At 45.8% G+C, this 144,179-nt stretch overlaps 1 protein-coding gene across 1 annotated transcript in view; it reads right to left on the bottom strand.

The window, feature by feature from the left end:
* Window positions 1–143,441: 143,441 nt before the first annotated feature.
* Window positions 143,442–144,179, bottom strand: part of LOC125556257 (BTB/POZ and MATH domain-containing protein 1-like) — a 1,224-nt gene continuing 486 nt past the window's right edge. The window contains exon 2 of the mRNA XM_048719028.1: window positions 143,442–144,179. This exon is cut by the window's right edge and continues 275 nt beyond it. Within this exon, the coding sequence (XP_048574985.1) occupies window positions 143,442–144,179 (738 nt within the window).

The raw sequence follows: 144,179 nt of genomic DNA, 5'->3' as shown, positions 1-144,179 counted from the left end.
TGTTCAGAGGAGAAAAATTAATATCTGGGCTAAACATCGAAAAACTATGCAGCGCTCACAGCTCAAAAACACAAATACTGCTCGAGCTTCTTGGTCCCAGCTGTCGGGCACTTCTTGTGCAATTCTCTCGTTTATTGACTATTACATAGGTTAACAATGGTGTGGGACCATGATGTCAGGAAACCAGGAGGAAGCAAAATAAATTATAGTTATATGTATATATATAATAAGGAGGCACTTGCGTACGTGAGGCTATGGACCTGGTGGGTCCCCATTGTCATCCTCTCCAAGTAAAGTCATCTCCTCACCTGCACGGGCTTTCCGCCCGAAACAGTCAGCTCCGCCCGCCCCGCTTCCCAGTGCAGGCGATTGCTCCACCTTCAAACGACACAAGTGCCGTCCGTCCGTCCATCTACCGTCCACATTAATGATACGCGGTTGCCGAGGCGGCTACTCCGGCAGCACACGTTCGTCCCTCCGCCAGCCCACCATTGCTATATAAACTACTACGCCGGCCATAGCCGCAGTCATCCACATCCGTTCCCTTTCTCCTATCCACACCACTACTGCCCACCATGGCTTCCTCGCGCTCCAGCGCTCTTCGGGACTGGCGGACGACGGACCACAAGGAGATGGCAGCCATTGCTGCCGACCGGCTGGCCGGCAGGCAGCCGGAGGATGACAACGTCCCAATGGAGAACATGGTAGTCGATGATCCGGCGCCAACCCCCTCCTCTGCGCCATCCTCACCGGTGCATTGCACCATGACCATCGGCGAGGCCCGTGCCCAATATATGGACAGGGTGAGGCAGATGCGTGAGGAGCAGTTCCGGGAGGTGCAGGCCGACGCCGCCTACAACCACCATCTCCTCCAGGAGCACCTGCAGGCGGAGGAGCAGATCGCCGCGGAGCGGGCGGAGCAGGAGGCGCTGCTCGACTCATACCGCTCCGCCTGCAAGGGCCGCCTCGAGCGCTGGCGGTACCGCATGCGAGTGGCAGAGGCTGCAGCCGCCTACAAAGAGGCTAGCAAAGACGGTGATGAAGCGGGCGAGACGCTGTTTGGCGATACCGAGGTCGAGGCAGAGGACAATGCCGGCTCCGACGAGTCCCAGCTCTGCTGGCGTCGACGAGGCCCTGCTCCGCCGAGGCCCCCCGGCGCAAACAACGAGGCAGAGGACACCGCCGGCTCCACCGAGGCCCCGCCCCACCAACAACGAGGCAGAGGACATCACCGGCTCAGCCGAGGCCCCACCCTGCCGGCAACATGGGGGGGGGATTTCCACCGCTCCGCTGAGGCGCCGCCCGCCGACAACGAGACAAAGGACATCGCCGGCTCCGCCAAGGCCCCGCCCCGCTGCCAACGAGGCCGCGCCACACAGAAAACGAGGAAGAGTAGAACACGGTAGGTCGCCGCCGCTCGGGTCCAAGTAAGGCCACCGCTGCTACCCTCCTGTTGAAGCCAAGCTAGGCGGGTTGACCATTGACGGCCGGTTAGCTTCTTGGCGGCGACGTGGAGTCGGAGAGCTCCGCTGGAGAAGAATGCTACTTCTACTTAACTTCTGGTGTAGTTGGCTGACTGACACGTGGGCCCAACATGCCACATGTCAGTTACGCAACTGCACCTGCAATTAAGTCACTGAAGCTTCTGTTTGGCTCAGCGGGACACAGGTGGGTAGCTTCGGTTAATTAATTATACCTCCAGTGCACCCATTTTTAGTTGAAGAATGTATGAAATGTAAGGAAATCCGGCATGTTTATATGAAATCCGACCGTGTATGAATGAATTTATTTCGATTAGTTCGAATTCCTGTATCACTGGCATTGGATGAACATGCAAAACAATACATACTAGCATTATTCCCAAGGTGATCACCTCGTTTGCAGCAGTTTCACATGTACTCCCTCCGGTCCTTTCTAGTCTGCATACAAGTTTTGTGTGCAGTTAAAGTATCTCTACTTTGACCAATCTTATACAAAAAAGTATGCACTTTCACAATGTGCGAAGTAAAAAGGAACAGAAGGAGTACAAAGAGTTTGAGCAGCTTTTTAGCATTTCTGTACATTGCAATCAAACACACAGGCCTGGCAATTCATAGAGAACATTCAAAACAATCGATGATTATGCATCTCAGCGACTCACATATCAGAGGCAATATTTACTTCACAACTAAAGAATAAAGAAAAAATTGGTCGACGCTGCTGACAGCAAAGGGCGTCCCATTCAAAAATATCAAACGCATGTCTTGTTAAAATCAATGAGCAAAATTTGACAAGGTTATTCCATTCCAAAATATCAAATGCCTATGATTGTGGAATGGGCAGGGTTTGCCATCAGTTCGGACATTGACATGGCACCTCATGCTAAATAAACCAGTTGTTCTTTTTGTGCAGTTCCACCAAAATCAACCAAATTCGCGCGTAGCTTGTATGATTTCGCCCTTATATGTTGCAACGCCTTGAACTTATCGGCACCTCCTTTCTTGTGGTGCAAATGAATGATTCGATGTATTCCTGAACATTTTGTGCAGTTCCCATTGAAATCAAGCTGAGCACCCCTGTTTGCACAAATACAAAAAAGTGATTAGTATAAAGCAAATTATACTATGAATTGACAGTTTCAACAGGCACATACATGGTCGATGTAGAGCACACTTTTGGAAAAATAGAACTCACTAGAAAGAATCCTAGAACAACATTGTACCCACGCATCATAGCAAAAAAAATGGAGATTTGTCAGTCCTTCTGAGCTGAAGTTAGTTTGGTCTTGTGGGGAGTAATGTAACCATCCTTCAACTGCTCCTTCCGATGAGAAGATAGACAGGGATTCTTCATCCTGGCATAATCGGAACTAGTCACTTCACGTACTCCATATTCTTCTTTAGAGGAAGATGTTCCTGTTGTGCAAAGACAAGAGGACTACTAAATGCTAGCATCCCTGTTTGCTCGAAAAAAAGGAAAGGAAATATTTAAAACAGCACAAATGAAGCACTTCTCAAGGACAATACCACTTTTTCATGACAGTATCTAAACAGTAGCACAACACCAATAGAGATGACAAAGCTCAATCATATGGATGAAATCAGTGGGCGAGTACCAACCTTTGTCAGGAGGCTTATTGTGTAGAGCATATAGATGAAGCACTTCTCCGGAACCATCTGTTGCTATCTACGGTTGTGTCCATGCTTACTATATACTCCTCGATTAGTTTAATGTTTCCAACATCTTCTTGTGCAGTTCCACTAAAATATATGGTATCTTCAAAGAAGATCCCTGTTTGCACAAGTAGAGATAATTACATATTACATTAAGAGTGGCATCAAATCAGTGGCAAAACAATTGCTTGTTCCAGCCATAGCAATAAATTAAGATGCAAAACTATATCATTACTTGTGTCATCACAGTTCCAGTGCTTCATTACAGCACCGGGAGTTGATTTTTGTTTTTCTTCCGCTTGTTCTTCCCCTTCATCACTTGGTTCAATAACAGACAAGCTTCGCCATCAATGTAAGATTTGGCGTGCCAATTAGGGAGCACACGTATAGTACTAAACTTAATTTTCTGATGAAAGTGGCAAAATACAGGACAATAGTTGTGAAATATCCTTACCTTACCTCAATGGGATATTACGGTGCACATACAGATTGGAAGTCTTGTCTCCATTTGTGCAGTTCACTAAAATAAAGCAACATTATTGTACAAGTAGCACAACATACGAAAGCACACTGCAGAATCATGTGAAAGAAGGCTAGTACTGACCTCTCATGATGCCGAATTCAAACAACTCACAAGAAGAAGATCTGAACCAGATTCACCTTAACGGATAGGAAGTAAGATGTAACGCCCCGGACACACCCACTGGTGGTCGTTACTCCTGGCGGGATCTAGACTGGCCCCACAGATCAATACTAGTCTTTTCCGCGCACTTTGTCCTCACTCATGCGCACCCGAGAGCAACTTCCCGGTCGGTCACCCATTCTGACACTACTACAAGCTGAGCACGCTTAACTTTGGAGTTCTGTCCGAATGGGCTCCCGGAAAAGAAGGAATTCTTTATTGATATGAGTAGAATATCATCCCTAATAAGCCAGGCTATCACATACACCCCCACTCAGAGGAACCGACGTCCTCGTCGGGCCATAGGAACGTTCCCTCTTGGCACAAACATCTGTGCTTCCAGTCCGGTATATGTGCCATGTCGGGTGCCACGACGGGTCACAAACGTCATGAACAACATGACCACACACCTGTCCGCAACCATCCGTGTAACCGCTAGGGTTGGCTCTGATACCAACTTGTAACGCTCCGGACACACCCGCCGGTGGTCGTTACTCCTGGCGGGATCTAGACTGGCCCCACAAATCAATACTAGTCTTTTCTGCGCACTTTGTCCTCACTCGTGCGCACCCGGGAGCAACTTCCCGGTCGGTCACCCATCCTGACACTACTCCAAGCTAAGCACGCTTAACTTTGGAGTTCTGTCCGAATGGGCTCCCGGAAAAGAAGGAATTCCTTATTGATATGAGTAGTCTATCATCCCTAATAAGCCAGGCTATCACATAAGATCTCCTCTTGTGCAGTTCCACTAAGATCAAGCAATCAAGCAATGTTGTCAGTGTGACATTTTGGTTGAACTGCACAAAACACTCTCAAAACATAAGTGTTTTGTGCAGTGCAACAAAAGGTCACAATGGCAACGAGATGAAGTATGCAACCCTGTTTACATAGAGGTGCAAAGGAAACAATTAGTGGTCAATAACGGTGGATGACACAGAAGCCAACAAAAAGAAGCATCTACCTTATCTAAATGGGAAAGAAAGCAAGACAGTAGCATTTCTCAAACGGTGGCATTGATTAATCTTAACATAGAGATTATATTAACAATAAAATTCGTTAAACATGTAATTTGCTTTTAACTGTGGCATTGCATCAATTTTCCAGCGGCATTATTAGAGGGTGTTTGTTTACAGGGACATTTTGGTGTAGGGACTAAAAAAACTCCGTGTCAGTCCCATCTAAACCAAACAGGAGGAACTTTTAGGGACTAAAAGTGGGCATTTGGGACTAAAGAAAGAAGACCCCGAGGGAGTCTTTTTGGGACTTTTTCCAACAGTTTCCCCTGCCACGCATCGCACCTTGTCTCTATTAGTTCATTACTAGGGGTAACATGGTCTTTTAGCATGTCATTTAATAACCTCTAGTCCATGTTTAGTCTCTATAACCAAGCAGGTAGGGACTAGGGAGTTTTTATCCAAACAGGGCCTTAGATTAACAACAGGTAATGAGTTGCACGGGACAGTGGACGCACCAGCACCATGTGCATCTACCGATGTACTGTGGTCATGCACAGTCTGTTGCAACAAAGAACAAACAACCAAGGATTATATTTGTGTTGGTCCCAGTTTTGTTATCTTTAGACACCTTTCCCTATGTGAGCGCAACAAATCTAGTCCTGCTCAAACTCTACAGCCTTGTCCCTTCCTTTCCTTTTTGAACTAGTACTTTTGCCCCTTCCTTTCCTCTTTGAACCATGTCCTAGATTTATGCGGTACAACTTTCCCCACAACTTTCCCCCATTCCTTTCCTCTTTGAACCACGTCCTAGATTCATGCTATACAACTTTCCCCCTTCATTTCCTCTTTGAACCACGTCCTAGATTCATGCTATATACAACTTTTCCCACTACTTTCCCTCACTCCTTTCCTCTTTGAACCACGTCCTAGATTCATGGTATACATGCAGCTAGAGCAATGCATGTGGAGTAAGTAAATTATACCTTAAGGTTCTTGGGGCGTGGTTCGGTGGGCGATGGGACGGCGGCGAAGAAGAAGGGGTCGGAGGCCCTCCCGCGCCGCCGCTGGGTGGAAAGTGAACAGCTGCGCCGGTAGTCGCTCGCCGACGATGACATCATTAAGCCTCCTTCCCTTCCCGGCGGACAGATCCTGCCAGCTCTTTGAGCAGCAGTGAGGGGAGAGAGAGGCCAACGAAGTCTTGTTTAGATCTGGAGAGGGCGAGAGAGTGTGAAGAGAGCAACTACAAGTGCTGAGGCTCCAGCGGAGAGGGCGAGAGAGTGTGAAGATAGCAACTACAAGCGCTGAGGCTCCAGCGTGTATATATACTGGAGAGAGAGTGTGAAGCGTGCAAACCCTAGAAAACATTTTGACCAGTCAAAGAATCCTCCTGGCACAAATTATGCTCAAGTGTAGTTATCGAACCCGAGACCTCAAGTTTGATGAGCGAACAGGCTAACCAGCTAGACAACCCTCCCGTTATGTTCAACGGGAGGGAAATAACCTTTTACACATTCCTGCATTCGTGTGACAAGCATGCCGTGTTTTTTGTGTGTGTGTGGGAGTCATTGGGATTTCAATCATAATCGTGTCAGGTGGCTTTGGTGGTAAGACTATCCACAGTGGTGCAGAAATAATGCAGCCTTACTCACCTTACCTCTCTCCACGTAGTATGTTGGGTCCCACCAGTCAGAGGGTGAAACAAACAAATTAATATAGAAAATTAAAAGCGCCAGCAGTGTATCTTACCTCACACATCTCGCTACTGCTCGGTAACACTATCCAATTGATCCCTTTGTTCGCTCACGTACTATTTTAAGTGAATCCTTATTATAACATGCACACAAATTTTGGGCACTTGTATTCGACTTAAGTCAGTGTGCCATCGTATCTCGTATACTTACTACTCCCTCCGTCTAGGTGTAATAATTCACGTTAGAAGGTGCAACGGGACCAAGGTGCGTGCGTGTGCGTGCGTGCGTGCGTGTGTGTGTGTGTGTGCTTAACATCATGTGTGTGTTAGAGAGAGTGACAGATCGACCTACTCCAACAGAGAGATGTTGTGTAGTGTACAATTTTAGCCGCGAGAGTCGGTGCATCCTCTCGTTTCCGGGCGTGCCCGGTAGGGACATGCGGACAGCTGCCACGCCCGCTCCTGACCAGCCTGGCCCACCCAAAGCCCCTCCATCGCCCGCGTGCGCTTCCCGCCTGAAACGGTCAGCACCGCTCCAAAGAATCGGTGCCGCATTCATGCCCGTGCAGAGCGGACGTGACCTCTGACTGGCGCAAGAGTAATGGTTGCTTCGTCCGTCCAACTTACTGCTGGGTCTATGTGATTTGACGGCTCATTGGTCTTTATTACTGAGGTGGTAGGACTGCTGGATGTCCCACGCTTGCGGCGAAAGGAGGTACTACTACTAGATTACAATTTTCTCCATTCTTACAGCGGAGGCATGCAAGAGCAGTGAAAACACGCAGGCTTAGTGATTACATGGCCCACCTCACACTATCACCGTGCGACACCTAACTCTTTACATAGTACTCCCTCTGTTCCTAAATATTACTAGATTAGTCCCCGCGCGTTGCCAGGGAACAGCAGTATATCTCTTTGCGCAAAATTATCGATTTCATAGAACTAAAAAAACACAATAACCGCACGACAAATGTGGTAGCCAAACTAAATAAACTCCCATCATCATTTAGATCATCCCACATAAGGAAAAAATATCAGCCAACTCCTACTGCATAATGGGATTATATTTTTCTTTTTGACATGTTAATGGGACTTAAAAGCTCACTTACATGCATGCTACCGGTGCATGCTTGCACGCAGACATGTTGATGTGATTTAAAACCCACTCACATGCATGTGTCACGGTATTTCTGCATGCTTGCATGTGGCTTAGTGCGGAGCCTCTCAACGTCTAGATCAGACGGCTATTATGGACTGATTTACTTCATCTAACGGCTACATCAATTTTGATGATGTGGCTCAAGGAGAGGATAGAGAATTTCTAGTAGTGGGGGCTAGCTATTACTAGTAGTCTTTGTAGAGATTCCACTACATAAGGAACAAAATGAATGAATCTACACTTAAAATGCATCTATATACATCCGCATGTGGTTCATGGTGAAATCTCTACAAAGACTTATATTTAGGAATGGAGGAAGTACTAGTATAGTACGTACTGTAATTTATCAGCAAGATAAATTTGTACAATGCTATGAAGCTTCCAGCTTCTATTACATGTATCTTGTGTCCAAGGTTGCCCGTTGCAACATTTCATCAAATACAAAGGAGACTAACATGCATGCTATTGCATCTCAATGATTGACAGATCATAGCAAATATGTACTCCCTCTGTTCCAAAATAAGTGTCTCAACTTTGTGCAAACTTTAGTACAAAGTTGTACTACTACTAAAGTTGACACTTATTTTGGAACAAAGGCAGCTAAAGAAAAAAACGATCCATGCAGTCCCTAGCCCTTGAACCGTGAACCCTGACCAGGCTTCAATTTGCTGGCAACATTCGAGCTTCCTAATAAATGAAGTTTGCAACCTTTTGACCATTGGATCATTTTGTGCAGTTTCACCAAAATCGAGATGACCATCCCTGTGGCAAAGAAATTGAAGAAGCGTGATTAGAATAAGATTACTGGGAGGATCCGTCACAAATATAATACGTAGAAGCTAGTAGAGGTATGTGCGGGGCAAAGAAGTAGAGAAATATCCACGGGGAGTGATGTGGGCAGCTAGAGCAGTGGTGCAAGCCGGCTGTAAAGGGAATTGTACCTGAGGGACGTAGCACAACCTTGAGGAGGGCGGCGGGAGGCGGCAACTGCCCACGTCGCGGCAGTGAGCAAGGGACGAAGGCAACCTCACCGGCTTTGTGAGAGAGAACGGCAGGGACCCCTGATCGGGACGTGCCGACAGTGGGTTTTCGCCGTCGGCAACGGCCACCGCATCTACACTGAGCATCCACCCCTTCCCCAAGCGGACGTGATCCACCGGGATGTTAGAGATGTGGCCAAAGTCATTTTGTGCGAGAGAGTGTGAAGAGAGCAACACCAGCAAGCAACCGTGTAGGCTGGCCCGTCCTGACTATGTATATAGTGGAGCGGTTTCCTTTTCTCTCCATATGAACCTATCATATTGCGTATGTGCCACTGAATAAAAAAACTTTATTTATAAATGACGCGGCACTTACTACTCATTCTCCTATAACCTTGCGCTTGGCATCTCCAAAATATTAACCTTGCGATTGGCTCTTCGCCTCTTCGGGAAGTCAAGCAATAATGGTAGTGCAGTATATATCGTTCTAGCTATATGAGACTGAATGAATTGCTGCACGTCCACCATGTGGGCGAGGGTCGAGGGGAGAGGGAGAGTGCTATATACGGAGCAAAATGAGTGAATCTACACTCTAAAATATGTCTATATACATCAGTGTTTGGAGTATGCATGTACTAGTAGTTCATATTGAAATCTACTAAAGGACATATATATTCCAAACAATATGATATAATCTCTATAACCAAGGTAGTAGGGACGAGGAGTAAACGGAGGGAGTTGTAAATTTTTCTCCTCGTCCTGCGAGCCACCACGCGCATGGGCGAGGGAGCAGGCATAAGGCGGAGCAAGCTTCACCTCATCCTGCGAGCCACCGCGCCCGTGGGCAGGGGAGACGGCGTACTAAGCAAGCTTCTCCTCGTTCTCCGAGTTGACGGGACACATCAAAAGTACTCCAGTGTATAGAGCCTTGCCTCTAAGGTAGGCGCCACATGTTTGCCTCTTTTTTAACATAACACGTCAAGTCGCAATTTGTTTGTTCACCCGTGGTAGACAATCCTCCCTCCACCAAGTGGACAACCAGTACACGTGCCAAATTACCACGTGGACTGCCTTTTTCGTACAGAAATGAGCTCCACCGTGTACCCGCGCGGGTGTGGTTGGGAAAGAGACGGGAGTACGTGCACCGTGCATGCACCTCTTCTCTTCGTGCAAGTCCCCCACCTACGTGGGTGTGTGTGAGAGATACAAATCGCGTTCGTGAGTGTTTTTTGGTTTGGGGTAGGGGTGAGGTGGGGGTTGATTTCGTGAATTATTTGTGGGAATATGTGTCGATGACGTCTCAAACAAAATTTTGCATGCAATGTGTGTGAAATGGAGGCCTATCATATCATACATAGAGGGTCGGGCAATCCACGAGAAGAGAGGGAGGGGTCATAGCTATCGATAGAGTCAAAGAGAGGATCAAGTGGGTGGGTGCGAGATCGATGAAGAGAGCCATCGAAATTGTGTGTGTGTGTGTGTGTGTGCAAGTCAAAGATATAGGGCGACTGGCCTACCAGAACGTTAGAGGGCACATGTCAAGTTTGTGTGTGGCAGGGAGACATGACTAGAGCGCTCGATGTATCGGTGTGTGGGGGGGGGAGGGGTAGGCAGAGGCCTAACTATAGAGGTAGAACGACTCGTATATGTGTTGAGAAGGAGAGACCCAGCTATGTCTTGAGGGAGATCGGTCGACATCCATACCTAACTGAAGGACGGGAAATATGATGGGACAGAGAGAGAGAGGAGAGAGAGAGGGAGGGAGAGGGAGGGAGAGGGGTAGAGTGCTGGATGGGTGATGGAGTTGCTTCTCGAAGATGGTGGGAGAGGCCTACTAGACAAACTGAGGGTGGAACTGCAATGTTATCAATAAGAGTGGGGATGTGTTTCTGTGTGTGCATGTGCGTGATAGATCTATCGGGACGCATCCATGGATGATGAAGGGGAACCATGTGTTTGGTAAGCAAACCTATCTAGATCGGTAGATCAATCGTTGTTTGTCGGAGGAAGGGAGAGACACAACTAATGAGGTAGATCGATTGACGTGTGGGTAAAAACGAGTTATAAGGACCTAGCTAGCTATATGTATAGCGAGAGATCGGTCGGTGTACGTGCATTTGTTAGAGGCAAATAAGGCCCAGCGAGACAGATAGACAAAGAATGGAGCTTGGAGGTGGTGCGAGAGGCCCAACTACTAGCTAGATAGGGGGAGGAGTGTGCGGTTGAGAGATCGATGAAAAGAGGGGCGAGAGTTTACACGTGTGTCTGACCGTATGAGAGACACGAGGCAAGGACACATAAAGGAGGAGATTGAAGGTGTGTGTGTATGTTGTTGGCAGGCATCGCTGGAGTGGTTTATCGATCAATGTGTGTCGGAAAGGAGTTGTGGAGACTCTGGGAGAACGACCTAAAGAAAAAAATGAATGTGCCCGCTGGATAGAATGCCGAGGGAGGGGGAGGGCGAGGAGGGCGTGTGCATGCACGAGAGAAAGTTAGTGGTAGCTACAAAGGTTAGAGGATTGTGTGGGTGTAAGAGAGTAACAAAGATCATAATTTGATATGAAAGCGGATTCATATATTTGAATAGGAGATCATAGTGTTTTAAACATTGCATGCATGAATATAGCGGTGATACACGTGTTGTGCACATGTTATACCATAATATGATAATGCATGGCGTTTGCAACTCACAGCTAAATGTCGAACAATCTAAACCATACTATACATCAAACAATCTCACATTTTATTTGAATTCGGGATAATGTGTGGCATTTGCAGCTTACAACTAAATATCAAACAATCTAAACAATACTATATATCGAACATTCTCACATTTTATTTGAATTTGTGGTAATGTGTGGTGTTTGCAACTCACATCTAAATACTTGTAGGAGTAGAGGGCGGGGCACCATACATAGTGTGATAAACACATTATACATATGAGACATGGTTTAGATTATGAAGATCTAGCTAGAGCTAGAAATGTAATGTGATTTGAAATCAAAATAAAGTGGATTCAAAAAATCTAGTTCAAGTTCATATAGTACACATAGTTCATATGTAACTTGAGACTAATCATGTGGTGTGCTATGAAGATAATACACAAACGATGGTTTAACTTGACAATAATGATGATTGTAGATCTTATTAAAACAGAGAAATGAATTCAAATGCTTTGACTTCACAACAATCATTACTGTAGATCATTTTCAAATAGAGAAACGAATTCAAATTTAGTTCATATTGAAGCAGTAGTATATACGTTTGGAATGCACTAAAACGTTCAATTGAGTAGTAGGTTGCATGCATTATACACATAGAGAAATATTTTAATTGAACATAACATGAATTCAAAGTTTTGAATGACATTTGTAGTGCTCATTGATTTGGTACAATACACGTTAGGCTTGTTCGGAAATTTCAACCCACGCCTTGTTAGCCCGAAATATTTAAGATATATCTTTGTCTCGTTGTGCTCTGGCAACTCCCTCCATCTCAACCCACGCCTTGCTATTCCGAAATTACAACGCGCGCGAAAACTCCCACCTCCTGTGAAATCCCGACATGCAAAATGCCCGTGGTACCCCTTAACCGAAAGAACCGCCTCAAATCGGCGGGGGTACTTTCATAACTTACCCCACATTTTGGACAAGCACATCTCTAAGCCATGGTTCCCCACTGCCATCCCATCCGCCCATCCATTCGTACACCGAGGCCGCGAATACCCACGACGGAACCCCACACCCTGCTCCGTCCGCCACCCAGCTGGAGCCTCTTCCCCGACGATGTCATCCACAGCAACACCTCGACGTCCCTCATCCTCCGTAGCGGATGAGGATCCGTCATTGATCTCATCGTCCCGCCGGTTCAGCCACCCCGTCCTCCACCTCCAAGGAGCTGCCCCGACGTTCCCCTCGTCTTTCGCGCCACCTCCATTCCCACACCGCCGTCTTCATCTACACCACCGGAAGAGCATCATCATCACCGTTTCCTCGGATGAAGTTGCGGCCTAATCGGAACCACCAAAGAGGTTGTACACTAATCGCCGCATTTTCTTCTTGATTCAATCTCACAGTGCTGCCGGCGCTCGGTCCCGAGCCGACACGGTGCGGCTCCATCCATGGCGGCGTCGCCAGCCACTTCCTCCACGGCGTCGCTCCATCGGCGGCAATGTCCACATCAGTAGGAGCTGTTGCTGCTTTAGCTCTCGCTCACGCTGCTGCCCTGCTCTTGCTCTTGGTCCCCTGCCTGGTGTGCTCTTGCTATTGCTCTTGCTCACGCTGCTGCTCTCGCTCTTGCTCTTGCTTGCGATGCTGCTCTGATTTAGCTACACTTCAGTCGACTGAATCAACTTTTGGGTCAGTCGATTTTCAGGGGGTGGGGGGGGCTCGCCGGGCTGAAGAAAGAACCAGCCGCAGTGGGGAGGGGGGCTCGCCAGAGAGGTACCCCACTATCTATCTTAGGGTTCAGGATGGGGGTGGTGGTCGCCGGCGGTGGCGGGGCGTTGGCGGGGCGGTGGCTGGAGAAAAAGCTCTGCACGGGGGGGCCCTAGAGGGATGGCCGGGGCGGCGGCGGACCGGCGGTGGGGAGTGTTTTTCGGGGCGGGCGGGGCGGCGCACCACCGACCGCGCGGGGCGGGGGGCTGCTGTTTAGCCGGTGGTGGCTGGCGGCTCAGGGGGGTGGAGGTTGAAGATGAACCGCAGGCCCTTGATTTCGTATCCAACGGCTGCAAAATCGACTGACCAGAGATGAAAAATTCAGTCGACCGACGTGTAGCCTCACCTTGCTAGCGCGTTCAGTTTCGACAGCAAAATTCAGTTTCGACAGTTAAGTTCAGTTTCGACCGTTAAGTTCAGTTTTGACAGTTAAGTTCAGAGATGAGCGGCTGATTTATTTTACATCTAGCACTTTGTGGTTATGTATTTTATGTCATGTATTGGAGATGCTATTAGAATTCCACTCAGGTTAACGTTGTTCGTTGTCTCTCTTGTCCTGCTTCAGCCTCGGCATCGTACAACTCACCGGAGCTGCTCCAACGATGAAACCCTCCATCACAGCGGAGCAGTACCACGGGCTCCATCTCGAGACGCCTAAGATCTTCTTCCCCTCCTCCGACAGCAAAGTTAGCCGGAGCATCCTCATTGGCCAACCCAATCACACTGAGATCGACATGGCTTCACCAAAGAGGTTGTACACTTGTTGCATCTATTTTTTACTCTACATGTTATATATATTGTCCACTGAGCACACGGATTTGTTCCTTTAGTGTCTCCTTGAAAGAAAAAATGTAGGAATTTTAATTTTCACTTGTCCTCCTTTTCAAATTCCTATTCATGAAGCACAAGACTAAGAGATAGTAGCATAATAGCATTATAACCGTACATTTCTTGTGGTTTGACTTAATCTCACCATGCTTCTTTGCATCCAGTGATCTTCCAATTGTTGTGAATCAAACACCCAGATTGGCAGAAATCCTGTGTTTTTAAATTGTCTATTTTGCACGTGCATTCCTATCCTATTCATGTCTATTTCCTATCCCTGCATTGTTGGAATCCTCCAATTCAAACGAGCCCTTACAGAATAACTTCTCTTATAGATAGTTGTCAAAGAAAACCTTGCGTGGTTTGTCCCGCTCCTGCTGCGCCGTCGTCCACCCTAGCTCAGCTGCTCCAATGACAGAAGGGTCCAGCACAGCAGGGATCCGGCCTCCAGACTGTCTTTCACCGCCTCAGATCTTCTTCCCCGCCGCTGGCAGCCATGAAAACTTCATTACCATCATCAACCGAGCAGATGACCTCGAGGACTACACGGGTCCACAAGAGAGGTCACACTCTTTCGTATCTGCTTACGTTATGTATCGCTTAATATTACATGCTACTTTATCGTCCTGTTCACCGATTAGACTCTGAGTCAGCTCCAAACTAATGGTCAAACTTGAATTTTTAAATGGTTGTGGGGTACATATGGGGGCCGCTATCAATAATATCTATCTACTATCTGGTTAATCTCCGGTGTCTACTATGAGTTTCATGTTGGGTGGGAAACAAACAGTAAAGAAGCCAGTATCTATATTTTTTAAGTGAAGCCATTATCTGCCTGCTATTATTGGTTTTGGGTCTATCCACAGGTTGCTACCATCACTCTGGATTTCTGCATGCACTCCTTACATAATCTCACTATATTTTATTCCTATGCATGACAGTTATTGTAAACAATGGAACTGAACATGTAGAGAAAAAGAGACGAGCCTTGCGTGGCAATAAAATTTCATGCAGACGTTGCTCCATGGTAGGCGCAAAGGCAGCCCCCCTCCAAGCATTTCGGATTGTAATTGAGAGGAAGATATCTGTTCTGAGGGGGATTCAGAAGGAGAAGACAACTCCTATTTACCCCCTGAGGTCTTCGCTCTAACTTGGCATGCTGATGTTGGTTATATCATGCATATGGTGTCTTGCATTGCTTACTTTATACATCAAATATGTCATCTTCTTAGTTTAGACATCCTTTGTGCGAATGCCATCTGTTTAGTTTATTCATCGTTTATGTGAATTATGCAACGCCATCTTGTTTAGCCAGGCATCATATATGTGAATTTTGCAATGCCATCCTGCTTAGCCAGTCATCTTATATGTAAATTATATCAGGCCATCCTTTTTTTCGTTACATATTACATTTGTCAGCAATGTTAGTACATTCAACTGCTCTTCATGTGCATCAGCCATTTGACACGGTGATGGCAAATTCTGGGGTGAAAACAAGGTCTTCAGAGCAGACTATGCTATCTGACGAAGCGCATATCTCGCTGGTTACGGATAGCTCCTCAGAGGAGGATTCAGAGACAGATGACCAGTCCTATTCCCCCCGAGGTGTATGCTCTAACTTGGCAGGGTTATGTTGCTCATATTGTGCGTATGGTGGCTCGCATTGCTATGTCATTTGATTAGTTTAGACATGCTTTGTGTGAATGCCACCTGTTCAGTGTCTAATTACCATATATGTGAATTATGCATTGCCATCTTGTTGCAAGACATTATATATGTGAATTATACAATGCTATCTTGTTGCAAAGGCATTATATATGTGAATTATGCAATGACATGCTGTTTATCCAATCATCATGTATGTGAATTATATCATGCTATCATTTTTTTGTATTATGTGTTCCATTTGTCGACGACGTTTGTATATTCAACTACTCTTCCTGTGCATCAGCCATTTGAAGCGGTGATGGAAGTATCTAGAGTGAAAACAAGGTATTCAGAGCAGACAATGCTACCTGATGAAGGAGACATCTTGCTGGTTACAGAGAGCTCCTCAGAGGTGGATTCAGAGACTGATGACCAGTCCTATTTCCCCCCTGAGGTCTATGCTCAAACTTGGCAGGGTTATATTACCCATGTCTTGCATGTTGTCTTGCATTGCTTAGTTTTTACATCATATATGGATTGTCATCTTCTTACTTGCTTACTATATAAATCATATATTTGAATTATATCATGGCATCATGTTTACATAGTACATACACATCATCTATCTGAATTATGGCATGGCAACCCATTTAATAAAGACATCATATAGTTATATCATCTCATCCTGTTTAGTGTTTATAGTCATCATATTTTGAATTATGGCATTCTATCCGTGAATGTATGTGAATTATGGCATGCCAACCTATTTAATAAACACATTATATAGTTATGTCATGTCATCCTGTTTACATGGTCTCATATTTTGAACTATGTCTTTCCATCTTTTTTAGTTAGCCATCATAATGTGAAATTGTGTCATGCTATCCTGTTTAATTAGCCATCATATATGTGAAATTGTGTCATGCTATCCTGTTTGGTTAGACAACATAAATATGAATTATTTCATGCCCTCTTTTATTCCCCACTATCCATTGCACCTGTCTATCATACAATTTCTATACTTTCAATTACTTTTCTTGTTTATCAGCCATTTGAATTGGAGAGTGTGATGGCAGTATCTAAGGGAGTAAACACATGGTCTTCAGAAAAGATAGTGCTACCAGTTGATGCAGATAGAACCACAGTTGTACTTGCCCAAGGACCAGATCCACCACACATAACCCAGACTCTCGCAGATTGTACCCCTGCCCAGTAGGATAGAGAACCAGTTACACCCCTTCTAACCCCAACCCCGGCAGATAATAACCCAGTTCTAGTTGACACAGCACCGTCTCCACCATAGAGCACCCAAACACGAGCAGTTAGTAAGGGAACTGCAGTGCCCAAAGCACGAGGACCACCACTCCAAATCCCAACTCAACGCTTAAAGGAGAAGAAGATTTGTTCTCAGGTCAGGTTCTGTAGCTATGGTTCATACTCCTTTTCTCTTGCATTACTGTATTTACTCATACAAACTATTTTCAAATTTGAAGGATGGAATTGAAACTCCAATGGCGCAACAGGTATGTTTTAAACCTGCTTCTTTAACTGGTTTGCTGTTGTAACCTGCTCTATGTCGATTTCAGTTTCAATTGAATAAACAGTTATGTTCTCATGTCATGCACATTACAAGTGTTGTTATTGCTCTGTAGTTACCCAAACTTATATTCTGTCTATTCTGCTTTGTCTTGAACAAATATTATTTGAACTGTGTCTCTGTCTTGATTTGGCAACAAAAACTAGAATGATATAGACCATAAAGTGACCATGGTACATAGATATATGTTTGTTTCATGCTGTTATCCTGTCCACTTTACTACTGAACTCACTTACCAAATTGAGTTTCATATACAACATGGTAAACATGTGATGTGTCTGCTTGTTTCTCTTTTAGAATGCAGACAAAATATTGGAGAACAGTACCGCGTTATCCAATCGTAAAGGAAGTAATGCAAATAAGGTTCAAGATAGTGAGACACCCTTGTTGGTCTCCAAGAAAGCCGATAAAAACTATCTTCATGACAGTGAGGGAACCCAAAAGTCCTGTCTTGATGTAGTGTTCGAGTTACTGGCCACTACTGCTGGCACAAGCTCTTCGAACTTGTTGCCTGAATCAGTTCGTCTTCTTGAGTCTCAACTTCCAGTTGAAAGACATCGATCAGATGTGCTGCGACTCGAAGCTGAAGGACTGAGGAAGTCCCTGCAGAATTCAGATGCATATTTTCTAGTGCAACAGCAAGTGCTGGAGAATTTAAGCGCCAAACAAGAGAAAGTTAATAAGCTTGCTAAGCATCTTGCCAGCATTATGGGTACCCAGGATATTGTTTCTTGAGATCTTCTGAAGTCGCTTCAGTTCTGGATTTGTTTTGCCACGGCGTTTATTTGCGTTGGTCGCCAACTTTGACAACCAGTGTATATGATATGCTGCTTTGTTCCCTATATTTGCGCTGGTGGTGAACTTTGATGCCCAGTGGATGTAATATATGTAATAGCCATGATAGCCTAGCGTTAGTTGCTTGCTTATTTATTTCCTTGTTGTCTTGTTTATTTGTTTGCTTGTAGTCATTGCAGTTCTTTTTCCAGGTTAGCTAGTGGCTGCAATAACCTATTTTTTAATACTAGGCCACAATAACCATGGGCTAATATTTACTGTAGTGACACTGGGCCTCCTACTGGCCGTAGAAATAGTGGGCCTTCTACGGGTCATAGAAACAATGGGCCTTCTACGGGCCGTAGAAACAATGGGCCTTCTGCGGGCCGTATCATCAATGGGCCTTATACGGGCCATATGGTCGATTGGCCAAACATGGGCCAAACAGACCGCATTATGGCCGTAAACGAGCTAGAGTTGGAATCGTCCGTTCATGGGCCGACCATAACGGGCCATCGTTAATAGGCCGTATTTGATGACGCTATGAAAACGGCCCAACGTATTAATGGACCACAAACGGGCCGACTGTAACCACGGGCTGAATTTGGCCCACAAGCAGAAAATGACAATAACGGGCCGTAAGTAAACGAATGCTGGAAATGAGCCCAAGAATAAATGGGCTCTAAGAAGGGCGAAAGATAACATGGGCTGGAAACGGCCCAACGGAATAACGGGCCGTTAATGGGTATAAAGTGATACACTGTTCATTATGGGCCAGTTTCACCATGGGCCGTTAATGGGTGTAAAGTGATACACCGTTCATTACGGGCCAGTTTCACCACGAGCCGTTAATAGGCCATGAAAGACGTCATGGGCCATACATGCGCCAGAAGTGAAAATGGGCTGGAATCATATTGGATGGCCCAGATGACGCTACTGGTCCTAATTCGGATAGGGCGTAACGGGCCTTGGGTTCGCGGGCTATAAATGGGCTATATGCGAACAGGTCGTTAACAGGCTTTCCATGGGCCAGCCCGCCACCTTTTTACCAAGTCAAACGGGTCGGCCTTGTCACAGGAATGGGCCTCTGTTGGGCCGTGCCACGTGTCGACGTATCATAGGCGCCTTCCGTCCAATGAGTGGATGACATCTGTCCCAACGATGAGTCGACACATGTTTCCTCCAGCCAATGATGATTTTACACATGGAAAATCCCCATTGGTCGGGGCTGTTAATGGGTTATCGGATCCAAAACCCGACCCGATAGCTTAATGGCGTTCCGTTACGGTGGATGCCACGTGTCGGTCACCCTTGAGGAAAGCACTTCTGTGATGCGCGATTTATCGTCATGGAAGTGGACACTTCCGTGATGATAATTTTGGTAATGTCATGGAACACTTCTACGACAACACAAGTATGACTATCTTGATTCTGTCATAAAATCGTCATGGATGTACATGCATGACAAAAAACGCGACCTACTATGACAAACACGTATCATCACGGAAGTGTATTTTTTTTGTAGTGTAGGTATGTCCCCGAGCTGTTTTATTTCTACCCTTACGGTGAGGTGGAGCAGGCTGGTGTTCGGCTTGAGTTGCCGCTTTGCCCCGGCCTCGTGGTGGTCGGTGAGGGAGTCCTGGACTAAGGGGTCACCGGGCATCCAGCCTATTATCCATGGGCCGAACTGATGGGCTATGAAGACACGAAGACCGAAGACTACACCTGTGTCCGGATTGAGCTCTCCTTGGCGTGGAAAGAAAGCTAGGTGACCGACTATGAAGATTCCCTCTAATGTAACCGACCTTGTGTAACCCTAGATCTCTCCGGTGTCTATATAAACCGGAGAGAATAGTACGGATAGGACAGATTCATTACCATATACTCATAGGCTAGACTTCTAGGGTTTAGCCATTACGATCTCGTGGTAGATCAACTCTTTTAATACTCATATTCATCAAGATCAATCAAGCAAGAAGTAGGGTATTACCTCCATAGAGAGGGCCAGAACCTGGGTAAACATCGTGTCCCCCGTCTTCTGTTACCATCGGTCCTAGACGCATAGTTCGGACCCCCTACCCGAGATCCGCAAGTTTTGACACCGACATTGGTGCTTTCATCGAGAGTTCCACTGTGCTGTCGACGAAAGGTTTGATGGCCCCTTCAATCGTCAGTAATGACATGGTCCAGGGAGAAACCTTCCTCCCCGGACAGATCTTTGTATTCGGCGGCTTCGTACTGCGGGCTAACTCGCTTAGCCATCTAGAGCAGATCGATAGCTACGCCCCTGGCCATCAGGTCAGATTTGGAAGCCTGAACTACGCCGCAGATATCCGTGGAGACTTGATCTTCGACGGATCCGAGACCGCGGCGATCGCTCCCCTTCTCTCCGATGAAGATGACTTAAATCTGTCATCGGAGCACACCCAGGAGATGGATCCTGTTGCTGCAACGGCCTCGGTACCGAAGCAGATCATCCCCTCCGAGGCCATAAAGTCCGTGGCATTGGAGCCGCACATGGACTCGACACCCTGCTAAGCTTGCGATAATGGAACTTCGGACTCGTGTCCGGCCATACGTTCTGGACCAGATGCATCTGCAGACACCGAGCTGGATCGGTTATCAATTTTCAAATTTAGCACCGCAAACATCTTCCAGCATTCGCCTTTGGGTGACGTACTAAACTCTTTGAAGAAATTATCCTTGGTGGAGGATTCACAGCCGAACTATGTCCGGTTCGAGCTAGAGACGGACGATGAGGAATTTTGCTTCCCACCCGCCACCCATTTCATAGCCACCGTCGATGACTTAACCGACGTGCTTGACTATGGCTCCGAAGACATCAACGGTATGGACGACGATGCCGACAGGGAGCAAGGCCAAGACCCACCATTTACTGGACGTTGGACGGCCACCTCTTCGTACAATGTGTACATGGTTGATACACCTAAAGGATCTGGCGACGATAAAGAAGAGCCTTATAAGAACAAACCTGCAGAGACATAGTCCAAGCGCCGCCGCCCCAAGCGCCGTTCTAAGCCTCGTCACCCAAAGGATGGCAACAATGCCACCAGAGAAAATAGTACTCCGGGCGACGCCGAAAGCAACGAAGACCCTGTCGGAGCTACATCCGAACAGGAGGAAAACAGCAAAGGCAAGATAACCCTGATGAACAGGCCATAGAAGACAAACCGGAGGACGATAGTTACCATCCGCCCTCCAAAGAGGAGACAAGCCTCGGCAACGAAGATTTCATCATGCTCGAGGACCCTCTGGAGCAAGAGCGCTTTAAGATTCAACTCATAGCCACTGCAAGGAGCCTAAAAAAGAAGCAGCAGCGGCTTCAAGCTGAACAAGACCTGCTCGTCGATAGATGGACTGACGACCTGATAGTGGAAAAATACGGCCGCAAGCGCCCAGCCAAGAGCTACCCGAAACGCAGACTGCTACCTCAATTTGATGAGGAGGCACCGGAACACACATCTCCCTCGCATAATGCGGAGCGACCACCGCGTGGTCGAGACAGGATGGCCGACTGGCCACCCTGCGGCCGGGACAAAGCGGCAACTCAGGCCGAACAGCAGCCTGCCCCACCGCCTCACAAAAATAGAGACGGAAGAGTTCAGGGTCACACATACGACGTCCGGCAAATCCTGGACGATAGAACAGGACACACAAGATCGATCTACGGATGGCGAGGGCGTGCCTCGAGGCACGAGGAAGGCTAATTATTCGGACGTTATAACTCTAACCACGCCCGGGCCAAACATCGCAGACGGACTCCATCAGAACTACGCCACGACGTGACCCGATATAGAGGTGCCGCACACCCTCTCTGCTTCACGGATGAAGTACTGGATCACGAATTCCCCGAGGGGTTCAAGCCTATCAATATGGAATCATACGACGACACAACCGATCCAGCACTATGGATCGAGGACTTTATCCTCCATATCCACATGGCGCGAGGAGATGATCTCCATGCCATTAAATACCTCCCACTAAAACTCAAAGGGCTAGCTCGGCACTGGCTTAACAGTCTGCCTGAAAATTCCATCAGTAGCTGGGAAGACTTGGAAGAGGCATTCCTCAATAACTTCCAAGGAACCTATGTCCGTCCACCAGACGCTGATGACTTAAGCCACATAGTTCAACAACCTGGAGAATCAGCTAGAAAATTCTGGACTAGGTTCCTAACCAAAAAGAACCAGATCGTTGACTGTCCGGACGCCGAGGCCTTAGCAACCTTCAAACACAGCGTCCGCAATGAATGGCTAGCACGCCACCTTGGCCAAGAAAAGCCGAAGTCTATGGCAGCCCTCACGGCACTCATGACCCGCTTTTGCACGGGAGAGGATAGTTGGTTGGCCCATAGTACAAACACGGCCAGCGAGACAGGCCCCTCTGAGGCCAAGAATAGCACTGGCAAGCTCCGGCGCAATAGGCACAAACGCCGAAGCAATGATAACAATACCGATGACACCACAGTCAACGCCGGATTTAGAGGCTCCAGGTCCGGCCAACGGAAGAATCCCTACAAAAGAAACAATGAAGGACTTTCCAGCCTGGACTGCATACTCGACCGTCCGTGCCAAATACACAGCACCCCGGATAACCAAGCCAATCATACCAACAGGGATTGTTGGGTTTTCAAGCAGGCTGGCAAGTTAAATGCCAAAAACAAAGAAAAGGGATCACAAAGTGAGGACGAGGACGAAGAGCCCCGGCAGCCGAACACTGGAGGGCAGATGAAATTTCCCCCTCAAGTCAAAACGGTGAACATGATATACGCTACACACATCCCCAAAAGGGAGCACAAGCGAGCACTCAAGGACGTCTACGCGGTAGAGCTAGTCGCCCCAAAATTCAATCAGTGGTCTCATTCCCGATCACCTTCGATCGACGATACCACCCAACTAGCATCCGCCATGGCGGTTCAGCCGCACTAGTCCCGGACCCAATTATTGATGGGTTTCACCTAACACGAGTCGTGATGGACGGTGGTAGCAGCCTTAACCTTCTTTATGAAGACACGGTGCGGAAGATGGGCATTGACCCCTCACGAATTAAACCAACAAAGACTACCTTCAAAGGAGTCATACCAGGTGTTGAGGCCCGCTGTACGGGCTCAATCACGCTGGAAGTGGTCTTCGGCTCTCCGGACAATTTCTAAAGTGAGGAGTTAATCTTCGAAATCGCCCCATGCCGCAGCGGCTACCATGCACTGCTTGGACGAACAGCGTTTGCTAGATTCAACGCAGTGCCACACTGCGCTTATCTCAAGCTCAAGATGCCCGGCCCACGCGGCGTCATAACAGTCAATGGCAACACGGAACGCACCCTCCGAACAGAGGAGCACACCGCCGCGCTAGCAGCAGAGGTACAGACTGGCCTTCTCAGGCAGCACCATAGTGCGGCTGCCGAGCCCCTGGACACCATCAAGAAGTTCCAAACTACACAGCAGCAGGACAACAAGGCTCGTCAAGAGCTCGACTAGCAATTTGGCCTCCGTCCAGTCCCAATGAAGTAGTGGCGTTCGTACCACGCATACATAATTACGCACTCGAAATTCCATGGATATCGACGGAGGCACGAGCTAACCCGGGATCTACAGTTCGGCTAGTGTGACAGCCTGGTTTTTTCCCTCTCTCATTTGCTTGATTTTTATTTGGATTCAATTTGAAACTTGGAGTTTTTGAATCTTTGCATATGAACTTAAACACTTGGGTACCCTTGGCTTTCACTCAAGTGCTTCATTTCCCTCCCTAATCATCATTCCCCTTCTGATCCACCCCAAAATAATCTTTGGAATATTTTTCTTAAATAAAAATTATTCATTTCTCTCCCAAAAACCCTAGCTAGATCACTATGCTCCAAAGCAACCCTAATTTTTCTGGCCCAGAGAAATCTGAGATAATTCACAAATATTCTTTGAACCCTAGGGCACCTTCCCGAGCAAAAATATTTCATCACTTTTTGGAATATTTTTGCTACAGAAAATATTTTCTGTTCTAGACAGAAATGGTGGTTTCTACAGCAACTACCATTTTACTTGCTCCATTGTGCCTGGTTTTTCTTGTGCATCTTCACCTTAGTAACTCATGGCTAACCTCCAAAGCACAGCCTCCAACTCCCAGTCGTTTGACCCTAGTAACTGCTCAAAGTTACTGACCAAAAACTTACTTGGCATGTAAAAACTTCTCTACTACACCTGGATCCAAACCAAAGCGTGGTAACATTCAAAACTACCACGAACAATATGCCAGACATGAAGTTTGGGCTTAGGTCGGCATGAGCTCATAGTTCACGCGGTGACCGCGTTTGTCCAGGCGTGCTGGCATGCAGCCGACGCGCCCGAGCCTCTCTTGCTCACGTGCTCGCTTCCCCGCCTGCCTAAGCATGCCAAACCTCGCCAGCATCATCGTCTGAACGCCATTTACTCCTCCTTGGCGCTCGCCGATGCCGGAGCTCGCCGCAGCGAGCACGGGCATGGTCCGGCCAACCCAACAGTGCGGTGCACACTATGCTCGTCGCCTTCTCCTCATTCCTGTGCTCGTCCCCGCTCGCCCACAGTTGTCACGTGAGTTGCGTCGCCTTCTCCCCCTCTCACTGACACCGCTCGTCGCCGGGCGTCATGGACAGGTGTCCACCGGCGGAGCCCGAAACCCCCTCTCCGCTCGCCTATAAATGGAGCCGCCCCCAGCCTCCTCAAGCACCATCCAGCACTCCCACACACCCCGCAAGCGAGTAGGAAGCCGTAGCATGGCCGGGAACACCTCGGGCCGCCGTCCCTGAGCTCGAGCTCGCCGGCAATCCCCTTTGGTCGCCGCTGTAGCTCAAGCCCCTCCCAGGCCAGGGCGATCCTTCCAGGGCCTCTGCCTCTCTCCGGTGAAGCCGCTCCTCCCCTCTGGAGCCCCTAGAGTTGCTTCTGCTCGCCGTCTTCTTCATCTCTGGTGACCACCGTGTTCTGCCTCCGCTTGCGAGGTTGATTCCGACGCCGTCCGACCGCCCCTAGCTACGCTACGGGTACGGGCAGGTGCGCCTCAACCCCCTCTTGCCATCCCTCCCTCTTGTTTTGGCCAAGGAGTCCTCGTCGCCGGCGAGAGCTCCGGCAGAGCTGCGACTCCCTCTGATTCCTTCATCCCTCCTACTAACCTGACTACCGGGGCCCGCTAGTCAGCCACTCTGTACGCGCATGAAGCGGTACGAGTGGTGGCGCCCCTGGGCTTTACGCCTTCGACGTCACCCCCCAGCCTGTTTATTTTTATTCAAATTCATTTGAATTTACAGAACACTTCCAACAGCCATAACTCTTCAACCATAAGTCCAAATGAATTGATTCTTTTTGCATTTTGTTCTTGGCAAAGAAATCTAGCAGCTCACCAAAGATGAGATTTTTCTGAGCTGTTTAGAATTTCTGGTGATTTTCAGAAGTGTTCTTGATGTTTTCTTTTTGTGTTTAAAATTATTTTCAGATGGTGAGGCTTGTCTTGAGGATCACCAGAAGGCTTGTGTGCCTCATCTGCACTAAGGCAAGCCACAGCAGCATTTTCATGGTGTCATTCCAATATTTATGATTTTCTTACTTGAATACTATGATTAATCCATGCATTTAAATAACTATTGTGTTATTTATATTTTGTTAAGTGGTTGTTAGTTATTATTCTTGATTTACAGTATGTTGAAACTAGCTTAGTTGGTAAAGTAAAGCTAAGATCTAGTTATGGTGATGATAAAAATAATTTTGTTATGCATGTTAGTAATTACTTACAGTTATTTTCTTACATAAATAAAATGGTAAAAAAATTGCTAGAAACCATTCTGTTAAGTACTTGTTTAGTCATTTTACTTGACTTACAGAATGTTTGAACTTAACTTGGTTGGTAAAGAAATTAGGATTTGTTTGTGGTATAATCTTTGCTATGCATGTGAGAAATTAATCGAAGTTATTTTCTTGCATGAGAAAATAATAAAAATTGCTGCAAAATATTTTGGTTAAAATGTGAGTTACCTTGACCAGCAAAGTAATAGGAGTTGTTGATGTTTATGCTTAGTGTGAATATGGATGACATCGGTCATTTTCGTTAAGTGATGCATGTGTAGTTCTGCATTTCATGGCATGCTATGACACCGGTCATTTTCATTTTAAGTTGAACCTGAATATAACTCAACTTGAATATATCGTTGACTGGGTCATGGTGCCGCTGAATTGAGTTTTTCCCAGTGCAACCACATTTGCCTTTGTGGGAAGTCCTTGATTCAGTCTATTGACATTGCCTCTGGTCGGCGCCTCCAACTAGGGAAGGTTATGGCATGCTTACCCTGGCCCGGTAAGCAGGCATAACCTTGTGTGCCCATTATTGAGATTATGGTACCGGGTCCCCGAGTGGGATCGGTTTGGCCATGACGGTGGTCGTTGTGTCTTTGGTAGACATGAGGCCACCCAGGACTAGTCCGTTGGGGATTGGGTCGGAGTGGCCGGGAGAGTGTCATGGCAGTGGAAGGGTTTCGTCAGAATGCCGTTGTTCCACCTGAATGGGAGTGCGAGGCCATGGGTTCCGTGGTGTGGGTACAGTGTGCTACCTCTGCAGAGTGTATAATCTATCGATAGCCGAGTCCACGGTCACGGACACCTCGTAGTAGGTCCCACCATGAGTCAACGTTTAACAAAATTTGCACACTAATTTATGAACTTTGCATTGTTGATGATGGCGAAAAGGCCATCGAGATGTTCTGGACCAAATACTGGTCGTGGTTGTGATCGCCATAAGGATCACGAGTTACTCTTGTTAAGACCACGATGGTGGTTTGTTTGTGATCCGAGGATGATCATGGTTGGTAAGTCTGTCCCAAGGGACGTTCGAGTATGATCACAGCATGTTGGACATATAGTGTTGCATTATTATTAATTTGTTAATTATCATGATATTGTTTTCCATTATGATTATGCCTGTTGTGAGCTTGCAAGTACATTCAATGTACTGACCTGGCGTGTCATGCCAGATTTCAGGAAAGTCTCATTGGGAAGGAGTGCTGCTCGAGTCTAGATTGTGTCCACATCGGTGTCCTTGTGATATGGAGCTTCCGCTACGACGTTATTCCGCTAGATGACATGGTCCCTGGGCTAGCCATACATGGTAAACCGGTCGCTCTGAGCCGGGGTGCCATAGCTAGACCGACCCCGGACACACTTTTTCCTTTCTATTTCAGGTTCCTTTTCCCGCGAGCCTGACCATCAGCCCCTTCGAAGGATCGGCATCCAAAGGGGGCATGCAGCATAGGTGCGTAGGATAACCTCCATACGTTCTTCTTGACGGTATTTTTACTTACTTCCCAGGACCCGGACGCTGCTCCTTCTTGATCCTGGCATGTTAAATAGTTCGGGTGCTTGTCGCACTATTTGTATAAGATACGCCTTGACATATCCATTCAGTTATAATAAAAATGACCGGCGGCCCAGTTTCTGTGGTTTTCGCTTCTTACTTCATTTTATCTTGATCTGCTTATCAGCAACATCAGTACTGTTTTGTACATTTCATATTCGCCAGGGGCTTTTTGTCGCCCCATAACATGGCAACAAAGTCCGAACACTTCTTGTAAGAAGTTCGGCACCCCGAATTTAGCATTATATGCATTGGATCCGAATCATGTCTTTGGTCACTAGTTGGGTTGCCCGGCTCCTGTGCTTGCTACCCTACATTCCACTCTATCGGCTAGGGTAGTAAAGGGAGCACTACTGCGATTGTGTCCTGGCCTTGAACGGATGAGCACCTCTGTAGAGAAAGCCGAAAACTGACTGTCATGATACGGCGAGAGCCGGTTAGCTGTTCGAGGGTTACAAAATCATTGGAGATTTTTTCCGCATCATGCGACAGATCGACACTTCCCGATCAGATGCTGACAGCACCCTGGCTTGGACCAGGGGCTGCGCACTTGCTTAATTATAAAACTCCTATGGCTAAGTGAGGGCGTTTAAGCCGTATAGTCGGATTGCCTTGTTCGTTGCGCTAAACAACTCCTTCAAGGACCATATAATTGGATCAAGATTGTTTAGATCCCATCCCGAACACCTCCGTACTAATTACGTGAGGGCAGAAGCCGACGACTGGCCAACCTTCAGATTGCATATAACAAGGCCGCACAGGAGGAAAAAATTTAAAGCATAACGAAATTGCATTACAAAACAAAGCTTTTTCTTTATAATACAAGGCAAAGGACAACACGAATGTATTCATTCGAGAATAACATCCTGCGAACAATAAGCTGCCACAAGTCGAGACCCTTCCATGACATCCGCAAAATATTTCTCGGGTGTGCGGTGCTCCTTGCCCTCCGGCGGCCCGTTGGCCACTTCAATAGTGTTCATCTTCGCCCACCACATCTTGCAGCAAGCGAAGGCCATACGGGCACCTTCAATACATACAGAGCGATTGATGACGTCCAGCCGCGGACAGGCTTCCACTAGCCGCCTCACAATTCCGAAGTAGCTACTGGGCATAGCTTCGGCTGGCCATAGCCGGATTGTTAAATCCTTGATGGCTAGTTCGGCCACCCTATGCAGCTCCACCAGCTGCTTCAGCTGATCAATGAAGCACACGGGATGCTCTGGCGTTGCATACTGCGTCCAGAATAGCTTGTCCGTCGAACCTCCTCCTTCGGCTTGGTAGAACTCTGCAGCTGCTAATACGCTACATGGTAAATCCGCAAAAGCCCCTGGGGAACTCCGAACCCGGGTTAGTAAAAGGTATTGCTTCTCCGCATACTTGCTTTGCATCTTAAAAGCCTTACCCGCCGTGATCTTCCTAGCCTCATGGATCTCCTGGAGGGCGGACCGGGCCTCATTCCGTTCGGTCTTTGCGCTCTGACGAACATTGTAGAGTTCGGCCTTTTGAGCCAACACATCATTCTCCAAGATGTCACATTTTTTCACCGCATCTTGGAGCTCCTGTTGGACCTCCTTGACTCGGGCCTCGAGCTTTTTTCGAGCGGCTTGCTGCTCGACGGCCTTCCCCTCGGCTTCGGCCATAGCCTTTTTTAGGGCCTCCACCTCTGTTGTGGCTCCTGCACACATTTCGACATTATGATCAGTATGCAACGCTTATTCTTTCCGAACACATAGCAAGACGATACCTACCTTGCTTCTCTTGAAGCCGCATTGTAACCTCACCGAGCTCGTTCTCAGTCCGCTCCAGCCTCTGCTTCAGTTCAGAGACTTTGGCAGCATGTGAGGTTGCGGCCAACCGTGACGCCTGCTCATGCGCACATATCACGTTAGTCTCCTACACTAGAGGATTGATCCACTGTCCGGTTCCTCTTGCCGAGCACCGGACAGTGTCTCAGGGGCTACTGACTACATGGGATTTCTTTCTCTTTCTATGTCACTTACCTCAAAACCTGTTAACAGGCTGCCGCAGGCCTCATTCAGTGCACTCTTGGCAGACTGAACTTTCTCGATCACCGCACCCATAAGGACACAATGCTCGTCGATGACGGAGGCGCTTCGCAGCGCCTCCATCAGATCATCTGACGCTCCTGGATGGACAGGAGCCACCAGCGGAGGTGGCACACCCCCCTTCAAAGGGAGCTGCTCACCCGACTCCGGAGCCATAGGGGGCTCCGGAACCGTATTCGGCTGAAGGCCGATCTGGATACGGCCCTCTTCGCCAGTCTCCATGGGGATTGGATCCCCCACATGTCCGGCAGTGGAGGTCTCGCCTTGTGGCGCCTCCCGAACAATGTCCTGGGCTCCTCCCTTTGGGACAGCACTTCGGTGTCATCCCCGGCCCCGGGGGAGTAAGAAGGCGGTGGCGACCTGCTCGCCATCTCTGACGAAGCCAATGAACCTCCAGAGGAGGATTGCTGGATAAGATCATGGGCCGGACTACAATAATACAGCTAACTATATCAAGATAATGGAGAGAAAGGGCTGGATGTGCGCATAAATAAGCCATGTCACTTACGATGCGGCCGGGGGCTTTGCGCGAGGGGGTCGTTCCGGACTACTATCCACGTCCCACGCGGTGTTGGACGCCGGAGCGCCCTTCCCCTTCTTGGGCGCCTGCACCTCCAAATGCGCCGAGGACGCACTCTTCTTCTTCTCCTCTTCAGGGGGAGGATCATTTCCTTCCTCCTCCTCTTCTTCCTCGTCATCGTACTCAGGGACGGAGGAATGGGTCTCGTCGTCTTCGGACGGCGCGTCCGAAGCGCCCTTACGACCGGGGCGACTCTTGGTCCCCTTGACCTTCCCTTTGGCCTTCTTTTTGGCCTTCTTCTCCGGCGCCTTATACGGCACCAGCACCAGCATCTTCGCTAGTCGTGGGATAACTGGTTCTTCAGGCAGCGGAGCCGGACACTGGATCCGCTTCGCCCTCTCCATCCAGTCCTGAAAGAGTAGTAATAAAAGCTCAGACATCATCCTCGAAACAATTAGGTTGAGGACTCATTCGAAATAACATACCTTGCTGGCAGGGTGTGTACAATCGTGACCATGGTCTGAATCCACGGCCGGTGGTTTCTGATTGCCCTTGAAGAGCAATTTCCATGCGCCTTCGTGCGTAGTCTCGAAGAGCCTCACCAGGGTCTGGTGCTTCTTCGGATTGAACTCCCACAACGGGCGGCTTCGGTGCTGGCATGGAAGGATCCGGCGAAATAACATCACCTGGATCACATCAACGAGCTTGACGCTCTTGGTTACCATGCTCTGAACGCGCGTCTGCAGCGCTATCAGCTCGTCAAGGGAACACCAGTCTGGACTCTTCTCAGCCCAAGAGGTGAGTCGCATAGGAGCGCTGGAGCGGAATTTGGCAGTTGCGGCCCAGGTGGTGCCGCGTGGTTCTGTGATGTAGAACCACTGCTTCTGCCACTCCTTCACTGTCTCCACAAAAATACCTTTCGGCCAGGAGACGTTGGGCAGCTTGCTCACCATGGCTCCTCCGCACTCCGTGTGCTGGCCATCCACCACCTTTGGCTTCACGTTGAAGACTTTGAGCCATAGCCTAAAGTGGGGTTGGATGCGGAGGAAGGCCTTGCACACGATGATAAATGCTGAGATGTTGAGGAAGGAATTCGGGGACAGATCATGGAAATCTACCCCGTAGTAATAAATTAGCCCGCGGACGAAAGGGTGGAGTGGAAACCCAAGCCCGCGGAAGAGATGAGGGAGGAATACTACCATCTCGCTGGGCTTCGGTGTGGGAACGATTTGACCCTCGGCCGGCAAGCGGTGGGAAATTCCCTTCGCCAAATATCCGGCCGCCTGGAGCTTAGTAATTTCCTCCTCCGTGACGGAGGAGACCATCCACTTCCCCTGACCACCGGATCCGGACATGGTTGCTGGGGTGGAAAGGAGATTGGAACTTGGGTGCTGGAGCTCGAGATCAAGAAGGCGGAGATGGAGAGAAAGCGTGAGAAGAGGAAGAGGGGATCCTTATCCTCTTATAAAGGCAGCAAACATTAAACACCTCCTCGCTCGCCTTAAGATTCGCCTATTCCCAAAGGTTGTGCTAACGGCATGGTTGTGTTACCCATGCCCGCATTGATGAGAATCCCGCAATAAGGGGACACGATCTCTGCTTCGACAAGACGTGCCAATAGCAACCACGTCTTGAAACGTGGGACAAACGGTTCGAAATTATGACGAACGGACGTAATGCAGAAAGCTATTAGCGGATGGAACTCGTGTAAAATATATATATTCTCTCTGTGGTTGTGCATGGTGTGTAACAGGTCCGGATACAATCATCGCATCCGAAGACTATCTTGGGGTTCGAAAAAAGGGGAACCCGCCTTGCAATGCCGAAGACAATGCGCGCCGAACTCCTCGTCATTGAAGCCAGGTTCAGGGGCTACTGAGGGAGTCCTAGACTAAGGGGTCCTTGGGCATCCGGCCTGTTATCCATGGGCCGAACTGATGGGCTATGAAGACACAAAGATCGAAGACTACACCTGTGTCCGGATTAGCTCTCCTTGGTGTGGAAGGCAAGCTAGGCGACCGACTATGAAAATCCCCTCTTATGTAACCGACCTCGTGTAACCCTAGGTCTCGCCGGTGTACATATAAACCAGAGAGAATAATCCGGATAGGACAGATTCATTACAATATACTCATAGGCTGGACTTCTAGGGTTTAGCCATTATGATCTCGTGGTAGATCAAATCTTGTGATACTCATATTCATCAAGATCAATCAAGCAGGAAGTAGGGTATTACCTCCATAGAGAGGGCCCGAACCTGGGTAAACATCGTGTCCCCCGTCTCCTGTTACCATCGATCCTAGACGCACAGTTCGGACCCCCTACCCGAGATATGCCGGTTTTGACACCGACAGTCGGTCAACCGCATTGCGCGACGATGGTATGGGATCCAATGCCTCATCATCAAACTAAGGTAGCAATTTATGATGTGGGTAACTTTTGGCTGGGCACTTAAGGTCGTATTCTTTGGCTGCCAGGACACCAGTCCATTTATCGTTGAGCAGATCTTGATCAGCTTGAAACTGCTGCTGCTTCTTTTTTAGGCTCCTTGCAGTGGCTATTAGCTGGCGCTTAAAGCGCTCCTACTCGAGGGGTTCCTAAGGCACGATAAAGTCCTCGTTGCCGAGGCTCACCTCCTCCACGGAGAGCGGATGATAACTACCGTCCTCCGAGTCTCCATTTATGGCCTGTTTGTCAGAGCTGACTTGCCCATCCTCCTGATTTTCCTATTCGGCAGTTTGTTCATCGTGGTCTTCTACGTCTTCGGCACCGTCTGGAATGCTGTCGTCTCCTGTGCCGGTGTTGCTGTCCTTGCTGCGGCGTGGTTTAGAGCGCCGCCGATGATGCCTGCGCTTTGGTTGTGTCTTAGGGGGGTCACCCTCCACTGGGTTTTCCTTGTCATCACCGCTATTATCTTTTGGCGTATCCACCATGTATATATCATATGAGGAAGTGGCCGTCCATCGTCCGATGAACGGCGTGACTTGGGCCTCCTCTTCTCCGACATCGTCGTCCATACTGTTGATGTCTTCGGAGTCATAATCGAGTGTGTCAGTTAAGTCATCGACAGTGGCTATGAAGTGGGTGGTGGGTGGGAAGCAAAATTCTCCATCATCAGCCTCCAGTTCGAACCGGACATAATTCGGCTGTGAGTCCCCCGCCAAGGACAGATTTTTTTAATGAGTTTAGTACATCGCTGAAAGGTGAGTGTCGGAAGATGTCTGCGGCGCTGAATTCGAAGATCGATAACCGATCAAGCTCGGTGTCCGCGGAGCCACATGGTTTGGAACTCATAGCCATAAACGAGTCGGGAGTTCCGGAGAAACAAATATCACATGAGTCTAAGTCTTTGTGTGGCTCCAACACCGCGGAATTTGTGGCCTCCGTGGCGGGGTTGAGCTTTGATACGTCTCCAACGTATCTATATTTTTTTATTGTTCCATGCTATATTATATTTTTTTTGGATGTTGAATGGGCTTTATTATACACTTCTATATTATTATTGGGACTAACCTATTAACCGGAGGCCCAGCCCAAATTGCTGTTTTTTTGCCTATTTCAGTGTTTCGTAGAAAAGGAATATCAAACGGAGTCCAAATGGAATGAAACCTTCGGGAACATGATTTTTGGAACAAACGTGACCCAGAGGACTTGGAGTGGACGTCAAGAAACGGATAAGGAGGCCACGAGGCAGGGGGCACGCCTACCCCCTGGGCACGCCCTCCACCCTCGTGGGCCCCCGTAGCTCCACCAACCTACTTGTTCCTCCGATATATACCTACGTACCCCCAAACCAACAGACACAGAGCCAAAACCCTATTTCCACCGCCGCAACCTTCTGTACCCGTGAGATCCCATCTTGGGGCCTTTTCCGGCGCTCCGCCGGAGGGGGCATTGATCACGGAGGGCTTCTACATCAACACCATAGCCTCTCCGATGATGTGTGAGTAGTTTACCTCAGACCTTCGGGTCCATAGTTATTAGCTAGATGGCTTCTTCTCTCTCTTTGGAGCTCAATAAAAAGTTCTCCTCGATCTTCTTGGAGATCTATTCGATGTAATCTTCTTTTGCAGTGTGTTTGTCGAGATCCGATGAATTGTGGGTTTATGATCAAGTTTATCTATGAACAATATTTGAATCTCCTCTGAATTCTTTTATGTATGATTGGTTATCTTTGCAAGTCTCTTCGAATTATCAGTTTGGTTTGGCCTACTAGATTGATCTTTCTTGCAATGGGAGAAGTGCTTAGCTTTGGGTTCAATCTTGCGGTGTCCTTTCCCAGTGACAGCAGGGGCAGAAAGGCACGTATTGTATTGTTGCCATCGAGGATAAAAAGATGGGGTTTATATCATATTGCATGAGTTTATCCCTCTACATCATGTCATCTTACTCAAAGCATTACTCCGTTCTTATGAACTTAATACTCTAGATGCATGCTGGATAGCGGTCGATGTGTGGAGTAACAGTAGTAGATGCAGAATCGTTTTGGTCTACTTGTCGCGGACGTGATGCCTATATACATGATCATACCTAGATATTCTCATAACTATGCTCAATTCTATCAATTGCTCGACAGTAATTCGTTCACCCACCGTAATACTTATGCTCTTGAGAGAAGTCACTAGTGCAACCTATGGCCCCCGGGTCTATTTTCCATCATATTAATCTTCCAACACTTAGTTATTTTTATTGCTGTTTATTTTACTTTGCATCTTTATTTTCTTTTTGTCATAAAAATACCAAAAATATTATCTTATCATATCTATCAGATCTCACTCTCGTAAGTGACCGTGAAGGGATTGATAACCCCTTTATCGCGTTGGTTGCGAGGTTCTTATTTGTTTGTGTAGGTGCATGGGACTCGTGCGTGATCTCCTACTGGATTGATACCTTGGTTCTCAAAAACTGAGGGAAATACTTACGCTACTTTATTGCATCACCCTTTCCTCTTCAAGGGAAAACCAACGCAGTGCTCAAGAGGTAGCAAGGTTCCCGTCCTAGGATGGCGCGATTTTTTCTGGATCTAAGGCTAGAGTAGTGACAAGAGCTATCTCCTGGATGTGGTCCGATGACAGATTTAAGTCATGTTCATCGAGGTGACAGGGAGCGGCTTCCGCGGTCTTGAATCCGTCGAAGATCAAGTCTCCGCGGATGTCCGCGACGTAATTCAAGCTCCCGAATCTGACCTGATGGCCAGGGGTGCAGCTTTCAATCTGCTCCAGATGGCCAAGCGAGTTGTCCCATAGTGCGAAGCCGCCGAATACGAAGATCTGTCCGGGGAGGAAGACTTCTCCTTGGACAGCATCGTTGTATATGATCGAAGGGGCCATCAAACCTCTTGACGACGGCACAGTGGAACTCTCAATGAAAGCACTAATGTCGGTGTCAAAACCGGCGGATCTCTGGTAGGGGGTCCTGAACTGTGCGTCTAGGATCGATGGTAAAGAGGAGACGGGGGACACAATGTTTACCCAAGTTCGGGACCTCTCTATGGAGGTAATACCCTACTTCCTGCTTGATTGATCTTGATGAATATGAGTATTACAAGAGTTGATCTACCACAAGATCGTAATGGCTAAACCCTAGAAGTCTAGCTCGTATGACTATGGTTATGAGTCTTCGCCGATCCGGACTAAGCCCTCCGGTTTTATAGACACCAGAGGGATCTAGGGTTACATAAGGTCGGTTACAGAGAAAGGAAATCTTCATATTTGATCGCCAAGATTGCCTTCCACGGCAAGGAGAGTCCCATCCGGACACGGGTGGAGTCTTCGGTCTTCGTATCTTCACAGCCCATCAGTCCGCCCCTGGCTAACAGGCCGGACGCCCGAGGACCCTTAGTCCAGGACTCCCTCAGCCGCTAAGGAAGCATGTGAAGGGGCCGCTAGGGGATCTGCCGGGGAGGCTAGCACTACAAAAAAAAGACACTTTTGTGATGATACGTGTTTGTCACAGTAGGTCACCTTTTCTGTCTTGCATGTACATCCATGACAAATTTATGACAGAATGAAGATAGTCATATCTGTGTTGTCGTAGAAGTGTTCCATGACATTACCAAAATTATCATCACGAAAGTGTCCACTTCCATGACGATAAATCGCGCGTCATAGAAGTGCTTTCGTCAAGGGTGACCGACACATGGCATCCACCGTAACGGGACACCGTTAAGCTATTAGGTACGGTTTTGGATCCGATAACCCGTTAACAGCCCAGACCAATGGGAATTTTCCACGTGTAAAATTCTCATTGGCCTGAGGAAACACGTGTCGGCTCAACGTTCGGACATATGTCATCCACTCATTGGACAGGAGGTGCCTATGATACGTCGACACGTGGCACAGCCCAACATAGGCCCATTCCGGTGAAAAGGCCGGCCCATTTGACTTGGTCAAAAGGTAACGGGCCGGCCCATGGAAACCCTGTTAACGGCCTGTTTGTATATAGCCCATTTACGGCCCACTTACTACCGGCCCGTTACGGCCTATCGGAATTAAGCCCAGTAGCCTCGTCTGAGCCGTCCAATATGATTCCAGTCTGTTGTAACTTCCGGCCCATGTATGGCCCATGATGTCTTTTGGCCCATATGACGCCCTTAGTAACTCTCGGCCCATTAAAGGCCCGAGATGAAACTGGCCCATAATGAACAGTGTATCGCTTTATACCCATTAACGACCCATTATTCCATCGGCTGTTTCAGCCAGTGTTAACTTTTGGCCTTCTAAGGGGCCATTTATTCTTAGGCCCATTTCTAGAATTCGGTTAGATACGGTCCGTTACTGGCCTGTTCCATTTGTGGGCCATATACAACATGTGGTTACATTCGGCCCGTTTGTGGCCCGTTAACCCATTGGGCTATTTTCATAGTGTTATCAAATACGGCTTATTAACGGCCCGTTATGGTCCACGAATAGTACCGCCCATGTTTGGCGAAATGATTATAAGCCCTGTAGAAGGCCCATGGATCCTACGACCCGTAGAAGACCAATGGATCCTACGGCATGTAGAAGGCCCATGGATCATATGGCCCGTAGAAAGTCCACGGATCCTACGGCCCGTAAAAGACCCATGGATCCTACGGCCCATAGAAGGCCCACGGATCCTACGGCCCGCAGGAGGCCCATGGTTACAATAGTCCGTGTGTTGCCATGATTATTGTGGCCTAGTTACCAAAACTAGGTTATTGTGGCCACTAAAAAATTGCGGAAAAAGAACTGCAGTGACTACAAGCAAACAACTAAACAAGACAATAAGGAAATAAATAAGTAAGCAACTAACGCTAGCCTATAACAGCTATTACAAATATTACATCCACCGGGCATCAAAGTTTGCCACCAGTGCAAATATAGGGAACAAAGCAGCATATTACATACACTGGCCGTCAAAATTCACCACCAGTGCAAATAAACGCAGCAGCAAAACAAGTCCATAACTGAAACAACTTATGGAGAGCTCAAGAAACGTTAACCTGGGTATCCACCATGCTGGCAATAAGCTTAGCAAGCTTATTAGCTTTGTCGTGTTTGGCGCTAAAATCCTCCAACGCTTGCTGTTGCACCAGAAAGTATGCATATGAATGCTCCGGGGACTTCCGTAGTCTTTCCGCTTCTTGTCGCAGCACAGCTGATCGATGTCTTTCAGCTTGTAGTTGAGACTCAAGAAACCGAACTAATTCAGACAGTGAGTTTGAATAGCTTGTGCAAGCGGTAGTGGCCAGTAACTCGAACAGTAAACCAAGACAGGACTTTGGGGTTGCCTCACTGTCTTCAAGATAGTTTTCCTAAGCTGTTTTATCAGCTTTGTTGGAGACCAACAAGGATGTCTCACGATCCTGAACCTTATCTGCATTACTTCCCTTATCATTGCTTAATAAGGCACTCTTCCCCAATATTCTGTCAGCATTCTAAAAGAAGAAAGAAGCAGACACATAACAGGTTTAGCATGTACTAGTATATGAAACTCATTTCGGTGAACCAGTTCATTATTAAGGCGGACAAGATTAAACTACCAAGTCTTCTATTGCCAAGTAGTACATTATAAAAGCATCAAACTAGCATATATCTATGTCCTATGGTCACTGCATTGTCTTGCCAAATCAAAATAGAGACACGGTTCAAATCATATCAGTTCAAGAGAAAGCAGCACTGAAGGAATACAAAGCGTGGGATACTAAACGGCACAACAAGATTTCAGATGGGTACCATGGGTCTACATGTACAACAACACTATTAGCCCTGTTATGATGCTAGTAATGTGCATGATATGAGAAGTCAACTGTATACACAGTTGAAATTGAAATCAACAGAGCTATTTATAAGAGCAAACCTGTTAAAGAAACATGCGTAAACATACATGTTGTGCCATTGGAGTTTCCATTGGATCGTTCAATTTAAAAATAAGTTTGTATGAGTAAATACAGTGATACAAGAGCAAAGCAGTATGCACGATAGCAATGGAATCTTAAATAAGAACAGTTGTTCTTCAGGTTTAAGCACTTGTTCTACATGAACAGAGTACAATAAGACGCAAGCATATAGTACTTAAAAAATGAGCTCATAGACCTTACCACATTCTTGGTCCGGGACCAGTAAAGAACAAGGCATTCCCAGTCATTGTCCATTAAATGTCTCTCAGGAGAACGTAAGGGAATTTGATGAGTTTCTTTGCAAGTGAAGTATGTTTTCTTTAGGTAATTCTGATACTGCCACCAAGCATTCTTGAAGATAGCAGAGGTATTAGCACAGGTTACCTCGTCCCGAGTTTCCAAATCGGTCCACCTATATAGAGAAAAATGGGAAAATTTGCTGTATTATAACCATCATGGAGGTAGAATGTATGGGACAAAGCAAAGTAATTGCCATGAATAACATTACTTACACATAACTCCTAGACAAACACCTGCAACTGGTTGATGACCCACAAGTATAGGGGATCTAGCATAGCCTTTTCGATAAGTAAGAGTGTCGAACCCAACGAGGAGCAGAAGGAAATGATAAGCGGTTTTCAGCAAGGTATTCTCTGCAAGCACTGAAATTATCGGTAACAGATAGTTTTGTGATAAGGTAATTTGTAACGGGTAACAAGTAATAAAAGTAAATAAGGTGCAGCAAGATGGCCCAATCCTTTTTGTAGCAAAGGAAAAGCCTGGACAAACTCTTATATAAAGGAAAGCGCTCCCAAGAACACATGGGAATTATCGTCAAGCTAGTTTTCGTCACGCTCATATGATTCGCGTTTGTTACATTGATAATTTGGTATGTGGGTGGACTGGTGCTTGGGTGCTGCCCTTTCTTGGACAAGCATCCCACTTATGATTAACCCCTATTGCAAGCATCCACAACTACAAAAGAAGTATTAAGGTAATCCTAACCATAGCATGAAACATATGGATCCAAATCAGCCCCTTACGAAACAACTCATAAACTAGGGTTTAAGCTTCTATCACTCTAGCAACCCATCATCTACTTATTACTTCCCAATGCCTTCCTCTAGGCACAAACAATGGTGAAGTGTCATGTAGTCGACGTTCATATAACACCACTAGAGGAGAGACAACATACATCTCATCAAAATATCGAACGAATACCAAATTCACATGACTACTTATAGCAAGACTTCTCCCATGTCCTCAGGAACAAACATAACTACTCACAAATCATATTCATGTTCATAATCAGAGGGGTATTAATATGCATAAAGGATCTGAACATATGATCTGCCACCAAATAAACCAACTAGCATCAACTACAATGAGTAATCAACACTACTAGCAACCCACAGGTACCAATCTGAGGCTTTGGGACAAAGGTTGGATACAAGAGATGAACTATGGTTTTAGAGGAGATGGTGCTGGTGAAGATGTTGATTAAGATTGACCCCCTCCTGATGAGAGGATCGTTGGTGATGACGATGGCGATGATTTCCCCCTCCCGGAGAGAAGTTTCCCCGGCAGAACAGCTCCGCTGGAGCCCTAGATTGGTTCCGCCAAGGTTCCGCCTCGTGGCGGCAGAGTTTCGTCCTGAAAGCTTGCTTATGATTTTTTTTCCAGGGTAAAAGACTTCATATAGCAGAAGATGGGCACTGGAGGCCTGCCAGGGGGCCCATGAGGTAGGGAGCATGCCCAGGGGGGTAGGGTGCGCCCCCACCCTCGTGGATGGTGGGTGGCCCCCTCTGGTACTTTCTTCGCTCAGTATTTTTTTATTAATTCCAAAAATAACTTCCGTGGAGTTTCAGGACTTTTGGAGTTGTGCGAAATAGGTCTCTAATATTTGCTCCTTTCCCAGCCCAGAATTCCAGCTGCCGACATTCTCCCTCTTCATGTAAACCTTGTAAAATAAGAGAGAATAGGCATAAGTATTGTGACATAATGTGTAGTAACAGCCCATAATGCAATAAATATTGATATAAAAGCATGATGCAAAATGGATGTATCAACTCCCCCAAGCTTAGACCTCGCTTGTCCTCAAGTGGAAACCGATAACAATAAATATGTCCACATGTTTAGAGATAGAGGTGTCGATAAAATAAAATACGGACATGAGGGCATCATGATCATTCTTATAACAGCAACATATATATATATATATTTATATATATATATATATACATAAACACTATTCTGATCACGGGATCAGAATAATATTCTGATCACAACATGACCTGCCCTGCTAGTAGTACGTTGAACTTCCGTGTGAACTAGGTTGAACTTCCGCCAACATTGCCGAAATGGAGCTTCCGATATACCGTTGGAAAGCTATGGACAGCAATATCATGACCCAACTTAAATTTTTGGCAAAATATAAGAGGTTTAAGAGCAGTTTTGAAAACCGTTTTTTCTTAACACAAAAAACGTGAATCGTATTTTCGATCGCATTTCTAAACCGTTTATCGGAGTGAGGCATATAATATGGCGTTGGAAAGCTGCTGCAAAACCGCTCCTTCCACATGTTGAAAGTTTTCTCTAATTCCCTATGCTTAAAGATTAATTTGAAAAAACGTAAAATTTCGTAAACTGAACAGCTGAGTTTGTTTTTTCGATGTCATTTCTAAACAGCTAATCCAATAAAGGCATATGATATGGTGTTGGAAAGCTTATGAAAATGCGCTACTTTTCATCTTGAAAGTTTTTTTCTAATTTTGAATGGTTCAAGAGTAATTTAGAAAATGGTCCAAGTCCTACCGAGTTCGTATTTTCGAGCTAATGTTTTAACCGTGCGTCCGAATGCGGCAAATTATATGGCGTTGGAAAGCTTGAACAAATGCGAAACTTTTTGGTATGTATTGTTTCTCCCAATTCTTTAAGGTTTTAAGTCAGTTTTGAAAATGGCGAAAAACATATTTTCGCCGTAATTTCTACAAACTTTATCAGAATTGCGCAAATAATATACCGTTGAAAAGCTACGGAAAATGCGAAACTTTTTCATGTTGGTGGTTTTCTCTGATTCTTAGCCGTTTTCAAGTAATTTCGAAAACGGCGGGATCATTCGTTCTACCTTTATCGCGAAACAGATTCTTCGAAAATGCACCGCGTGAAGAACCAAAACTTCTCAGCATATCTACCTGAACTTCACTCTATTTTCGACGTGCTTTTCTTGCTCGCAGATCTCCATCCACTACTTGTAGTTCTCCATCCACTCCCCGGAAATCAACGAGTGATATACCGATGGAAAGCTGTTGTAAACACGCAACTTTCCCGTGTGGATCGTTTTTTCATAATTGCGACGGTTTTAAAAGTTTTTCATCTCAAATTCATTCACGGTAGTAGTTGAAATTCCTGTTGTTTTCACGTTGATCGTCTGTGACGTATTTTCGTTTGTAATTTTTTCATTTATTCGTGAGTGCTAGACAAATGATATTCCTTTTGTACAAACCTCTCTCACAATAATTTTTTTAACTTTCTCCGTTGGAGGACTTGAACTTATAACAACAACAAAACTTTTAGTATTTGCTTTTATATTCTTTTTTTAATACAAAATGCACACCGTGTAGTACGTGAACTTCTGATAGTTATCAATCTGAACCTCTCTCGGTTATGTGAAAATATCTAAGTTTTTTATAAATATTAATCTGAATTTTCTTAATCATTTTTTATGAATTTTGAAGCGCTCTATTTTGAAAAGTTGAACTTCTTGTTATTTTATTTTTGAACTTCTTATTTCTATTTTTCAATAACGAGGAAAATCTGAGTTTTCTATAATCGTCGAACTTCTCCATTAATATGGACTTCCTGGTTTTATTTGTTAATTTTTTTATGAATTTTTGAAGCGCTCTATTATTAAAAGTTGAACTTCTTGTTTCCATTCTTTAATAAAGAGGAAAATCTAAGTTTCTATAATCATCGAACTTCTTCATCTTTTTAATTTGGACTTCCTGGTTTTATTTATTTTAATAACGGAAAAAAACCAACTTTCTGATAGACATTGAGCCGCTCCATTTTTAAATTTGAACTTCTAAATTTATTTTAACAGAGAATTATCTTCAATACATAAAAACGTGTTGGAAAGCTTATAATATACCGTTGGAAAGCTTATGAATATGAGCAACTTTTTCATGTAGACGGGTATTACAAATTTGCTGCCGTTTGAGAGGAGTTTTAAAATGGCAAAAATGTTGTTATTTTTTCCACTCTTTTTAACATGGAATTGAAGGTCGGATGTCTCGTAATATAATTTTTCAACCATGCAGGTGGAGCATGTGAACTTCTTGCAACAAACATTGTAGGCTTTTAGTTTTGTATTATTTTATTCTCATCCGAAACACATTTTGTATAGTAATTGAACTGCGCGCTGTTTTCACATTGAACTTCGGCCACATATTCTCCGAGAAAAAAATGTTTTTAAATAAGCATCAAACCTTTTTTTTCTAAATTGAACTTCATACTCTTAGTTTTTTCTAGAAACGGGAAGCATTTGAGTTTTCTGTATACATGAAACTACTCCCTTATTTTAAGTTGAACTTCTTCATTTTATTCTTTAGTAACAAGGAAAACTTGAGTTTTTTATAAATATTGAATTTCTCTATTTTTTATAATTTGGACTTCATGGTTTTTTAATTGTTAGTAACGGAAATATACCAGTTTTGTAATAAATATTGAACTGCTCTCCTATTTAAATTGGAACTTCTTCATTTTATTCTTTAGTAACGAGGAAAAATCTGAATTTTCTATAAATTTCGAACTTCTCTATTATTTCAATTTGAACTTCTCTATTAGTTTTATTCTTTGGAGAAAAAATACGCTTTTAGAATCATACAATTTTCTTAAAATTGAATTTCTTACTTTTATTTTTCCTAGAAACAGAAAGAATTTCAGTTTTCCATATACATCGAACTACTCCTTTATTTTACTTTGAAGTTCTTCATGTTTATTCTTTAGTAACAAGGAAAATCAGAGATTTTTATAAATATAGAACTTCTCTATTTTCGTAATTTGGACTTCTTGCTTTATTTTTTGTAGTAACGAAAATATCCTAATTTTGTAATAAATATTGAACCGGTCTGTATTTAAATTTTAACTTCTAGAGTTTTATTTTTAAATTGTGAAAATTCTATTTTGTGATCGTTGAAATGCTCTATTTTGAAATTTTGAACTTGTTTTTTTTTGAACTTCTTGTTTTCATTCTTCAATAACGAGAAAAATCTGAATTTTATACAAACATTGAACTGCTCATTTTTCTAATCCTGGACTTCTTGGTGCCTTTTCAATTATTCATTATAACATAGAACCGCTCATATTTATTTGTGTTCACTTCAGCGAAAACTCAATTCCTTTTAGTTATTATTTTTAGTAACGGCAAAATTCACAGGAATTGTTTTGTGCACCGATATCATTTTCTTCAAAATCGCCAAGTTATCAAATTTGAACTTCGGGAGTTAACATATTTTTTCTAGATGATACTAGTTTTCTTCTTGGTATATAAACATCAAACTACCATGTTATTTTAATTTGAACTTTTTGGTTTTTTTCTCCAGCTGAAACTTCTGAAGTGAGCTCAAGCTGCAACCTCATCTAGGAAAATCGAGAGAACCGACAACACATGGTTTCCCAATACGTAACATGGAGTAGAGGCAGCATTTAAGATGAACCAGCGGGACTTCTGCTTGCTTCTAACTACCTGCCACGACTAGTGCCCTGCGTTTGGAAGACGACAACAAGGGGGGTCAAGGATGTGAGCAGCAGTGGTGCTGCACCCGCGCTGGACGAGTTGCGTGGTGGCTGGCTGTGTATGGACGTAATGATGGGCTGTGCTAGGGAAAGGAATGGCTGCGGCATGTAGTTTTCTCTAATGATGTCTTTTAGCATTAGTTGAACTTGGCATATAGGCATAATAGAACTTCACCGCTAACGACGCATAACCGTAGTACCTAGCGTAATTTTTTTAGTGGAACTTCTCACTGTACGTCTCTAGACTTGCTGTGTAGAACTTCTTGAATTTTTTGCAACTAATTTATTTTACGCTAGATGGGCCTTAAGGCCATTCAACCTTTTTGGCCAACGCATCAAGGTGTGGGCTGCATGCATATCCTCAACACTATGCCAAAGCACCTCTAGCGTTACCAAAATTTTAACGTTCTTTCAGCAAAGCTGAATGCACTAGCGACAGTGCAACCCAAACACAATTTCTCATCTAGTAGACTGTTAATTACGCTGCATTATTAGTAGAACACCAACCTTCTGACGGGATCCAATTATTTAGAGTAGTACGTGTACAGAAAGAGAAAATACATGCTCTCTCTCACGGTTAGACAAACAACAAGAAGATGAAGCCAAGAGCAGCGCCGGACTCTACGACGGTGACGAGCATGTACACCACCGCACTCCAGCTGCTCGACCTCAGCAAGAAAGAGCAGGCAGCATGCAGCAGCGCCGCCGGACTCCAGCGCCTCGACCTCACCTCAGCATGGTCACCACGGCATCTCTGCAGCGTCCCACATGGCGCCGAGCTGAACTTTTTAAAGCCACCATACAAATTCAGAGTAATCTGATTGATTGAGGACTAGGAGGAGAAGGTGTCATAGATGCAGCATGCCATTCAAGTAGCACCCAGAGCATGCAGCATCAAGCCACCAAAACTGAACCTGGCCTTGTTTGCAGGAAGAACGAGAGATCTCAAGGAGATCAACAGCGACTCACTGTCGAGCAACAAAAAAACCAAATATGCACCAAATTCAGGAAGGTCACAGCGGCCTCCAAGAGAAGTTCAACATGGCAATGGGCGGGCGAAGCAGGTGGGGGCCAGGAGGAGGCTGGTGGTTGGCCATGGCGATGCACAGTCAGGCATTGCCGTCGGTAGTGGCGGGTGGCACGACGGTGTACAGAGAAACCAGGGAGGCACTCATGGCCGGGGCGGAGCAGGGAGGAGGCGCACATGGCAGGACGTCGTCGTCGACTGGAGGAGCTAGGCGAGGCTGGGGCAGCCTTGGATGGCAGGGGAGGCACGGCGGCGCACCAGAGGCAGGAGGCGTGGCCATGTCCAAGAAACGGCATCACGGTCGTTCCATGGTGGCGGTAGGCAGCGGGCGGATCGAATCCGGGGGTGGAGGTAGCGCGGTAGTCGGATTCGTGGACGGGGGTGGCGCATCGCCCGGATCCGGTTATGGGGGGCGCCGACGGGGGTCTCCAGGGACGGGCCGCGGCGGCGGGGGTCTGCAGGGATGGGGCGCGGCGGCGGGGGTCTCGGGGGAGGGGCGCGGCCGCGTGGGGATCGGGGGGAGGGGGCAAAAGCAGCGTGGGGATCGGGGGAGGGGCTCGGCGGCGGGGATCCGGGGATGTGCGCGGTTGCGGGGTGGAGTACGAGAGCTGGGGAGAAGAGTTTTTTTCCTGTTTTATCGCGTGGGCTGGCGCACCGTTTTGGGAGGATCTCCTCGGGCCCTATATAGTGATCGTCGTGATCCAAATAACTATTCTAATCCTGGGATTAAAATAGTGTTGTCCTATATATATATATTGTCATATGATTTCTTATGCTCAAGTAACAATCTATTCACAATGTCAAGTATGAATCAGAAACTTCATTGAGAACTAACAAACTATGATCTCGGTCATTAAAGCAATTGCAATTTATTATAACATCGGAAATAGTCAATATAAGAGCTTTTCAGCAAGTCCACATACTGTATGATCGAAAGTATGTCTAGAGGGGGGGTGATTAGACTACTTGACCAAATAAAATTCTAGCCTTTTCCCAATTTAAGTCTTGGCAGATTTTAGCAACTTAGCACAAGTCAAGCAATCAACCTACACATGCAAATCTAAGAGTGTAGCAGCAGAATGTAAAACAATTGCATATGAAGGTAAAGGGAGGAGTTTGGAGAGAGCAAACGCAATGTAGACATGGAGGTTTTTTATCCGTGGTTCCGATAGGTGGTGCTATCGTACATCCACGTTGATGGAGACTTCAACCAACGAAGGGTAACGGTTGCGCGAGTCCATGGAGGGCTCCACCCAGGAAGGGTCCACCAAGAAGCAACCTTGTCTATCCCACCATGGTCGTAACCCATGAAGGACTTGCCTCACTCGGGTAGATCTTCACGAAGTAGGCGATCTCCTTGCCCTTACAAACTCCTTGGTTCAACTCCACAATCTTGACGGAGGCTCTCAAGTGACACCTAGCCAATCTAGGAGACACCACTCTCCAAGAGGTAATAGATGGTGTGTTGATGATGAACTCCTTGCTCTTGTGCTTCAAATGATAGTCTCCCCAACACTCAACTCTCTCTCATAGGATTGGATTTGGTGGAAAGACGATTTGAGTGGAAAGCAACTTGGGGAAGGTTAGAGATCAAGATTTATGTGGTTGGAATGGAATATCTTGACCTCAACACAAGTCTAGGTGGTTCTCTCTCAGAAAATGTATGTTGGAAGTGTAGGCATGTTCTGATGGCTCTCTCCACGAATGAAGAGTGGGTGGAGGGGTATATATAGCCTCCACACAAAATCTAACCGTTACACACAAATCACCAAACTCGGTGGGACCGATTCATAGAACTCGGTTGGACCGATTTAGTTCAAAATGTGAACGTTAGGATTTTTAGTGGGACCGACATGTCAACTCGGTGGGACCGATGTCATTAGGGTTAGGGCATAACGTAATCTCGGTTGGACCGATTTTGGTAATAAGCTAACGAGAGAGTTGGTCAGGCAAACTCGGTGGGACCGATTCGCTCATCTCGGTTAGACCGAAACGTTACAAAGGGGAAATAAAGAGTTTGCATTGCAATCTCGGTGAGACCGAGATCCCTATCGGTGAGACTGAAAAGACTAGGGTTTGTGGCAGTGGCTATGTCAAGAGAACTCGGTGGCGCCGGATAGAAGATTTTGGTGGGGCCGAGTTTGACTTTTGGTTTGGGACATATGTGGATATGATAAAGTAGTTGAGGGTTTTTGGAGCATATCACTAAGCATTTTGAGCAAGAAACCCATTAAGCAACACCTCATCCCCTCTTAATAGTATTGGCTTTTCCTATGGACTCAATGTGATCTTGGATCACTAAAAGTAAAATGTAGAGTCTTGTCCTTTGAGCTTGAGCCAATCCCTTTGTCCTTAGCATTTTGAGGGGTCCACTTTTCTAATCCATGCCATGCCAATCATTGAGCTTTCTTGAAATATTTATCTTGAAATAGCATTAGCTCAATGAGCTATATGTTGTTAGGAATTACCAAAACCACCCATGGACAGTTGCACTTTCAATCTCCCCCTTTTGGTAACTGAGGACAACATATTGATCAAAGCTTCGACAAATGATCATAAGATTGAAAAACATCATCGCTTTGATAAGTATGTGATAAGCAAGAGCTCCCCCTAAATTTGTGCATTATTTAGAATTTGCTTTTGAATGCAAATGCACAATCAATTAGGTTCATGGGTTACTCTTTCATGTCACATACATCTTGGTGGAGCGCTCAAAATGATAGAAATTAAAAGCATGCACTCATCACCAAGCAAGTGAATGATCATATAAGGATATAAGAGATAATATCATCCAACAAGCATTAAGGTAGCATGTCGTGGAATTGTCACGGCAGATGTCCTCTTTCAAGGACTTAGTCATGGAGCCATCGCAACTAGGAAGCTTAAAGGGGTTAATTGGGACAAAGGACACGAGAGAGTTATACTAGTTCTGCCCCTTACGATGAAGGTAAGGCCTACGTCTAGTTGGGTTAGTATTGCTAGGGTTTCGATGACCAGGGAGCGAGATATGCTATGCCCGGTTCTCGATGAGTTGTTTCTTGCCTTAAGCCGCCAGCGGGTCGTCCCCTTATATACATGGGGACACGCCCTGCGGCCTACAGAGTCCCGGCCGGCTCATAAACAGTGTCCGGCTCGGTGACTAGTTAATTCTACCTTATGATACAAGTCGTGCCATTACGGTGGTTTAGCACTACGGGCCTTAAGTCGCCTGTGGGCTTTAGACCCTTTATTGAACCGCCATCTTCATGCTTAGTCTTGGGCTTCTTCTGATGAATCCTTCTTTGCGTAACCTAGCCCCTCACGGGCGGCTTACGCAAATAGTTATATCCCCAACATTAGTCCCCATATTGATTTGAACCGGTTCATGTCAATCTTAAAATATCTTAAGAAACAAGCCTTTCTGTCTCCTGTCTGTGCAAAGGTTATAACCCGCCATGATGTCATCTTCTGGATCCGTGATAAGCCGTCGTGACGTCATCTTCCATTAAATTCTTATTTTATTCTGCCATATCTTGAACGGATGTCTGTCTTTACTGACCATTCCGAAAACCGAGGCGTCAGAGTCGTTGGATAATGATGCCTTGCCTCCTCGTTTCTCGGGCCTTTCCAGTCAACCTTTCCTTATAAATAGGCACGACCTAGGTCTTTTTCATTCTCCTCCTTCGGTCGTCTTCCTCCTCTCACTGTTTCGCTGCCGCTCAAGCTCCGCCGCCGCCACAGATCTCCTCGTCTTCTCCTACTCAGGCCGCTGCATCGGCCTATCTTGACCAGAGAAATGCGACGAACCTCCGCTGCAGTCTTGCATCTGTAAGTCCCTTTCCTTTCCTGCCTTAGATCTGCATTACAGCTTCTCGAGTTTGTCGGTGTTCGTCGCCACACGTTACAAACCCTTGACAAATTTCACCCCCGACACCCTTTTCTGTTCTTCAGATAGTACAGAACTATTGCGGTAGCTATTTCGTCCCCATTTTAAATGCAAACAGATCCCCTTTCCTTTGTTCAGAGGTCTCCTTCGAGTGTATGAACTTATCTGCACTAGTTTTAGGTCTAGAAATTTTGTTTTTAGAGCGACCATTTGATCCAAAATAATAACTGCAACTTGTGAAACTTGTTTGCTCCATACTTAGCCAAAAAACTGCATCTGTTAGATCTGTTTAATCACAGTAGTCTGTGTAGCCGGTTTAAGAAGACAACACTGATTGTCAGCCTTGCTTGCTTCCGGTGACTTAAGATAATTTAACTGCTTCTGATACCCGTAGCGGCTTAAATATCACTGCACAATTAGCCATATGTCATTAGGCCCCATCTTAAGCCGCCATCTTGAATAGACTTAAAAATGTTTTCTTCCGGGTTAAAGTTGAACCGGAAAATCTTATTTTGTCATAGGCTTCCACTTGCATAATGGCACCTAAGGCTCCCAAAGCTCCTGTGACCTGTAACTGGGTCAAGTCCACTGTTACGGAAAGCACTTTGTCTGAGTTCGTGAAGACCGGCCATCTGCCCAAGAAGGAGGTCATGTCTTATCGTGCTCCTAACCCGTCAAAGGAGAAACATCAACCCAAGGAGGGGGAAGTGATCATTTTTACTAATCATATGAGCCGTGGATTTGCTCCACCCGGTTCAAAATTCTTCAGGGATGTTATACAATTTTTTGACCTCAGACCTCAAGACATCGGGCCCAATTCCGTGTCAAATATTTGCAACATCCAAGTCTTCTGCGAGGTGTACCTTGGAGAAGAGCCCAACTTACTTTTGTTCAGAGAATTGTTTTACTTAAACCGGCAGAATGAACGTGCCAACGGGCCTAGTCTGGAACTTGGCGGCATCTCAATTCAGCGGCGGAGAGACTGCCTTTTCCCTTATGTTGAACTGCCAAGCCACCCAAAGGATTGGAACCAGACGTGGTTCTATTGCCAAGTCACTTCTCCGGCTAATGAGAACCCGCTGCCCGGCTTCCGCGCTCTGTGCCTTGAATGTAACCACCCGCTGCCGGACAAATTAACTGTTGTTGAACGTCTTCCACTCGCTCCCACCATCAAGAAAATCAAAGCTCTCTTGGGGAACGGCTTAGATGGCATTGATTTGGTCCAAGTCTGGATCTCCTGGCGGGTGATTCCGTTAAGCCGCCGCCCCGGCTTAATGTGTACTTACTCAGGCGAGAAGGATGACCCACTGCGTCATAGTCCTGACGACTCACTAGATGATATGGTTGAATCCATGACCCAATCTTTATTGAAAGAGGGCTTCGTGGTTAGTAATGCTTTCGGCTTGCTTCCTTTCTGCAAGAAGAACCCGGCCCCTGCAGTAAGTCATTATCCTCAACAATTACCTTTATTGTGTTATACCCTGTTTTTTACTCATAACCCTGTATCATTATTCACAGGCAATTGATAAGTTCTGGAAGGTCAAATATGATCATGAGGCTGCCAAACAGGCCAGAGCGGCCAAGAGAGCTGAGAGGAAAGCCGCCAAGGCAGGAACTTCGAGGAAGAAGAAGCCAAGCGCTTCAGATATGTTAAAACTGGATGATACTGATGACGATGAAGAAGAGGTAACTCTTAACTCCCCTGATTCTTTTATCATCATCTTATTGACATTAATTCCTTTCAGGAGGACACGGGAAACAGCCAAGCCGTTGAGGAAGAGGCAACTATAATCTCCTCCGACTCCGAGCCTTTGCCGCGGCAGAAAATCCGAAGAGTGACCCGGAAAGTAAGATTTTCACATCCTTTAGCTTACCAAGATCCTCATTTTCTTTTGAAGTGACAGATTTATGAGAGCCGGAGGCAGACCCGGACAAGCAAAGACGCGGAACTCTCCTCCGGCTTACCTGATGTGACCAGGAAGCGCAGGCCTGAGGTTATCTCCGACTTACGTCCTCTTTTACCTTTGGCGGGTTTCATTCGTCAACCTCTCAATTCATCTGACTCCAACTATCAGGATACTTCACCTTCCTCTGGCGAGTCTATGCAATCAAATATGCCGTCTTTCAAAACCGCACCAGGGTAATGACAACTTGCTTACCTTATGCTTATCTTACTCATACTCTTGTATTAATTCCTCTGATTTTTCCACAGTGTACAAGTGAAGCCCAGTAAGAGGGCAAAGAAGACTAAACCGTCCAAAAAAACGGTTGTAACTGAACCGGAGCTTGGAACGGCCACTCCCGATGTCTCTGCCCACGAGCCGCCGTCTGAACCATCTCATGACGTTCTAGCACCTACCTCTGACCCGCCTGCCGAACAAGCCCTCGACGACTCTGTCAACCCGGAGATTCCTACCTGGCCAAGGCAGATGACCCGAAAGTTGAGATCACCAAGACTCAGTTTATTGAGCAAGGAAGACCCACCGTATTGGCCAAGTGCTCTGCCAAGGAGGAACTTTTGGAACGCCGAAAGGCCAAGCTGGACGTCGCTGATTACACTCATCTGAGCATTGGAGAGATTGTCTCTGGTTACATAAGCCAAGTACACAGCAGTCGTGACCTGGAGATTGACATGGTGAAACAGATACAACAAAAATCTGAGGTATAATTTTTTGTTACTTTTCCTTATTCATACTTACTGTACCAGCCCCCAAGTCTATTGCTTATAAGAAAATATGTTGTAGACTTAGAATCTGCTTATCACTGTTTGTCAAACTCCCGGTTTATCTCAAGGCCGGCTTTAGAAGAAGATATTTAAACCGGTGTAGTATAATACTTTGAACTTGCAATACGCATTAGCCCCCAAGTGCCGAGTATCTTTGCTTGCAAAGTGCTTGGGATTTAATTTCCATGAACCGCCCCAGCAAGTTTGAGTTCTTCAGCATACATTAGCCCCCAAGTGTTAAGTATCTTTGCTTGCAAAGTGCTTGGGACTTAATGTTATCTTATAATAATTCTGACTATAACCCGGCATTAATGCAGGCCACCATAAGTCAATTTGAGCCGGAGATTGCTGATCTGAAGAATCGCCTGATAGCTCAAGAGATTGAAATTCAAAAGGCCAACTCCAAGTTTGAGTTCAGCATATCTGAACAAGAGAGCTGAAAAAAGGCTTTGAATCCGATAAGAAAACCTGGGCTGATGAGAAGGCCTCTTTAGTCACCTGGGCCGAGAAAGCAGAGGCGTCGTTTGCAGAAGCAACAGCCGAGCTATCCGGCTTAAAGCGCCAAATATCTCAAATGGTCTCAGCAATCTTCGGTAAGCTTCTTGTGCAAATATTAAATACTGCAAACCTTCTTTCGATGACTATTTCAATTGTTACCTCCGGCTCGCCTGATGTTTGTTAACGCAGGCCCCAGGAGCACAAACCTTAACCAGAGCATGTTGATCAAGCTAAAGGCGGTTTATACTCTGGTGGAACAACTCTACACCGGGTCACAACGTGCTTTGGCCGTTGTGGCTTTATCAAATGGCGTTCCCCATCTCCTGCAAGACATGCTAAAGCGGCTCGCTGTGCTACCTCAGCGGGTCCAAGAGCTAAGATGGGCATCTACGAGAGCCGGAGCTATAGCCGCATTGAGCCGGGCCAAGGCGTGGCTATCAGATCTAGACCCGGCCGACATCGCCCTTGGATATCCAAGCTTGAAGGAGGATGGTACCTTGTTTGATGAGAAGGATTTCACCACCTGCGTGAAGGAGATATGCCCTGTGGTGACGCTTATTGGGAATGACACTGACCTTACCAAGTATCAGCCGGGTTATGACAGCCAGAATCAGAGACTCCCAACGCCTCACTATGATGAAGTCAGCCTGATCTCTCCAATTCGTAAGCATACTTTTGCCCATGAAGTTGACCCAGCCAGGTTAATAGATGATGAAGCTGAGTTTGAAGCTTGGAGTGGTATTGACTGGCCATCATCAACCTTCCAGGACAGGGCAGCCGACGGAGGAGTGGAGAAGGATAACCCGGAAACGTCAGGTCAACCAAAGGAGTGAACCATCAGGCGCCGTATATTTATGTCTTGTGAAAAAACAATGCTTCATTATCCAGACTCAGAGAGTCTTGTAATAGGGTAGAAAAACACTTGATTTTTGCCATGCCTTTGCGCATGTTTGCGGTACTCAACACTTTCTTAAGCCGCCGTCATTATATGCTTCCGGCTTGTATTGGTCTTCTGCTTCCTTTATGTTTAAAAGAAATTGCTTGCATCGTCCTGCGTACAGAACAAACAAAAGTCCCTTGGTGACTTACCGCATAGGGGGTCACATAATGTGTTGATAACCCGGACTATGAATCAAAAAAATCAAAAAAACTGGTTCTCAATTATATCCTTGAGACACAATCGTAACAGCATACCTGTGATCCTTTGATTACCTTGCCGGCTTATGTGACCCAAACAATGAAGGTAAACTTTGTTAATCCTTAAATATGGCACATATAGTGATTGTTTATGTGCTAACAGTTTTATTTGATCAATATTAAACCAGTGGAACAAAGACCACCCCAAAAGAGCTTTCAAAATGATCTCAGAATAGTCAAATACTTGTGATTGCAAAGTGTGATGAACAATAGACAAAATTTAAAGGCTTCTGATTCGAATACAATCAGAAAACCATTCCAAAGGGGTTAATCTAAGATTCGGATATGATCATATAGCCCCCAGTGGCTTTGGCGATGCCGATCAAGTGGGTATCGACAGCTATGTTCTCTTTGGTTTGAATACGACCTATGTTTGAACAAGAAGCCCCCAAGTGACCATAAGAGTTGTTTAATGACGCTGATTCGAATACGAGCCACGTCAGACCCAAAGGGGTTAAGCTGTGATTCAGATATGATCAGGAAGCCCCCAAGTGGGTTTGGCAGTATGCCGATCAAGAGGGTATCAACAGCTATGTTCTCTTTGGTTCGAATACGACCTATGTTTGAACAGGAAGCCCCCAAGTGATCCTGGCTAGATTCAGATATGATCATAAACCGTACCATGTAGAAAGCCGGATTCAAATATGATCTGCTCCCTGTTGGTTATTTCAACGTCATGACAAGGAAGACATGTAAACTTTTGAGGATGAAAAAAGGACAGAGGTCCTGCTTTATTGCTTTTATAAAATATACATCATCAAAATATGTACATCCTGAGAGCCGGTGGCTCAAGTATAGTAAGGCCGAAGATGAGCGATGTTCCATGGTCGGCGGGTCTCCTCCTTTGACTTACGTGAGTCTTTATGCTCTCGAACATTGATGAGGTAGTATGACCCGTTGTTCAGGTTTTTGCTGACCACAAAGGGTCCTTCCCAAGGAGGGGATAGCTTGTGCATATCAGACTGATCCTGGATGAGCCGGAGCACTAAGTCACCTTCCTCAAAGGTTCTGGATCTAACCCCGGCGACTGTGATAGCGGCGCAGGTCTTGCTGGTAAATCGCCGAGCGGGCTATTGCCAAGTCTCTCTCTTCATCCAATAAGTCAAGCGCATCCTGACGAGCTTGTTCATTATCAGCTTCAACATAAGCCGCCACTCGGGGCGAGTCATGACGGATGTCACTTGGCAGGACTGCCTCTGCTCCGTAAACCATGAAGAAAGGTGTATAACCCGTAGACCTGTTAGCTGTAGTGTTCATGCTCCAAATCACAGAGGGTAACTCCTCCACCCAACAACCCGGCGTCCGCTGTAAGGGGACCAAGAGCCAGGGTTTTATACCTTTCAAGATTTCCTTATTGGCTCTCTCTGCTTGACCATTGGATTGAGGATGAGCTACTGTCGAAACATCAAGCCGGATATGTTCTCGTTGACAGAACTCTTCCATAGCACCTTTGGAGAGATTGGTGCCATTATCAATTATGATACTATGTGGAAAACCAAAATGAAAGATCACCTTTTTCATGAACTGAACTGCCGTGGCTGCATCACACTTACTGACCGGCTCTGCCTCAACCCACTTTGTAAATTTATCAACCGCCACCAGGAGGTGTGTCTTTTTATCTTTAGACCTCTTGAAAGGTCCAACCATGTCAAGCCCCCAGACTGCGAACGGCCAAGTAATTGGAATCATCCTCAACTCTTGAGCCAGCACATGAGCTAGTCGTGAGAATTTTTTACACCCATCACATTTACTGACCAGATCTTCCGCATCAGCATGAGCCGTCAGCCAATAAAACCCATGACGGAAAGCTTTGGACACAAGAGATTTTGAGCCGGCATGATGACCGCAATCCCCTTCATGGATCTTGCGAAGTATTTCCTGTCCTTCCGTAGGCGACACACAGCGTTGAAACGCCCAGTGACACTGCGATGATGCAACTCACCGTGAACAATTGTCATGGATTTAGACCTCCGGGTGATTTGTCTCGCTAAGGTCTCATCCTCAGGCAACTCTCCCCGGGTCATGTAAGCCAGATACGGCACTGTCCAATCCGGGATGACGTGAAGAGCCGCCACCAGCTGTGCCTCCGGGTCTGGCACCACTAGGTCCTCCTCTGTGGGTAACTTGACAGAAGGGTTATGCAAAACATCTAGAAAGGTGTTAGGCGGTACTGGCTTACGCTGAGACCCCAGCCGGCTTAGAGCATCAGCCGCCTCATTCTTCCTTTGATCAATGTGCTCCACTTGATAACCCTTGAAGTACCCAGCCACGGCATCAACTTCACGACGATAAGCCGCCATGAGGGGATCCTTGGAGTCCCACTTGCCTGACACTTGCTGAGCCACGAGATCTGAGTTGCCCAAGCACCTTACCCGGCTCAAATTCATCTCTTTGGCCATCCAAAGACCATGGAGTATGGCCTCGTACTCAGCTGCATTGTTAGTACAAGGAAACATAAGCCGGAGCACATAAAACAATTTGTCACCTTGATGGGAGGTTAACACGACTCCAGCCCCCGAGCCTTCCAATTGCCTGGACCCATCAAAATGAATAGTCCAATACGTGTTATCCGACTTCTCCTCAGGTTCCTGCAACTCTGTCCAATCATTGATAAAGTCTACCAGGGCTTGAGACTTACTAGCAGTACGTGGCACGTACTTCAAACCATGAGGCCCAAGCTCAATGGCCCATTTGGTGACTCATCCTGTGGCCTCTCTATTCTGGATGATATCTCCCAAGGGGGCAGAACTTACCACGGTGATGGGGTGACCCTGGAAATATTGCTTAAGCTTCCGGCTTGCCATGAACACTCCGTAAACAAGCTTCTGCCAATGCGGGTATCTTTGCTTAGATTCAATGAGCACCTCGCTGATGTAGTAAACCGGCCGTTGAACCGGACCAGCCTCCTTGCGCTCCACCACGATTGCAACACTGACAGCACGTGAGTTAGCGGCCACGTATAACAGCAATGGTTCTCTATCAATGGGAGCCGCAAGGACCGGTGGCTCAGACAGTTGTCTCTTTAAATCTTCAAAGGCAGCATCAGCAGCATCACTCCAAACAAAGGTGTCCATTTTCTTCATCATCTGATACAGTGGTAAGGCCTTCTCACCCAACCGTCTTATAAACCGGCTTAAAGCAGCCACACGACCCGCCAGTCGCTGAACATCATTAATACATGCTGGCTTAGCCAAAGAGGTAATTGCCTTGATCTTCTCCGGATTAGCTTCAATACCCCTGCTTGAGACTAGAAAACCCAAAAGCTTGCCTGCAGGCACACCAAACACACATTTGGCCGGGTTAAGCATCATTTTATAGACCCGGAGATTATCAAAAGTTTCCTTCAGATCAGATATCAAGGTTTCCTTCTCTCTGGACTTCACCACTATGTCATCCACATAAGCATGAACATTGCGCCCAATCTGAGTATGGAGACAATTCTGCACACACCGCTGGTAAGTCGCCTGGGCACTCTTGAGCCCAAATGGCAAAGATACATAGCAGAAGGCTCCAAACGGAGTGATGAAGGCCGTCTTCTCCTGGTCCTTAACTGCCATCTTGATCTGATGATAGCCAGAGTAAGCATCCAAAAAGCTCAAACACTCACAACCCGTCGTAGCATCAATGATTTGATCTGGGGGAGAGAAAAGGGATCAGCCGGACAAGCCTTATTTAAGTCCGTGTAATCCACACACATCCGCCAGGCGCCGTTCTTCTTAAGCACAAGCACCGGGTTAGCCAACCACTTTGGGTGAAAAACTTCAACAATAAACCCGGCCGCCAAGAGCCGGGCCACCTCCTCACCAATAGCTTTCTGTCTCTCCTCCTTGAACCATCGAAGAAACTTCCTGACCGGCTTATATTTTGGATCAATATTAAGAGTGTGCTCAACGAGTTCTCTCGGTACACCCGGCATGTCAGAAGGCTTCCATGCAAAGATGTCCTGGTTCTCACGGATGAACTCGATGAGCGCGCTTTCCTATTTAGGATCCAAATTGGCACTGAAACTGAACTGCTTAGACGAATCGCCTGGAGTGAAATCAACAAGCTTGGTTTTAGCAGCCGACTTAAACTTCATCGCCGGGTCATGCTCGGTGGTTGGCTTCTTCAGGGAGGTTAGATCCGCCGGGTCAACATTATCTAGATAAAACTTCAGCTCCTCTGCTGCACAAACAGACTCAGCATAAGCCGCATCACCTTCTTCACATTCCAGGGCTATTTTTCGACTCCCATGCACAGTGATGGTGCCCTTGTGACCCAGCATCTTAAGCTGCAAATAAACATAACACGGCCGAGCCATGAACTTGGCATAAGCCGGCCGCCCAAACAGAGCATGATATGGACTCTTAATTTTGACCACTCCAATAGTTAGTTTCTCAGCCCTAGAATCATACTCATCTCCAAAGGCCACCTCCAGTTCAATCTTACCGACTGGGTACGCCGACTTACCAGGCACCACTCCATGAAAAACGGTGTTGGATGTGTTTAAATTTTTGTCAGTCAAACCCATGCGTCGAAAGGTCTCGTAATAGAGGATATTGATGCTGCTACCTCCATCCATGAGTACCTTAGTGAATTTATAACCACCGACCTGAGGTGCTACCAGCAAGGCTAACTGACCCGGATTGTCAACCCGGGGAGGGTGATCTTCTCTACTCCACGCAATAGGCTGCTCTGACCACCTCAAATAACGGGGAACCGCCGGCTCAACAGAATTCACAGCCCTTTTATGAATCTTCTGGTCACGTTTGCATAAACTAGTGGTGAATACGTGATACTGTCCACTGCTCAGCTGCTTTGGATTGCTCTGATAACCGGACTGCTACTGCTGCTGACTTCCTTGACCAGACTGATGCTGACTATATCCACCTTGATTTCCCTGAAAGCCGGAATTTGAACCACCACCCGGGCCATGAAAACCGCCGGCTCCTGAGCCGCCACCCGATCCGTGGTTGCCGTCGAACATGTTGGAATTATTGAAAGCCTTCATGATCGCGCAATCCTTCCATAAATGAGTGGCCGGCCTCTCCCGAGTGCCGTGTCTCTGGCAGGGCTCATTGAGTAGTTGCTCAAGAGATGGGCCTGACCCGCCAGATCGAGGGGGCGGTTTTCCCTTGCGTCTCTGATTGTTACCCTGCGCATTGGCGTTGGCCACAAACTCCGGGTTACCCTCGGCCTTACGCTTATTGCCTCCTTGATTCGTCGGGTTATGCTGTTGACCCTTTCCATTGTCGTTCTTCTTTCCCTTCCCTGTCTTTTCCTCATCAAACGCGGGATCCTTGGTACTATCAGAATCGGCGTATTTGACTAAAGCCGCCATCAGCGTACCCATATCATCACAATCACACTTGAGGCGCCCCAGCTTCTGTCTCAGCGGTTCAAATCGGCAATTCTTCTCCAACATTAAAACTGCAGAACCGGCATCCATCTTGTCAAACGAATGTATTATCTCTTTGACCCGGCGCGCCCAATGAGTGGTAGATTCACCATCCTCTTGCTTACAGTTAGTCAAGTCCACAATTGACATGGACTGCTTACAGGTGTCTTTGAAGTTCTGAATGAACCGGGCCTTTAACTCCGCCCATGAGCCGATGGAGTTAGGCGGCAGGCCATTTAACCAAGATCGGGCCGTTCCATCCAACATCATGGTGAAGTACTTAGCCATTGCTGCGTCACTGACCTCCAACAGCTCCATCGCCATCTCATAGCTTTCGATCCACGCCCCGGGCTGTAAGTCGGCCGTATAATTTGGCACTTTTCTGGGTCCTTTGAAGTCCTTGGGCAGACGCACATTACGTAGAGCCGGCACCAAACAAGGAAAACCGCCGGTTCTGGTGGCTACTCCTGCCTCAACAGAAGTCGTCGGATAATCCGGGAGGGCCTGATGAGCCATCAGCTGAGCCGCCAGTTGAGCCGCCCACTCGTCCTCCTGACGTATCCAGTCCTGCACCGGGTTATAACCGCCGGGCTGGTTACGGCGTTGGGCGTTGCTTGACAAGGCTTCTGATTCCATGTGCCTACTGTAACTTGGGCTCCTGCTTGGGCGAGGAGTTGAATGAATCCTGTCCCGACTATAGGAATAAGCCTCTTGCTGAGCCAGAGCCGTCTGGACAAGTTCTCTGATCCTTTGCGTTTCCACCGCTGTTGGATCGTCACCATCCACTGGGAGAGCCGCCAAACGTGTTGATGCTGCAATCAAGTTCTCCATGGGGTTAGAAAAGTGACCCGGTGGTGTTGGTATGTATTGGGGCGGGGCCATGTTCCCATGAGGAGGTGCTATCACCCGAGGCTGAACCGGCCCCCTGCTCCGGATGTCATGAACTGATTTGCTTCTAGCGGGTTACTAGGGCCGGCTCCGGGTGTAGCAAAAAGGTTCCGAGGATCATAAATCGAAGGCAAACGGGATTAAGTTTTCTGGTGTCTCCTCCTCATCACCTCGTTAGATGCGTTCAGGCTCATCGTAAGCTGGAAAGCCTCTGACTGGAGCTGCTGCGCCCGGGCATCCAAAGCCACCCGTTCTGTAGCCAACCTGGTGTCCTCAACTGCTAAGGCCTCCTTGGCCCGAACTATTTCCTCACGCACCTGTGCCACCTCTGCATTATGCTCATCTTGATTCGCAGGAATAACTATGGTGGTTAACAGGGCCGTTAGCTTATCCTTGAGATCCATCAGCACCTGAGCCGGCGGGCGCACAGGGCCTCCTGCCCCGGCCGCTCCTGACCCGGACTTTATTACTGCCGCGGCTGTAGAGTTCTGACCGGGTTGAGTACCAGCCATGAAAACTCCTACCCAGCTTGGCAGCTCAAAGGGGTCCAGAATACTGCTACCATCAGAACAGCCCCCAAGCCTGCCATCTTGAAGTTGATACATCGAATCCGTTTCACCGGTGGACGAATCACCATCGGAGTGGACGGCCGTCTCACCACCATCTACGGATCCTTCAGAAAGTTCCCCTCTGTTGATGCAACCCACAAAGGCACGCTTCACGACGGGTTGAGCCCGGGCGGGTCTCGCGCGCTGAGCCGTCTCGACGAGGTCGGTACAGTTGTCCGGCTCAGGGCCCGGCTCACCAATCCGGCCGATGAAGACGTGGATTCCGCCGAAGGGGACCCGGTACCCGTACTCAATTGAGCCGGCGTTGGGGCCCCAGCCTTCGTCGTCGATGTAGATCTTGCCGCGACGACTTTTGGTCATCCGGCCGACTGCGTATCACTTGAGCCCTTCGAAGTTGCCCTTCAAGAACTCAAATCCACCTTGCGCTGGCCCCACGGTGGGCGCCAATAGTTGTGGAATTGTCACGGCAGATGTCCTCTTGCAAGGACTTAGTCGTGGAGCCATCGCAACTAGAAAGCTTAAAGGGGTTAATCTGGACAAAGGACACGAGAGAGTTATACTAGTTCGGCCCCTTACAGTGAAGGTAAGGTGTACGTCTAGTTGGGTTGGTATTGCTAGGGTTTCGATGACCAGGGAGCGAGATACGCTATGCCCGGTTCTCGATGAGTTGTTTCTTGCCTTAAGCCGCCAGCGGGTCGTCCCCTAATATACACGGGGACACGCCCTGCGGCCTACAGAGTCCCGGCCGGCTCATAAACAATGTCTGGCTCGATGACTAGTTAATTCTACCTTATGATACAAGTCATGCCATTACAGCGGTTTACCACTACGGGCCTTAAGTCGCCTGTGGGCTTCTTCTGATGAATCCTTCTTTGCGTAACCCGGCCCCTCACGGGCGGCTTACGCAAATAGTTATATCCCCAACATAGCATATGATCAAACACATGATCAAACAAGTATCTCACAAGGACATAAAGTATCTCACACAAGCACATAATCAAGAAGTTCAACCAAAAAAGCAACACTCTCTCTCGAAGCCTATGATCTATACATTTGTCTCCCCCTTTGGCAACAAGTTACCAAAAAGTTCAAAAACGCATAGTGCTAAACGTCTCTCAGGCTTGATCTTCGGGAGGTGGTGTACATAGAACTCCAAGGATGAAGGCATCTGTGGATGTAGTTGGAGTTGGTGGAGTGGCTGCTGGAGGTGGCACTGGAGCTGTAGCTGCTGGTGCTGATGTTGTAGCTCTAGTATCTGTGACTGGCACTGCAGCAGACCTCTGGCTTCTGGGCACTCTAGTAAAAGCATCTGTAGTAGACTTGCCCTTCTTCTCCTCTGCTTCCTCCTGAAGCTGCTCAACTGCTGTCTGAATCTCAGTTACTTTGACATCAAGATCATAGAATTTCTGCTCAATGATCCTCTCCAAGCTCTCCTGGTTTTGAGTCAGGATGGCCAAGCCCTTATCAATCCTCAGTGTAGACCGGATCATATATGCAAGCTGGTCTTGCTTGCTCTTCAAGAATACTTAAGATGCCTCTTCAGCAGTTGGCATCTTTGCAGCTTTCTCTGCCCTTGCCTTCTCTCTCTTCTCATGTGCTTGCACGATGATGGATCTTTCTCAGTCATGACAACAATGTTGTCCTCAAAGTCTGTCCCGAGGGGTAAATGCTCTTTATCCAATAGATATGTGTTTGTGCCCATCTTGGAGTTGATGAGCACCTATATCTGTGGAGCATACCCACAAGATCTCTTCTGATCTGCAGTTGTCCTCTTGATTGTTTCCACAATCAGACTCGTCACTTTAAACTTTTGAGGAATATCAAATATATGCAGCAAGTTGATGGAGTGTCCTCTGATCATTCTGTGATCACCTGACTTTGGTAGCAATGTGTGCCTTAGGATCCAGTTGATTGTAGGCAGGCCTGATAGTAAATGCTTCACAGAACCAAACTGGTGAGTCTCCAGGTCTGCATCAGGAATCTCCTTGTACATGCTGGCCATTGAGTTGTGATCCTTCTTCTTCTTGGCATAGACATCCAAGTCACCTTCATGAGCTTCTGGAGCATTGATCAATCTAGCCCACTCATCAACTGTAGACTTGTACCTTGTACCCTCTGACATCCATACAATTCTGCCATCTGGATATAAATGAGCAGTAGAATAGAATTGCATGATCAGCTCATCATTCCACTTGGTGAGCTTTTGGCCAACAAACTTGTCAACCTCACAAGCCTTGAAGCTGTCATAAACTCCTGGAAAATGATCTTCATTCTCTTTCATGTATTCCCAATCAACCCATCTCATGTCACACACTATGGGCTTCTTGTCAAGTAGGATAGTCTCATAGAAATCTTGTTGTTCCTTTGTGTGGAACCAGTAATCCACAGCAGTTCTCCTCCTGACAGCATATGGATCATACTGTCTCCACAATCTCAGTCCTGAATCCTTCCTGATCCTCATATTGCTGCAATAGGGTGTGCATCATTATGGTCTGGGATCTTAGGCTTGAGCTTCCATAGCACTTGGCCTTCAGCTTCCTCTTCTTCAGTCTCAGGCACTGGAGCCTTGTTCTTCTCCTCAACTGGTATACTTCTGGTGTTCCTCTTGGGCTTATTGGGCTTCTGAGCTGGGGCTTTGGGAGCAGACTTGGGCTTTGATGGAGCAGCCCCTGATCTGATTGCATCTCCCATGAGCTTCTGAGCTTTGGGTGCTGGTGCAGCATCCTCTTCCTCTTCCTCTTCTTCCGTCATTGAGGGCTTGCCTATGACTCTGGCCATGGTCTTCTTGACCCTTTCCTTCCTCTTTTTGCCATCCCCAGTTTCCTTGGGTTCAAGAGTGAACTCCATTGTTGATTTTGAAGCTTCAGCAGTTGAGGCTCTGGTTTTGACATTGGAACTCTTCTTGCTGGAGCCTTTGTTTTCATTCCAGGCTTACTTGCAGCAGCTGTGCCAAACTCCTTTTTCATCACCTTTTTTCCTTGAAGTGGCCTCATCCTCAACAGCCACATAATCTTCATCCTCAGAATCAGAGGTTCTCTTCTTCCTTGTCCTGGTAGCAGCCTTGGGTAAGTTACTAGGTGTACTCCTGCTGCCCTCATCATAGTTGCTTGAGGGACTAGTGCCCTCACTCATTTGAACCTGCTCTTCAGACTTGGTCTGGCTGTTACTTTGATCAGACATCTCTGCAAGCTGTCAGCAGACCCTGTGAATAGGTTGTAGATGAGGTAGAGTAGATGAGCATCACAAAGTACAGAGGTTTTGCAAAATAAATTGAGTCAAAAACTTAGTTTTAGTTCTCTACAGAAGTGATCTCGGAGCTACAAATTGACAAACTCGGTGATACCGAAGCAACACTTGGAACATAAACTAGTGAACTCGATTGGGCCGAGTCACAGTTCGGTGGCACCGAGATTGCTAGGGTTTCACAGAATCTTGAACTCGCTCACACCGATTTGCAAGTTTCGGTCGGACCGAAAAGCGCATGTGCAATGGCCAAAGCCGAATCGGTGAGACCGATTTCTACATTTCAGTCGGTCCAAGATGAGTTATGCGGAGAGCTAACCCTAAAATTTTCGAATCAATCTAGACCTAAGGAAGTTTTAGCTGGATGGATTAATCACAATCGTGGCAAGAAACATGGCATTGTCCTTGTGCTAGGAATCGGAGTGAAAAAGACAGCACAAGGGGTCGAACACTTACCCTAGAGCAGCGAGTGTTCGCTACGGTGGCAACGGCGGATCAGATTGCCGTTGACAGCGGCGGAGACCAGTGGCGGGAGGTCGCTGGCGGCAAGAAGACGATCCAAAGACCCGAGGCGGTAGAGAAGGATACGCGCGGGCTAAGAGGTTTCAAAGGAATTTTCAAAATCTCACCCGTGAGTATTTATATCCCGACCCTGTCGGTGTGACCGAGTGGAACAACTCGGTGGCACCGTGATGCAGAATCGCAAGCAGTTAGTGCAACTCGGCGTGACCGAAAACTTCAAATCAATCGGTTGCACCAAGATTGAAAACCTAGATCAACTTAGTGATCTCGGTGTGACCAAAATGGATGACTCGATCATACTGAAATGCACAAAGAGGTTTTGGAAGTTTAAGTCTATGACAAATTGGGGACTCCGAGTGCTCCTCACACAGAGTGGTTCGAATCTGACTTGATCAAACTTTGTGATGTATCATGAATAGAGTTTGAGACGAGAAAAGCATAGATAGCTAGAGGGGGTTCTTAGGCATCTTGTCCATCCATTTGGCAAAAGAGAAAGAGCCAAACAATCAAAGCAACAAATGGATCTCCTCGAATGAGTAAAATATGCATCCAACATGCTCACACAATAAAGTGGCAAATGAAATATGTGACAAAGCATGCACAAACACTCTAGCATCTATCAAGCAATTTGGTGATGACTAGGTCATCTATATATGAGTATATTGACTTACGAGTCAAATGAGGACATTTGATCATAGGTCATACTCATTGTTTAAGCACAAGTGGGGTTACCACATTTACATAAAGCATTGTTGTGCGTACATCATTAGAGTTGCTTTAGCTCAATTCTTAGAGTAAAGATCCCCCTAGATCTGATACCCCCCTTAAGAGGGATGAACTAACCTTGGGTTTTGTCGATGATGACTTCATGTAGGTGTTGAAGATGTGGGTGCTCAATGTTGATGTAGATCATTCGGAGCAATCCTTTGGAGTGAGTTGCACTTTCAATACCTACACGAGTTAGTCCCACAAGGAACAAACATTGATATCCATAGACATAGAGTGATGTACACACAAGATGATGTCCACGAAAGCATTAGGTTACCTTGTCCCTTGTCTTACCAACAAGAGGGTTTGTGACTCCTTGAACTAGTGCAAGATATGGAAGTTGTTTGCACTTGTCCTTGCCAAAATGATAAGAGTGAAGTATGTTGGCGGAGTCACCTTCAAGAACTCTCTAGTTCTTCTTCTTCGGGATCCACTAAAGGAAATATACCCTAGAGGCAATAATAAAGTTATTATTTATTTCCTTATTCTCATGATAAATGTTTATTATTCATGCTAGAATTGTATTAACCGGAAACGTAATACATGTGTGAATACATAGACAAACAGAGTGTCACTAGTATGCCTCTACTTGACTAGCTCGTTGATCAAAGATGGTTATGTTTCCTAGCCATAGACATGAGTTGTCATTTGATTAACGGGATCACATCATTAGGAGAATGATGTGATTGACATGACCCATTCCGTTAGCTTAGCACTTGATCGTTTAGTATGTTGCTATTGCTTTCTTCATGACTTATACATGTTCCTATTACTATGAGATTATGCAACTCCCGTTTACTGGAGGAACACTTTGTATGCTACCAAACGTCACAACGTAACTGGGTGATTATAAAGGTGCTCTACATGTGTCTCCGAAGGTACTTGTTGGGTTGGCGTATTTCGAGATTAGGATTTGTCACTCCGATTGTCGGAGAGGTATCTCTGGGCCCACTCGGTAATGCACATCACTATAAGCCTTGCAAGCATTGTAACTAATGAGTTAGTTACGAGATGATGTGTTACGGAATGAGTAAAGAGACTTGCCGGTAACAAGATTGAACTAGGTATTGAGATACCAATGATCAAATCTCGGGCAAGTAACATACCGATGACAAAGGGAACAACGTATGTTGTTATGCGGTTTGACCGATAAAGATCTTCGTAGAATGTGTGGGAGCCAATATGAGCATCCAGGTTCCGCTATTGGTTATTGGCTGGAGACGTGTCTCGGTCATGTCTACATGGTTCTCGAACCCATAGGGTCCACACGCTTAAAATTTCAGTGACGATTGTATTATGAGTTTATGTGATTTGATGTACAGAAGGTAGTTAGGAGTCTCGGATAAGATTGGGGACATGACGAGGAGTCTCGAAATGGTCGAGACATAAAGATCGATATATTGGATGACTATATTCGGACATCGGAAAGGTTCCGAGTGATTCGGGTATTTTCGGAGTATAGGGAGTTACGGGAATTCACCGGGAGAAGTATTGGACCTTATTGGGCCATACGGGAATAGAGGAGAGAGGCCAAAAGGAAGGAGGCACGTGCGCCCCCTCTGGTCCGAATTGGACAAGGGGTGCAGCCCCCTTTTCCTTCTCCCTCTCCCCCTCTTTCCTTCTCTCCTACTCCCGAAAGGAAAGGGGAATCCTACTAGGACTTGGGAGTCCTACTAGGACTCCCCACACTTGGCGCGCCCCCTCTAGGGCTGGCCTCTCCCTCCCTCCTTTATATACGGGGAGGGGGGCACCCCTTGGAGACACAACATTTGATCATTGATCTCTTAGTCGTGTGTGATGCCCCCCTCCACCATATTCCACCTCGGTAATATCGTAGCGGTGCTTAGGCGAAGCCCTGCGTCGGTAGCATCATCAACACCGTCATCACGCCGTCGTGCTGACGGAACTCTCCTACAAAGCTCTGCTGGATCGGAGTTCATGAGACGTCATCGAGCTGAACGTGTGCAGAACTCGGAGGTGTCGTGCGTTCGGTACTTGGATCGGTCGGATCGTGAAGACGTACGACTGCATCAACCGCGTTGTCGTAACGCTTCTGCTTACGTTCTGCGAGGGTACGTGGACAACACTCTCCCGCTCATTGCTATGCATCACCATGATCTTGTGTGTGCATGTTTTTGGAATATATAAAAATATTGGGCGAAGAAAATACCAGAGGGGGCCACCAGCCAGCCACAAGGGTGGAGGGCGCCCCCCCATCCTTGTGGGCCCCCTGTCAGGCCTCATTACCCATATTCTGGTATATGGTGTGTTTTGACCTTGAAAAAATCAGAAGGAAGCTTTCAAGACGAAGTGCCGCCGTCTCGAGGCGGAACCTGGGCAGAACCAATCTAGGGCTCCGGTGGAGCTGTTCTGCCGGGGAAACATCCCTCCGGGAGGGGGAAATCATTGCCATCGTCATCACCATCGATCCTCTCATAGAGAGGGGGTCAATCTCCGTCAACATCTTCACCATCCCCATCTCCTCTCAAACCATAGTTCATCTCTTGTATTCGATCTTGGTCTCAGAACCTCAGATTGGTACCTGTGGGTTGCTTGTAGTGTTGATTACTCCTTGTAGTTGATGCTAGTTGGTTCACTTGGTGTAAGATCATATGTTCGGATCCTTGATGATAATTAATAATCCTCTGATTATGAACATGAATATGCTTTGTGATTAGTTACGTTTGCTCCTGAGGACATAGGAGAAGTCTTGTTATAAGTAATCATGTGAATTTGGTACTCGTTCGATGTTTTGATGAGATGTATGTTGTCTTTCCTCTAGTGGTGTTATGTGAACGTCGACTACATGACACTTCACCATTATTTGGTCCTAGGGGAAGGCATTGGGAAGTAATAAGTAGATGATGGGTTGCTAGAGTGACAGAAGCTTAAACCCTAGTTTATGCGTTGCTTTGTAAGGGGCTGATTTGGATCCAGATGTTTCATGCTATGGTTAGGTTTACCTTAATTCTTCTTTCGTAGTTGCTGATGCTTGCGAGAGGGTTTAATCATAAGTGGGAGGCTTGTCCAAGGAAGGGCATCACCCAAGCACCGGTCCGCCCACATATCATACTATCAAAGTAACGAACGGAAATCATATGAGCATGATGGGAACTAATTTGACAACAATTCCCATGTGTTCTCGGGAGCACTTTGCATTATATAAGGGTTCGTCCAGGCTTGTCCTTTTCTACAAAAAGGATTGGGCCACCTTGATGCACCTTGTTTACTTTCATTACTTGTTACCCGTTACGAATTATCTTATCACAAAACCATCTGTTAATGATAATTTCAGTGCTTGTAGAGAATACCTTGCTGAAAACCACTTGTTATTTCCTTATCCTCCTCGTTGGGTTCGACACTCTTACTTATCAAAAGGACTACGATAGATCCCTTATATTTGTGGGTCATCAGCGTAAACTTTGGAGGGAGGTGCCGCACACGGCTAACAATTATTGGTGTGTGTTCTAGTGGTGCCCATGATAACCCACAAGTATAGGGGATCACAACAGTTTTCGAGGGTAGAGTATTCAACCCAAATTTATTGATTCAACACAAGGGGAGCCAAAGAATATTCTCAAGTATTAGCAGTTGAGTTGTCAATTCAACCTCACCTAGATAACTTAGTATCTGCAGCAAAGTATTTAGTAGCAAAGTAATATGGAAGTAACGGTAACGGTAGCAAAAGTAATATTTTTGGGTTTTGTAGTGATTGTAACAGTAGCAACGGAAAAGTAGATAAGCGAAGACCAATATGTGAAAAGCTCGTAGGCATTGGATCGGTGATGGAGAATTATGACGGATGCGGTTCATCATGTAACTGTCATAACATAGGGTGACACAGAACTAGCTCCAATTCATCAATATAATATAGGCATGTATTCCGAATATAGCCATACGTGCTTATGGAAAAGAACTTTCATGACATCTTTTGTCCTACCCTCCCGTGGCAGCGGGGTCCTAATGGAAACTAAGGGATATTAAGGCCTCCTTTTAATAGAGTATTGGACCAAAGCATTAACACTTAGTGAATACATGAAATCCTCAAACTACGGTCATCACCGGGAGTGGTCCGGATTATTGTCGCTTCGGGGTTGCCCAATAATAACACATAGTAGGTGACTATAGACTTGAAAGATAGGATCAAGAACTCACATATATTCATGAAAACATAATAGGTTCAGATCTGAAATCATGGCACTCGGTCCCTAGTGACAAGCATTAAGCATAGCAAAGTCATAGCAACATCAATCTGAGAACATAATGGATACTAGGGATCAAACCCTAACAAAACTAACTTGATTACATGATAAATATCATCCAACCCATCACCGTCCAGCAAGCCTACGATGGAATTACTCACGCACGGCGGTGAGCATCATGAAATTGGTGATGGGGGATGGTTGATGATGACGACGGCGACGGATTCCCCTCTCTGGAGCGCTGAATGGACTCCAGATCAGCCCTCCCGAGAGGTTTTAAGGCTTGGCGGCGGCTCCATCGTAAAACGCGATGAATCCTTCTCTCTGATTTTTTTTCTCCCCGAACACGAATATATGGAGTTGGAGTTGAGGTCGGTGGAGCGTCATGGGGCCCACGAGGCAGGGGCGCGCCCCCCATCCTTGTGGACAGGTGGTGGGCCCCCTGACGTGGATTCTTCTTCCAGTATTTTTAATATTTTCCAAAAATACGTTCCGTGGAGTTTCAGGTCATTCCGAGAACTTTTGTTTCTGCACATAAATAACACCATGGAAAGTCTACTGAAAACAGCGTCAGTCCAGGTTAGTTCCATTCAAATCATGCAAATTAGAGTCCAAAACAAGGGCAAAAGTGTTTGGAAAAGTAGATACGACCGAGATGTATCAACTCCCCCAAGCTTAAACCTTTGCTTGTCCTCAAGGAATTCAATTGACAAACTGAAAGTGATAAAGAAACACTTTTACAAACTCTATTTGCTCCTGTTGTTGTAAATATGTAAAGCCAGCATTCAAGTTTTCAGCAAAGATTATAACTAACCACATTCGCAATAACTCTTAGGTCTCATGTTTACTCATATCAATGACATAATCAACTAGCGAGCAATAATAATAAATCTTGGATGACAACACTTTCTCAAAACAATCATGATATGATATAACAAGATGGTATCTCGCTAACCCTTTCTGAGACCACAAAATATAAATGCAGAGCACCTTTGAAGATCAAGGACTGACTAGACATTGTAATTCATGGTAAAAGATATCCAGTCATAGTCATACCCAATATAAATTAATAGTAATGGATGCAAATGACAGCAGTGCTCTCCAGCTGGTGCTTTTTAATAAGAGGGTGATGACTCGACATGAAAGTAAATAGATAGGCCCTTCGCAGAGGGAAGCAGGGATTTGTAGATGTGCCAGAGCTCGATTTTAAAGCAGAGATAAATAATATTTTGAGCGCCATACTTTCATTGTCAACATAACAACCAAGAGATGGCAATATCTTCCATGCTACACACATTATAGGCGGTTCCCAAACAGAATGGTAAAGTTTATACTCCCCCTCCACCAACAAGCATCAATCCATGGCTTGCTCGAAACAATGAGTGCCTCCAACTAGCAACAGCCCCGGGGGAGTTTTGTTTGCAATTAATTTGATTTGATTTGCATAAAGCATGGGACTGGGCATCCCGGTGACCAGCCATTTTCTCGTGAATGAGGAGCGGAGTCCACTCGTCTTGAGAATAACCCGCCTAGCATGGAAGGTACGGACAGCCCTAGTTGATGCATGAGCTATTCGAGCATACAAAACAGAATTTCATTTGAAGGTTTAGAGTTTGGCACAAACAAATTTACTTGGAACGGCAGGTAGATACTGCATATAGGAAGGTATGGTGGACTCATATGGAATAACTTTGGGGTTTAAGGGATTGGATGCACAAGCAGTATTCCCGCTTAGTACGAGTGAAGGCTAGCAAAAGACTAGGAAGCGACCAACTAGAGAGCGACAACAGTCATGAACATGCATTAAAATTAATAAACATTGAGTGCAAGCATGAGTAGGATATAATCCAGCATGAACATGTGCCAAGTCGAGTCACTTAAATCATTCAAAGGATGATACCACCCCACTATACCACATCACAACCATTTTAATAGCATGTTGGCACGCAATGTAAACCATTATAACTCATAGCTAATCCAGCATGGCATAAGCAACTATAATCTCTAATTGTCATTGCAAACATGTTTATTCATAATAGGCTGAATCAGGAACGATGAACTAATCATATTTATAAAAACAAGAGAGGTCGAGTTCGTACCAGCTTCTCTCATCTTGGTCAGTCCATCATATATCGTCATAATTGCCTTTCACTTGCACGACCGAACGATGTGAATAATAATAAGAGTGCACGTGCATTGGACTAAGCTGGAATCTGCGAGCATTCAATTAACAGGAGAAGACAAGGCAATATGGGCTCTTGGTTAAATCAACAATAATGCATATAAGAGTCACTTCAACAATTTAATCATGGTCTTCTCCTATCGACCCCCAAAGAAAAGAAAATAAATAAAACTATTTACACGGGAAAGCTCCCAACAAGCAAAAGAAGAACGGGAAATCTTTTGGGTTTTCTTTTAATTATTACTACTACAGCAAGAAAAAGTAAACTAGCTAAAGCTATTACTAATTTTTTTTCTTAAGGTTTATCAAACACACAAGAAGAAACCAAGAAAAAGACAATAAACTAGCATGGATATTACAGTGAAAAAGTATGAGCATCGACATCTAGCAATGAGTGTGTGTGAACATAAATGTAATGTCGGAGGGAAATACGTACTCCCCCAAGCTTAGGCTTTTGGCCTAAGTTGGTTTATTGCCACGGATGGCCTGGCGGTTATCCATAGTTGTAGCCGTGGTCATACTGAGGTGCAGCGGCTATTGCCTCCTGAGCTGCAGCGTGACGGCGAGCTGCCTCCGTCCTCCTCTCGTACTCATCTGCCTCCTCTCTTGTCGTGGAATTGTCACGGCAGATGTCCTCTTGCAAGGACTTAGTCGTGGAGCCATCGCAACTAGGAAGCTTAAAGGGGTTAATCGGGACAAAGGACACGAGAGGTTTATACTATTTCGGCCCCTTACGGTGAAGGTAAGGCCTACGTCTAGTTGGGTTGGTATTGCTGAGGTTTCGATGACCAGGGAGCGAGATACGCTATGCCTGGCTCTTGATGAGTTGTTTTCTACCCTAAGCCGCCAGCGGGTCGTCCCCTTATATACACGGGTTGACGCCCTGCGGCTTACAGAGTCCCGGCCGGCTCATAGACAGTGTCCGGCCCGGCGACTAGTTAATTCTACCTTATGTTACAAGTCATACCATCATGGCGGTTTACTACTATGGGCCTTAAGCCGCCTATGGGCCTTAGACCCTTTATCGAACCGCCACCTTCATTCTTGGTCCTGGGCTTCTTCTGATGATTCCTCTTTGCGTAACCCGGGCCCTCCTGGGCGGCTTACACAAATAGTTATATCCCCAACATTAGGCCCCAGATTGATTTGAACCGGTTCATGTCAATCTTAAAATACCTTAAGAAATAAATCTTCAGTCTTCTACCTGTGCAAAGGTTTTAACCCGCCATGACGTCATCTTCTGGATCTGCGTTAACCCGCCGTGACGTCATCTTCAATTAAATTCATATTTTACTCCGTCATATCCTCCAACGGATCTTTGTATTTACTGACACTTCCGAAAACCGAGGCGTCGGGGCCGCTGGATAATGATGTTTGGCCTCCTCATGTCTCGCGCTGTCTCAGTCGGCCTTCCCTTATAAATAGGCACGACCTAGGTCTTCCATTTTCCCCTCTTTCAGTCGTCTTCTTCCTCTTACTGCCTCTCTGTCTCTCGAGCTCCGCCGTCGCCGCCATCGAACCCCTCGTCTTCACCGACTCAGGCCGCTGCATCGACCTGAATCCGACCAGAGATCAACGGCGAACCTCCGCAGCTCATCCACATCCGTGAGTTCATCTCCTTTCCTTTCTTAGATCTGCATTGGAACTTTCTTGAGTTCATCGGTGTTCATCGCCACCCGCTGCAAACCCTCGATAGCTTTTACCTCCAATACCCTGTTTAGATCGTAAAAATAATGTAGAACTGCTGCAGTGATTGTTTGTGCTTATTTTGCATAGAAAGAGATCTCATTTCCCTTGTTCGGAAGCCCTCTTCGAGTGTATGAGCTTCTCTTCACTGTTTTAGGTCTAGAAATTTTTCTTTTCAGAGCAACCGTTTGATCCAAAATAATAACTGCAACCTGTGAAACCTGTTTGTTCCACACTTAGCAAAAATTGCATCTGTTGAATCTGTTTTAGCCATAGTAGTCCATGTGACCGGGTTAAGACAACACCGGCTGTCAGTCTCGCTTGTTTCTGGTGACTTAAAAAAATTAACTACCTTTGATACCTGTAGCGACTTAAATACCATTGCATAGTTACTCATATGCCATTAGGCCCCTTCTTAAGCCGCCACCTTGAATAAATTAATAATGCTCTCCTCCGGGTTATGTATTGAGCCGGAAAAATTCTTTTATCTTGTCATAGGCTTCGATTTACACAACGGCACCGAAAGCTCCCAAACCTCCGGTGACCTGCAACTGGGTCAAGTCCGTCGTCACAGAGAGCACATTGGCTGAATTTGTGAAATCCGGCTATCTGCCCAAGAAGGAGATCATGTCTTATCGCGCTCTTGACCCGTCTAAGGAGAAACCTCATCCCAAAGAGGGGGAAGTGATCATTTTCACTGATCATATGAGCCGGGGATTTACTCCACCCGGTTCAAAATTCTTCAGGGATGTTCTGAAATTCTTTGACCTGAGACCTCAAGACATCGGGCCCAATTCCGTGTCAAATATTTGCAACTTCCAAGTCTTTTGTGAGGTGTATCTTGGAGAAGATCCCAACTTACTTTTATTCAGAGAGTTGTTTTACCTAAACCGGCAGAACAAGCGCGCCAACGGGCCCAGTCTAGAACTTGGTGGTATCTCGATTCAGCGGCGGAGAGATTGCCTTTTCCCTTATGCTGAACTGCCGAGTCATCCAAAAGATCGGGACCAGACGTGGTTCTACTGCCAGGACACTTCTCCAGCTGGTGAGAACCCGCTGCCCGGCTTCCGTGCCTTGCGCCTTGAATCCAACCACCTGCTACCGGACAAGTTGACTGTTGTTGAACGTCTGCCACTCACCCCCACTATCAAGAAGATCAAAGTTCTTTTGGGGAATGGCTTAGACGGCATTGACCTGGTTCGAGTCTAGGTTGCTTGGCGAGTGATTCCGTTAAGCCGCCGCCCCGGCTTAATGTGTACTTACTCAGGCGAGAAGGATGATCCCCTGCATCATAGTCCTGACGACTTACCAGATGACCAAGTGGAGGCTACAACCCAGTCCTTATTGAAAGAGGGCACAGTAACCAGTAATGCCTTCGGCTTACTGCCTTTCTGCAAGAAGAACCCGGCCCCTCCAGTGAGTCATCAACCTTAGTAAATACTCTTTCTTGTGTTACATGTTGATTTTACTCATGACGCTTTATCATGTTTCACAGGCCACTGACAACTTCTGGAAGGTCAAGTATGACCATGAGGCGGCCAAACAAGCCAGAGCGGCCAAGAGAGCCGAAAGAAAAGCCGCCAAATCTGGAACTTCAAAGAAGAGGAAGCCAAGCGCCTCAGAGATGTTCAAACTTGATGATTCTGATGATGATGAAGAAGAGGTAACTTTTAACTTTCCTGACTCTTTTATCATCACCTCACTGACATTACTTCCCTTTCGGGAAGACACGGGAAACAGCCAACCCGTCGAGGAAGAGGTAACTATAATCTCCTCCGACTCCGAGCCTCAGCCGCGTCAGAAAATTCGAAGAGTAACCCGGAAAGTAAGATTTTCACAGCCTTTGGCTTACCAAGATCCTGACTTTCTTTTGAAGCGACAGCAAATTGAAAGCCGAAGGCAGACCCGGACCAGAAAGGATGCAGAGCTCTCCTCCGGCTTACCTGACATAACTAGGAAGCGTCAGAATGAGGTTATCTCCGACTTACGTTCTGTTCCACCATTGGCGGGTTTAATTCGTCAACCTCTCAATTCATCTGACTCCAATTAGCAGGATACCTCTGCTTCCTCTGGCGAGTCTATGCAATCCAACATGCCGGCTTTCAAAACTGCCCCCGGGTAATGTAAATTTGTTTACCTTATGTTTTATCTTACTCATGCTTTGTACTCATCCTTCCGCCTTATCCACAACGTGCAAGTGAAGCCCAGGAAGAAATCAAAGAAGGATAAGCCAGCCCAGGACCCTGTTGTAACAGAACCGGTGCTCGGAACGGCTGCTCCTGATGCCTCTGCTCACGAGCCGCCGCATCAACCGTCTCATGATGTTCCTGTAACTTCTTCTGACCCGCCTGCTGAACAAGCCATCAATGATTCTGATAACCCGGAGGCTCCGAGCCCTGCCAAGGCAGACGACCCAGAAGTTGAAATTCTCAAGACTCAATTTGTTGAGCCGGCACGGCCCACTGTACTGCCAAGTGTTCTGCTAAGGAGGAATTATTAGAACGCCGAAAGGCCAAGCTGGACGTCACTGACTATACTGATTTGAGTATTGGAGAGATCGTTTCCGGCTATATCAATCAATTACATAGCAGCCGTGACCTGGAAATTGACATGGTGAAGCAGATACAGCAAAAATCTGAGGTATGACTTATGCTACTTTTTCTTAATCACACTTACTGTACCAGCCCCCAAGTCTATTGCTTATGAATAAATATGCTGTAGACTTAGAAAACTGCCTAGAACTGCTTGTCCGGCTTTAGAAAGAAAATATTTAACCCGGCTGCAGCCTAATGCCTTGAACTTGCGATACACATTAGCCCCCAAGTGTCAAGTATCTTTGCTTGCAAAGTGCTTGGGACTTAATTTTCATGAACCGGCGTAGCAATTTTGAGTTCTTCAGCATACATTAGCCCCCAAGTGTCAAGTATCTTTTCTTGCAAAATGCTTGGGACTTAATGTTATTTTACCATAATCCGGAATATAAACCGGCATCAATGCAGGCCACCATAAGTCAATTTGAGTCGGAGATTGCTGACCTGAAGAGCCGCCTGGCAGCCCAGGAACTTGAAATTCAAAAGGCCAACTCCAAGTTTGAATTCAGCATCTCTGAACAAGAGAAATTGAAGAAGAACTTTGAGGCGGACAAGAAAACCTGGGCTGACGAAAAGGCCTCACTGGTGACCCGGGCCGAGACAGCAGAAGCATCACTTGCAGAAGTAAAAACCGAGCTGTACGGCTTAAAGCGCCAGATATCTCAAATGGTCTCAACTATCTTCGGTAAGTCATGATATATAAACCTTAAGTACTGCAAGCCTTCCTTTGATGACCACTTTAATTTTATCTCCGGCTCACCTTATGTTTAATAATGTAGGCCCCAGGAGCACAAACCTCAAGCAGAACACGTTGATCAAGCTTAAGGCAGTGTATACTCTGGTGGAACAGCTCTACACCGGGTCACAACGTGCTCTGGCCGTTGTGGCCTTATCAAATGACGTTCCTCATCTCCTGCAAGATGTGCTGAAGCAGCTTGCGGTGCTCCCCCAGCGGGTTCAAGAGCTAAGGCGGGCATCTGCAAGAGCCGGAGCTATAGCTGCGTTGAGCCGAGCTAAAGCATGGATTCCAGAACTAGACCCGGCCGACCTCACTCTTGGATACCCCAGTCTGAAGGAGGATGGAACCTTGTTTGATGAAGCAGACTTCACCACCTGTGTGAAAGACATACGCCCTGTGGCTACTCTCATTGGGAACGACACTGATCTTACCAAGTATCAGCCGGGTTATGACAGCGAGAACCAGAGGATTCCAACACCTCATTATGATGAAGTCAGCCTGATCCCTCCAACTCGTAAGCATACCTTTGCCCCTGAAGTCGACCCAACCGGTTTAATAGATGATGAAGCTGAGTTTGAAGCCTTGAGTGGCATTGACTGGGCCTCATCAACCTTCCAGGACAGGGCAGCCGACGGAGAGGCGGAGAAGGATAACCCGGAATCATCAAGCCAACCAAAGGAGTAAAGACGCCGGGCATCATATGTTTTATGTCTTTGTGAAAACAATGCCTCACTATTCAGACTCGGGGAGTCTTGTAATAGGGTAGAAAAATCTCTCGATTTTTGTCATGCCTTCGTGCATGTTTATGGCGCTCAATACTTCCTTAGGCCGCCATCGCTATATACTTCCAGCTTCTATTGATCTTCTAGTTCCTTTATGTTAAACAAAAGTTTCCTTCCTTATCCTGCATATGAGACAAACAAAAAATCCTCTAGCGACTTATCGCATCGGGGGTCACATAAGGTATTGATAACCCGGAGTGTATACCAAACAATCTCAGGAAGGCCGACTTACGATTAGACCTTTTAGACATAATCATAATAGCATACCTGTGATTCTTGTGGTTATTTCACCGGCTTGTATGACCCAACCCATGAGGGTAAGTTTAACTCGTGAAAGTTGGCATATAAAAGTTCACCTGGCACTTAACAACTCGAGGCAATCAATATTAAACCGGTGGAACAAAATCCACTCCATAGTACTTTCAAGAGGGTCTTAAGATAGTCAAACATTTACACTTACAAAGCCTGATGAATAGTAAAAAAAATTTAAAGGCCTCTGATTCGAATACGATCAGTGAACCGTTCCAAAGGGGTTAAGCTAAGATTCAGATACGATCATATAGCCCCCAGTGGCTTTGGCGATGCCGATCAAGTGGGTATCGACAACTATGTTCTCTTTGGTTCGAATACAACCTATGTTTGAACAGGAAGCCCCCAAGTGACCATAAGAGTTGTTTAATGACGCTGATTCGAATATGATCCACATCAGACCCAAAGGTGTTAAGCTATGATTCAAATATGATCAAGAAGCCCCAAGTGGGTTTGGTAGTATGCCGATCAAGTGGGTATCGACAGCTATGTTCTCTTTGGTTCGAATACGACCTATGTTTGAACAGGAAGCCCCCAAGTGATCATGTCTAGATTCAGATATGATCATAAGCCGGACCAAAGGGAGAGCCGGATTCAGATATGATCCGCTCCCTGTTGGTTGTTTCCACCACATGATAAAAAGATATGTAAACCTTTGAGGGTGAAAAGGACAGAGGTCCCGCTTTATTGCTTTATATAATATATACATCGTCAAAAAATATATACATCTTGAGAGCCAGTGGCTCAATTATAGTAAGGCCGAAGATGGGTGATATTCCACGGCAGGCAGATCTCCTCCTCCGACTTACGTGAGTCTTTGTGCTCTCGAACATCGATAAGGTAGTATGACCCGTTGTTCAGATTCTTGCTGACCACAAAGGGTCCTTCCCAAGGAGGGGATATCTTGTGCATATCAGACTGATCCTGGATGAGCCGGAGCACTAAGTCGCCTTTCTGAAAGGTTCGGCTTCTAACCCGACGGCTATGATAGCAGCGCAGGTCTTGTTGGTAAATCGCCGAGCGGGCTATTGCCAAGTCTCGCTCCTCATCCAACAATTCAAGTGCATCCTAACGAGCCTTTTCGTTATCAGCCTCAACGTAAGCCGCCACGCGGGGCGAGTCATGACGGATGTCACTTGGCAGGACCGCCTCTGCTCCGTACACCATGAAGAAAGGTGTGTAACCCGTAGATCTGTTAGGTGTAGTGTTGATACTCCAAAGTACAGAGGGTAACTCCTCCACCCAACAACCCCGCGTCCGCTGTAAGGGGACCAAGAGCTGGGGTTTGATGCCCTTCAAGATCTCCTGATTTGCTCTTTCTGCTTGACCATTGGATTGAGGATGAGCAATAGCCGAAACATCAAGCCGGATATGTTCTCATTGACAGAACTCTTCCATGGCACCCTTGGAGAGATTAGTGCCATTATCAATTATGATGCTATGTGGAAAACCAAAACGAAAGATCACCTTTTTCATGAACTGAACCGCCATGGATACATCACACTTACTGACCGGCTCTGCCTCGACCCACTTTGTGAACTTATCCACTGCCACCAGAAGGTGTGTCTTTTTGTCTTTAGACCTTTTGAAAGGTCCAACCATGTCAAGCCCCCAGACTGCAAACGGCCAAGTAATTGGGATCATCATCAACTCTTGAGCCGGCACATGAGCTCGTCGTGAGAATTTTTGACATCCGTCACATTTGCTGACTAAATCCTCCGCATCAGCATGAGCCGTCAGCCAATAGAAACCATGACGGAAAGCCTTGGCCACAAGAGATTTTGAGCCGGCATGATGACCACAATCTCCTTCATGGATCTCGCGAAGTATCTCCTGACCCTCTGCGGGTGACACACAACGTTGCAACGCGCCAGTGACGCTGCAGTGATGTAACTCGCCATTAACGATTGTCATGGACTTGGACCACCGGATGATTTGTCTTGCCAAGGTCTCATCCTCAGACAACTCTCCCCGGGTCATATAAGCCAAATAAGGCACTGTCCAATCTGGGATGACGTGGAGAGCCGCTACCAGCTGTGCCTCCGGGTCTGGCACTACCACATCTTCTTCTGTGGGTAACTTGACAGAAGGATTATGCAAAACATCGAGAAAGGTGTTAGGCGGCACCGGCTTACGCTGAGATCCCAGCCGTCTTAAGGCATCAGCCGCCTCATTCTTCCTTCGATCAATGTGCTCCACTTGATAACCCTTGAAGTACCCAGCCACAGCATCAACTTCATGACGGTAAGCCGCCATAAGGGGATCCTTGGAATCCCACTTGCTTGACACCTGTTGAGCCACAAGATCTGAGTCGCCCAAACATCGTACCCGGCTCAAATTCATCTCCTTGGCCATCCGAAGACCATGGAGTAAGGCCTCGTACTCAGCTGCATTGTTAGTACAATGAAACATAAGCCGGAGCACATAACAAAATTTATCACCTCGAGGGGAAGTTAACACGACTCCAGCCCCCGAGCCTTCCAACTGCCTGGACCCATCAAAGTGAATAGTCCAATATGTGTTGTCAGGCTTCTCCTCAGGTGCCTGCAGCTCCATCCAGTCATTGATAAAATCCACCAAGGCTTGAGACTTAATGGCAGTACATGGCATGTACTTCAGACCATGAGGCCCGAGCTCAATGGCCCACTTGGCGACTCGTCCTGTGGCCTCTCTGTTCTGGATGATGTCTCCCAAGGGGGCAGAACTTACCACAGTGATAGGATGACCTTGGAAGTATTGCTTCAGCTTCCGGCTTGCCATGAACACCCCGTAGACAAGCTTCTGCCAATGTGGATATCTTTGCTTAGACTCAATGAGCACCTCACTGACGTAATAAACCGGCCGTTGAACCGGATGCTCCTTGCCAGCCTCCTTGTGCTCCACCACGATTGCAACACTGACAGCTCGTGAGTTAGCGGCCACATATAATAGCAATGGCTCTCTATCAATGGGAGCTGCCAGGACCGGCGGCTCAGATAACTGTCTCTTTAAATCCTCAAAGGCAATATTAGCGGCATTGCTCCAGACAAAAGTGTCTGTTTTCTTCATCATCTGATACAACGGTAGGGCCTTCTCACCTAACCGGCTTATGAACCGGCTTAAAGCGGCAACACGATCCGCCAGTCGCTGAACATCATTGATCTTCTCTAGATTAGCTTCAATGCCCCTGTTTGAGACCAGAAATCCCAAAAGCTTGCCTGCAGGTACACCAAACACACACTTGTCCGGGTTAAGAATCATCTTGTAAACTTGGAGATTATCAAAGGTCTCCTTTAAATCAGATATCAAGGTTTCCTTCTCTCTGGACTTCACCACTATGTCATCCACATAAGCATGAACATTGCGCCCAATCTGATTGTGGAGACAGTTCTGTACACACCGCTGATAAGTCGCCTGGGCACTCTTGAGCCCAAAAGGCATAGATACATAGCAGAAGGCTCCAAACAGAGTGATGAAAGCCGTCTTCTCCTGGTCCTTAACTGCCATCTTGATCTCATGATATCCAGAATAAGCATCCAAAAAAGCTCAAGCGCTCACAACCTGCCGTAGCATCAATGATTTGATCAATACGGGGGAGAGCAAAAGGATCAGCCGGACAAGCCTTATTTAAGTCCGTGTAATCCACACACATCCGCCAGGTGCCATTCTTCTTGAGTACGAACACCGGGTTAGCCAACCACTCTGGGTGAAAAACTTCAACAATGAACCCGGCCGCTAAGAGCCGTGTGACCTCCTCTCCAGTAGCTTTTCGTCTTTCTTTGTTGAATCGCCGAAGAAACTACCTCACCGGCTTATACTTCGGATCAATATTAACAGTGTGCTCAGCGAGTCCTCTCGGTACACCCGGCATGTCAGAAGGTTTCCATGCAAAGATGTCCCGGTTCTCATGGATGAACTCGATGAGCGCGCTTTGCTATTTAGGATCCAAGTTGGCACTGATGCTAAACTGCTTAGATGAATCGCCTGGAGTGAAATCAACAAGTTTAGTCTCAGCAGCCGATTTAAATTTCATTGCTGGGTCATGCTCTGTGGTTGGCTTCTTCAGAGAGGTCATGTCCGCCGGGTCAACATTATCTTGGTAAAACTTCAACTCCTCTACTGCACACACCAACTCAGCATAAGCCGCATCGCCTTCCTCGCACTCCAGGGCCACCTTTCGACTTCCATGGACGGTGATGGTGCCTTTGTGACCTGGCATCTTAAGCTGTAGATAAACATAACACGGCCGTGCCATGAACTTGGCATAAGCCGGCCGTCCAAACAGAGCATGATATGGACTCCAAACTGAACTGCTTAGACGAATCGCCTGGAGTGAAATCAACAAGCTTGGTTTTAGCAGCCGACTTAAACTTCATCGCCGGGTCATGCTCGGTGGTTGGCTTCTTCAGGGAGGTTAGATCCGCCGGGTCAACATTATCTAGATAAAACTTCAGCTCCTCTGCTGCACAAACAGACTTAGCATAAGCCGCATCACCTTCTTCACATTCCAGGGCTATTTTTCGACTCCCATGCACAGTGATGGTGCCCTTGTGACCCAGCATCTTAAGCTGCAAATAAACATAACACGGCCGAGCCATGAACTTGGCATAAGCCGGCTGCCCAAACAGAGCATGATATGGACTCTTAATTTTGACCACTCCAATAGTTAGTTTCTCAGCCCTAGAATCATACTCATCTCCAAAGGCCACCTCCAGTTCAATCTTACCGACTGGGTACGCCGACTTACCAGGCACCACTCCATGAAAAACGGTGTTGGATGTCTTTAAATTTTTGTCAGTCAAACCCATGCGTCGAAAGGTCTCGTAATAGAGGATATTGATGCTGCTACCTCCATCCATGAGTACCTTAGTGAATTTATAACCACCGACCTGAGGTGCTACCAGCAAGGCTAACTGACCCGGATTGTCAACCCGGGGAGGGTGATCTTCTCTACTCCACGCAATAGGCTGCTCTGACCACCTCAAATAACGGGGAACCGCCGGCTCAACAGAATTCACAGCCCTTTTATGAATCTTCTGGTCACGTTTGCATAAGCTAGTGGTGAACACATGATACTGCCCACTATTTAGCTGCTTCGGATGGCTTTGATAACCCGACTGCTGCTGCTGCTATCCTCCTTGACCAGACTGCTGTTGATTATAGCCGCCTTGATTTCCCTGAAAGCCGGAACTTGAATCGCCGCCTGAGCCATGAAAACCGCCGGCACCTGAGCCGCCGCCTGACCCATGATTGCCATCAAACGTGTTGGAATTCTTGAAAGCCTTCATGATTGCACAATCCTTCCACAAGTGGGTGGCGGGTCGTTCCCGGGTGTCGTGTCTCGGGCAGGGCTCATTGAGTAGCTGCTCAAGAGATAGACCTGACCCGCCAGATCGAGGGGGCGGTTTTCCCTTACTTCTCTGATTGCTACCCTGCGCATTGGCATTGGCCACAAATTCCGGGTTACCCTTCGCCTTACGCTTATTGCATCCTCGATTCATCGGGTTATGCTGTTGACCCTTTCCATTGCCGTTCTTCTTTCCCTTCCATGTCTTTTCCTCATCAGGCGCAGGATCCTTGGTACTATCAGAGTCGGCGTATTTGACTAAAGTTGCCATCAGCATACCCATATAATTGCAATCACGCTTAAGGCGCCCCAGTTTCTGTCTCAGCGGCTCAAAGCGGCAATACTTCTCCAACATGAGAACTGGTGAGCCGGCATCCATCTTGTCAGATGCATGTATTATCTCCTTGACTCGGCGCACCCAATGAGTTGTGGATTCACCCTCCTCTTGCTTACAATTTGTTAAGTCCAGAATCGACATAGATTGCTTAAAAGTGTCCTTAAAGTTCTGAATGAACCGGGCTTTTAACTCTGCCCATGAACTAATGGAATTGGGTGGCAAGCCCTTTAACCAAGACCAGGCTGTTCCATCCAGCATCATGGTGAAGTATTTAGCCATGGCTGCGTCACTGACCTCCAACAGCTCCATGGCCATCTCAAAGCTTTCAATCCATGTCCCAGGCTATAAATTGGCCGTGTAGTTTGGCACCTTCTGAGGCCCTTTGAAGTCCTTAGGGAGACGCACATTACGTAAAGCCGGCACCAGGCATGGTACGCCACCGGTTCCGGTGGCTACTCCTGCCTCAACGGAGGTCGTTGGGTAAGCCGGAAGTGCCTCCTGAGCCGTCAGCTGAGCCGCTAGCTGAGCCGCCCGCTCGTCCTCCTGACATATTCGGTCTTGCACCGGGTTATAACCGACGGGCTGGTTACGGTGCTGGGTGTTGCTTGACAAGGCTTCTGATTCCATGTGCCTACTGTAACTCGGACTCCGGTTTGGACGAGGCGGTGCTAACCAAGGCGGAGGAGTTGAATGAATCCTATCCCGGCTATAAGAATAGGTCTCTTGCTGAGCCAGGGCCGTCTGAACGAGATCTCTGATCCTCCGTGTCTCCACTGCTGTCGGATCATCACCGTCCACTGGAAGAGCCGCCAAACATGCCAACGCTACAATTAAATTCTCCATGGGGTTGGAGAAGTGACACGGTGGTATCGGCACATAACGGTTGGTGCCATGTTCCCATGAGGAGGTACTGTTACCTGAGGTTGAACCGGTCCCCCGGCTGTCATGAACTGATTGACCTCTGGTGGGTTACTTGTGAAGGAAATATGCCCTAGAGGCAATAATAAAGTTATTATTTATTTCCTTATAATCATGATAAATGTTTATTATTCATGCTAGAATTGTATTAACCGGAAACATAATACATGTGTGAATACATAGACAAACAAAGTGTCACTAGTATGCCTCTACTTGACTAGCTTGTTAATCAAAGATGGTTATGTTTCCTAACCATGAACAATGAGTTGTTATTTGATTAACGGGATCACATCATTAAGAGAATGATCTGATTGACATGACCCATTCCATTAGCTTAGCACCCGATCGTTTAGTATGTTGCTATTGCTTTCTTCATGACTTATACATGTTCCTATAACTATGATATTATGCAACTCCCGTTTGCCGAAGGAACACTTTGGGTACTACCAAATGTCACAACGTAACTGGGTGATTATAAAGGAGTACTATAGGTGTCTCCAAAGGTACATGTTGGGTTGGCGTATTTCGAGATTAGGATTTGTCACTCCGATTGTCGGAGAGGTATCTCTGGGCCCTCTCGGTAATGCACATCACTTAAGCCTTGCAAGCATTGCAACTAAATGGTTTAGTTGCGGGATGATGTATTACAGAACGAGTAAAGAGACTTGCCGGTAACGAGATTGAACTAGGTATTGGAATACCGACGATCGAATCTCGGGCAAGTAACATACCGATGTAAAAAGGGAACAACGTATGTTGTTATGCGGTCTGACCGATAAAGATCTTCGTAGAATATGTAGGAGCCAATATGGGCATCCAGGTCCCGCTATTGGTTATTGACCGGAGACGTGTCTCGGTCATGTCTACATTGTTCTCGAACCCGTAGGGTCCGCACGCTTAAGGTTACGATGACAGTTATATTATGAGTTTATGCATTTTGATGTACCGAAGGTTGTTCCGAGTCCCGGATGTGATCACGGACATGACGAGGAGTCTCGAAATGGTCAAGACATAAAGATTGATATATTGGAAGCCTATGTTTGGATATCGGAAGTGTTTCGGGTGAAATCGGGATTTTACCGGAGTACCGGGAGGTTACCGGAACCCCCCCGGGAACCATATGGGCCTTAATGGGCTTTAGTGGAAAGGAGAAAGGGGCAGACCAAGGTGGCCGCGCGCCTCCCCCTCCCCTAGTCCTATTAGTACTAGGAGAGGTGGCCGGCCCCCCTCTCCCTCTTTCCCCCTCGGGGAATCCTAGTCCAACTAGGATTGGGGGGGGGAGTCCTACTCCCGGGAGGAGTAGGACTCCTCCTGCGCCCTCCTCCTGGCCGGCGGCCCCTCCCCCTTGGCTCCTTTATATACTGAGACAGAGGCACCCCAGAAACACACAAGTTGATCCACGTGATCTATTCCTTAGCCGTGTGCGGTGCCCCCTGCTACCATAGTCCTCGATAATACTGTAGCGGAGTTTAGGCGAAGCCCTGCTGCTGTAGTGCATCAAGATCGTCACCACGCCGTCGTGCTGACGGAACTCTTCCCCGACACTTTGCTGGATCGGAGTCCGGGGATCGTCATCGAGTTGAACGTGTGCTCGAACTCGGAGGTGCCGTAGTTTCGGTGCTTGATCGGTTGGATCGTGAAGACGTACGACTACTTCCTCTACGTTGTGTCAGTGCTTCCGCAGTCGGTCTGCGTTGGGTACGTAGACAACACTCTCCCCTCTCGTTGCTATGCATCACATGATCTTGCGTGTGCGTAGGAAATTTTTTTGAAATTACTACGAAACCCAACAGTGGCATCCGAGCCTAGGTTATTTATGTTGATGTTATATGCACGAGTAGAACACAAGTAAGTTGTGGGCGATATAAGTCATACTGCCTACCAGCATGTCATACTTTGGTTCGGCGGCATTGTTGGACGAGACGACCCGGACCAACCTTACGCGTACGCTTACGCGAGACCGGTTCCCCCGACGTGCTTTGCACACAGGTGGCTTGCGGGCGACTGTCTCTCCAACTTTAGTTGAACCAAGTGTGGCTACGCCCGGTCCTTGCGAAGGTTAAAACGGAGTCTATTTGACAAACTATCGTTGTGGTTTTGATGCGTAGGTAAGATTGGTTCTTGCTTAAGCCTGTAGCAGCCACGTAAAACTTGCAACAACAAAGTAGAGGACGTCTAACTTGTTTTTGCAGGGCATGTTGTGATGTGATATGGTCAAAACGTGATGAGATATAAGTTGTTGTATGAGATGATCATGTTTTGTTGAAGTTATCGGCAACTGGCAAAATCCTTATGGTTGTCTCTCTATTGCATAAGATGCAAGCGCCCAATAACTGCTTTACTTTATCGCTATGCGATAGCAATAGTTGCAAGAGCAATTGTTGGCGAGACGACCACGTGACGACACATTGATATAGATCAAGATGATGGAGATCATGGTGTCATGCCGGTAACAATAGAGATCATAACAGTACTTTGGAGATGGAAATCATAGGCGCAAGATGATGTCCATATCATGTCACATATTTTGATTGCATATGATGTTTATCTTTTATACATCTTATTTTGCTTAGTTTGACGATAGCATTTTAAGATGATCTCTCATGAATTATCAAGAAGTGTTCTCCCTGAGTATGCACCATTGCGAAAGTTCTTCGTGCTGAGACACCACGTGATGATCGGGTGTGATAGGCTCTACGTTCAAATACAACGGGTGCAAAACAGTTGCACACGCGGAATACTCAGGTTATACTTGATGAGCCAAGCATATACAGATATGGCCTCGGAACACGGAGACCGAAAGGTCGAGCGTGAATCATATAGTAGATATGATCAACATAGTGATGTTCACCAATGAAACTACTCCATCTCACGTGATGATCGGACATGGTTTAGTTGATTTGGATCACGTGATCACTTAGAGGATTAGAGGGATGTCTATCTAAGTGGGAGTTCTTAAGTAATATGATTAAATTGAACTTAAATTTATCATGAACTTAGTCCCGGTAGTATTTTGCAAATCATGTTGTAGATCAATAGCTTGCGTTGTTGCTTCCTTGTGTTTATTTTGATATGTTCCTAGAGAAAATTATGTTGAAAGATGTTAGTAGCAAAGATGCGGATTGGATCCGTGGTCTGAGGTTTATCCTCATTGCTGCACAGAAGAATTATGTCCTTGATGCACCGCTAGGTGACGGACCTATTGCAGGAGCAGATGCAGACGTTATGAACGTTTGGCTAGCTCAATATGATGACTACTTGATATTTTAGTGCACCATGCTTAATGGCTTAGAATCGGGACTTCAAAGACGTTTTGAACATCATGGAGCATATGAGATGTTCCAGGAGTTGAAGTTAATATTTCAAGCAAATACCCGAGTTGAGAGTGTTGGGTTTCGTAGTAATTTCACAAAATTTCCTACGCACATGCAAGATCATGTGATGCATAGCAACGAGGGGGGGAGTGTTGTCTACGTACTCAACGCAGACCGACTGCGGAAGTGATGACACGACGTAGAGGAAGTAGTCGTACGTCTTCACGATCCAACCGATCAAGCACCGAAACTACGGCACCTCCGAGTTCGAGCACACGTTCAGCTCGATGACGATCCCCGGACTCCGATCCAGCAAAGTGTCGGGGAAGAGTTCCGTCAGCACGACGGCGTGGTGACGATCTTGATGAACTACAGCAGCAGGGCTTCGCCTAAACTCCGCTACAGTATTATCGAGGTATATGGTGGCAGGGGGCACCGCACACGGCTAAGGAATAGATCACGTGGATCAACTTGTGTGTATAGAGGTGTCCCCTACCTCCGTATATAAAGGAGTAGAGGGGGGAGGCTGGCCGGCCAAGGAGGAGGCGCCAGGAGAGTCCTACTCCCTCTAGGACTAGGATTCCCCCCCCCCCAATCCTAGTTGGAATAGGATTCGCGGAGGGGGGAAAGAGGAGGAGGGGGCCGGCCACCTCTCCTAGTCCTAATAGGACTAGGAGAAGGGGGGAGGCGCGCAGCCCTTCTAGGGCAGCCCCTTCTCTTTTCCACTAAGGCCCACTATGGCCCATATAGCTCCCGGGGGGTTCCGGTAACCCTCCCGGTACTCCGGTAAAATCCCGATTTCACCCGGAACACTTCCGATGTCCAAACATAGGCTTCCAATATATCAATCTTTACGTATCGACCATTTCGAGACTCCTCGTCATGTCCGTGATCACATCCGGGACTCCGAACAACCTTCGGTACATAAAAATGCATAAACTCATAATATAACTGTCATCGTAACCTTAAGCGTGCGGACCCTACGGGTTTGAGAACAATGTAGACATGACCGAGACATGTCTCTAGTCAATAACCAATAGCGGGACCTGGATGCCCATATTGGCTCCTACATATTCTACGAAGATCTTTATCGGTCAGACCGCATAACAACATACGTTGTTCCCTTTGTCATCGGTATGTTACTTGCCCGAGATTCGATCGTCGGTATCCAATACCTAGTTCAATCTCGTTACCGACAAGTCTCTTTACTCGTTCCGTAATACATCATCTCACAACTAACATATTAGTTGTAATGCTTGCAAGGCTTATGTGATGTGTATTACCGAGAGGGCCCAGAGATACCTCTCCGACAATCGGAGTGACAAATCCTAATCTCGAAATACGCCAACCCAACATCTACCTTTGGAGACACCTGTAATGCTCCTTTATAATCACCCAGTTACGTTGTGACGTTTGGTAGCACCCAAAGTGTTCCTCCGGCAAACGGGAGTTGCATAATCTCATAGTCATAGGAACATGTATAAGTCATGAAGAAACCAATAGCAACATACTAAACGATCGGGTGCTAAGCTAATGGAATGGGTCATGTCAATCAGATCATTCAACTAATGATGTGACCTCGTTAATCAAATAACAACTTATTGTTCATGGTCAGGAAACATAACCATCTTTGATTAACGAGCTAGTCTAGTAGAGGCATAATAGTGACACTTTGTTTGTCTATGTATTCACACATGTATTATGTTTCCGGTTAATACAATTCTAGCATGAATAATAAACATTTATCATGATTATAAGGAAATAAATAATAACTTTATTATTGCCTCTAGGGCATATTTCCTTCAGTCTCCCACTTGCACTAGAGTCAATAATCTAGATTACACTGTAATGAATCTAACACCCATGGAGCTTTGGTGTTGATCATGTTTTGCTCGTGGAAGAGGCTTAGTCAACGGGTCTGCAACATTCAGATCTGTATGTATCTTGCAAATCTCTATGTCTCCCACCTGGACTAGATCCCAGATGGAATTGAAGCGTCTCTTGATGTGTTTGGTCCTTTTGTGAAATCTGGATTCCTTTGCCAAGGCAATTGCACCAGTATTGTCACAAAAGATTTTCATTGGACCCGATGCACTAGGTATGACACCTAGATCGGATATGAACTCCTTCATCCAGATTCCTTCGTTCGCTGCTTCTGAAGCAGCTATGTACTCCGCTTCACATGTAGATCCCGCTACGACGCTTTGTTTAGAACTGCACCAACTGACAGCTCCTTCGTTTAATGTAAACACGTATCCGGTTTGCGATTTAGAATCGTCCGGATAAGTGTCAAAGCTTGCATCAACGTAACCTTTTACGGTGAGCTCTTTGTCACCTCCATATACGAGAAACATATCCTTAGTCCTTTTCAGGTATTTTAGGATGTTCTTGACCGCTGTCCAGTGATCCACTCCTGGATTACTTTGGTACCTCCCTGCTAAACTTATAGCAAGGCATACATCAGGTCTGGTACACAGCATTGCATACATGATAGATCCTATGGCTGATGCATAGGGAACATCTTTCATATTCTCTCTGCCTTCTGCAGTGGTCGGGCATTGAGTCTTACTCAACTTCACACCTTGTAACACAGGCAAGAACCCTTTCTTTGCTTGATCCATTTTGAACTTCTTCAAAATTTTGTCAAGGTATGTGCTTTGTGAAAGTCCAATTAAGCGTCTTGATCTATCTATATAGATCTTAATGCCTAATATGTAAGCAGCTTCACCGAGGTCTTTCATTGAAAAACTTTTATTCAAGTATCCCTTTATGCTATCCAGAAATTCTATATCATTTCCAATTAGCAATATGTCATCCACATATAATATCAGAAATGCTACAGAGCTCCCACTCACTTTCTTGTAAATACAGGCTTCTCCGAAAGTCTGTATAAAACCAAATGCTTTGATCACACTATCAAAATGTTTATTCCAACTCCGAGAGGCTTGCACCAGTCCATAAATGGATCGCTGGAGCTTGCACACTTTGTTAGCTCCCTTTGGATTGACAAAACCTTCCGGTTGCATCATATACAACTCTTCTTCCAGAAATCCATTCAGGAATGCAGTTTTGACATCCATCTGCCAAATTTCATAATCATAAAATGCGGCAATCGCTAACATGATTCAGACGGACTTAAGCATCGCTACGGGTGAGAAGGTCTCATCGTAGTCAATCCCTTGAACTTTCCGAAAACCTTTTGCGACAAGTCGAGCTTTGTAGACAGTAACATTACCATCAGCGTCAGTCTTCTTCTTGAAGATCCATTTATTCTCAATTGCTTGCCGATCACTGGGCAAGTCAACCAAAGTCCATACTTTGTTTTCATACATGGATCCCATCTCAGATTTCATGGCTTCAAGCCACTTTGCGGAATCTGGGCTCACCATCGCTTCTTCATAGTTCGTAGGTTCATCATGATCTAGTATCATGACTTCCAGAACAGGATTACCGTACCACTCTGGTGCGGATCTTACTCTGATTGATCTACGAGGTTCAGTAGTATCTTGATCTGAAGTTTCATGATCATTATCATTGGCTTCCTCACTAACTGGTATAGGTGTCACTAAAATAGTTTTCTGTGATGAACTACTTTCCAGTAAGGGAGCAGGTACAGTTACCTCGTCAAGTTCTACTTTCCTCCCACTCACTTCTTTCGAGAAAAACTCCTTCTCTAGAAAGGATCCATTCTTGGCAACGAATGTCTTGCCTTCGGATCTGTGATAGAAGGTGTACCCAACAGTTTCCTTTGGGTATCCTATGAAGACACATTTCTCCGATTTGGGTTCGAGCTTATTAGGTTAAAGCTTTTTCACATAAGCATCGCAGCCCCAAACTTTAAGAAATGACAACTTTGGTTTCTTGCCAAACCACAGTTCATAAGGCGTCGTCTCAACGGATTTTGATGGTGCCCTATTTAACGTGAATGCGGCCGTCTCTAAAGCATAACCCCAAAACGATAGCGGTAAATCAGTAAGAGACATCATAGATCGCACCATATCTAGTAAAGTACGATTACGACGTTCGGACACACCATTACGCTGTGGTGTTCCAGGTGGCGTGAGTTGCGAAACTATTCCACAATTTTTCAAATGTACACCAAACTCGTAACTCAAATATTCTCCTCCACAATCAGATCGTAGAAACTTTATTTTCTTGTTACGATGATTTTCAACTTCACTCTGAAATTCTTTGAACTTTTCAAATGTTTCAGACTTATGTTTCATTAAGTAGATATACCCATATCTGCTTAAATCATCTGTGAAGGTGAGAAAAATAACGATATCCGCCACGAGCCTCAATATTCATCGGACCACATACATCGGTATGTATGATTTCCAACAAATCTGTTTCTCTCTCCATAGTACCGGAGAACGGTGTTTTAGTCATCTTGCCCATGAGGCATGGTTCGCAAGTACCAAGTGATTCATAATCAAGTGGTTCCAAAAGTCCATCAGTATGGAGTTTCTTCATGCGCTTTATACCGATATGACCTAAACGACAGTGCCACAAATAAGTTGCACTTTCATTATCAACTCTGCATCTTTTGGCTTCAACATTATGAATATGTGTATTACTACTATCGAGATTCAATAAGAATAGACCACTCTTCAAGGGTGCATGACCATAAAAGATATTACTCATATAAATAGAACAACCATTATTCTCTGATTTAAATGAATAACCGTCTCGCATTAAACAAGATCCAGATATAATGTTCATGCTCAACGCTGGCACCAAATAACAATTATTTAGGTCTAATATTAATCCCGAAGGTAGATGTAGAGGTAGCGTGCCGACCGCGATCACATCGACTTTGGAACCGTTTCCCACGCGCATCGTCACCTCGTCCTTTGCCAGTGCCCGCTTATTCCGTAGTCCCTGTTTCGAGTTGCAAATATTAGCAACAGAACCAGTATCAAATACCCAGGTGCTACTGCGAGCTCTAGTAAGGTACACATCAATAACATGTATATCACATATACCTTTGTTCACCTTGCCATCCTTCTTATCCGCCAAATACTTGGGACAGTTCCGCTTCCAGTGACCAGTCTGCTTGCAGTAGAAGCACTCAGTTTCAGGCTTAGGTCCAGACTTGGGTTTCTTCTCTTGAGCAGCAACTTGTTTGCCGTTCTTCTTGAATTTCCCCTTCTTCTTCCCTTTGCCCTTTTTCTTGAAACTAGTGGTTTTGTTAACCATCAACACTTGATGCTCCTTTTTGATTTCTACCTCCGCAGCTTTCAGCATTGCGAAGAGCTCGGAAATAGTCTTGTTCATCCCTTGCATATTATAGTTCATCACGAAGCTCTTGTAGCTTGGTGGCAGTGATTGGAGAATTCTGTCAATGACGATATCATCCGGAAGATTAACTCCCAATTGAATCAAGTGATTATTATACCCAGACATTTTGAGTATATGCTCACTAACAGAACTGTTCTCCTCCATCTTGCAGCTATAGAACTTATTGGAGACTTCATATCTCTCAATTCGGGCATTTGCTTGAAATATTAACTTCAACTCCTGGAACATCTCATATGCTCCATGATGTTCAAAACGTCGTTGAAGTCCCGATTCTAAGCCGTAAAGCATGGCACACTGAACTATCGAGTAGTCATCAGCTTTGCTCTGCCAGACGTTCATAACATCTGGTGTTGCTCCAGCAGCAGGCCTGGCACCCAGCGGTGCTTCCAGGACGTAATTCTTCTGTGCAGCAATGAGGATAATCCTCAAGTTACGGACCCAGTCCGTGTAATTGCTACCATCATCTTTCAACTTTGCTTTCTCAAGGAACGCATTAAAATTCAACGGAACAACAGCACGAGCCATCTATCTACAATCAACATAAACAAGCAAGATACTATCATGTACTAAGTTCATGATAAATTTAAGTTCAATTAATCATATTACTTAAGAACTCCACCTTAGATAGACATCCCTCTAATCTTCTAAGTGATTACGTGATCCAAATCAACTAAACCATAACCGATCATCACGTGAGATGGAGTAGCTTTCAATGGTGAACATCGTTTATGTTGATCATATCTACTATATGATTCACGCTCGACCTTTCGGTCTCCGTGTTCCGAGGCCATATCTGCATATGCTAGGCTCGTCAAGTTTAACCTGAGTATTCTGCGTGTGCAAAACTGGCTTGCACCCGTTGTAGATGGACGTAGATGGACCTCTCTTCTCCCTTATGGCCCATGTAGGCCCATTAACCCCCCGGGGGGGTTCCGGTAACCCCCCGGTACTCCGGTAAAATGCCGATTTCACCCGGAACAATTCCGATGTCCAAATATAGGCTTCCAATATATCGATCTTTATGTCTCGACCATTTCGAGACTCCTCGTCATGTCCGTGATCACATCCGGGACTCCGAACAACCTTCGGTACATCAAAAAGCATAAACTCATAATAACTGTCATCGTAACTTTAAGCGTGCGGACCCTACGGTTCGAGAACAATGTAGACATGACCGAGACACGTCTCCGGTCAATAACCAATAGCGGGACCTGGATGCCCATATTGGCTCCTACATATTCTACGAAGATCTTTATCGGTCAGACCGCATAACAACATACGTTGTTCCCTTTGTCATCGGTATGTTACTTGCCCGAGATTCGATCGTCGGTATCCAATACCTAGTTTAATCTCGTTACCGGCAAGTCTCTTTACTCGTTCCGTAATACATCATCTCACAACTAACATTATTAGTTGTAATGCTTGCAAGGCTTATGTGATGTGCATTACAGAGAGGGCCCAGAGATACCTCTCCGACAATCAGAGTGACAAATCCTAATCTCGAAATACGCCAACCCAACATGTACCTTTGGAGACACCTGTAGAGCTCCTTTATAATCACCCAGTTACGTTGTGACGTTTGGTAGCACACAAAGTGTTCCTCCAGCAAACGGGAGTTGCATAATCTCATAGTCATAGGAACATGTATAAGTCATGAAGAAAGCAATAGCAACATACTAACGATCGGGTGCTAAGCTAATGGAATGGGTCATGTCAATCAGATCATTCAACTAATGATGTGATCTCGTTAATCAAATAACAACTCTTTGTTCATGGTTAGGAAACATAACCATCTTCGATTAATGAGCTATTCAAGTAGAGGCATACTAGTGACACTCTTTTTGTCTATGTATTCACACATGTATTATGTTTCCGGTTAATACAATTCTAGCATGAATAATAAACATTTATCATGATATAAGGAAATAAATAATAATTTTATTATTGCCTCTAGGGCATATTTCCTTCACTTCATAGTGACCGGCAGATATAAATCCCAAGTGACTCAAAGAATAGAGCTATGCTCCTCGGCAACGGTGCTAGAAAATAGTCTTGATAACCCACAAGTATAGGGGATCGCAACAGTTTTCGAGGGTAGAGTATTCAACCCAAATTTATTGATTCGACACAAGGGGAGCCAAAGAATATTCTCAAGTATTAGCAGTTGAGTTGTCAATTCAACCACATCTAGATAACTTAGTACCTGCAGCAAAATATTTAGTAGCAAAGTAATATGGAAGTAACGGTAACGGTAGCAAAAGTAATATTTTTGGGTTTTGTAGTGATTGTAACAGTAGCAACAGAAAAGTAAATAAGCGAAGAACAATATGTGAAAAACTCGTAGGCATTGGATCGGTGATGGAGAATTATGCCGGATGCGGTTCATCATGTAACAGTCATAACATAGGGTGACATAGAACTAGCTCCAATTCATCAATATAATGTAGGCATGTATTCCGAATATAGTCATACGTGCTTATGGAAAAGAACTTGCATGACATCTTTTGTCCTACCCTCCCGTGGCAGCGGGGTCCTAATGGAAACTAAGGGATATTAAGGCCTCCTTTTAATAGAGTACCTGACGAAAGCATTAACACATAGTGAATACGTGAACTCCTCAAACTATGGTCATCACCGGGAGTGGTCACGATTATTGTCACTTCGGGGTTGCCGGATCATAACACATAGTAGGTGACTATAGACTTGCAACATAGGATCATGAACTCACATATATTCATGAAAACATAATAGGTTCAGATCTGAAATCATGGCACTCGGGCCCTAGTGACAAGCATTAAGCATAGCAAAGTCATAGCAACATGAATCTCGGAACATAATGGATACTAGGGATCAAACCCTAACAAAACAAACTCAATTACATGATAAATCTCATCCAACCCATCACCGTCCAGCAAGCCAACGATGGAATTACTCACGCATGGTGGTGAGCATCATGAAATTGGTGATGGAGGATGGTTAATGATGACAACAGCGACGGATTCCCCTCTCTGGAGCGCCGAATGGACTCCAGATCAGCCCTCCCGAGAGGTTTTAGGGCTTGGCGGCGGCTCCGTATCGTAAAACGTGATGAATCCTTCTCTCTGATTTTTTTCTCCCCGAACACGAATATGTGGAGTTGGAGTTGAGGTCGGTGGAGCGTCAGGGGGCCCACAAGGCAGGGGGCGCGCCCAGGGGGCAGGCACGCCCCCCACCCTCGTGGACAGGTGGTGGGCCCCCTGACATGGATTCTTCTTCCAGTATTTTTAATATTTTCCAAAAATACGTTCCGTGGAGTTTCAGGTCATTCCGAGAACTTTTGTTTCTACACATAAGTAACACCATGGAAAGTCTGCTGAAAACAGCGTCAGTCCGGGTTAGTTCCATTCAAATTATGCAAATTAGAGTCCAAAACAAGGGCAAAAGTGTTTGGAAAAGTAGATACGACAGAGACGTATCAGCCCCCCACATATATATAGGTTGGAGGGGAGGAGAGGCAGCCAAGGGGGCGCCCTAAGTAGGAGGAATCCCACTTGGGCGCCTCCCCAATTCGGCCTCCCCTTCCATAAGTTCTGGAGGGGGAAGGAAGGAGGAGGGAGGAGGGAAGGAAGGGGAAGGCCGAATCCCTCCCCTTCCTTCTCTATTCCCCTCTTTCCTTCTCCTCCTATTTCGGCCTATATGGGGGCGCACCAGCCCCTTAGGGGCTGGTTTTTCCCCTTCTTGGCCCATTAGGCCCATAGAGTTTCCGGGGGGTGCCCGGAACCCCTTCCGGTGACCTGATACGTACCTGATACCCCTGGAACACTTCCGGTGTCAGAATACTATCGTCCTATATATGAATCTTTACCTCTCGACCATTTCAAGACTCCTCGTCCTGTTTGTGATCTCATCCAGGACTCCGAAAAACATTCGGTCACCAAATCACATAACTCATATAATACAAAATCATCATCGAACGTTAAGCGTGCGGACCCTACAGGTTCGAGAACTATGTAGACATGACCGAGACACCTCTCCGGTCAATAACCAACATCGGAACCTGGATGCTCATATCGGTTCCCACATATTCTACGAAGATCTTTATAGGTCGTACCGTAATGACAACATACGTTATTCCCTTTGTCATCGGTATGTTACTTGCCCGAGATTCAATCATCGGTATCTTCATACCTAGTTCAATCTCGTTACCAGCAAGTCTCTTTACTCGTTCCGTAATACATCATCCTGCAACTAACTCATTAGTCACATTGCTTGCAAGGCTTATTATGATGTGTATTACCGAGAGGGCCCAGAGATACGTCTCCGATAGTCGGAGTGACAAATCCTAATCTTGATCTATGCCCACCCAATAAACACCTTCGAAGATACCTGTAGAGCATATTTATAATCACCCAGTTATGTTGTGACGTTTGATAGCACACAAGGTATTTCTCTGGTATCCTGGAGTTGCATAATCTCATAGGCAAAGGAATATGTGTTGGTGAACGCGGTATTTCAAAAAAATTACCTACGATCACGCAAGATCTATCTAGGAGATGCATAGCAACGAGGGGGGAGAGTGTGTCCACGTACCCTCGTAGACCGAAAGCAGAAGCGTTTAGTAACACGGTTGATGTAGTCGAACGTCTTCGCGATCCAACCGATCCAAGCACTGAACGTACGGCACCTCCGCGTTCAGCACACGTCCAGCTCAATGACGTACCTTGAGCTCTTGATCCAGTTGAGGACGAGGGAGAGTTCCGTGATCACGATGGCGTGGTGACGGTGATGATGAAGTTACCGGCGCATGGCTTTGCCTAAGCACTAAGATGATATGACCGATGTGTGCAACTGTGGAGGGGGCACCGCACACGGCTAAGAGAAGACTTGGTGTGCCTTTGGGGTGCCCCCCTCCCACGTATATAAAGGGGGGAGGAGAGGAGGCTGGCCATAGGGGGGCGCACGCCATAGTGGAGTCCAACTAGGATTCCCTATCCTAGTTGGAGTCCCCTTCCTTTCCAAGAGAGGGAGAGAGAGGGAAGGAGGAAGAGGGGAGAAGGAAAGAGGGGGTGCCGCCCCCTCCCTAGTCCAATTCGGACTAGCCATGGGGGGCGGCCTCCCTTGTGACCCTCCTCTCCTTTCCACTAAGGCCCACGAAGGCCCATGAACTTCCTGGGGGGGCACTACAACGGGACCCCACATATAACAACGCATTTTCCCGTATCTAAAAGTCTATATATGCGTTGCTAGGGTATTTACCAACGGTTTGAGATGCGTAGCCTTATCCAGTGTTGCTAGCGAATAATGCAATTGTTACACTTCCGTTGGTAAAAGGAACTGTTGCAAGAGTACAACACATAAAACTGACTTTTACAACACACATATACGTTGGTGGTTAACGTACAAGAATTCAAATCTCATCTACAAGATTTCAAATCCCATTGCTTGGCCCAAAGAATTTGCAATGCTTCAGGTGTTTTACATATAACATGTAAATAATATTTAATGCTCCACATAATGGTGATAAGTATGTATATCAAGTCGGAAGAAAAAATATACGCACAAGAGGAAGAAATCATATATTGAAAAAAACTGCGGGATTACAATAGCTGATATTATAGGAGGAATAACATCCAAATGTGATGCATAATCTGAATATTCTCTTGACACCAAAACTTAAACTGGAATCATCCATCAACATCCCTACAACTTAACTAAAACTTAACCGAGGAACATCATCCAACAGGAAAAGCATCAGGGGTGCATACCTAGATGTCTACAGGAGAAGAGAAGAACAGAGGTTAGAGAAAGGGGAAGAGAGAGAGGACGAAGCCAGGAGAGGGGATTCACTCACCGGACGAGAGGACGACATGGCCACCGGCGCCGGAGCCGACGCCCGAAACCCTAGCCATCGGGGGAAGGTCGCGGGTGGGCTTTGGTGGCCACTACCGCCGGATCTAGCCGCATGGGAGGGCGCCGCAGTGTGAGGGGACGTCGGGCTATGCTTTGCGATGGCGGGATTCGCCGGACGTCGCTTGAATCAGCCGCCGCATGGTGGCGCAACGAGGAGCTGCATCAAGAGAGAGATGGGATGTGACAGGGATAAGTGGGTGGGTGGGTGATGCGACGGATCCGGTAGCCTCCGAAGCTGCGAGGTGGGAGTAGGGCAGGGAGCCGGTGGCGAGGTGGGAGGAGTAGGGTGACGAGGCGGTTGGTGACGGTGATTTGGGAGAGAGGAGGGAAATCGGGGGATCTGTTTCTCGCGCATCCCTCTCTTCTTTCCTATTTTTTGGCATATGTCCCATGATAGGGTAAGAGATGCAAATATGCAATGCATATCTACAACCTTTAACATGCGTATCTATTGTGGATTTTACAATGTATAGCTAAAATGTTGTAGAAGTGTGTTGCTTTATAACGGGTATTCTTGTAGTGTCGCGATACTCCGAAACAACCCGAACCATTCCGGTGTCTGAATGTAACCTTACAATATATGAATCTTTACCTCTCGACCATTTTGAGACTCCTCGTCATGTCAGTGATCTCATCCGGGACTCTGAACAAACTTCGGTCATCAAATCACATAACTCATAATAAAAATCGCCATCGAACTTTAAGCGTGCAGACCCTACGGGTTCGAGAACTATGTAGACATGACTGAGACACATCTCCGGTCAATAACCAGTAGCGGAACCTGGATGTTCATATTGGCTCCTACATATTCTACGAAGATCTTTATCGGTCAAACTGCATAACAACATACGTTATTCCCTTTGTCATTGGTATGTTACTTTCCTGAGATTCGATCGTCTGTATCACCATACCTAGTTCAATCTCGTTACCGGCAAGTCTCTTTACTCGTTCCATAATGCATCATACCCCAACTAACTCATTAGTCACATTGCTTGCAAGGCTTATAGTGATGTGCATTACCGAGAGGGCCAGAGATACATCTCCGATACACGGAGTGACAAATCCTAATCTCAATCTATGCCAACTCAACAAACACCATCGGAGACACCTATAGAGCATCTTTATAATCACCCAGTTACGTTGTGACGTTTGACAGCACACAAGGTGTTCCTCCGGTATTCGGGAGTTGCATAATCTCATAGTCAGAGGAACATGTATAAGTCATGAAGAAAGCAATAGCAATAAAACTAAATGACCATTAATGCTAAGCTATCGGATGGGTCTTGTCCATCACATCATTCTCTAATGATGTGATCCTGTTCATCAAATGACAACACATGTCTATGGTTAGGAAACTTAAGCATCTTTAATTAACAAGCTAGTCTAGTAGAGGCATACTAGGGACACTCTGTTTGTCTATGTACTCACACATGTACTAAGTTTCCGGTTAATAAAATTCTAGCATGAATAATAAACATTTATCATGATATAAGGAAATATAAATAGCAACTTTATTATGGCCTCTAGGGCATATTTCCTTCAGTCTCCCACTTGCACTAGAGTCAATAATCTAGATTACATAGTAATAATTCTAACACCCATGGAGTCTTGGTGCTGATCTATTCTGCTCATGAGAGAGGACTAGTCAACTGGTCTGCAACATTCAGATCCGTATGTATCTTGCAAATCTCTATGTCTCCCTCCTTGAATTGATCATGGCTGGAATTGAAGCGTCTCTTGATGTGTTTGGTTCTCTTGTGAAATCTGGATTCCTTCGCCAAGGCAATTGCTCCAGTATTGTCACAAAAGATTTTCATTGGACCCGATGCACTAGGTATGACACCTACATCGGATATGAACTCGTTCATCCAGACTCCTTCATTTGCTGCTTCCAAAGCAGCTATGTACTCTGATTCACACGTAGATTCCGCCACGACGCTCTGCTTTTAACTACACCAACTGACAGCTCCACCATTCAATATAAATACGTATCCAGTTTATGACTTAGAGTCATCCGGATTAGTGTCAAAGCTTGCATCGACGTAACTATTTACGACGAGCTCTTCGTCACCTCCATAAACGAGAAACATATCCTTAGTCCTTTTCAGGTATTTCAGGATGTTCTTGACCGATGTCTAGTGATCCACTCCTGGATTACTTTGGTACCTTCCCGCTAAACTAATAGCAAGGCACACATCAGGTCTGGTACACAGCATTGCATACATGATAGAACCTATGGCTGAGGCATAGGGAATGACTTTCATTTTCTATCTATCTTCTGTAGTGGTCGGGCATTGAGTTTGACTCAACTTCACACCTTGTAACACAGGCAAGAACCCTTTCTTTGACTGATCCATTTTGAATTTCTTCAAAACTTTATCAAGGTATGTGCTTTGTGAAAGTCCAATTAAGCGCCTTGATCTATCTCTATAGATCTTGATGCCCAACATATAAGCAGCTTCACCGAGGTCTTTCATTGAAAAATTCTTATTCAAGTTTCCTTTCATGCTATTCAGAAATTCAGTATCATTTCCAATCAACAATATGTCATCCACATATAATATTAGAAATGCTACACTGCTCCCACTCACTTTCTTGTAAATACAGGCTTCTCCAAAAGTCTGTATAAAACCATATGCTTTGATCACACTATCAAAGCGTATATTCCAACTCCGAGAGGCTTGCACCAGTCCATAAATGGATCACTGGAGCTTGCACACTTTGTTAGCACCTTCTGGATCGACAAAACCTTTTGTTTGCATCATATAGAACTCTTCTTTAAGATATCCATTAAGGAATGTAGTTTTGACATCCATTTGCCAAATTTCATAATCATAAAATGCGGCAATTGCTAACATGATTCGGAAAGACTTAAGCATCGCTACAGGTGAGAAGGTCTCATCATAGTCAACTCCTTGAACTTGTCGAAAACCTTTCCCAACAAGTCGAGCTTTGTAGACAGTAACATTACCGTCAGCGTCAGTCTTCTTCTTGAAGATTAATTTATTCTCCATGGCTTGCCGATCATCGGGCAAGTCAACCAAAGTCCATACTTTGTTCTCATACATGGATCCCATCTCAGATTTCATGGCCTCAAGCCATTTCGCGGAATCTGGGATCATCATCGCTTCCTCATAGTTCGTAGGTTCGTCATGGTCAAGTTACATGACCTCCAGAACAGGATTACCGTACCACTCTGGTGTGGATCGTACTCTGGTTGACCTACGAGGTTCAGTAGTAACTTGATCAGAAGTTTCATGATCATCATCATTAGCTTCCTCACTAATTGGTGTACGAATCATTGGAACTGATTTCTATAATGAACTACTTTCCAATTCGGGAGAAGGTACAATTACCTCATCAAGTTCTACTTTCCTCCCACTCACTTCTTTCGAGAGAAACTCCTTCTCTAGAGATCCATTCTAAGCAACGAATATCTTGCCTTCGGATCTATGATAGAAGATGTACCCAACAGTTTCCTTTGGGTATCCTATGAAGACACATTTCTCCAATTTGGATTCGAGCTTATCAGGTTGAAGCTTTTTCACATAAGCATCATAGCCCCAAACTTTAAGAAACGACAACTTGGGTTTCTTGCCAAACCACAGTTCATATGGTGTCGTCTCAACGGATTTAGATGGTGCCCTATTTAATGTGAATGCAGTCGTCTCTAAAGCATAACCCCAAACGATAGCGGTAAATCAGTAAGAGACATCATAGATCGCACCATATCTAATAAGTGCAGTTACGATGTTTGGACACACCATTACGATGTGGTGTTCCAGGTGGCGTGAGTTGCGGAACTATTCCACATTGTTTCAAATGAAGACCAAACTTGTAACTCAAATATTCACCTCCACGATCAGATCATAGAAACTTTATTTGCTTACGATGATTTTCCACTTCACTCTGGAATTCTTTGAACTTTTCAAATGTTTCAGACTTATGTTTCATCAAGTAGATATACCCATATCTGCTCAAATCATCTGTGAAGGTCAGAATAACGATTACCGCCGCGAGCCTCAACACTCATCCGACCGCATACATCAGTATGTGTTATTTCCAACAAATCAGTTGCTCGCTCCATTGTTCTGGATAACGGAGTCTTAGTCATCTTGCCCATGAGGCATGGTTTGCAAGCATCAAGTGATTCCAAAAGCCCATCAACATGGATTTTCTTCATGCACTTTACACCAATATGACCTAAACGACAGTGCCACAAATAAGTTGCACTATCATTATTAACCTTGCATCTTTTGGCTTAAATATTATGAATATGTGTATCACTACAATCGAGATTCAACAAAAATAGACCACTCATCAAGGGTGCATTACCATAAAAGATATTACTCATATAAATAGAACAACCATTATTATTTGATTTAAATGAATAACCGTCTTGCATCAAACAAGATCCAGATATAATGTTCATGCTTAACGCTGGCACCAAATAACAATTATTTAGGTCTAAAACTAATCCTGAAGGTAGATGTAGAGGTAGCATGCCGACGGCGATCACATCGACTTTGGAACCATTTCCGCCGCGCATCGTCACCTCGTCCTTAGCCAATCTTTGTTTAATCCATAGCCCCTGTTTTGAGTTATAAATATGAGCAACAGAACCAGTATCAAATACCTAGGCGCTACTACGAGTATTAGTAAGGTACAGATCAACAACATGTATATCAAATATACCTTTCACTTTGCCATCCTTCTTATCCGCCAAATACTTGGGGCAGTTCCGCTTCCAGTGACCAGTCCCTTTGCAGTAGAAGCACTCAGTCTCAGGCTTAGGTCTAGACTTTGGCTTCTTCACTTGAGCAGCAACTTGCTTCCCGTTCTTCATGGAGTTCCCCTTCTTCCCTTTGCCCTTTTTCTTCAAACTAGTGGTCTTGTTAACCATCAACACTTGATGCTCCTTCTTGATTTCTACCTCCGCAGCCTTTAGCATCGCGAAGAGATTGGGAATTGTCTTATTCATACCTTGCATATTATAGTTCATCACGAAGTTTTTGTAGCTTGGTGGCAGTGATTGAAGAAATCTGTCAATGACACTATCACCAGGAAGATTAACTCCCAGTTGAGTCAAGTGGTTGTGGTACCCAGACATTCTGAGTATATGTTCACTGACAGAACTATTCTCCTCCATCTTGCAGCTGTAGAACTTATTGGAGACTTCATATCTCTCAATCCGAGCATTTGCTTGAAATATTAACTTCAACTCCTAGAACATCTCATATGCTCCATGACGTTCAAAACGTTGTTGAAGTCCAGATTCTAAGTTGTAAAGCATGGCACATTGAACTATCGAGTAGTCATCATCTTTGCTCTGCCAGATGTTCATAACATCTGGAGTTGCTTCTGTAGTGGGTCTTGCACCTAGCGGTGCTTCCAGGATGTAATTCGTCTATGCAGCAATGAGGATAATCCTCAAGTTACGGACCCAGTCCGTGTAGTTGCTACCATCATCGTTCAACTTAGCTATCTCTAGGAACGCATTAAGATTCAAGGGAACGGTAGCACGGGCCATTGATCTACAACAACATAGACATGCAAAATACTATCAGGTACTAAGTTCATGATAAATTAAAGTTCAATTAATCATATAACTAAAGAACTCCCACTTAGATAGACATCTCTCTAGTCATCTAAATGATCACATGATCCATATCAAGTAAACCATGTCTGATCATCACGTGAGATGGAGTAGTTTTCAATGGTGAACATCACTATGTTGATCATATCTACAATATGATTCACGTTCGACCTTTCGGTCTCAGTGTTCCGAGGCCATATATGCATATGCTAGGCTCGTCAAGTTTAACCTGAGTATTCTGCGTGTGCAAAACTGGCTTGCACCCGTTGTATGTGAACGTAGGGCTTATCACACCCAATCATCAAAGGGTGTCTCGGCACAACGAATTGTAGCAATGGTGCATACTCAGGGAGAACACTTATACCTTGAAATTTAGTGAGAGATCATCTTATAATGCTACCACCGTACTAAGCAAAATAAGATGCATAAAAGATAAACATCACATGCAATCAAAATAAGTGATATGATATGGCCATCATAATCTTGTGCCTTTGATCTCCATCTCCAAAGCACCGTCATGACCACCATCGTCACCGGCTTGACACCGTAGCACAGTTGTCGTCTCGCCATCTATTGCTTCTACGACTATCGCTATCGCTTAGTGATAAAGTAAAGCAATTACATGGCGATTGCATTTCATACAATAAAGCGACAACCATAAGGCTCCTGCCAGTTGTCGATAACTTCTACAAAACATGATCATCTCATACAACAATTTATATATCATCACGTCTTGACCATATCACATCACAACATGCCCTGCAAAAACAAGTTAGACGTCCTCTACTTTGTTGTTGCAAGTTTTACGTGTCTGCTACGGGGTTCTAGCAAGAACCATTCTTACCTACGCATCAAAACCACAACGATTTTTCGTCAAGTGTGCTGTTTTAACCTTCAACAAGGATCAGGCGTAGTCAAACTCGATTTAACTAAAGTTGGAGAAACAGACACCCGCTAGCTGTTGGAAATATGCCCTAGAGGCAATAATAAAATGGTTATTATTATATTTCCTTGTTCATGATAATTGTTTATTGTTCATGCTATAATTGTGTTATCCGGAAATCGTAATACATGTGTGAATACATAGACCACAACATGTCCCTGGTGAGCCTCTAGTTGACTAGCTCGTTGATCAATAGATGGTTACGGTTTCCTAACCATGGACATAGGATGTCATTGATAACGGGATCACATCATTAGGATAATGATGTCATGGACAAGACCCAATCCTAAGCATAGCACAAGATCGTGTAGTTCGTCTGCTAAAGCTTTTCTAATGTCAAGTATCTTTTCCTTAGACCATGAGATTGTGCAACTCCCGAATACCGTAAGGGTACTTTGGGTGTGCCAAACTTCACAACGTAACTGGATGGCTATAAAGGTACACTACGGGTATCCCCGAAAGTATCTGTTGGGTTGGCACGAATCGAGACTGGGATTTGTCACTCCGTATGATGGAGAGGTATCTCTGGGCCCACTCGGTAAGACATCATCGTAATGAGCTCAATGTGACTAAGGGGTTGGTCACGGGATGATGTGTCATGCCGGTGACGATGATGATCATGGCGCCCCGAAGATGGAGATCAAAAGGAGCAAAATGATATTGGCCATATCATGTCACTATTTGATTGCATGTGATGTTTATCATGTTTTTACATCTTATTTGCTTAGAACGACGGTAGCATAAATAAGAGGATCCCTCATTAAAATATCAAGAATTGTGTTCCCCCTAACTGTGCACCGTTGCTAAGGTCCGTTGTTCCGAAGCACCACGTGATGATCGGGTGTGCTAGGTTCTAACGTTCGCATGCAACGGGTGTAAGCGAGATTTACACACGCAATACACTTAGGTTGACTTGACGAGCCTAGCATGTACAGACATGGCCTCGGAACACGGAAGACCGAAAGGTCGAACATGAGTCGTATAGAAGATACGATCAACATGAAGATGTTCACCGATGATGACTAGTCCGTCTTACGTGATGATCGGACACGGCCTAGTTGACTCGGATCATGTATCACTTAGATGACTAGAGGGATGTCTATCTGAGTGGGAGTTCATTAAATAATTTGATTAGATGAACTTAATTATCATGAACATAGTCTAAAACTTTGCAATATGTCTTGTAGATCAAATGGCCCACGCTAATGTTGCCCTCAACTTCAACACGTTCCTAGAGAAAACCAAGCTGAAAGACGATGGTAGCAACTACACGGACAGGGTCCGTAACCTGAGGATTATCCTCATAGCTCCCAAGAAAGCATATGTCCTTGAAGCACCGCTAGGTGATGCACCTATTTTCCCAGCAACTCAAGACATTATGAACGCTTGGCAGTCACGCAGTGATGATTACTCCCTAGTTCAGTGCGGCATGCTTTACAGCTTAGAACCGAGGCTCCAAAAGTGTTTTGAGCAGCACAAAGCATATGAGATGTTCCAAGAGCTAAAATGGTTTTCCAAGCTCATGCCCGGGTCGAGAGATATGAAGTCTCTGACAAGTTCTACAGTTGTAAGATGGAGGAGAATAGTTCTGTCAGCGAGCACATACCCAAAATGTCTGGGTTGCACAACCACTTATCTCAGCTGGGAGTTAATCTCCCGGATGATGCGGTCGTTGACAGAATCCTTCAGTCGCTCCCACCTAGCTACAAGAGCTTTGTGATGAACTTCAATATGCAGGGGATGGAAAAGACCATTCCTGAGGTATATTCAATGCTGAAATCAGCGGAGGTGGAGATCAAAAAGGAACATCAAGTTTTGATGGTGAATAAAACCACTAAGTTCAAGAAAGGCAAGGGTAAGAAGAACTTCAAGAAGGACTACAAGGGAGTTGCCGCGCCCGGTAAGCCAATTGCCGGGAAGAAGCCAAAGCATGGACCCAAGCCTGAGACTGAGTGCTTTAGTTGCAAGGGAAACGGTCACTGGAAGCGGAACTGCCCCAAGTACTTAGAGGATAAGAAGGTCGGCAATACCAAAGGTATATGTGATATACATGTTATTGATGTGTACCTAACCAGAGCTCATAGTAGCTCCTGGGTATTTGATACCGGTGCAGTTGCTCATATTTGTATCTCAAAACAGGAGCTGCGGAATAAGCGGAGACTAGCGAAGGACGAGGTGACGATGCGCGTCGGGAATGGTTCCAAGGTCGATGTGATCGCCGTCGGCATGCTACCTCTACATTTACCAACGGGATTAGTTTTAAACCTCAATAATTGTTATTGAGTACCAGCTTTGAGCGTCAACATTGTATTTGGATCTCGTTTAATGCGAGATGGATACTCATTTAAATCTGAGAATAATGGTTGTTCTATTTATATGAGAGACATGTTTTATGGTCATGCCCCGCTGGTCAATGGTTTATTCTTGTTTAATCTCGAACGTGATGTTACACATATTCATAGTGTGAATGCCAAAAGATGTAAGGTTGATAATGATAGTCCCACATACTTGTGGCACTGCCGCCTTGGTCACATTGGTGTCAAACGCATGAAGAAACTCCATGCAGATGGACTTTTGGAGTCTCTTGACTATGAATCATTTGACACGTGCGAACCATGCCTCATGGGCAAAATGACCAAGACTCCATTCTCTGGAACAATGGAGCGAGCAACCAACTTATTGGAAATCATACATACTGATGTGTGCGGTCCAATGAGCGTTGAGGCTCGCGGTGGTTATCGCTATGTTCTCACCCTCATGGATGACTTAAGTAGATATGGGTATGTCTACTTAATGAAACACAAGTCCGAGACCTTTGAAAAGTTCAAGGAGTTTCAGAGTGAGGTTGAGAATCAACGTGACAGGAAAATCAAGTTCTTCCGATCAGATCGTGGGGGAGAATATTTGAGTCATGAATTTGGCACACACTTAAGGAAATGTGGAATTGTTTCACAACTCACGCCGCCTGGAACACCTCAGCATAATGGTGTGTCTGAACGTCATAATCGCACTCTATCGGATATGGTGCGATCTATGATGTCTCTTACCGATCTACCGCTATCATTTTGGGGTTATGCTATAGAGACTGTCGCATTCACTTTAAATAGGGCTCCGTCGAAATCCGTTGAGACGACACCGTATGAATTGTGGTTTGGGAAGAAACCTAAGCTGTCGTTTCTGAAAGTCTGGGGATGCGATGCTTATGTCAAGAAACTCCAACCTGAAAAGCTCGAACCCAAATCAGAAAAATGCGTCTTCATAGGATACCCTAAGGAAACTATTGGGTATACCTTCTGAGGGAGTCCCGGATTAGGGGGTCTCCGGACAGCCGGACTATATCCTTTGGCCGGACTGTTGGACTATGAAGATACACGATTGAAGACTTTGTCCCGTGTCCGGATGGGACTCTCCTTGGCATGGAAGGCAAGCTTGGCAATACGGATATGTGGATCTCCTTCCTTGTAAGCGACTCTGTGTAACCCTAGCCCCCTCTGGTGTCTATATAAACCGGAGGGTTTAGTCCGTAGGACAAGAACAATCAGACCATAGGCTAGCTTCTAGGGTTTAGCCTCTACGATCTCGTGGTAGATCGACTCTTGTAATACTCATATCATCAAGATCAATCAAGCAGGAAGTAGGGTATTACCTCCATCGAGAGGGCCCGAACCTGGGTAAACATCGTGGCTCCTGCCTCCTGTTACCCTCTGCCTTAGACGCACAGTTCGGGACCCCCTACCCGAGATCCGCCGGTTTTGACACCCACACCTTCTACCTCAGATCCGAAGGCAAGATCTTTGTTGCCAAGAATGGATCCTTTCTAGAGAAAGAGTTTCTCTCGAAAGAAGTAAGTGGGAGGAAAGTAGAACTTGATGAAGTATTGCCTCTTGAACCGGAGAGTAGCGTTGCTCAAGAAAATGTTTCTGTGGTGCCTGCACCGACTAGAGAGGAAGTTAATGATGATGATCATGAAACTTCAGATCAAGTTGCTACTAAAATTCATAGGTCCACAAGGACACGTTCCTCACCAGAGTGGTACGGCAACCCTGTCCTGGAAATCATGTTGTTAGACAATGGTGAACCTTCGAACTATGAAGAAGCGATGGCTGGCCCGGATTCCGACAAATGGCTTGAAGCCATGAAATCCGAGATAGGATCCATGTATGAAAATGCAGTATGGACTTTGACTGACTTGCCCGATGATCGGCGAGCCATAGAAAATAAATGGATCTTTAAGAAGAAGACAGACGCGGATGGTAATGTAACCATCTATAAGGCTCGGCTTGTCGCTAAGGGTTATCGACAAGTTCAAGGGGTTGACTACGATGAGACCTTCTCACCCATAGCGAAGCTGAAGTCTGTCTGAATCATGTTAGCAATTGCCGCATTCTATGATCATGAGATATGGCAAATGGACGTCAAAACGGCATTCCTTAATGGTTTCCTTAAGGAAGAATTGTATATGCTGCAGCCGGAAGGTTTTGTCGATCCTAAGAATGATGACAAGGTATGCAAGCTCCAACGCTCATTCTATGGGCTAGTGCAAGCATCTTGGAGTTGGAACATTCGTTTTGATGAGATGATCAAAGCGTTTGGGTTTACGCAGATTTATGGAGAAGCCTGTGTTTACAAGAAAGTGAGTGGGAGCTCTATAGCATTTCTCATATTATATGTGGATGACATACTATTGATGGGAAATGATATAGAACTCTTGGAAAGCATAAAGTCCTACTTGAATAAGTGTTTTTCAATGAAGGGCCTTGGAGAAGCTGCTTAGATATTAGGCATCAAGATCTATAGAGATAGATCGAGACGCCTCATTGGTCTTTCACAAAGCACGTACCTTGACAGGATATTGAAGAATTTCAATATGGATCAGTCCAAGAAGGGGTTCTTGCCTGTATTACAAGGTGTGAGATTGAGCATGGCTCAATGCCCGACCACGGCAGAAGATAGAGAAAAGATGAGTGTCATCCCCTATGCCTCGGCCATAGGGTCTATTATGTATGCCATGCTGTGTACCAGACCTGATGTAAACCTTGTCGTAAGTTTGGTAGGAAGGTACCAAAGTAATCCCGGCGTGGAACATTGGACAGCAGTCAATAATATCCTAAAGTACCTGAAAAGGACTAAGGATATGTTTCTCGTTTATGGAGGTGACGAAGAGCTCGTTGTAAAGGGTTACATCGATGCTAGTTTTGACACAGATCTGGATGACTCCAAGTCACAAATCGGATACGTGTATATTTTGAATGGTGGGGCAGTCAACTGGTGCAGTTGCAAGCAAAGCGTCGTGGCGGGATCTACATGTGAAGCAGAGAACATGGCAGCCTCGGAGGCAGCACATGAAGCAATCTGGATGAAGGAGTTCATTACCGACCTAGGAGTTGTTCCCAATGCGTCGGGCCCAATGACTCTCTTCTGTGACAACACTGGAGCCATTGCCCTTGCCAAGGAGCGCAGGTTTCACAAGAAGATCAGGCATATCAAGCGTCGCTTCAACTCCATTCGTGAAAATGTTCAAGATGGAGACATAGAGATTTGTAAAGTGCATACGGACCTGAATGTCACAGATTCGTTGACTAAACCTCTTCCACGTGCAAAGCATGATCAACACCAGAACTCTATGGGTGTTCGGTTCATCACAATGCAACTAGGTTATTGACTCTAGTGCAAGTGGGAGACTATTGGAAATATGCCCTAGAGGAAATAATAAAATGGTTATTATTATGTTTCCTTGTTCATGATAATTGTCTATTGTTCATGCTATAATTGTGTTACCCGGAAATCGTAATACATGTGTGAATACATAGACCACAACATGTCCCTAGTGAGCCTCTAGTTGACTAGCTCGTTGATCAATAGATGGTTATGGTTTCCTAACCATGGACATAGGATGTCATTGATAATGGGATCACATCATTAGGATAATGATGTGATGGACAAGACCCAATCCTAAGCATAGCACAAGATCGTGTAGTTCGCCTGCTAAAGCTTTTCTAATGTCAAGTATCTTTTCCTTAGACCATGAGATTGTGCAACTCCCGGATACCGTAAGGGTACTTTGGGTGTGCCAAACGTCACAACATAACTGGGTGGCTATAAAGGTACACTACTGGTATCCCCGAAAGTATCTGTTGGGTTGGCACGAATCGAGACTGGGATTTGTCACTCCGTATGATGGAGAGGTATCTCTGGGCCCACTCGGTAAGACATCATCGTAATGAGCTCAATGTTACTAAGGGTTTGGTCACGGGATGATGTGTTACGAAACGAGTAAATAGACTTGCCGTAACGAGATTGAACAAGGTATCGGTATACCAACGATCGAATCTCGGGCAAGTGCTATACCGGTAGACAAAGGGAATCGTATACGGGATTGATTGAATCCTTGACGTCGTGGTTTATCCGATGAGATCATCGTGGAACATGTGGGAGCCAACATTGGTATCTAGATCCCGTTGTTGGTTATTGGCTGGAGAGATGTCTCGGTCATGTCTGCGTAGTTCCTGAACCCGTAGGGTCTACACACTTAAGGTTCGGTGACGCTAGAGTTGTAATGGGAATTGTATGTGGTTACCGAAAGTGGTTTCGGAGTCCCGGATGAGACCCCGGACGTCACGAGGAGTTCCGGAATGGTCCGGAGGTGAAGATTTATATATGGGAAGTCCAGTTTCAGTCACCGGAAAGGTTTCGGGGTTTATCGGTATTGTACCGGGACCACCGAAGGGGTTCTGGGGGTCCACCGGGAGGGTCCACCTGCCCCAAAGGACCTAATGGGCAGTAGTTGGGTGGGAACCAGCCCCTTACTGGGCTGGTGCGCCCCCTCCCCCCCCCCCAGGGCCCAAGGCGCATAGGGTTGGAAACCCTAGGGGGCCGCTGCCCCTCCCCCCCGGGGGTGGGCGCCCCCCTAGTTGGAAACCCTAAGGGGGCCGCTGCCCCCACCCCGAGGGGCCACCCCCCCCCCCCCCCTAGATTGATCTAGGGGGCCAGGCCCCTCTCCCCTTCCCCTTATAAATAGTGGGTCGGGCGCTTAGATCGGAATCAACCGCGATCTGAATCGCTACAAGTACGACTCCTTCATACGCGTTCTTGTAACGCTTCCGCATCGCAATCTTCAAGGGTATGAAGATGCACTCCCCTCTCTCTCGTTGCTAGTCTTTCCATAGATTGATCTTGGTGATGCGTGGAAAATTTTTAATTTCTGCAACGATCCCCAACACTAGCCACATGTGTGCGAAGCATGTCGGTAGAACCAGTCTCATCAACGCGGTCATACATGTAATGTCGGTCCGGGCCGCCTCATCCAACAATACCGCCGAATCAAAGTAAGACGTTGCTGGTAAGCAGTATCACTATTATCGACCACAACTCATTGTGTTCTACTCGTGCATATAACATCTACGCATAGTCCTGGCTCGGATGCCACTGTTGGTGAATGCAGTATTTCAAAAAATTTACCTACGATCACGCAAGATCTATCTAGGAGATGCATAGAAACGAGCAGGGAGATTGTGTCCACGTATCCCCGTAGACCGAAAGCGGAAGCGTTTAGTAACGCGGTTGATGTAGTCGAACGTCTTCGCGATCCAGCCAATCCAAGCACCGAACGTACGGCACCTCCGCATTCAGCACACGTTCAGCTCAATGACGTCCCTCAAGCTCTTGATCTAGTTGAGAACGAGGGAGAGTTCCGTCAGCACGATGGCATGGTGACGGTGATGATGAAGTTACCGGCGTAGGGATTCACCTAAGCACTACGACGATATGACCGAGGTGTGTAACTATGGAGGGGGGCACTGCACACGGCTAAGAGAAGACTTGGTGTGCCTTTGGGGTGCCCCCCTCCTACGTATATAATGGGGGGAGGAGACGAGGCCGGCCATAGGGGGGCGCGCGCCATAGGGGAGTCCAACAAGATTTCCCAATCCTAGTTGGAGTCCCCTTCCTTTCCAAGAGAGGGAGAGAGAGGGAAGGAGGAAGAGGGGAGAAGGAAAGAGGGGGTGCCGCCCCCCTCCCTAGTCCAATTCGGATTGTCCATGGGGGGCGGCCTCCCTTGTGGCCCTCCTCTCTTTTCCACTAAGGCCCATGAAGTCCCATGAACTTCCCGGGGGGGTTCCAGTAACCCCCGGTACTCCGAAACTCATCCGAAACAACCCGAACCATTCCGGTGTCTGAATGTAACCTTACAATATATGAATCTTTACCTCTCGACCATTTCGAGACTCCTCGTCATGTCCGTGATCTCATCCGGGACTCCGAACAAACTTCGGTCATCAAATCACATAACTCATAATACAAATCGTCATCAAACGTTAAGCGTGCGGACACTACGGGTTCGAGAACTGTGTAGACATGACCGAGACACATCTCCGGTCAATAACCAATAGCGGAACCTAGATGCTCATATTGGCTCCTACATATTCTTCGAAGATCTTTATCGGTCAAACCGCATAACAACATACGTTATTCCCTTTATGATCGGTATGTTACTTGCCCGAGATTCGATCGTCGGTATCACCATACCTAGTTCAATCTCGTTACCTGCAAGTATCTTTACTCGTTCCGTCATGCATCATCCCGCAACTAACTCATTAGTCACATTGCTTGCCAGGCTTATAGTGATGTGCATTACCGAGAGGGCCCAGAGATAGCACTTCGATACACGGAGTGACAAATCCTAATCTCGATCTATGCCAACTCAACAAACACCATCAGAGACACCTATAGAGCATCTTAATAATCGCCCATTTACGTTGTGACGTTTGATAGCACAAAAGGTGTTCCTCCAGTATTCGGGAGTTGCGTAATCTCATAGTCAGAGGACATGTATAAGTCATGAAGAAAGCAATAGCAATAAAACTAAACAATCATTAATGCTAAGCTAACGGATGGGTCTTATCCATCACATCATTCTCTAATGATGTGATCCCGTTCATCAAATGACAACACATGTCTATGGTCAGGAAACTTAACCATCTTTGATTAACGAGCTAGTCTAGTAGAGGCATACTAGGAACACTCTGTTTGTCTATGTATTCACACGTGTACTAAGTTTCCGGTTAATACAATTCTAGCATGAATAATAAACATTTATCATGATATAAGGAAATATATATAACAACTTTATTAGTGCCTCTAGGGCATATTTCCTTCAATATGTATATGACATGAAGAAAGCTATAGCAATATAACTGAACGATCAACATGCTAAGCTAACGGATGGGTCATGTCAATCACATCATTCTCCTAATGATATGACCTCGTTCATCAAATGACAACACATGTCTATGGTTAGGAAACTTAACCATCTTTGATTAACGAACTAGTCTAGTAGAGGCTTACTAGGGACACGGTGTTTTGTCTATGTATTCACACATGTATCAAGTTTCTGGTTAATACAATTCTAGCATGAATAATAAATATTTATCATGATATAAGGAAATATAAATAACAACTTTATTATTTCCTCTAGGGCATATTTCCTTCGGTCTCCCACTTGCACTAGAGTCAATAATCTAGATTACATTGTAATGATTCTAACACCCATGGAGTCTTGGTGCTGATCTTGTTTTGCTCATGGAAGACGCTTAGTCAACGGGTCTGCCACATTCAGATCCGTATGTACTTTGCAAATCTCTATGTCTCCCTCCTTGACTTGATCACTGATGGAGTTGAAGCGTCTCTTGATGTGTTTGGTTCTTTTGTGAAATCTGGATTCCTTCACCAAGGCAATTGCTCCAGTATTGTCACAAAAGGTTTTCATTGAACCCAATGCACTAGGTATTACACCTAGATCAGATATGAAATCCTTCATCCAGACTCCTTCATTCGATGCTTCTGAAGCATCTATGTACTCCGCTTCACACATAGATCCCGCCACGACGCTCTGCTTGGAACTGCACCAACTGACAGCTCCACCATTCAATATAAATACGTATCTGTTTTGTGACTTAGAGTCATCTGGATCAGTGTCAATGCTAGCATCGACATAACCATCTACGACGAGCTCTTTGTCACCTCCATAAACGAGAAACATATCCTTAGTCCTTTTCAGGTACTTCAGGATGTTCTTGACCGCTGTCTAGAGATCCACTCCTGGATTACTTTGTTAAGCTAGACTTATGGCTGAGGCATAGGGAATGACTTCCATTTTCTCTCTATCTTCTGCAGTGGTCGGGCATTGAGTCTGACTCAACTTCACACCTTGTAACATAGGCAAGAACCATTTCTTTGACTGGTCCATTTTGAACTTCTTCAAAACTTTATCAAGGAATGTGCTTTGTGAAAGTCCAATTAAGCGTCTTGATCTATCTCTATAGATCTTGATGCCCAATATATAAGCAGCTTCACCGAGTCCTTTCATTGAAAAACTCTTATTCAAGTATCCTTTTATGCTATCCATAAATTCTATATCATTTCCAATCAACAATATGTCATCCACATATAATATTAGAAATGCTACAGAGCTCCCGCTCACTTTTTTGTAAATACAGTCTTCTCCGAAAGTCTGTATAAAACCATATGCCTTGATCACCTCATCAAAGCGTATATTCCAACTCCGAGATGCTTGCACCAGTCCATAAATGGATTGCTGGAGCTTGCACACTTTGTTAGCATCTTTAGGATCGACTAAACCTTCTGGTTGCATCATATACAACTCTTCTTTAAGAATGCATTAAGGAATGCAGTTTTGAAGTCCATTTGCCAGATTTCATAATCATAAAATGCAGCAATTGCTAACATGATTCAGACAGACTTAAGCATCACTACGGGTGAGAAGGTCTCATCGTAGTAACTTGTCGAAAACCTTTTGCGACAAGTCGAGCTTTGTAGACAGTAACATTACCATCAGCGCCAGTCTTCTTCTTGAAGATCCATTTATTTTCTATGGCTCGCCGATCATCGGGCAAGTCAACCAAAGTCCACATTTTGTTCTCATACATGGATCCTATCCTAGATTTCATGGCCTCAAGCCACTTATCGGAATTTGGGCTCATCATCACTTCTTCATAGTTCGTAGGTTCATCATGGTCTAGTAACATGACTTCTAGAACAGGATTATCATACCACTCTGGTGCGGAACATGCTCTGGTTGACCGACGAGGTTCGGTAGTAACTTGAGGTGAAGTTTTATGATCATTATCATTAGCTTCTTATCTAGTTGGTGTAGGCATCATGAGAACGGTTTTCTATGATGAGCTACTTTCCAATTCGAGAGAAGGTACAATTACCTCATCAAGTTCTACTTTCCTCCCACTCACTTATTTTGAGAGAAACTCCTTCTCTAGAAAGGATCCATTCTTAGCAACAAAGATCTTGCCTTCGGATCTGTGATAGAAGGTGTACCCAACAGTTTCTTTTGGGTATCCTATGAAGACGCACTTCTTTGATTTGGGTTCGAGCTTATCAGGCTGAAGCTTTTTCACATAAGCATCGCAACCCCAAACTTTAAGAAACGACAACTTAGGTTTCTTGCCAAACCATAGTTCATACGGTGTCGTCTCAACGGATTTAGACGGTGCCCTATTTAACGTGAATGAAACTGTCTCTAATGCATAACCCCAAAACGATAGTGGTAAATTGGTAAGAGACATCATAGATCGCACCATATCTAATAAAGTACGGTTACGACTTTCAGACACACCATTACGCTGTGGTGTTCTAGGTGCCGTGAGTTGTGAAACTATTCCACATTGTTTTAAATGAAGGCCAAACTCGTAACTCAAATATTCGTCTCCGCGATCAGATCGTAGAAACTTTATTTTCTTGTTACGATGATTCTCCACGTGACTCTGAAATTCTTTGAACTTTTCAAATATTTCAGACTTGTGTTTTATTAAGTAGATATACCCATATCTGCCCAAATCATCTGTGAAGGTCAGAAAATAACAATACCCGCCGCGAGCCTCAACACTCATCGGACCGCATACATCGGTATGTATTATTTCCAATAAGTCAGTGGCTCGCTCCATTGTTCCGGAGAACGGATTTTTAGTCATCTTGCCCATGAGGCAATGTTCACAAGCATCAAATGATTCATAATCAAGTGATTCCAAAAGCCCATCTGCATGGAGTTTCCTCATGCGCTTTACACCAATATGACCTAAACGGCAGTGCCACAAATATGTTGCACTGTCATTATCAACTTTGCATCTTTTGGCATCAATATTATGAATATGTGTATCACTACGATCAAGATTCAATAAACCATTCGCATTGAGTGTATGACCATAGAAGGTTTTATTCATATAAACGGAACAACTATTATTCTCGGACTTAAATGAATAATTGTATTGCAATAAAAATGATCTAATCATATTAATGCTCAATGCAAACACCAAATAACATTTATTTAGGTTCAATACTAATCCCGAAGGTAGAGGGAGTGTGCGATGGTGATCGTATCAACCTTGGAATTACTTCCAACACACATCGTCACCTCGTCCTTAACTAGTGTCTGTTTATTTTGCAACTCCTATTTCGAGTTAGTACTGTTAGCAACTAGACCAGTATCAAATGCCGAGGGGTTGCTATAAACACTAGTAAAGTACTTACCAATAACATGCATATCCAATATACCTTTGTTCACTTTGCCATCCTTCTTATCCGCCAAGTATTTGGGGCAGTTCCACTTCCAGTGACCATTTCCTTTGTAGTAGAAGCACTCAGTTTCAGGCTTGGTCTAGCTTTGGGCTTCTTCACGGGAGTGGCAACTTGCTTGCCATTCTTTTTGAAGTTCCCTTTCTTTCCCTCGCCCTTTTTCTTGAAACTAGTGATCTTGTTAACCATCAACACTTGATGCTCTTTCTTGATATCTACCTTCGCCGATTTTAGCATCGCGAAGAGCTCGGGAATCATTTTCGTCATCCCTTGCATATTATAGTTCATCATGAAGTTCTACTAGCTTGGTGATAATGACTAGAGAGCTTTGTCAATCACTATCTTATCTGGAAGATTAACTCCCACTTGATTCAAGCGATTGTAGTACCCAGACATTCTGAGCACATGCTCACTGGTTGAGCTATCCTCCTCCATCTTGTAGGCAAAGTACTTGTCAGAGGTATACATCTCGACACAGGCATGAGTCTGAAATGCCAATTTCATCTCTTGGAACATCTCATATGTCCCATGGCGTTCAAAACATTTTTGAAGTCCAGATTCTTAGCCGCAAAACATGGCGCACTAAACTATTAAGTACTCATCATATCGAGCTTGCCAAATGTTCATAATGGCTGCATCTGCTACTGCAATAGGTCTGTCACCTAGCAGTGCATCAAGGACATAATTCTTCTGTGCAGCAATGAGGATAAACCTCAGATCACGGACCCAGTCCGCATCATTGCTACTAACATATGTCAACTTATTTTTCTCTAGGAACATATCAAAAAATAGTGAAGCTACAACGCGCGCTATTGATATACAACATAATTTGCAAATACTATCAGAACTAAGTTCATGATAAATTAAAGTTCAATTAATCAAATTACTTAAGAACTCCCACTTAGATTGGCATCCCTCAAGTCATCTAAATGATACGTGATCCAAATCAACTAAACCATGTTCGATCATCACGTGAGATGGAGTAGTCATCAATGGTGAACATCTCTATGTTGATCATGTCTACTATACAATTCACGGTCAATATTTTGGTCTCCAGTGTTCCAAGGTCATGTCTGTACATGCTAGGATCATCAAGTTTAACCCGAGTATTCCGCATGTGCAAAACTGTCTTGCACCCATTGTATGTGAACGTAGAGCCCATCACACCCGATCATCACGTGGTGTCTCAGCACGACGAACTGTTGCAACGGTGCATACTCAGGGAGAACACTTATACCTTGAAAGTTTAGTAAGGGATCATCTTATAATGCTACCATCGTTCTACGCAAAATAAGATGCATAAAAAATAAACATATTATGCAATCAAAATATGTGACATGATATGGGCATCATCATCTTGTGCTTTTGATCTCCATCTTCAAAGCACCGTCATGATCTCCATCGTCACCAGCTCGACACCTTGATCTCCATCGTTGTGTCGTGGTCGTCCCGCCAACTATTGCTTCTACAACTATCGCTAACGCATAGTGATAAAGTAAAGCAATTACTTGGCGTTTGCATTTCATACAATAAAGCGACAACCATAAGGCTCCTGCCAGTTGCCGATAACTTTTACAAAACATGATCATCTCATACAACAACGTATATCACATCATGTCTTGACCATATCGCATCACAACATGTCCTGCAAAAACAAGTTAGATGTCCTCTACTTTGTTGTTGCAAGTTTTACGTGGCTGCTACGGTCTTCTAGCAAGAACCGTTCTTACCTACGCATCAAAACCACAATGGCGATTTATCAAGTTTGCTATTTTAACCTTCAACAAGGACCGGCCGCAGTCAAATTCGATTCAACTAAAGTTGGAGAAACAGGCACCCCCCAGCCACCTTTATGCAAAACTAGTTGCATGTCTGTCGGTGGAACCGGTCTCATGAACGTGGTCATGTAAGGTTGGTCTGGGCCGCTTCATCCAATAATACCGCTGAATCAAAATAAGACATTGGTCGTAAGCAGTATGATAATCACCGCCCACAACTCTTTGTGTTCTACTCATGCATATCATCTACACATAGACCTGGCTCGGATGCCACTGTTGGGAAACATAGCATGCAATTTGAAAAAAAAAATCCTATGCTCATGCAAGATCTATCTAGGAGATGCATAGCAATGAGAGGGGGAGAGTGTGTCCACATACACTCGTAGACCGAAAGCGGAAGCGTTTGACAACGTGGTTGATGTAGTCGAACTTCTTCTCATTCTGACCGATCAAGCACCGAACGTACGATACCTCCGAGTTTTGCACACATTCAGCTTGATGACATCCCTCGAACTCTTGATCTAGCAAAGTGTCGAGGAAGAGTTCCATCAGCACGACGGCATGGTGACGGTGATGGTGAAGTGATCCGCGCAGGGCTTCGCCTAAGCACTACGTGAATATGACCGGAGGCGTAAACTGTGGAGGGGGGCGCCACACACGGTTAACAATTGTTGGTGTGTGTTCTAGCGGTGCCCCCCCCCCACATATATATATAGGTTGGAGTGGAGAAGAGGCAGCCAAGGGGGCGCCCCAATTTGGTCTCCCCCCTTCCATAAGTTCCGGAGGGGGGAGGAGGGAAGGAAGGGGGAGGCCGAATCCCTCCCCTTCCTTCTCTCTTCCTCTCTTTCCTTCTCCTCCTATTTCGGCCTATATGGGGGCGCACCAGACCCTTAGGGGCTGGTATGTCCCCTTCTTGGCCCATTAGGCCCATATAGTTGCCGGGGGGTGCCCGGAACCCCTTCCGGTGACCCGATATGTACCCGGTACCCCTGGAACACTTCCGGTGTGTAGGATCGAAAGTATGTCTAGAGGGGGGTGATTAGACTACTTGACCAAATAAAAATCTAGCCTTTTCCCAATTTTAGTTCTTGGCAGATTTTAGCTATCTTAGCACAAGTCAAGCAATCTACACACAATTCAACCAAGCATGCAAAAGATTATATGAGCAGTGGAAAGTAAAGCATGCAACTTGCAAGAATGTAAAGGGAAGGGTTTGGAGGATTCGAACGCAATTGGAGACACGGATGTTTTTGTCGTGGTTCCGATAGGTGGTGCTATCGTACATCCACGTTGATGGAGACTTCAACCCACGGAGGGTAATGGTTGCGCGAGTCCATGGAGGGCTCCACCCACGAAGGGTCCACGAAGAAGCAACCTTGTCTATTCCATCACGGCCGTCGCCCATGAAGGACTTGCCTCACTACCGGTAGATCTTCACGAAGTAGGAGATCTCCTTGCCCTTACAAACTCCTTGGTTCAACTCCACAATCTTGTTGGAGGCTCCCAAGTGACACCTAGCCAATCTAGGAGACACCACTCTCCAAGAAGTAACAAATGGTGTGCTGATGATGAACTCCTTGCTCTTGTGCTTCAAATGATAGTCTCCCCAACACTCAACTCTCTCTCACAGGATTTGGATTTGGTGGAAAGAAGATTTGAGTGGAAAGCAACTTGGGGAAGGCTAGAGATCAAGATTCATATGGTTGGAATGGAATATCTTGACCTCAACACAAGTGTAGGTGGTTCTCTCTCAGAAAATGTGTATTGGAAGTGTAGGTATGTTCTGATGGCTCTCTCCACGAATGAAGAGTGGGTGGAGGGGTATATATAGCCTCCACACAAAATCTAACCGTTACACACGATTAGCCAAACTCGATGGGATCGAATAGTTAAACTCGGTCGGACCGATTCAGCAAACCTAGTGACCGTTAGGATTTTCGGTGGGACTGAGATGCAACTCGGTATGACCGATATGGTTAGGGTTAGAGCATAACGTAATCTCGGTGTGACCAATTACACAAACTCGGTGGGACTGATTTTGGTAATAAGCTAACTAGAGAGTTGGTCAGGTAAACTCGGTGGGACCGATTCGCTCATCTCGGTGAGACCGAAATGTTACAAAAGGGAAACAGAGAGTTTACATTGCAATCTCGGTGGGACCGATCGCTCATCTCGGTTGCACCGAGACGTTACAAGGGGAAACAGAGAGATTACAATCCCATCTCGGTGAGACCGAGATCCCTATCAGTGAGACCGATTTGCCTAGGGTTTGTGGCAATGGCTATGACATTTGAAACTCGGTGGCGCCGGATAGAAAGAATTGGTGGGGCCGAGATTGACTTTTGGTTTAGGTCATATGTGGATGTGGGAAGGTAGTTGAGGGTTTTGGAGCATATCACTAAGCACTTTGAGCAAGCAAGCCATTAAGCAACACCTCATCCCTCCTTGATAGTATTGGCTTTTCCTATAGACTCAATGTGATCTTGGATCACTAAAATATAAAATGTAGAGTCTTGAGCTTCAAGCTTGAGCCAAACTTTTTGTCCTTAGAATTTTGAGGGATCCACTTTCCTCATCCATGCCATGCCATTCATTGAGCTTTTCCTGAAATATTAATCTTGGAATAATGTTAGCTCAATGAGCTATATGTTGTTATTAATTACCAAAACCACCCAGGGATAGTTGCACTTTCAATCTCCCCCTTTTTGGTAATTGATGACAACATATAGATCAAAGCTTCGACAAATGATAATAAGAGTGAAAGATATTGTCGCTTTGAGAAGTATGTGAAAAGCAAGAGCTCCCCCTAAATTTGTGCATATCTTAAGATTTGCTTTGGACTGCAAATGCACAATGAGTTAGGATCATGGGTTACTCTTCCATGTCACATACATCTTAGTGGAGCGCTCAAAATGATAAGAATTAAATACATGCACTCATCACCAAGCAAAGTGAATGATCAAATAGGGATAAAATGATAGTATCATCCAACAAGCATTAATGTAGCATATGATCAAACACACATGATCATCCAAGTATCACAAACAAGCAAATAAAGTTCAACCACCAAAGCAAGAGAATAAAAAGCAACGCTCTCTCTTGAAGCCTATGATCTATACATTTTTCTCCCCCTTTGGCAACAAGTTACCAAAAAGTTCATAGAAAATGCATAGCACTAAAATGTCTCTCAAGCTTGGTCTTCAGGTGGTGGTGTCCGGAGAACTCCAAGAACGAAGGCTTCACTTGATGTAGATGGAGCTGTTGGAGTAGGTGCTGGAGCTGGTGGCACTGAAGCTGTAGCTGGTTCAGATGAAGTGGCTCTGGTGTCTGATACTGGTACTGCAGTTGACCTCTAAGCTCTAGGCACTCTGGCAAATGCCTCAGTTGTTGTCTTTCCCTTCCTCTCCTGCATGTCATCCTGAAGTTACTCCACAACAGACTGGATCTCAGTTACCTTCACATCCATGTCATAGAACTTCGGCTCCATGATTCTTTCCAAGCTCTCGTGGTTTCGAGTCAGGGTGGCCAGTCCTTTCTCAATCCTTAGAGTGGATGCAATCAAGTAGCCAAGCTGATCTTGCTTGCTTTTTAGAAGATACCGAGATGCCTCCTCCTGGGTTGGCATTTTGGCAGCTTTCTCCATCTTTGCCTTCTCCTTCCTTGCTTGTGCTTGTACTGAGGATGGTTCATCTTCATCCATAACCACTTGGTTGTCCTCAAAGTCAGGATAGAGAACAAAGTGTTCCTTATCCAACAGATATTTTCCTGTGCCCATCTTTGAGTTAATCAACTCCTGAATTTGTGGGGCATATCCACAACTTCTCTTTTGGTCTGCTGCTGTCCTCTTGATAGTCTCAACCATGAGGCTCATGACCTTGAATTTCTGTGGCACATCAAATATGTGTAGCAAATTAATTGCATGCCCTCTGATCATGTTGTGGTCACCTGACTTGGGCAAAAGAGTGTGCCTTAGGATCCAGTTGATCGTTGGCAGTCCTGACAGAAGAAAATGGACTGACCCAAACTTGAAAGTCTCAAGAGCTTTGTCTGGGATCTCCTTGTACATCTGTGACATAGAATTGTGATCCATCTTTTTCTTGGCATAAACATCCAAGTCATCTTCTTCTTCCTTTGGGGCATTGATCAGATTGGCCCATTCCTCAATAGTTGATTGGTATCTCGTTCCTTTAGACATCCAAACTATTCTGCCATCTGGATAGAAATGTGCTGTGGAGTAGAATTGCATAATGAGCTCATCATTCCAGTTTGTGAGCTTCTTCCCAACAAAGTCTGCAACTCCACACGCACGGAATCTGTCATACACTCCAGGATAGTGTTCTTCATTCTTCTTCATGTAGGTCCAGTCGACCCACCTCATATCACACACTATAGGCTTCTTGTCCAACAAGATTGTCTCATAGAAATCCTGTTGTTCCTTTGTGTGGAACCTGTAATCAACAGCAGTCCTTCTCCTGGTGGCATATGGATCTGACTCTCTCCATAGCCTCAACCCTGAGTCTCTCCTGATCTTCATGTACTCAGCCACAGGATGAGCATCATTGTGGTCTGGAATTTTTGGTTTGAGCTTCCTCAGGACTTGTCCTTCATCATCTTCATCAGTAGCAACTTCAGGCACTGGGGCCTTGTTCTTCTCAGAGCTGGTATACTCCTGGTATTCCTCTTAGGTGCACTCTTGGGCTTGGAGGCAACTTTGGGTGCTTCTTTGGGCTTTGATGAAGCAGCCCCTGTCCTGATAGCACTAGTAGAAAACGGGCCTTTTGTCCCGGTTCCTGAACCGGGACTAAAGGGTTGTTACTAATGCCCTGACCCTTTAGTCCCGGTTCTAACCAGAACCGGGACAGATGGGCCTCCACGTGGCCTGCGCGCTGAGCCCAGGCAGGAGGGCCTTTGGTCCCGGTTCGTGGCACCAACCGGGACCAATAGGCCTCCACGCGTCAGCATTTCTGTGGCTGGGGTTTTTGTTTTTTTTGAAAGGGGGGGGGTTGGGGGTTTTGGGGGGTTAATTTAGGTATTTCATATATTGTGTTAGATAGCTAATTAATAGAGAGAAGTGTCCTCTCTTATGTCCGTGCTTGGTCGACGCTACGTATACTATACATACGTATACAGAGGACTAGACACGCTAGCTAGCTAGTAAGAAAATGAAGGAAACAGAAGATCATCATGAACATATATGCATACAGAGAGAAGTGATATCGACCACCTCTCCTTCTCCGAGAGATTGGTCGAACAACAAGTTCTCGTATATCTATCGTCCGACACTACCGGCTACATATATACAATAATTATCTCTTACAAATATAATCTCCTGCATTATGGATGCATGGTCCACATAGTATTCTCCGTCTTCAGTGATCACGTGGTCAAGAAAGAATGCCGCCAATTCCTCTTAAATTGCTCGCATGCGATCTGGTGCTAGGAGTTCATTCCGCATCCGAAACATCTAATTTGAAGAAGGGGGTCAATACATATATATATATATATAAATGAATGAAACTCAACACAAATGATGGTAATAAAATAAAATTGTGAATATTGTTATTTACGCACTTCATATTGTTCGTCAGTGTACCCGCCCCGCTCACAAGTCGTGTGGCGGATGGACTCGCAGACGTAGTATCCACAGAAATCATTCCCTTGTTCCTGCCACAACCACTTTACAAGAAATAGAGGTCAATCAAACTGATAAGCAAGAATTCCAAATGGTATTGATGAAACTAGCGCTTGAATCACTAGGAGATGCGCGGAACATGCTACTATAGTACTTACTTTCGGGTGTCTAATTTGCAGCTCCTTCGGCAGTCCCGGAGCTTTTTTGGTGAATTTTCTCCAAACCCTGCCGGACAAAGAAAACAATTAGTTGATATCAGGAAATGAACAAAGTTGCTGATATGGTGGATAATGATCAATTTAACTTACTTCTTGAGGATTTCAGTCATGTCCGCATACTCCTGGGGATCTTTTCGTCTAGAGTCCAAGATAGTTACTACTCCCTTCTCAAGAATAATCTCTAGGAGAATATAGTGGTAACTGCGCATGCATGCATAACTCATCAATTACATTACTATAACCTGGACTAATATATAAGGGAAACCAAATATGCACAAGACAGTAACACTCACTTGAAGTTGTAAGGAAAGAGTATTATATCTTTGTGTTCATTTATTTTGAATGATCGTAGCAAGTTGGCCTCGGTTTCTTCGGGCCTTTTGTCAACCTCAGTTGCATCTATGAGATATGTGTTAACGAACCCAATATCACCGATTTGTCTTTTCTTCAATTAGGCGATCTTCAATCTGCATGATATAGTGAGGATAATTATAAACATGCAATGAAAGAGCTGAGCTATATAGAGAGACTTAATGACAGAAGTAGTAGTACTTACAGACAGTAGCAGGTGACCGTTGTTTTATTGAGGGCCAATTGATTGAAAAACTGATAGAACTCCTCAAATGGAATAGGCAACGGTTCAATTCCAAAGAGGTCATGCTCCGGTTTAACTCTCGCATACAAAGTACTCCTCCCCCCAGACTCTCTGCAGATTTTCAAGTACCAATCATGCAATCTTCGCATCATCGTTGATAGAGATTTTTCATCTTTGACGAGAGGCTTCCCGTACTCGTATCTGTGTATCTGCACATCCATGGGATCATAATGTACTTCGTCGGGCAGGTAATCATCAAGATTGCTATAACCGGGCACCATCCTCGGATCGAGGATGTCGCTAGGCACCTTGAGCGGGGGGCATGATTGCTTCGCTTGTTCGTCGAGCTGGGCAATTTGTTTCCCAGCTGCTCGTCGTTCTTTCAGCCTTTGATCACTGACTGTACTTCCCGACCGCTCTGCTTCGGCCCATGTCTTTGCAATAATGCACTCATAGTTGCCTTTCGGCGGAGACTTGGGTGGTTTTGCCAGGGCAGCCAGAGTGCGCTTCACTTTCATCGGATCTACCTTCTCCTCTGGAGGTGGATGTCTCTTTGCTTTCAACCCTTGAAACCAGTCATCCACCTCGGTTCGCGCGATCCTCGCGTTCTCCTCCGGGGTCCTCTCGTATGGTAACTTCTCTGGGGTCTTCAAAGAAGGACCGAATCTGTATGTCCTCCCGCCTCTGGCTGTACTGCTAGACGTCGGCCGAACAGACGGAGCGGTCGTCTTCTTTACTTGCTTACGAGGCGGAGGAGAAAGACTACGACGCGCCGGAGTAGCTGCCGGAGCGGCGGCGGGTCTCTTCCGCACTTGCTGACAAGGCGGAGAAGGAGGAGGCTGGCTGCTCGGGCGCGCCGACGCAGGCGGAGAAGGAGGCGGAGTGCCGCCACGCGCCGGAGAAGGAGCCGGCCGAGGGCCCTGATCGTCACTCGCAGGAGGAGGAGGCGGTGGAGGAGGCGGAGTGCCCTGACTCGCCGGAGGAGGAGGAGGAGGCGGAGGCGTCCAGTTCGAAAGGTTGATGAGCTCCTTCCGCCATAGGCATGGAGTCTTCAGAGAAGAACCCAGCCGAGTCTCCCCTTCTCCGGTAGGGTGGTCAAGCTGGAGGTCCTCAAATCCCTCCGTTATTTCATCCACCATCACCTTAGCATATCCTTCTGGAATCGGCCGGCAGTGAAAAGTTGCGCTGGGTTCATTAGGAAAAACAGAGCCAACAGCCGCCTTGACCTTCATATTAATCCATTGCGTCATAAGGTGGCAATTTGGAGCCTCCGTGATAGCATCCACGGGATAGCTGGCAGGAGCCGTCAAGACAAGCTGCGGCTGAAGCAGCTCGGTGGAAGCCACGCTGCTTCTCCGCTGAGATGGCGGGGTAGCTTCAGGGGAAGCTTCGGCAAGTCGTTTGCTGCAATTTTCTTCTCGTTCCTCTATCGCTTGTACCCTTGCGTGCAGCGCCTGGAGTTCGGTCTGCTGCACTTTTTTCCTCCTCTTGTGGCTTTTGTAACCGCCTGTGTCCGGAAACCCAGCCTTCCACGGAATGGAGCCTGGCGTGCCTCGTGTCCGTCTAGGGTGCTCAGGATTTCCGAGGGCCTATGTGAGCTCGTCGTTCTCTCTGTCTGGAAGGAACGTCCCTTCCTGCGCTGCAGCGATATAGTACCGAAGCTTCATCAAGGGTATGTCAAGTTGCTCATCCGTCCAAATGCACTTCCCTGTTACAGGGTCCAAGGTTCCGCCAGCCCCGAAGAACCAAGTCCGGCAACGGTCTGGCCAGCTCATTGTCTCTGGTTCGATCCCTTTTGCAACCAGATCATTCTCAGCCTTGGCCCACTTAGGCCGGGCTACGAGGTATCCACCTGACCCCGTGCGATGGTGAAGCTTCTTCTTCGCAGCATTTTTCTTGTTTGTCACCGACATCTTCTTACTCTTTTCCGATGTCTTGTGGGCCACAAATGCAGGCCAGTCATCTCTGATCTTCTCATATATGCCCTTGAATTCTGGTGTCTCTTTTTTCTCGACAAACCTATTCAGGTCATTCTTCCACCTCCTGAATAGGTTTGCCATCCTCTTAAGAGCAAAAGACTTGATTAATTGCTCTTTAACTGGCTTCTCCGGATCATCCTCTGGCGGTAGGGTGAAATTTGTCTTCAGCTTAGTCCAAAGATCATTTTTCTGCATATCATGGACGTACGACACCTCAGGGTCTTCTGTAGCCGGCTTGAACCATTGCTGGATGTTGATCGGGATCTTGTCCCTAACCAGAACCCCGCACTGAGCAACAAATGCCTTCTTTGTTCGGATGGGTTCAATAGGTTGGCCGTCGGGCGCGATTGCTATGATCTCAAACCTTTCATCTGAGCTCAACTTTTTCTTCGGGCCTCGTCTCTTTACCTCAGTTGTGCTCGATCCGGAAGGCTAGAAAAAAGAGCAAAGACTTAATTAATATGTGTACATACCAAAACAATGAATGCATCAATTAGCTAGTCAGCACAGGCTTAACTAATATATATACCAGGTCGGACTCGGTTCGGTCACCGGAGCCGTCATCATGGTCTCCTTCTTGCACCGGCATTGGGTCACCGGAGCCGTCCTCACGTTCTTCTTCTTGCACCGGCATTAGGTCACCAGAGCCAGCTTCTTCACCCTCTCCTTCCAGACCATCGGTGTCGTTGAGAAACAACGAGACGGCATCACTTCCTTGTGCGATTATGTCCCTCAACATCGCTTCGTTTGCTTCGTCTCGGGCGGTGTCCATAGTTTCTACAAATATTTACAACATGGCAATTATTATTCAAACATGACAAATGGATATATTAGTGGCAAACATAGAACTAGCTAGCTAAACATAGTAAGGAATCATATATATTAATTAGTGGCCTCGGCGCTGCTTCTCTAGGGTTTGGGGTGGCCTCGACAACGCTTCAAGGGTTTGGGGTGGCCTCGAGAACGCTTCAAGGAGGGGGTAATATCGACCCCCCGCATGTGTTGAAGCTATCGGGAGGGGGTATATCGACAACGACGACACTACATCTATGTCCCTCGACGACCCTCATTCCCGATAAAAAAAAGAGGAAGAAGAAGAAGAAAAAAAGAGGAGAAGAAAGAATAGAGGAGAAGAACTCCTCTATTCTTTCTTCTCCTCTTTTTTTTCTTCTTCCTCTTCTTTTTTTATCCTCTTCGTCCTCTCATGTTCGAGAGGATCGTCGAGGGCTCGGGAGGTTGCCTAGTGCCGAGCGATCCTCGACCCCTCGAACCCTCGACCCTAGTTCCCGACCCTCGACCCCTCAGCGATCCTCAACACCCTCGTTCCCGATAAAAATTAAGAAGAAGAAGAAGAAGAAGAAGAAGAAAAAAAGAAGAAAAAAAAAGAGGAGAAGATCGAAGAAAAAAAAGAGGAAAAGAAGAAAGGAATATTCTATTTTCTCTTCCTCTCCACTATTCCTTCTTCTCCTCTTCTCTTTCTTCTTTTTTCTTCTTCTTATTTATTTCTCCTCTTCTTTTCCTCTCCTCTTCTTCTTTCTTTCCTCTTATTATTTTCTTCTTTCCTATCCTTCTTTTTCTAAAATTGTAACTTTTGCATATATAAAACTTTTCTAAAATTGTAACTTTGTATATATGAACAAAAAACTTTCTATGAACAAGAAAACATTTTTAACATATATATTTAGCAAATTCTAGCCACATACATCACATACACATATACATTATAGCCACATACACATATACATCACATATGAACAAAAAATAAACTAATAAAAATAAAAAACATATTGCAACATATGAACAGAAACATATAGCCACATACATACACATACATTATATATATATATGAAAAAAAATTAAACTAATAAAAAAAATTGTTGGCGCCGGCGGGGCAGAGGGGCATGGCGGCAGCGGTGGCGCCGGCGGGGCAGGGCAGGGCGGCTGGGCGGCGCGCGGCGCCAGCGCAGGGCAGGGGCGGCGCACGGCAGCCGCGCAGGGCAGGGGCGGCGGCCGCGCAGGAGAGGGGCGCAGGGGCGCGGGACGGGAGGGGGCTGTGCTCACAGGGGGCGGCGGCGACGGTGAAGGCGATCAGCCTGACGGCGTCGGTGGCGGCAGCGACGGTGAAGGCGAGCAGCCTAACGGCGTCGGTGGCGATGGCGACGAGGAGGAGCAGGGGCGTCGGGCGGCGACGGCGATGGGGAGGAGCAGGGGGCGTCGGGGGAGAAGTGCGTGATTTGGTCGAAAACTGCTAAGTGTTTGCTTATATAGAAAAGGCTTTGGTCCCAGTTCATGGCACCAACCGGGACCAATGCCCCCCTTTAGTCCTGGTTGGTGCCACCAACCGGGACCAAAGGTCCCTTTTCAGCAGCCCAAAGGGCGGGAAGCGGCGGCCTTTGGTCCCGGTTGGTGGCACCAACCGGGACTAAAGGGGGGCATTAGTCCCGGGTCGTAGCACCAACCGGGACTAATGCCCCCCTTTTGCCCCGGTTGGTGCCAACAACCGGGACCAAAGGCCTGTGCTGCCCCGAACCCAAATATTTAGTCCCACCTCGCTAGTTGAGAGGGAGGCGCACCTGTTTATAAGGTGCGGTGCGCCATCCCTCTCGAGCTCCTCTCCAAAGCAGGCTTTCAGGCCTAACACTGCAATATGTGCCTGTGGGCCTACTGGGCCTCCCGCGGGCCTGAATCCTAGCCCATGGTATGGTTTCTAGTCGTATTCAGGCCGTGGGGGCCCAGTAGGTGGCACTTTTTTGTTTTTTTGTTTTTTTTGTTTCTACTTAGAACTAAATACTTATTGTTGCTATATTTAATTTTTTTTCCAGTTTCTTTGTTTTGTTTTCTGCATTATTTATTTTCTTTTGTTTCTTGCTTTATTTTTTAATTCTTTTAGCTTTTAGTTTTAGAAAAATTATAAACTTTCTGTTAGTGCCATTAGTTTTAGAAAAAGTATAAACTTTCTGTTAGTGCCATTAGTTTTCAAATTTGAATAGTTAAAATTTGAATTCTTTGAAATTTGTGTGAATCACAAGTTTGTGATTAACTTTACTAAAAAAATGAACATAGATGCACCTATAGAGAAAATTTGACCTAAATTCATAGTTTTCAAATGAACTCTGAAAAAGTTGGCATAGCATACTCGTCTGTTACAAATTTGGCATGGTATCATCATAATAGTTGCTGGAGAAAGTCTTCACTTTTTCTTCGCTTGTGTCATTTGCTTATTGCGCCGTAACCATGGATAATCTTCATCGTTTATCAGGATGCTTGGGTCAGCCTTGACATTGAAGGGAGGAATTTCATGAAACTTTTCATAATCTTCAGACATGTCTGTCTTGCCCTCCACTCCCAGGATGTCCCTTTTTCCTGAAAGAACTATGTGGCGCTTTGGCTCATCGTATGATGTATTCGTTTCCTTATCTTTTCTTTTTCTCGGTCTGGTAGACATGTCCTTCACATAGATAACCTGTGCCACATCATTGGCTAGGACGAACGGTTCGTCAGTGTACCCAAGATTTTTCAGATCGACTGTTGTCATTCCGTACTGTGGGTCTACATGTACCCCGCCTCCTGACAGATTGACCCATTTGCACTTAAACAAAGGGACCTTAAAATCTTGTCCGTAGTCAAGTTCCCATATGTCCACTATGTAACCATAATATGTGTCCTTTCCCTTCTCGGTTGTTGCATCAAAGCGGACACCGCTGTTTTGGTTGGTGCTCTTTTGATCTTGGTCAATCGTGTAGAATGTATTCCCATTTATCTCGTATCCTTTGTAAATCAATACAGTCAAAGATGGTCCCCTGGACAACAAGTACAACTCATCACAAACAGTGTTTTCACCTCTGAGATGTGCTTCCAACCAACTGCTGAAAGTCCTAATGTGTTCACATGTAATCCAGTCGTCGCACTGCTCCGGGTGTTTGGAGCGCAGACTGTTCTTGTGTTCATCGACATACGGGGTCACCAAGGTAGAGTTTTGTAGAACTGTGTAGTGTGCTTGAGACCAAGAATGCCCGTCCCTGCATATTATTGAGTTCGCTCCTAGCGTGCCTTTTCCAGTCAGTCTCCCCTCATACCGCGATTTAGGGAGACCTATCTTCTTAAGGCCAGGAATGAAGTCAACACAAAACCCGATGACATCCTCTGTTTGATGGCCCATGGAGATGCTTCCTTCTGGCCTAGCGCGGTTACGGACATATTTCTTTAGCACTCCCATGAACCTCTCAAAGGGGAACATATTGTGTAGAAATACGGGCCCAGAATGACAATCTCGTCGACTAGATGAACTAGGACATGCATCATGATATTGAAGAAGGATGGTGGGAACACCAGCTCGAAACTGACAAGACATTGCGCCACATCACTCCTTAGCCTTGGTACCATTTCCGGATCGATCACCTTCTGAGAGATTACATTGAGAAATGCACATAGCTTCACAATGGCTAATCGGACGTTTTCCGGTAGAAGCCCCCTCAATGCAACCGGAAGCGGTTGCGTCATAATCACGTGGCAGTCATGAGACTTTAGGTTCTGGAACTTTCTCTCTGGGATATTTATTATTCCCTTTATATTCGACAAGAAGCCAGTCGGGACCTTCATACTGAGCAGGCATTCAAAGAAGATTTCTTTCTCTTCTTTCGTAAGAGCGTAGCTGGCAGGACCTTCATACTGCTTCTGAGGCATGCCGTCTTTTTCGTGCAAACGTTGCAGGTCCTCCCGTGCCTCAGGTGTATCTTTTGTCTTTCCATACACGCCCCAAGAAGCCTAGCAGGTTCACACAAAGGTTCTTCGTCACGTGCATCACGTCGATTGAAGAGCGGACCTCTAGGTCTTTCCAGTAGGGTAGGTCCCAAATAGATTTCTTCTTCCACATGGGTGCGTGTCCCTCAGCGTCATTCAGAACAGCTAGTGCGCCGGGACCCTTTCCAAAGATTACGTGTAAATCATTGACCATAGCAAGTACGTGATCACCGGTACGCATGGCGGGCTTCTTCCGGTGATCTGCCTCGCCTTTGAAATGCTTGCCTTTCTTTCGACATTGATGGTTGGTCGGAAGAAATCGACGATGGCCCAGGTACACATTCTTCCTGCATTTGTCCAGGTATATACTTTCAGTGTCATCTAAACAGTGTGTGCATGCGTGGTATCCTTTGTTTGTCTGTCCTGAAAGGTTACTGAGAGCGGGCCAATCGTTGATGGTCACGAACAACAACGCCTTTAGGTTAAATTCCTCTTGTCCGTGCTCATCCCACGTACGTACAGTGTTTCCATTCCACAGCTGTAAAAGTTCTTCAACTAATGGCCTTAGGTACACATCAATGTCGTTGCCGGGTTGCTTAGGGCCTTGGATGAGAACTGGCATCATAATGAACTTCCGCTTCATGCACATCCAAGGAGGAAGGTTATACATACATAGAGTGACCGGCTAGGTGCTGTGATTGCTGCTCTGCTCCCCGAAAGGATTAATGCCATCCGCGCTTAAAGCAAACCATACGTTCCTTGGGTCCTTTGCAAACTCATCCCAGTACTTTCTCACGATTTTTCTCCACTGCGACCCGTCAGCGGGTGCTCTCAACTTCCCGTCTTTCTTACGGTCCTCACTGTGCCATCGCATCGACTTGGCATGCTTTCCGTTTCTGAACAGACGTTTCAACCGTGGTATTATAGGAGCATACCACATCACCTTCGCAGGAACCCTCTTCCTGTGGGGCTCGCCGTGAACATCACCAGGGTCATCTCGTCTGATCTTATACCGCAATGCACCGCATACCGGGCATGCGTTCAGATCCTTGTATGCATCGCGGTATAGGATGCAGTCATTAGGGCATGCATGTATCTTCTCCACCTCCAATCCTAGAGGGCATACGACCTTCTTTGTTGCGTATGTACTGTCGGGCAATTCGTTATCCTTTGGAAGCTTCTTCTTCAATATTTTCAGTAGCTTCTCAAATCCTTTGTCAGGCACAGCATTCTCTGCCTTCCACTGCAGCAATTCCAGTACGGTACCGAGCTTTGTGTTGCCATCTTCGCAATTGGGGTACAACCCTTTTTTGTGATCCTCTAACATGCGATCGAACTTCAGCTTCTCCTTTTGACTTTCGCATTGCGTCCTTGCATCGACAATGACCCGGCGGAGATCATCATCATCGGGCACATCGTCTGGTTCCTCTTGATCTTCAGCAGCTTCACCCGTTGTAGCATCATTAGGCACATCATCTGGTTCCTCTTGATCTTCACCAGCTCCCCCCGTTGCAGCATCACGGTATTCAGGGGGCACATAGTTGTCATCGTACTCTTCTTCTTCGTCGTCTTCCATCATAACCCCTATTTCTCCGTGCCTCATCCAAACATAATAGTGTGGCATGAAACCCTTGTAAAGCAGGTGGGTGTGAAGGATTTTCCGGTCATAGTAAGACTTCGTATTCCCACAATCAGGGCATGGACAACACATAAAACCATTCTGCTTGTTTGCCTCAGCCGCATCGAGAAACTCATGCACGCCCTTAATGTACTCGGAGGTGTGTCTGTCACCGTACATCCATTGCTGGTTCATCTGCGTGCATTATATATAATTAAGTGTCCAAATTAATAGAAGTTCATCATCACATTAAAACCAAAGTACATACATAGTTCTCATCTAACAACATATAGCTCTCTAGAGCATCTAATTAATTAAACCATACATTGAAACTATGTAAAACATTTTAATGCGAAAACAAAGGCGATCATAATCGCAACCAAGGTAACAATTGATCCAACGGCATAATGATACCAAGCCTCGGTATGAATGGCATATTTTCTAATCTTTCTAATCTTCAAGCGCATTGCATCCATCTTGATCTTGTGATCATCGACGACATCCGCAACATGCAACTCCAATATCATCTTCTCCTCCTCAATTTTTTTTATTTTTTCCTTCAAGAAATTGTTTTCTTCTTCAACTAAATTTAACCTCTCGACAATAGGGTCGGTTGGAATTTCTGGTTCACATACATCCTAGATAAATAAAATCTATGTCACGTTGGTCCGCATAATTTTCATAAACAATAAATGAACCAATAGTTATAAAGATTAATATATATACCACATCCGAATCATAGACAGGACGAGGGCCGACGGGGGCGGATACCAAAACTATTGCACTATATAAGATGCAATAATAAAAGTAAGAAAATGATACAAGTATCTATCTAAACATACAAGTAAGAATATTTTTCCTTTCAGAAAGAAGATAAGAACAAGAGGCTCACCACGGTGGTGTCACTGATGAGATCAGCACGGGTGATCGAGCTTTGAGGTCGAGCTTCGAGAGGAGAAAGCTTAACTAGTGTGGCTCGGGCATTTCATCGAACACCTCATGTGCATAGGAGGTGAGCTAGAGCACCACAAACCCCTCCCCTCGCCGGCCCAGAAAAACAGAGCATTGGAGTGCTCTGCTCGCGGGCGAGGGTATATATAGGCACCTCATTGTTCCCGGTTCGTGGCATGAACCGGGACTAGAGGCCCCCCTTTGGTCCCGGTTCAGGCCACCAACCGAGACCAATGGTGGTGGGCCAGGAGCCAGGCCCATTGGTCCCGGTTCGTCCCACCAACCGGGACCAAAAGGTCCAAACGAACCGGGACCAATGGCCCACGTGGCCCGGCCGGCCCCCTGGGCTCACGAACCGGGTCCAATGCCCCCATTGGTCCCGGTTCTAGTCTGAACCGGGACTAATGGGCTGACCCGGCCTGGACCATTGCCCCCTTTTCTACTAGTTTAGCATCACCCATAAGCTTCTGTGCCTTAGGTGCTGGTGCAGCAACCTCTTCTTCCTCTTCCTCTTCTTAATCTCTCCTCATAGAGGGTTTACCAAGAACTCTGGCAGTAGTGGTTCTGACTCTCTTTTTCTTCTTATCTTGGCCAATAGCTTCCTCTTCTGACTCAACGGTAAACTTTATGGTTTCTCCAGTGGCAACCTTCCTAGGTTTGGAAGTGGGAACTCTTCTTGCAGGTGCCTTATTCTGCATACCTGGCTTTGTGGCTGCAGCTGAGCCATATTCCTTTTTGAGCACTTTCTTCTTTGAAATGGCCTCATCCTCTACTGCCACATAATCCTCATCCTCAGATTCTGAGGTTCTCTTCTTCCTTGTCCTGGTGGCAGCTTTGGGCAAATTGCTGGGAGTGCTTCTGCTTCCTTCATCTGAGCTGCTAGAGGGACTAGTGCCCTCACTCATGTGAATCTGCTCTTCTGACTTGTTCTGGTTGTCACTTTGGTCTGACATACTTCAAACACTGACTGCTGACCCCGTGAAGAGTTATAGATGAGATAGAGTGGATGAGCACCACAAAATACAGAGATTTTTGCAAAAGAATGATTCAAAAACTTAGTTTTAGTTTTCCACAGAAAGCATTTCGGATCAACTGATTTGCAAACTCGGTGATACCGAAGCAGTTTTTGGAACCTAAACTAGTGAACTCGGTCAGACCGAGTCACAGTTCGGTGGCACCGAGACTGCTAGGGTTTCACAAAGTCCTGAACTCGGTCACACCGGTTTGTAACTCTCGGTCAGACCGAGAACCACATGTGCAATGGCCTTGGCCGAATCGGTGGAACCAAGTTCTGCAACCCGGTGGGTCCGAGATGGTTTCGGCGGAAACCTAACCCTAAATTTTCAAATCGCATCTATTCTAAGGATTGTTTTGACTGGATAGAGGTGTTTCAATCGTGGCAAGAATCATAATGAACACAATGTGCTGAGAATCAGACGAGGATAGCACTGTGATCGAGTTCATACCCTAGTTCGGCGATGAACTCGCTACGGCGGCAACGGTGGAGACAAAATCCGTTGATGACGGCGGAGACCAGCGACAGGAGGCGGCTGGCGACGAAGTCGACGATCCGGAGACCTAGAAGGCAGAGCGAGCTATGCGCGGGCAAAGAGGTTTGGAGAAAGTTTTCCAAATTTTGCCTGTGTGAATATATAGCCCGACCCTGTCGGTGTGACCGAGTGGAACAACTCGGTGGCACCGAGATGCATAACTGTTGACAGTTACAGCAACTCGGTGTGACCGAAAAGTTCAAATCGGTTGCACCGAGATGAAAACCTAGATCGACTTAGTGATCTCGGTATGACCAAAATGGAGGAATCGGTCAGACCGAAAAGCACAAAGAAGTTTTGGAAGTTTAAGTCTATGACGAATCGGGGACTCCGAGTGCTTCTCACACAGAGTGGTTCGAATCTGACTTGATCAAATTTTGTGACATAGCATGAATAGAGTTTGAGACGAGAAAAGCATAGATAGCTAGAGAGGGTTCTTAGGCATTCTTGTCCATCCACTTGGCAAAAGAAAAGAAAACCAATCAATCAAAACAACAAGTGGATGTCCTCGAATGAGTAAAATATGCAATCAACATGCTCACACAATAAAATGGCAATTGAAATATGTGGCAAAGCATGCACAACCAATTCTAGCATCTATCAAACAATTTGTGATGACTAGGTCATCTATATATGAGTATATTGACTTAGGAGTCAAATGAGAACATTTGATCATAGGTCATACTCATCGTTTAAGCACAAGTGGGGTTACCACTTTTACATAAAGCATTGTTGTGTTCACACCATTAGAGTTTCTTTAGCTCAATTCTTAGAGTAAAGCTCCCCCTAGATGTGAGATCCCCCCTAAGAGGGATGAACTAACCTTGGGTTTTGTCGATGATGACTTCATGTAGATGTTGAAGATGTGGATGCTCAATGTTGATGTAGATCATTTGGAGCTATCCATTGGAGTGAGTTGCACTTTCAATACCTACACGGGTTAGTCCCACAAGGAACAAACAAGAATATCCATAGACATAGAGTGATGCACACACAAGATGATGTCTATGAAAGCTTTTAGGTTACCTTGTCCCTTGTCTTACCAACAAGAGGGTTTGTGACTCCTTGAACTAGTGCAATATGTGGAAGTTGATTGCACTTGTTCTTGCCAAGATGGTAAGAGTGAAGTATGTTGGCAGAGTCACCCTCAAGAACTCTCTAGTTCTTCTTCTTCGGGATCCACACCATCTTGATGGGAATCCTCGGTGTTGTAGTTGTACTTGATGAAGTGGAACTTGAATTAGTCTTGGGAATCCACTTGACCAAGGCCTTAGGAGCTTCTTCAAATGCATCAATTTCCTCTTGAAGCTTGTCCTTGCCTTTTTGCTTGTGGTCTTGTGGTGGAAGATCATCTTGAGCTTGTGTCCCTTTGAAAGAAGTAGGATCATACTTCTCTTGTTGAGGAACAAACTTCGTCTTGGGGTATTGATCTTCTTCCCACTCAACTCCATTGGCATTGAACTTTCGTTCAAAACCAACACCTTGGTTCTTCCGGTGCCTTCCTTGCTTGCGTACAATTTCCTCAAATTGCTTACTTCCGGCAAGGCTCTTATAAACACCTTTCTCTATAATTCCCTTCAATAAGCTATTTTCTTGCTCAAGTGTAACTTGGCTAAGAGAATCATTAGTGGAATCAAGAGAACTACTAGAAGCAACAATATTGGATTTAGCATGATTATTGTTACTACTAGAGGAAGAATCTTTCTTGTTCTTGTTACTAGACTTGACTTGAGGCATGTAAGTGGATAAGAGTAAACGCTTGGCAATGTAAGAAGAACTTTTCTTACGAAGATCATCATTGATTGCTTTTAAGAACTCATGCTCTTGCTCAAGGTTGAGCTTTTCAAAGCGTAATTTCTCATGAGTCCTTAAAAGTTCTCGATGATCTCCTAAGATAGTTTCATGAGCTAACTTAAGAGTGTTTAGTTCTTTAGTTAGAGACTCAATCTTCTCCTTATCATTGTCATTCGTTTTATCTTGATTAGCATGATTAATTGACGTTTCATCATAGTATTCATCACTAGAGTTGTCAATAAGTAAATCATCATCACCTAACAAGTCATCTTCATCACTATTGAAATCAACATACTCGGGGTGTGATACCTTTGGGCCTTTAGCCATGAAGCATGTTCCAACTCCTTCATTTGGTGAGTCAAATATGTCGTAGGAGTTGGTTGTCACAAGTGCTAGACCGGCAACACCTTCATCTTGAGTATATTCAGAGTCGGAGTGATAGCTTCTCTCGGAGTGGTTGTCGGAGTCGGAGCCGGATATCCATTCACCAACATGAGCTTGATGTCTTCGTTTTGTGTAGCTCCTTGATGACTTTTCCTTTCTTTCCGAATCCTTGCTTCTCCATGAGGGTCTTCGTTCATAACGATCATCTCTACTCCTTCTTTCTCTAGATGGTGATTCTTCTCTTCTACTTCTTCTCTTGGGAGAATCTTCTCTCCTCTTGTAGGGGGCCGTACACTCATTGGAATAGTGTCCGGGCCTTCCACAATTGTAGCAGTTTCGCTCTCGACTAGAAGATCTTTTGTCATTGTAGGACCTTGACTTGAAACTTCTCTCTTTGCTTCTACTCTTGTAGAACTTATTGAAGTTCTTCACCATTAAGCTCAACTCTTCATTGAAGGTTTGTTTCTCACTCGATGATGTGGGCGCTTCACATGAGGCTTTGTAAGCACCACTTGATTTGTTGTGAAGTTCCTCTTTATCCTTGAGTGACATCTCATGAGCAACAATTCTTCCGATGACTTCCGTTGGCTTGAGATCTTTGTAATTGGGCATCATTTGGATCAATGTGCACACGGTATCATATTTTCCATCCAAGGCTCTTAGGATCTTCTTGATGATGAATCTATCGGTCATCTCTTCACTCCCTAAGCCGGCAATCTCATTTGTGATAAGAGCAAGCCTAGAGTACATTTCAGCGACACCTTCACCATCCTTCATTTTGAACTTGTCAAGTTGACTTTGAAGCACATCCAATTTGGATTCCTTGACGGAGTCGGTACCTTCGTGCATATCAATCAAAGTATCCCAAATTTCCTTTGCATTCTCAAGATGGCTGATTTTGTTGAATTCTTCGGGGCACAATCCGTTGAAGAGGATATCACAAGCTTGAGCATTGTATTGCAGCATTTTCAACTCTTCCGCGGTAGCTTCACGGTTCAGTTCTTTCCCATCAAAGAATTAACCTTGCAAGCCAATACACACAATAGCCCAAACGGCGGGGTTATGTCCAAGAATATGCATTTTCATCTTATGCTTCCAACTAGCAAAATTAGTACCATCAAAGTAAGGACCTCTACGGTGATAATTTCCCTCGCTAGACGTCATACTCTCCTAGGTTGTGAAACCAAGGCTATGACCACCAAAAGCTATGGAAATCAAAGCAAATGGAGACCAAAGCTCTGATACCACTTGTAGGATCGAAAGTATGTCTAGAGGGGGTGATTAGACTACTTGACCAAATAAAAATCTAACATTTTCCCAATTTTAGTTCTTGGCAGATTTTAGCTATCTTAGCACAAGTCAAGCAATCTACACACAATTCAAGCAAGCATACAAAAGAGTATATGAGCAGCGGAAAGTAAAGCATGCAACTTGCAAGAATGTAAAGGGAAGGGTTTGGAGGATACAAACGCAATTGGAGACACGGATGTTTTTGTCGTGGTTCCGATAGGTGGTGCTATCGTACATCCACGTTGATGGAGACTTCAACCCACGGAGGGTAACGGTTGCGCGAGTCCACGGAGGGCTCCACCCACGAAGGGTCCACGAAGAAGCAACCTTGTCTATTCCATCACGGCCGTCGCCCACGAAGGACTTGCCTCACTAGCGGTAGATCTTCACGAAGTAGGTGATCTCCTTGCCCTTACAAACTCCTTGGTTCAACTCCACAATCTTGTCGGAGGCTCCCAAGTGACACCTAGCCAATCTAGGAGACACCACTCTCCAAGAAGTAACAAATGGTGTGTTGATGATGAACTCCTTGCTCTTGTGCTTCAAATGATAGTCTCCCCAACACTCAACTCTCTCTCACAGGATTTGGATTTGGTGGAAAGAAGATTTGAGTGGAAAGAAACTTGGGGAAGGCTAGAGATCAAGATTCATATAGTTGGAATGGAATATCTTGACCTCAACACAAGTGTAGGTGGTTCTCTCTCAGAAAATGTGTATTGGAAGTGTAGGTATGTTCTGATGGCTCTCTCCACGAATGAAGAGTGGGTGGAGGGGTATATATAGCCTCCACACAAAATCTAACCGTTACACACGGTTAGCCAAACTCGGTGGGATCGAATAGTTAAACTCGGTCGGACCGATTCAGCAAACCTAGTGACCGTTAGGATTTTCGGTGGGACTGAGATGCAACTCGGTAGGACCGATATGGTTAGGGTTAGAGCATAACGAAATCTCGGTGTGACCGATTACACAAACTCGGTGGGACCGATTTTGGTAATAAGCTAACCAGAGAGTTGGTCAGGTAAACTCGGTGGGACCGATTCGCTCATCTCGGTGAGACCGAAATGTTACAAAAGGGAAACAGAGAGTTTACATTGCAATCTCAGTGGGACCGATCGCTCATCTCGGTTGCACCGAAATGTTACGAAGGGAAACAGAGAGATTACAATCCCATCTCGGTGAGACCGAGATCCCTATCGGTGAGACCGATTTGCCTAGGGTTTGTGGCAGTGGCTATGACATTTGAAACTCGGTGGCGTCGGATAGAAACAATCGGTGGGGCCGAGTTTGACTTTTGGTTTAGGTCATATGTGGATGTGGGAAGGTAGTTGAGGGTTTTGGAGCATATCACTAAGCACTTTGAGCAAGCAAGCCATTAAGCAACACCTCATCCCTCCTTGATAGTATTGGCTTTTCCTATAGACTCAATGTGATCTTGGATCACTAAAATATAAAATGTAGAGTCTTGAGCTTCAAGCTTGAGCCAAACTTTTTGTCCTTAGAATTTTGAGGGATCCACTTTCCTCATCCATGCCATGCCATTCATTGAGCTTTTCCTGAAATATTAATCTTGGAATAATGTTAGCTCAATGAGCTATATGTTGTTAGGAATTACCAAAACCACCCAGGGATAGTTGCACTTTCACGGTGTCTGAATACTATTGTCCTGTATATGAATCTTTACCTCTCGACCATTTCAAGACTCCTCGTCATGTCCTTGATCTCATCCGGGACTCCGAACAACATTCGGTCACCAAATCACATAGCTCACATAATACAAAATTGTCATCGAACGTTAAGCGTGCGGACCATACGGGTTCGAGAACTATGTAGACATGACCGAGACACCTCTCCAGTCAATAACCAACGGCGGAACCTGGATGCTCATATTGGTTCCCACATATTCTACGAAGATCTTTATCGGTCATACCGTAATGACAACATACGTTATTCCCTTTGTTATCGGTATGTTACTTGCCCGAGATTTGATCGTCGGTATCTTCATACCTAGTTCAATCTCGTTACCGGCAAGTCTCTTTACCCGTTCCGTAATACATCATCCCTCAACTAACTCATTAGTCACATTGCTTGCAAGGCTTAATGTGTATTACCGAGAGGGCCCAGAGATACCTCTCCAATACTCAGAGTGACAAATCCTAATCTCGATCTATGCCAACCCAATAAACACCTTCGGAGATACCTGTAGAGCATCTTTATAATCACCCAGTTACGTTGTGACGTTTGATAGCACACAAGGTATTCCTCTGGTATCCGGGAGTTGCATAATCCCATAGTCAAAGGAATATATATATATATGACATGAAGAAAGTTATAGCAATAAAACTGAATGATCAACATGCTAAGCGAACGGATGGGTCATGTCCATCACATCATTCTCCTAATGATGTGATCCCGTTCATCAAATGACAACACATGTCTATGGTTAGAAACTTAACCATATTTGATTAACGAGCTAGTCTAGTAGAGGCTTACTAGGGACATAGTGTTCTGTCTATGTATTCACACATGTATCAAGTTTCCGGTTAATACAATTCTAGCATGAATAATAAACATTTATCATAATATAAGGAAATATAAATAACAACTTTAGTATTGCCTTTAGGGCATATTTTCTTCATCGCTTACGCGTCCTTTCTTTTGAACAACGAACTTTTTATTAATCGACAAACTGTGGCAAAGTGATCGCCGATCGTCGGGACTTTGTGGCGTTGATCGCGCGTTTTTTGGGTAGCGGGAATGGACAAATCTGAATTTACGACGCCTTGGGGGCGGCACCTGGGGGCGTGGCTAGGACCTAGATCGCCCCCGGGGCCTAAAAATCACCGGACGAGCGTCCGAAATAGCGCCGGCCTATGCGCTGGGGGGCGAACGAGTGGAGTTGCTCTATAGCCATCTTTATCTCTTTACATATACTATGAGTAGTGATTCATCTACGAGCGAGGTGCGCGTGCGACTTATACTTGGGACGCCGGGCGAAAGACGAGACGAGAGCAATCTTACATGTATAACTATTATGTGTCATAAATAAATGCCTCAGCATTTTCTTATAGTCTACCGAAGTGGCAACACACCAAATAGTCTTAGATCGTCAATACTATTACACATACAAAGCCATACAAATCCCAAGGTATGTCTAGATGGAGTAAAAGAGAAAAAACTTTAAAGCAAACAAAACAACGAATGACGCCGCCGTTGCACAACCATATACTCCGTCTTATATAAGCCGTCGCCCATATTTCGCGTCTCTGCCGAAGGCCACCAGAGAATAGACCTCCCGGCGCCGGCCTTTCGGACTTAACCCAACCACTACTAGTCTCTAGCAGCTGCGAGAGGAATGGGAGACCGGAAGTAGGGGGCAGCTGCTAAGATTTGGGCGAGGCGACTGTCTGGAACGCGAGGAAGGCGGCGGCTGCTATGTTTCTTCTAACCTTCGAACTCAGCTTGACGATGTTAAGTAGGAGTTGGACGTTTAAAGACGCATGCGTTTTGGTGCTCTCGCTCCCAAAGGCAAGACGCCGTGAGCCGGTTCAGGGAGCTCACCCCCTTCGGTTGTGCAGAGGGTAAGGTCGTCTTCCTCCTCCAATCGATCAATTATTTGCCAATCGTGGAGAGAGGCAGAGGAAGCAAGCCTCGACATCAACTCTTTCAATAGATTAGGACAACTGTTACTAAGAATATTGTCGAAGTCATCAGTTGCCATGACTGCCTCCAGTGTCGTTGAAGAGGAATTGAGGAGGAACCAGAAGCATGCCTCCTTGAGCCCGGGGCAGCCATGTTGCTCAGCTAGCACCAGCGTGGTCACCACCGTGCTGACATTAATGTGCTTGCACAGCCTGTCCTCACAGAGCAGCTTGAGCCTCTCCATGCCATACCTGTCAGCGGCTTCCAGGAGATGCTGGGCCATAGCTGCCTCATCCTCCTCTTCTTCTGTCACGGGTGGCAGTTCCTCGGTGTACACGAATTGCAGCAGATTCCTGAATACCTCGGGCCTCATCCCGTGGATACGTATGCCGGCGGCGCTGCTCTCTTTCATCACGCCAAAGAGTTCTGCTTTGAACACCGGCGACCGCGCCGCAAGCACGCAGCGGTGCGCGGCGAAAGTCTCCCCGCCGACTAGGAACCTCACGTCTGCGCCCTGCTCGCTCTGCAAAAGCTCACGACGCCAATCAGGCGGTGGCACGACGGGTCGTAGAGGACGAGGGCAAGG

This window comes from Triticum urartu, chromosome 5 (assembly GCF_003073215.2).
Source record: "Triticum urartu cultivar G1812 chromosome 5, Tu2.1, whole genome shotgun sequence".
In the NCBI taxonomy this organism is placed as follows: domain Eukaryota; kingdom Viridiplantae; phylum Streptophyta; class Magnoliopsida; order Poales; family Poaceae; genus Triticum; species Triticum urartu.
The sequence above is the reverse complement of the archived record's forward strand: the minus strand, read 5'-3'. Positions and strand labels throughout refer to the sequence as shown.